The 104602-nt window shown below is 40.5% G+C and overlaps 1 protein-coding gene across 1 annotated transcript; it reads right to left on the reverse strand.

Moving 5' to 3' along the window:
* Positions 1 to 13607: 13607 nt before the first annotated feature.
* Positions 13608 to 87431, reverse strand: ABCB1 (ATP binding cassette subfamily B member 1). Its single transcript, XM_006099063.3, has 28 exons — positions 87333 to 87431; positions 86687 to 86754; positions 79695 to 79746; positions 75199 to 75400; positions 66110 to 66146; positions 63748 to 63939; positions 62986 to 63157; positions 57252 to 57376; positions 49808 to 49979; positions 47564 to 47677; positions 47303 to 47413; positions 47003 to 47128; positions 46696 to 46899; positions 45265 to 45435; positions 42798 to 42959; positions 40945 to 41121; positions 40124 to 40270; positions 37398 to 37505; positions 36376 to 36453; positions 33565 to 33648; positions 30605 to 30808; positions 28626 to 28726; positions 26903 to 27043; positions 24686 to 24842; positions 23767 to 23964; positions 17806 to 18012; positions 14997 to 15143; positions 13608 to 14214 (listed from the first exon to the last, which is right to left on the reverse strand). Exons 2-28 carry the CDS (start codon positions 86746 to 86748, stop codon positions 14008 to 14010), a joined length of 3858 nt encoding a protein of 1285 aa, XP_006099125.1. The 5' UTR covers positions 86749 to 86754; positions 87333 to 87431; the 3' UTR covers positions 13608 to 14007.
* Positions 87432 to 104602: the final 17171 nt, after the last annotated feature.

The raw sequence follows: 104602 nt of genomic DNA on the forward strand, positions 1-104602 counted from the left end.
TGGTGGGAGACAAGGACCGAGAGAGAGCATAGACTCGCTCCCACTTCTGCATCCCTAGGTCTGGACCTGCTGGCACCGAACCAACCACCTCCAGGGTCCCCAAGCACCACGTTATGCTCCTTGGAGAAGAGGCACGTTGCGGCGCCCTCTTGATACTTAGAGACAGAACTTTAGGGTTGGAAGGACTTTAGCGATCACGTGATTCAAAACCCGCATTCTTTGCAAGAAGAAACTGATGCCCAGAGAGGTTACTCCTGACGGAGGCTGCACCAGCAGGACCAGGGGCCAGTCTCCAGTGCCTCCCCCGGCTCCCTGCTCTCTGATCTTGGACTTCCTATACTAAATTGTCTCACACCTGGCACCCACCAGAGTCCCCTGTATGGTTTTCTTATTCCTTCTGATTAATTTCTCTGTACTCATCCAAAAAGGAAGGGTCTACTAAAACATCAAGTGATAAGTTATGGAGGTTCTGAAGCCAGTGGGATTCAAACTCAGACCTTCACATTTTTTTAAAAAAAATATGTTTTTATTGATTTCAGAGAGGAAGGAAAAGGGAGAGAGGCATAGAAACATCAATGATGAGAGAGGATCATTGATCAGCTGCCTCCTGCAAGCCCTCCACTGGTGCCCTTGACCGGGATCGAACCTGGGACCCTTCAGTCCTCAGGCGGAGGCTCTATCCACTGAGCCAAACCAGTTAGGGCCAGACTTTCACATCTTATTAGCTAAGTGACCTTGGACACTTAGCTGACCTCTGAAAGCCTCAGTTTCCTCATATGTAAACAGAAGATAGAAACATCTCCCTTATTAGGTTACTGTGAGGAATAAATGAATTAAGAAGGTAAAAGGACCTAGTATCATGCCTAAAACATAGTAGGTGCTCAATAAATATGGCTTTCCTTCCTCATCAGGCAGCAGGACTGCTGGCTGGTCCTTGCTCCTGCTATGTCTTACTAACGCAAACATCATCCCATGGTTTTCTTGGGTTTCCAGAGAACCTTAGGTGGAGCATGGTACAAGAGCAGGTGTTGTTGGGCAGACCCAGGTATGACTCTCACCTCTGCCATTTGGGCAGTTTATTTAATTCTTGGCTGAGTCTCCTGAAAACGGGGCTATTAGGATTAGATATAATGTGTGTAAAGTGCCTGGCATAGGAGGCACCTCATAAATGATACCTAGAATTATAGTTAAAAGATCAGAAGAGGCTGATGAGGAAAGACTGGAATAGGAGCCAGCAGCTCTGCCACCCACTCTTAAATGTGCCACTTATCTCCACCTGCCCCTTACTTTGAGCTAGAACATGACTTGAAGAATATGCTGCGAGTTGATTGAAATTATGGTACAACCTGGAATTACGTAATAGAAACAAATTTACTTTTAAGTATTTTTCCTCAAAATGTTTTTCTCCTCATCCTGTCTTCCATAACCATGAGGATTCTCTCCTTTGATCAACCAGAATTCCTCCTCTTCATGAGTCTTAACAGGTGGTCAGGTCATGAGTGACTAAAGATACCCTGGGGACTAAAGCAACTGGAATTGTTTAGTTTGAAAGAAGACGCGGTGGTGACTGGAGGACATTAGCCTATAAGGAAATGAGAGCCTCTACAGTTTCTATCAAAGAAAACTTAGGGGAGTAAAAAAAGACAGATACTTGAGAAAGTAGCAAGTTCTAAACTAAAAACAAAAGCAAACAAAAAGCATCCTAGAAATAGAGCACGTTTACCTATCTGTCTGTCTAAGTCAATTTGCAGAGATGTCCCTCTGACAAATGCTCGTGTTTTCTGCGTCTGAGAGCAGAAGTAAGATTGTGGGACAAGCAGGTGCGCCCACGCCTACGTGACTGTGTGTCTCCCCGTGTGGGAGACAAATCATGGGGACATTTTATATCTGTTTGACAACAATGCAACAACTCTATGTGGTGCATCTGACCGGTTATTCCTTCATTCATGAATTATATTTAAGCCACACTGGATTTCTTGATGACATTCAGGCTGTAAGAAATCTTAACTTACTCTTCGTGGCAGGATCCTAAGATACTTCTCTGTTCTCACTGACATAGAGTTAATGCCCTTCCACCATTGTGTTATCTCGATTTTTCTATTTCTCCCATTTCTTCTATCTTTCCATTTTAATCTTAACTCTGCATTTTTTGGCTCAGTTGAATATTTTTAGGTTTCTTCCTCTTAACTTATTAAGTATACATTCTTTTACTACCTATTTAATAGTTAACTCCTTCCCAGAGATTATGACATGTATCTTTGACTAATCACTGGTACTTTTTCCTCTTCCAGGACAATGCAAGGATTTTAGAACCCTCAAACCTCATTTATCCACCTGGCTTATATACTATTGTTGTCATGCACAGTGTTTTAATTTTCTCTATTTATGACCCTTATGATAATATTATTACTTTATAAAGTCGATATTTGTTTAGATTTATCTCTATATTTATCCTTTTCTTGTCCTTTATGTTTTCCTACATATCAGAGCCACCAACTCGGATCATTTTCCCTGTACAGGAGGACCACTCTTTTTCATTTCCCTTAGTTGGTGATGAATCATTTCACCTTTTCCCCCTGAAAATTTATTTCATCTTAATTTTAAAAAATTACATGGGGATTTGCCTTATTGGACATCAAGAATTTTATTATGAAACTATAGTAATTAAGGGAATGTGTTTTGGACAGGGATAAACAAAATTGAAGTGGAACAGCATAGAGATCTTCTAATGGACACCACTGGAATTCTAATGCAAGCAATGTTCTTTGCCACAACCTTAAACAGGGCAGGAAGTAGGGATGGAAAAGAGGGGTCAAATGTATCAGATGGTTAAATACATTCATCCCCAGTCAATTGATCTTACCACCTTTTAACTGTTCTTGATGTGCTCTCTTCCTTCATCACCCATCTTGCAAGCATCTGCAGCCCCCTTCCCCTCTCTCTTTATCAGGCTCACTTGGTAAAACCACAACCCTGGCTAATCTAAATTACCCAACTACTGCAAGCTTCCACCTTGTTACAGAACATGGCTAAAGAAAAACACGAAACCATCTGACTGGTCTCACCATGAAATTAATGGCCCTTGACTTATATACTTAATGTAATAAGTATGCTTATTATTTATTGTCTACAGTGTGGGATACAAGACTCATAAAGCATATTTAAAGCAAACAAGCAAGGAGCTATTCTCAGTTGAAAGGTGTGGAAACTGGGATTCCTGAAGAGTCAGTGAATTTCCACAAACCTGAGACACAATGGAATCAGGGCTCCCACCCTGGCTGTGTGACTCCCGGCTGCTCCTTCAGTATCCCTGGGGAAGACTACAGCCAGGCAGAGGCCATGCCTACCTATATTTCTAGTCCCCACAGCACTAGAAGGCTCATTAAATGTATATTGAATACATCAATATTTGTAATCTATAGTATAAAAAATTTATATTGTAAAAAGTTTCCTATAAGGAAGGGCCAAAGGAAGAACAAACTCCAGCTACCAAAGTATTTAAAAATATAGTATAGTAGTATATCTACACTAATAAAAGACAAATATGCTAATTGACTGTAACTTTGCTATGCCCAAGCAATGCCCACCAGCCAATCAGAGCAACTATATGCAAATTAACAGAACCAAAATGGCGGCTGGCAGCCACGGATCTGGAGCAAGCAAGAGACTAGGTTGCCCCGGCGATGGGGGAAGCCAAGCTTCCCACCTGCTCTGGCCGGCTGTGGCCTCCGCAAAAGGCAACAAAGTTTCAATTATAGAAGACAAATAAATCCCAGATACTTGCTTCCAGCCAGCCTCCACTGGGAGCTTGGGTGGCTGGGGGCTGTGGCCAGCCTGCAAACAGCCATCAGCCCCTCACCCAGACTGGCCAGGGACCCCAGCAGGACCCTCCATCCTGAAGGGGCTGTGGCCAGCCTGCAAACAGCTATCAGCCCCTCACCCAGGCTGGCCAGGCAACCCAGCGGGACCCCCACCCTGATCCGGGACACCCTTCAGGGCAAACCAGCAGGCCCCCACCCATGCACCAGGTCTCTATCCTATATAGTAAAAGGGTAATATGCAAATTGACCCTAACAGCAGAACAACTGGGAATGACTGGTCACTATGACACACACTGACCAGGGGGGAGACGCTCAATGCAGGAGCTGCCCCCTGGTGGTCAGTGCGCTCCCATAGGGGGAGCTCTGCTCAGCCACAAGCCAGGCTGCCAGCTGCCAGTACAGCGGTGGGAGCCTCTCCTGCCTCCTCAGCAGCACTAAGGATGTCCGACTGCAGCTTAGGCCTGCTCCCCACTGGCAAGTGGACATCCCCCGAGGGCTCCCTGGCTGCCAGAGGGATGTCTGACTGCCAGCTTAGGCCCAATCCCCCAGGGAGCGGGCCTAAGCCAGCAGGTGGTCATCCCCCGAGGGGTCCCAGACTGCGAGAGGGCACAGGCTGGGCTGAGGGAACCCCTCGAGTGCACAAATTTTTGTGTACCGGGCCTCTAGTTTAAATATAATATTACATTTAATATATTATATTTTATTTATATTGTAGTACTGATATTATGTTAATATCACATTTAATAGATATAATTATATTTCAATATAAATTAATTTGCAGCAGTTTTCTCTAAAGAGAGTTTAATGGACTCAGCTCTTCCTCCAGCTGACATTTAGCTTGATGAAAATATGCTTTGTGGTCATTATATTGTATTTGTGGCTGTCTAACAATTCTCCAACTTTTTATCTCTGAAGATTGGCAGTTAGAGGCTATCTTCCACAGTTATATTTGTGCATGGCCATACCTACATTCTGTTTCCAAATTTTCTGCTACCAATACTTTTCAACCTCTGCTTAAATCTTCCATCTACTCAGAGTATAAATCTTGATTTCTCCTGTCTTTATTTCCTTCAAGTCATGTTATCTTTTAAACTTTTCTCACAATTTTTTTTTAAAAAGTGCTTCTTACTGCTTGAAAAACAAAACAAAAATCCCTCTCCACCTTGGACCTCTTTCCTTCTGAAAATCATTTCCTTATAGTCTCCCTCCTCTTTTGTTCATTATAAAATTCATGTAACTAATTTAGCCCCGGCATTTAGAAGGCATTCATAAAACATTGATATGAGGGAGGTGCTAATTCAGCACTCTCTTTTCCAATGATCTCATTCTTACATTCTCTTAAACCAGGGTGGACTTGCAAAAGTGCCATGATCAAAATTAAAGAACCAGTTGGGAAGAGTTTGCTATCAATCAATGTCATATCATTTCCACCAGCATAGAGTAACGACACACTGAGAGTTCAAAGGTCACATTGCCTAATGGAATTTTTGTGTTCTGTGAGGGTTAAGGGAACTGTTGGGTGGACAGGGAGGGCTGCAGGGTGCTAAGGTCAGAGATTAAATGAATAAGTATGAGCTAGGGTCACTATGCTTTAGGTCATTTATGTTGGCTTACTCTTAAGGTTATTCTAATGTCTTTTTTTCCAAATTAGAATGTTAGTTTTATTCAATTTTTAACTTTGGTTGATTGCAAAAACCCCTCTTTTTTCCCATTTCACTTTGTGTTGGTTTCAGGTGTACAGCATAGTGGTTTGACAATCATAGACTTTACATAGTGTTCCCTCAATACATCCAGTACCCCACCTGGCACTATACATAATTATTACAATATTATTGACAATATTCCCTAAGCGTTACTTACATCCCTGTGACTATTTTGTACCTACCAATTCACGCTTCTTAGTCCCTTCACCTTAAGGCTATTCTAAAATCATAACTTTTCAAAGTATTGTACTTTACTTTGCTATAAATTTAAATATTTGCTAACACCATATCAAATATCTATAAATAGCCCTAGCTGGTTTGGCTCAGTGGCTATAGCATTGGCCTGTGGACTGAAGGGTCCCAGGTTCGATTTCGATAAAGGGCACATGCCTGGGTTGGGGGCTCAATCTTCAGTGGGGGGCGTGCAGGAGGCAGCTAATCAATGATTGTCTCTCATCATTGATGTTTCTATCTCTCTCTCCCTCTCCTTTCCTCTCTGAAATCAATAAAAATATATTTTAAAATATCTATAAATAATATAACAAAAAAGAACAGTAACTTCAGATTTGCATTTGATGTTAGTTCTCAATTACTCATAGCACTTTTTCTTAGCCCTAAAATTGTGGCATCCTAAGAGTTCTTCAACCACTTCAAAGGGTGTTGTGAAATGATGTTAGGAATCTACTGAAGCAAAAAAACCTGGGTTTGTAATCATCTGTGCATCAGTTTGGGAACCTTACTAATACAAGTAAGATCTATGATTCTCTTTTCCCCCTTCTTTGCTATCTTTTAAAAAAATTAAACATTTTATTTTGAGACACATAATTTACTTAACAGTAGCAAGAGTAATTAATACAGAGAGAGTGCCTGTGTCCTTTATTTAGTTTCCCCAATGGTAATAGATTGTATTTGTGTCTAATTCTAGTTCTTTCGCCTTTCCACATAAACTTTAGAATCAGTTATCTACATCCATGGAATAACTTGTTTACTGCCTGTTACTGTCATGTAGTTACTGCCAGGATTTTAATTGGCATTGCATTGAATCTATTGATCAAGCTGGGAAAAGCTGACATCTTGACAATATTGAATCTTCCTGTCATGAACATGGACTATCTCTCCATTTATTTAGTTCTTTGATTTCATTCACCAAAATGTTATCATTTTCCTCATATAGACGTTGTAAATATTTTGTTAGATTTATGTCTAAATATTTCATTTTGCGGAGTGCTAATGTATATGTTACTATTTTTAATTTCAAATTTCATTTGTTCATTCTGCTATATTAACCTTGTATCCTGCAACCTTGTTAAAATCGCTTATTAGCTCTAGGAGTTTGGTGTGTGTGTGTATGTGTATGTGTGGTTTCTTTAGAATTTTCTACATAGACCATCTTAACATCTGTGAACAAAAGCAGTGTATTTCTTCTTTCCAAATTTGTCTTCCTTTTTAAATCTTATTTAATTAGCTAGGACATCCTGCAGAATGTTAAAAAGGAGTGGTGAAAGGGTACATTTTTGCTTTGTTCCTGAAACTTAAAAGCTTCGAGCTTCTCACCATTAAGTATGATGTTAGCTGTAGGGTTTCTCTCTTTGTAGATATTCCTTATCAAATTGAGGGTATTCCCTTCTATTCCTGGGTTATTGAGAGTTTTTATCATGAATGGGTGTTGGATTTTGTCAAATGCTTTTTCTGCATCCATTGATCTGATCATATATTATTTTTTGTTTTTATCATATGTAATGGATCACATTGATTTTTAAATGTTGAAGCAGCCTTACATACTTGGGAAATTTTCCACTTGGACACAGTGTATAATTCTTTATCCCATTGTTGGATTTGATTTGCTAATATTTTGCTGAGGACTTTTGCATTTATTTCATGAGAGATATTGGCCTGTAGTTTTCTTTTCCGGTAATGTCTCTGTCCAGTTTTGGTATCAGAGTAATACTACCCTCATAGGATGAGTTAGGAAGAATTCCTTCTGCTTCTATTCTCTGAAAGAGATTATAGAGAGTTGATAGAATTTTTTTTCTAAAATGTTTGGTAGAATTCACTAGTGAACCCAACTGGGCCTGGTGCTGTTTTAGGTTATTATTGATTCAATGTCTTTGTATTTAGTGTTCAGAAGTCTGGTTATAATGTGTCTCGGCATGGATTTCTTTAGGTTGATTCTGTTTGGGGTTTGCTTATCTTCTTGAATGCATGACTTTGTGGGTTTTGACAAACCTAGGACATTTTCAGCCAGTATTTCTTTAAACACTTTTTCAGATCTACTCTCTTTCTCCTCTCATTATGGGACTCTGGTGACGCCAGTATTAAATCTTTGTCATAGTTCCACAGATGCCTGAGGCGCTGTGATTTTTTTTTTCCAGTTTGTTATCCTCACTGTTGCACAGATTGGGCATTTTCAATTGCTCTATCGCCCATTCTGCTGGTGAGCCCATTCATTGAGTTCATTTCAGTAACTGTATTTTTTAGTTCAAAAATTTGCGTTTGATCCATCTTTATAAATTCTATTTATTTGCTAATATTTTCTATGATTTTCAGTTGTTTCTAGCATGTTTGTAATTGCTCTTTGAAGCATTTTACGATGGTAGTTTTTAAATTTTTGTCCGATAATTCTGACATCTCTATCATCTTGGTGCTAGCATCTGTTAATTGCCTTTTTTTCCCATTCAATTTGATATCTTCCCAGTTCTTGGTGTATTGAGTGATATTTGGCTGAAAATTGGACATTTGAGGTATTATGTTATGAGATTCTGGATCTTAATTTAAACCTTGGTTTTCTTGATTTTTGGACATTGCTTTAGCAGGGAAGTGGGGTGTCATTATTGACTCATTACTAAGTGGGGATAGAAGTCCAGGTTCCCCGCTTGGTCTCTACTGGCACCTGAGGTAGGAGGGGTCCTTCTTGCTGCCTCCCTCCCCCTCAAGCTTCCACTGACACCTTCCTGGCTGGGAGGAGTAGGAGTGTATCCTTACAGCTCTCCACATGGTCTCCATGGACACCTCAGGGTTGGGAGGTGGCCTGTGCAGTGGTGGAAATCCTGATTCTCCATAAGCCCCCTAGAGGGAAGGGAGAGAGCTGCTCATTCCAATGGGGGGTGAGGTGGGGGATGGAAAGACAGCCCCTCCTTAGCCTCCTTTGATGCCACAGGGGCGGAAGGCAGGCAGTGAGGTTGGGGTGCCTTGTTACAGCCTAGCAAAGGTTTAAGTCGAGGCTTGCCATGCTGCCTTTTGTGCATGGGCATGGGTGGTGCCACAGTTTTTTTCTATGATGTTTGGCTAGAGTAGAGCAGCTATTTTCTAAACATATTCTATCTTGCTAGGCTGTCTCTTCCTGTTTTTTATTTTTTTTTGCTAGAGAGAACAGGCCTGTTTTGTTTGTTTGTTGGGGCTCCTTTTTGTCTGTTACATTGACATTTCTGGGTTCTTGCCATCTACAACTCCCAGTCTGAGATGTATGAGGCAAGAATAAAGCAAAACAAAACAAAAACAAAAATGGAGAACTCACCACCATGTCCTTCTCTGGATTCCAAGGTCCTTCGCTGGTTTGTCTTTCTCCACTTTTCAGTCTTACGTTTGTTTTATATACAGAGGTGGGCAAAAGTAGGTCTACAGTTGTGAGCAAGTGAAACACAGACTTTATTCTTGTATTCTTATTAATTTTGTATTATTTTTCCTTATGAATAACTGTAAACCTACTTTTGCCCACTCCTGTATAATGTTCAGTGTCTCTGGTTGTACTTAGCAGGAGGAATAGGAACAAATGTATCTCAACACTCTCACTATTTCAAATAAACCACTGCAAGGATGAAAATAAACCTATTCTGGTCCACCAGGTCTTTCAGGCTCAGGTCCTACTTGACCTCCCAGACTCATTCCTGGGGTGGCCACACCCAACACCTGAAACCCTGACCACCCTGAGTCACTTCCAAGTCTGGCCTTCCAGGCTTTTCTTTACTGTTCTCCACATCCACACCCTTTCTCTACTGCCCACCTGACAAGTAGATACTCAGTTCTCCAGGAAGATTTTTTAACCCTTGAACTACTCTCAGAAGTGATGGCCGTCTTCTGGGTTCCCCAAGAAGTCTCTCATTGTGGCACCAATACATGTTACTAAACATATTTCCTGTCTCCTAAGCTGTGAGCTTCTTGTCATATCATCATGCTCCCACTATCTAGTCCAGTAGGCACCTAAGAGAATTGTTAAATGAATAAATATAAAATAAAACTTCATTTTATGCAAGAGAATTGCTAGCCTAGAAGAGCAAGAAAAATATGAAGGGAAGGCAATCAACATGCTTTGTTTGTTTGTTTTTTGGCTTATATTCTGTGTATTGAGAAGCATCTTAAAAACTTTATTATAATAGTTAGTACTCAAGTCATCCAAAAAGGTAGATGTTGAAATCCCTGAACTGCCAATGAGGAAATAAAGACTAAAAGAAAAGAAGTAACTTGCCCACAGAATCATACATGTTAACAAATCCGAAGCCAAAAGAGACACCCAGGCTTTCATGACTGGAGAAGCCAGGTGCTTCTCCATACACCAAAGGATGGCCATTAGGTGACATTTAAGTGTAACTGCCCAGTGGAGAAAGTGAAAACGTGTACTTTACAACTCAAAGGTCACTTTTCCTATGACTCAAACAGACTCTTTTGAAAAAATCCGGGTGAAAATATTTCATCATATATCTTTGCCTCTGTAAGCATTTCTGCTTTTCTATTTGATATTCTGATTGCTCCAGAATCCAAGGGCAGAGGCCTTTCACCTTGGAGTTAGAGGTTCCAAGAGAAACAAAGGAAGACTGTTGCAGAAGGTGTTCCCTGAAATCTTTTTTTTTTTTTAAAGAGCAACAAATCTCTATTTTTTTTCATTTAACAAACATTTTTATTGAGGATTTTCAATGTGCCAGGAATTGATAGAGGTGTTGGAGCACAATGGTGAACCAGGTGCCCACTTCCAGGGTAACTCCCTCTCATTTGTCAGATTTCAGCCCAAATTATCATTTCAAGAGAAGCAAATATTTCAGTAAAGCTGAACCATCTGATTCTCTTATTTCTTTTTTTCTTAACTTTTTGTTATGAGATAATATACACTCGCAGGAAGTTGCAAAAATTGTAGTCCTATGTGCCCTTTATTCAGCTTCCCCGAATAATGTCATGTAGTAACTACAGTATAAAATCAAATCTAGGACACTAGCATTGGTATGATACTCTTACCAGACTACTCCAATTTCATAAAAACATTTTTTTCTTTTACAAAGTTATGGATGCAATTCCCATAAGGCCTTTCCTTTTATTCTGTTGAATAGATAAGGCTGGGTCACAAGTCTTATGGTAATGATGGGTACATAAAGTTATATGGCTTCATATAAGAATCATTTTAACATATCACATTAACAAAGGGCTTTTCAGATGTTAATTTGTGATCAAACAAAACTGACCCAGAGGAAGGCACATACTAGATCAAAAACTTGGCAAAAGAGTAAATACTTATGGAACCTTTGCTATATGTTAAGGACTTTGCCAAACACAAGAACAAAGTGATGCAAAGACACAGTCCTTTCCTCAAATGGTTCACAGATGGGAGCTGCATTTGAAACAGAGATGTGAGTAAGAAAAATGAATAAAAAAGACATTATTGAAACCTGGGAACAAATGGTTGCTTTGTGTGTCAAGAAACAGATTGAAACACATTTTGGCCTAAATTCAGACGTTGATTCTGATGAACCAAAGAAAAGGGCCATCACTGTTTAGAATTGGATATAGCTGGACAATCCTAAAATGCAGCTAGGAAAATAAAAGAGTTGAACTCAAGCAAACAGCACACACTGGGACCCATCCTTGTTTAGTTACTACCTGAGGCCACACTTTCAAATGCCTCCTACCATAATGTCCCCTTCAAGCCATATGAACAAATCATCTTCCTCCTAAAACAGTTTATCGCCATCAATGTCACAGCATTTTGCGAGGCAACTTTTATCATCCCTCCACCTTTCACATCTCACCTCTGCTGTTTCCCAGAGCCACTTGTTCTTCTCTGTTCTAACCCGCCCAACTCAGAGCCTCATTACCCTCACACTGAACAAAAAATAAAAGCATCTTGTTTAACCTCCCTGATTTGAGGCTTGTGTCAGTTTCCCAAGGCTACTGTAAGAAATAACCATACACTTATTTGATGGCTTAACATTATGGAAAACAGAATAGAGGTTACTAAAAAAATTAAAAAGAGAAATACCATACCATACAGCAATCCCACTTCTGGTTATATATCCAAAACCTAAATTAGCAACACCATGTTCCTGCAGCATTACACACAATAACCAAGATATGCAAACAACATGTATCCACCTGACATATGAAGGCATAAAGAAAATGTCACACACACATAACACACATGAAACATATTCAGCCATAAAAAGGAAATCCTCCCATTTGTGAAAATAGATGAACTTGGAGGACATTGTACTAAGTGAAATAAGCCAGATAAACACACACACACACACACACACACACACGATCATAGCATCAGCAAAGACAATTTTACTTCTTCCTTTCTGGTTGCAATGCCTTTTCTTTGTCTTGCCTGATTGCTCTGCCTAGGACTTCCAGCACTAGGTTGACTAGGACTGTTGAGAGCAGGAACCCCAGTCTTGTTCCTGATCTTAGAGGAAAACCTTCCACCCTTTCACCATTGAGCATGATGTTAGCTGTGGGCTTGTCTTTATAGCCTTTATTATGTGGAAGTATGTTTTCTCTATACCCGATTTGTTGAGTTTTCATCATGAAAGGATGATGTATTTTTGTCAACTGCTTTTTTTGGGTATTTATTGAGATAATTATGTGATTTCTATCTTTCAATCTGTTAATATGGTGTATTACACTTGTTGATTTGCATATGTTGAATCGCACTTACATCCCAGAGATAAATCCCCCTTGTTGATAATGTATGATACTAACAATGTGCTATTAAACTCAGTTTCTAGCATTTTGTTGAGAATTTTTACACCTATATTCATCAGAGATACTGATCTGTAGTTTTCTACAGTGTCCTTATTTGGCTTGGGTATCAGGACAATGCTGGCCTCTTAAAATGAGTTTGGAAGTGTTCTCTTTTCACTTTTTTGGAAGTGTGAGAAGAATTGCCGTTAATTCTTCTTTGAATGTTTGGTAGAATTCACCAGTGAAACAATCTGTTCCTGGACTTTTCTTTGTTAGGAGGTTTTTGATTACTGACTCAATCTCCTTACTCATTGGTCTATTTAGATTTTATATTTCTTCAAGATTCAGTCTTTGTAGGGTGTATGTATAATTTTACTTATAATTATATAAATTATATAAGGACCTTTTTTTGTCTCCTTAACCATTTTCTTATCCTCACCCGAGGATGTTTATATTGATTTTAGAGAGAGAAACATTGATGTGAGAGAGAAACGTCAATCAGTTGCCTCCTATACACGCCCCCCAAAGGGGATCAAACCTACAACCTAGGTATGTGCTCTGACTGGGAATTGAACTGGCAACCTTTTGTGCACAGGATGTCGCTCCAACTAACTGAGCCACACTGGCTAGGGCTTATGTGATATTTTAAACATCTGCCACCAGAAAGATCAACTTTGGAGAGATCAATAACTGGGAAAAGTGATTCATTATTGAAACAGGAAAAGAGTAATTATATTTTTTTAAAGTACAAAAATATTAAAATCCTGTAAAAGTCCTTTGTAAGAGCAATGCAAAACATGTAATGAACATCAGAGTGGACAGGTCACATGGTGCATCCTCTGTCCCACCCAAGCCCATGAATCTTGTATCGATCTGTGTGGTCAGTTTGAGAACCATCATTATGTGCAAATGCAAGAATCAGCAGGGCCAATTTCAAGAATGAAGGTAGATAGTTCTTTAGGACCCAGTGTGAAAATACATGTAGACCAGGAATTATTTACACTGTTTAAGCATTTTCACAACAATAAAAAATTAATAGGTGTTTTTAAAGGAGTCCTTTTAAAAAATGCAGAGAGGATCTTCAATATTCCAATTAGGAGGTAATATATTTACAGGTGTTTTAGACAAGATGACTCCAGTCATATAAAAGTTTAGTTTTATTATAGGCGCTTTATGCAAACATTCAGTACTTTTTGCTTCTTCTATAGTACTTTTAGCAAGGCAGTCAGTTGCAGTCCAAATAAGAAAATATACACAAAAGTTACACATTTTATTAACAAAATCTACTTTGAATTATTATATAAACTTCTAATGCAATTGAAAACATCGTTTTATTCCATCTGATGATGTTTCTTCCGGTTCCTTCCACTATAAAGTCTTTCAAGACTCTGAACTTGATGGGATGATCTCGTGTCAGGAAATATGAAACAGGTCGCTCTACATAGTGTTTCCAGTAAGTGCTCACTTTTTAACTTTGACTAAATGCCATATTTTAACACAAACATTAGAAAATATTTAACAGCTTATCTGGTCACAGTTCACGAGCGCTTGGCCCCAGCCTGGACGCTGACCATGGAGAAGTAGATGCCCTTCTGTGCAAGCAGCTGCTGATGGGTGCCGTGCTCCCTGATCTTGCCGTTCTGAAACACCACTATCAGGTCTGCGTTCTGGATGGTGGACAGGCGGTGGGCGATCACAATGCAGGTGCGGCCTTCTCTGGCTTTGTCCAGGGCTTCTTGGACAACCTATTTAATATTCATGTAAATTAATTCTGATACAAACAGCCCTCTCTCTTTACGTCCTCTCCCATAATAACCCTCAAAACTAATTTATCCAACAATAGGTTCTTCTTTAACAATGGGACCGGCGAAATGTAACAGGTTTTACAAAGCAAGGGATCTGGCATGTCAGAAGATAATCGAATCCTAGTTTGGATTAGTTCTGAGGCACGAGTGATCTATTCTCCAAGGCATGACAATAAATACAGCCCATCCAATCATTTAAGAACATTTACTGGTGGCCTCTCCATACAACATCCTTCAAAGCAGCCCTCTGGTCCCGCAAATGCGGGAAGACTGAGCACAAAGACAGCTTCCTTGCATTTTGGTCCTTTGAAGATAGGCTACCTCTCAGAATTAGTGTGCTTCCAGGTGCCTGAATACTCCCCTTTTTCTCGAACTGAAAACGATTACTCATGTTTACCTTAAGGTACGGTCAGCTTTTAACATCGTAGTGCCCTCTCCCTTTTTTCTGTAGTCGCTGAGGAAATGCCACCAGTGGAAATGGAAACATATCGTCCCCTGAATGCAGCTTCTTAGGTCAATACAGAGTGATCCAGGCTTTTGTGCCTGGTTTGATCTCAGTTCCCTTTACCAGTAATAACAGCTACAGGAAGTGTTTGAGTTCCACTGAAAGGTGACATAAGTGATCATCAAAATATGTGGCTGAATGCTGTCCTCTACTGTGGGAGTTAGAAGCACACATTATATCTTAGGTCCGTGTGAATGAGTCCAATTTCCATTCTTACCTTTTCACTCTCTGTGTCCAGAGCTGACGTGGCTTCGTCCAGAAGCAAAATGCGCGGCTGTCTCACCAGGGCACGCGCGATGGCAATGCGCTGCTTCTGGCCGCCGGAGAGCTGGGTTCCTTTGTCGCCTACTCTGGTGTTGTATTTCTGCAAATAAGGTGGAGTTATTATGAAAAGTAGAACTAAGATTCTAAAAAAGGGTTTGCTTACAGAAAAGAGGATAGCCACTTCCCTATGTACAAAAAAAGTTTAGGTTCTGAATAGGAATGGTTCATAGAGAATGAAACAAACGCAGACATAGCTCCAGATGGCAGGTTTGATCTCTCTTCTTGAAACTAGAACACTTACGTCTTCAAAGCTATATCTTGGTATAAACAAGTCAGCATGTCTAGGAAGAAGAATACTGTCTCAATCTTAGTCTCTTCCAGTGTTCTGGTTTCATTATATTTGGGACAAAGATTGGTAGAGGAAGGAAATTTGATTTCAACGGGCTATGCATACAAAAATAAATACAAATTTGATGCTCATTGTATTTTTAACCAGTAGGTGACGCTCTCTGCATTATTTTAAAGTGAGGAAGGGAAGACTTCTTAGGATGCCTGCCTTTTGGTGTCTGTTTTAATAAAATTATCTCCCATGTTTCAACAATTTTAATGGATGCTAAGCATTAAATCTGGCTCTCCCCAATTTGTTTTCACACACTTGTTGCCCACATTAGGTAACTGTCACTATTCAATATGATGATAGGAACAGATGTTAGGAGGGTACATAGGGGAGAGCCAAAACAGGATATGAAAGCACGTGTAACCCTAGATAACAATGCTATCTTATTTACAGGCCCTTCCCGGCTAAAATTTTAGTCAGAATGTAGACTCTGATTCTGACACTCAGAGTTTGTAAAGTCCAGGCTCTATTTTTAGTTGCTATACCTGCAACCCTAGTTCTGTGGCACTCAGACCAAGGACTCCACCCGCAGATGGAATAAGGAGACTCCAGGTGAGGTTCCAGCAGATGCATGGGGCTGGCTCTACCCTAGGGCTACATCTGCCGGGGAGGCAGGAGCACTGTGTCCCATGTGAGTGCTGGGGTGACCAGGTTGCACTGATCAAGTATTGAGCCTGTTGAGGCCGGGAAAGGCAGGGCTGTAACCCTGCAGGGCGAGGTAAATCTTAGTACAAATCACTCAGGAGAAGAAGTGGCTCCACAGACAGAAAACGGGACTCAGGGGATTTGCCTTCTCTTTCCTTGTCCGAGAAAAAGACTCACAAGATCTACTTGTGCTCTGTGCGACAGATGGAGCCCAGGAGCCCAGAATGGTGGGGTCCCAGTGGAAGACCAATGCCAGAGGGCAGGCATATCAATAAGCTAGGTAATAGCTACTCTCTGTGTTTGTCTTTGTCAATCCCTAGCCCAGTGGTTCCCAAACTTTAGCTTGCGTCAGCATCACCTGGGCTACTAAAGCATCAACGGCTGGACTCCTCCTCCAGAGTTTCTGATTCAGCAGGTCTGCGGTAGGGTCTGAAAATCTGCATTTCTTACAAGGTCCCAGGAGATGCTGATGGTCCATGCCCCAACCTCGTCATTAGTAAAGGGGACTGAAACTATATTTTAAAATGTGCTAGCTGTGGAAAGGGCCAGCTATTCACAGGGGGGCTAGAGATGAAAGGCTGGGAGGGGGACAATGCCCTCTCCTGGGGACTATGATGTGTTGGCAGCAGTTATCCAAAGAAGAGCCTCCGGAAAAGAAAACACTGGGAAAGAGGGCCACCTGGCATTGCTATCCTTCCCCACGAGCAGATTGCCTTCCCTGCTGGTTTGACGCTACTGAGCTTTATTTCTCAGGGGAGACTTCCTTACAATAAAGAGGGAAGAGGGTCAGATGAGTTACGTCAAGATGCACTTTAAAATATAGGACTTACTAGTAAGCCCTGACCGGTTTGGCTCAGTGGATAGAGTGCCTATCGGACTGAAGGGTCCCAGGTTCAATTCTGGCCAAGGGCACGGACCTCAGTTACATACTCAATCCCTGGCTCTGGTTGGGGCATGTGTGGGAGGCAACCAATCCATGTGTCTCTCTTATATCGATGTTTTTCTCTCTCTGTCTCCCCTCTTCCCCTTCCACTCTCTCTAAAGATCAATGGAAGACTATCCTCGGTGAGGATTAACAAAAAAATGAAATAAATAAAATATAGGACTTAAGGGGCTTAAGAGGGTGAGAAGTTCTGTTTATCTAGCTTCCCAGGAGGAATTCGGAGGACAGCCATGGGACCACAGCCCAGGGAAGGTTTCAATAATCAACCCTATAAGCAGAGCTTGGGGCCCATGAAACGGGCAATGGTGGGTGAGAGATTACACGACATCACTGCCACCCTGGCGGTTCAGCCCTATTCACAGAGAGCCTTCTTCCTGGCATGGGTCCTGTCCCCTGGCCTGACTCCACAGGGAGGTGTGAGGCTTGGGGAAGAGCTGCAAGGAGGAAGGTTGGGAGATACTTGGGGAGGGAGGGCCATGCCTGCTTCTGCGGGCCCTGCACTCAGACTTGAAGGGAAAGGTCCCCCAGACACATGCCCTGTCAGACTGTTCACAGGGAAGGTCAGCCGGTGGGGACAGAAAATGTGGCCAGACTCTTGTATTCAGGGTTGGGTGTGTGTTGGGGGAGGGTTGTGTGTGTGTGTGTGTGTGTGTGTGTGTGTGTGTGTTATAGTTGCTCATTTTCGTCACCTTTGGGCAACCAGCCCTTTAGAAATCAAACTGTAGGTCAGGGTGGCTGCCACAGGCTCCTGGACTCCCATGTGGGAGGGAGACTTACGTCGGGCAATGTCTCAATGAAGTGGTGGATGTTGGCCTCCTTGGCGGCCCGCACAATCTCTTCCTGTGACACCACCCGGCTGTTGTCTCCGTAGGCAATGTTCTCGCTGATGCTGCAGTCAAACAGGACGGGCTCCTGGGACACGATGCCCAGCTGTGCTCGCAGCCACTGGACGTTCAGCTGCTTTATTTCTTTGCTGTCGATGCGCTGAAAGCACAAGTTCACAGATCAACCTCATGACCAGGACCCTGTGCATTTAGCAATATTAATATCATTATCCACACACTAAAACTGCCAACCGACTGTGAGACTACCTTTTTATTGTTGTTGGTTTTTTTTATTATCAAGGTTAATTAAATAAGGTCATAGCTGTATGCTTTGAGGAGCTGTCATGTTTCTTCTGCTTTAACCCTAGTATTTGATATATGCAGGTGGTAGGTACAATAATGCCATACACACAAGCTCAAGATACTGATGTTCTAATCCATGAAACCCATGAATGTTATGTCACACGGCAAAGGGGAATTGTATAAATTTGCTCATCAGCTGATCCCAAATTGAAGAGATTATCTTGGGTTATCCAGGTGGACCCAGTGTGACCATAGGGTCCTAAACTATGGAAGAGGTGGCAGGAGAGTGAGTAGCAGAGTGTGCGATAGGAGAAAGACTCAATCGGTCATTGCTGGCTTTGAGGATGGGGAAGGGGCCAGGAGCCAGAAAAGGGCAGAAATAGATTCTCCCTTAGGGCCTCCAAAAGGAACCCAGCCCTGCTGACCCCTTGATTTTAGCCCAGTGAGAGCCATTCTGGACATCTGACCTCCAGAATTGGTAACATAATACATTTTGTTATTTTTTACACCACTAAATTAGATGAAACTTGCTATGGCAGTCACAGGAAACTAATACAATGCATTATATTTCCGGAATATTTCCTGGCATCTTTATTCTTATGTATTAATTTTTCAGAGGAAAAGTAGCTGAGATTAGATGGGGAATAAATAACTACTCTGACCACATAATAGGCTTGCAGGTCAGGGTTCTGATCTGCCCTGAGTTGGTTAGGATCAGGTTGTTGAGGAATGGGCTGTAGCAATGAAATGGAATAGAAGTGAGAGTGGGAGGAAGGTGGCTGCTGTACTCAGTAGCTGTTGATGCTGGGAAAGTGATTTAATTTCTCGAGAGTTTCCTTGTGGATAAAACGGGAATTGTGATCGTTCCTAAACTCTTGGAATTAAGGATTAAACAAGATCATGTATGGACCCCCACTAGCACAGTTACTGGGCACAGAGGATGCACACAAGGACTACCAGCAATATATCTCTCTCTGCATGTGCTGTAGTTGGAACTAAAGAAGATGGGTAGGTGGTTGATGGATGAAAGATGGATGGACATCTATAATGCTGAGCCAAAGAAGTAGCAAGGAGAGGCTGGCCTTTCTCTGGTCATTGGCTCCCTGGATTCTGCTGTAGATGCCCAGGGTGGTGCCCTCACAGCCTTGCTGATAAAAGTCCTCACTCTCTGATGTGGGTATGTCTGCCGCAAAGATCTACTTTGCAAGAGAATTCTGGCATTTGAGTGAGAGAGCTGTTCATCCCCTCTGATAAAGACATGAGTGACTCAGCTTCAAGCTTTTCTAATAGTGGTGACGAGGATATACCGAGAGCCATAAATACTCTCTGGATCCTGCGTGACTGGCTGGGCACCTCTGGGAGACCGTTGGCCAGGGGTAGGGTACAATCTCTGCTGCAGGAAGACAGCTTCTGTTTGTGAAGCTCGCAGATGCAGAATGGAATACAGCCGTGACCTTATTGGTACCAAGCCCAGTTGCCATGGAGACTGTTCCAAGCATCTATGCCCCAGGCTTCCTTACAGTGTGAAGTGAAGGTAGAAAGAGGCAGGAAAAACCATACAAACGTGTGGCAAAACAGCAGACCTTGTTAAACGGAACACGGTGCGTGAGAAATGGAAATCTGAGGAAAGAGAGTAGTTGTGTGTTTAAATTTTTTTTTCCAGGGGCATGCCCCTGGAAGGAAAATAAATACTGCCGAATATAATCAGACAAATTTGAATGGATCCAGCAAGTTTAAATGAGTTCCTCCTTCACACTGAATACAATAACAGTCTTGGGCCTCCTCCTTCCCACACGATACACCAGAGTTGCAAACTATTTAAAATCTGTGTTAGCTGAAGAATTCTTTTTTGGGGGAAACATGTTTAGAAGCCAAAATGTAAAACAGATGAATGCAGAGCTTCTTTGTCTGAGGTTTAAGGGGTGGTTTGAGGGAAGACCAAGGAACTCTTGGAAATCAGGGAGTACCGTTCAAATAAATAAACACTTAATTTAGGAAATCAAGTTTTTGGGTTTTGGTAACACAAGTGTCTCATAATTGAAAGATATTTCCTGTCCTGCCTCAAAAGAGGAATGCCCCCATGTTAGCCCAGACACCCACCGGGCAATACCCAGACAACGACGACAGGCTGCTAACTGTGTCCTAAGGACAGAGGACTCTGAGGGTGGTGTGTGGGACGGACCAGAGAGAGGAGAGAGGATAGGTCAGGGGAAGACTCAAACCAGAGGCAGTTTAATAGTGAAGCTAATGAAGTTAAGCTTTAAAGGCCTCAACTGCAGGTAAATGCTGGGTCTTGGACAGTGTTCTGCGTAGGAGGAAGGCCAGGCTGTGGTCAAGAAGCGCTTTTAGGTAAGTACTGTATTGATGATAATTTTCCTAAAGAAGGAACCAGAATCTTTAAGTTTCTAGTTAAATTTTGTTGTGACTTTTTTCACTATAAGCAAATATTCACTTCTGTACCTAATTTTGTATTCATAACTTTATTCTTTTAAGTAGGGTCCATAAAATTGTATAACCTCCAGGCTCCACACAACTTGGAACCTCCCTCTATACATACAATTCTGTTGCTTCGTTGTTCAACACTCCCCACAATTTAACCAAAACCATTCAAAGGTAGCAGTCCAGTGGTTCTCCAACTATAATTGGCGTCGGAATCACCTGGGAAAATTGTGAAAACTAAAAGGCCAGGTCCTAACCTACTTGAATAAACCAGGTGGCTGTGCTGGTTACTAGCTCTCTAGGCCATTCTGATAGACACCATTTTGAGAACCACCACACGGGTAATGTTCATGAGATTTCCTGAGTTCAGGATCAAGTCCTTTTTTCAGTTCTTTCGATCACAGATCAAATAATGCTCAAATCCCACATCCCCATTTTTACAAGGTAATGAGGACTAATTACTAATAACCACTGAGTTAAGGGTTACTAATTGGTATTCATAAACAAACTTGGCACATGCACTATTGTTTATTGGTGACACTTCCACTAAGTCTGGCTGCTATGTGCCACTTGGCAGTATTTCAAAGTTCTAGTGCAAATGCACAGGAGCAGATAAAGCAATAGATGAGGTCACTGCTTTCAGTGCATTATCAGTGTCGTCTTGAGATGGTTATTGTCCAACGCACTCAGCATTCACCGCCATTTTATTCTGTGTCTGCCCTTCCATAAATCAAGGGACTGGAAGGCTAAAACTTATTTCCCAGACTCTCTTCTGGTTCTGGAAGTAACTGAGGTTCTACCACTGAGGAACCCTTTGCAAAATCTGGAAGGCAGAGGCCACTTCTCTTTAGCAGCAGAGGTAAGCTTACACACATGTTCCAGCAGACGGGAGTTTTTGCAAAAGGCACACTCTGATCTTATGTTTTCAAGTTTGGAGTAGCTGTGACAGTGGCATAATTTACGCAACTTCCTGGCCACAGGATCCCAGCCTGTGGTGCTGTGATTTGGCTGTCTTAGAGCACTTACTTTCTTCCACTTTTTCTTTCTACTTTTCCAGCTCTCTCAATGATTTTATAAGCAGCTAATTGCTTTTATTAAATACTTATCTACTTGAAATACCTATAGCAGTTTCTGTTTCATATGCTGAATCATCACTGATATGATCCATACTTTTAATTATGCTTCCCTTTTATTTCTGTATGTGTAGAATAATTAATTTCTTTATGTTCTTCTTGTTTAATTATTGTCCTGTTTACCATTACTGTTGTTTTCAACTCAACTCTGTTATCGAGAGCTATTTCCATTAAAGTGACTATGAGTGCAGCAGTGAGGCCATAAGAAATTTTTTTGTCCTTCCTAAATGGGTTATAATAAAAAAAAAAGCATGAGAGGGGTGGGGTGGCCAGGGAGAGATCAATGGGGGGGAAAAGGTGACATATGTAATACTATATGTAATGCTTTCAACAATAAAGAATTAAAAAAAAAAGCATGAGCACCACAACTCTGGTTAAACCCACTATTTCAGCCAAATGGACCTATATGGACATAGGGAACAAATCACTTATCAACCACAGCTCACATGCTCTCTTGTACCAAATGGCATCTGATTGACTGCTTACCCTCATACCCTTATGCAACCAGTTCTACTTATCCCTTAAGAACTGGTTCAAATTAATATCCTTCTTTATTCTACCTCATGGAAGTATGTGCCCATCTCTTCAGTTGAGGACAGACACCAGACCCTATAACTCATTAGAGCTCAGCCTTTAACACACTGCTTACTACATGTCTATTAAGGGCCATCATCGGTGTCTGAGAGCTAGCATTTCCTCCTCTGATTGCCTCATTTGTCAGCGAGGTCTTCATTTAGAGTCCTTTGTTCAAACTTTAGCCACAAAATTGAAGCATGAAATCAAAATTCACAAAAAAATATTAAAAAAGGTAATAAAAATAAGAAACAAAGCTTATGTAGCTGCGAATGAATAGACTGCATAAAGGCATAACTGTCTTTGAATACAATAAAACATACAACTGAGTAACCATGAATGCTATAGGGAAATAAAAATGCCCTGGTCTACAGGCTGAAAATTCTATTTTCATATCAGTCACTAATGCAAGTAGGGCCCATAGGGAAATGATAGGCATCAATCTGACTATATGGAACAGGTGTCCATTCTGGTTGGTCAGTGCCCTTACCATTCCAGTTGTTAAATATTTTTAATATCATCTGAGTGCAACCAATAATTAAATAACATCTTCATGATGAATTTTTCTTGCTGTAAATTCTATTCCTTCCTACTCTGATTCCGCCCCCCTATTCTCCATTATAATTATTTAAAATTTTACTACTCTCTTCATGACTCCTATCTCATCCCCAGTATCGAAGATAGTCCCTGACAGTTACTCAGCAAGGTTTGTTGAATAAATAAATATAACCATTCACTTATTCTATTAGTTCAAGAAACAAAAGGGAATCCCTCTACATTCTTTACCCACTTCCAAAATTGGTTGATCTTACTATCTTCCCCTCAGAAAATGCTGCAATGCCCTTTCTCCATCAACAGCTTTATCTCTCCCTCAGCCATAAAAATGCTCGAGTTCCCCCCTCACCATTTTCCCTAGACTCCACCTCCCCACTCCAGCTGCTGTTCCTATTTGCCCTTCCTTCTTCTTTGACCTTGATAGTCTATACCAGTCTCTGTTCCCCCTCCTAACCACAACTCAGCAATGCTCACCTGCTTCCAAGCACCACCTCTTCACTGAGAATACCTTACACTGCCAGAAGCAGCCCATTCATGGCCAAATCCTATATATTTTTACACTCTTCATCTTACCCTGCCTCTCCATAGCCTTTGTCATTGCTGACACCTTCCTCTTCTTGAAGCACTCCCCATCCTTGGCTCCCACCTTGTCTCTCCTACCACCCCTCTTCTATCTTTATGACTCCTTAAATTTTTGCTGGATCTTCTCATGTAAGCTGAAACCCAACTGAGAGAAGGGAGGGGGCAGTGTTGAGAGAGAGGCTGGAGATGTTGGCTTGGAGACCATATCGAGGATGTCAGAAATTAAAGGACTGTTCTTTAAAGGTTTGAAACACCGTGGCTTACAGTGAAAAATTAAATGCGTCCAGGTTTTTAGACGATGAAAAACTTCAAGTGAGTTGAGTACGCACCACTGTGCCGGCCAAGGGGTCGTAGAAGCGCTCCAGCAGCTGGACCACCGTGCTCTTCCCGCAGCCGCTGCTGCCCACCAGGGCCAGCGTCTGGCCCTTCTTCACCTCCAGGCTCAGCCCCTGCAGCACCGGCACGTCGGGCCGGGTCGGGTAGTTGAACACGACTTCATTAAATGTCACATTTCCTTCCAATGTATTCTAAAATCAGAACAATACCATTAGGTTTCATTGCTGTAATCCTGGAAACACCTTGTATGGCCAACCCCTTGAGCTCCAGGTGTCAAAGGTAGTGAACTTGTATTATATTTGGGTTTCATTTGTAACTGCTAGAATTTAATAAATACAATCTCAAAGAGTCAGTGTTTTTAGAGCCTGCATTGTTAATACAAAACAATGTGATAACTCAATCTATTCCCCAAGAATAATCTACATATAATAAAACTTGGTTAACGAGATTTGCTTTTAAGTGGGCAGTATTCCTATCTCCCAGTAACTTTGTCATACAAAAAGTATTGGATGTAAATATATATTATTAACATTTAAAAAAATGAACCCATGATCTAGAAAGTTTCATTTTATCATCAGCAAATTTTTAAAAGCACAGATTTTATCAGATTTCCTTAGAATACGTTTTATCTCTCTCTTTTTAAAAAATCCTTACCTGAGGACATACTGTTTTAGAGAGAGAGAGAGAGAAGAGAAACATCAGTGTAAGAGAAAAACATCAATCAGTTGCCTCCTGTATGCCCTCCAACTGGGGATTGAACCCTCAACCTAGGTATGTGCCCTGACTGGGAATCAAACCTGCAACCTTTTGCTGTATGAGACAACACTCTAACCAACTGAGCCACACTGGCCAGGGCTCCTTCCAGAATACTTTCATTCATCAGTTAGGAGCAGATCTTATAATCAAACTCACCAGCTGTAGGCCTTCTGTGCTATAGCTGTCGATCAGAGGGGTCTTCTCAATTATCATGAGGATGTGGGCCGCTGACACTTTGGCTTTGGCATAATCAGGAGCAAATGAACTGACCTGTCCCACGGCCATGGCACCAAAGACAATAGCTGAAAATACCCTATAAAAAACAAAGACAAAATGTGTGCAAAGAATTATAACTGCGAAGCTTGAAAGCTGGCACTTTTACAACCAGAGAGCACAGCATCAAACAATTACAAAATAGAAAAACCACTTTTCTTTTTAAGGTCATGTAAGTGCAACAGGTTGACTGTAAAATGGCCCCATTTTTCATCTCTGTATCCTCATCTTCTTGCAATGTGACTTTGCAGCTTCTCCATTTAAGAAGGGGAATTTGTTTTCCTACCCTTTGAATCTGGGTTGGGCTTGTGACTTGCTTTGGTCAACAGGATGTGGTGGAAGTGACTGTTGCCAGTTCCAAGCCTATGACTCAGGGGGCCCTGTATGCTTCTCTCGCTCTCTGTCTCTCTCTGCTTCTGAACTCTGCCATCACCACAAGCCCAGCCAGCCTGCTGGAGGACAAGGCACAGATGGAGGGAAGCGTGTGGGTCCCGGCCAACTAGCTCACAGCTCACTGCAGACACGGATCAGCCTAGCTGAGCTCTGTTATGCCCAACCTAGATCAGCAGAACTGTCCAGCTGACCCATAGACTTGTGGGCAAAAATCAATGTCTATCATTGTACACCACTGTAATGGCTAGCTGTTTTGCAGCATTATTGTGGCAATTAATCATGGACACAGGCAGGGATGCTGGAATTGCATCAGTCTTAGAAAACCTATGAGCTGTACAGTAAGGAAAGAGCTCCTTACAGACCCAGGTAGCATGCTGCTCCCAAGATGCATTAAGCTTCTTCATCTATGACATGGGAACCATAACTGCTTCAAGTGGGGAAGGACACTACAGGATATCTAGTCCAGCTCTCAGTGTTTACGTCCAGGCACTTCCCTACATTCGCTTCTATCTTCTGTTTTAGGAAGTAGCAAGTTTGATTAAGTCTACTGTTAAGTTTTTCAAATTGAAAAAAAAAATCTATATCACTTTGCTTAAGATATCCTTCAAGTATAGGAATATTGTGGGGAAAAAGAGCAGCACAAGGTAAGAGCTGGAGAATTTCAGAAATCGCAAGGGAAAGCTAGATTGGGATTTCGGCTACACCACAGGTACAGTGCAGGAACTTTGCTTCTTTGATAACTTCTCATACTCTCAACATTCCAGCTGCCTTCCCCTGCACACATTTATCAACATGCCTTTTGAAACAGTGCACCTGGAACTGACCTAAAACTTGGGAACCCTCCCAGATTAATACTGTGAGTCCCTCACTGCCTCTCCTCCAGAATCCAGACTCTCCGCCTCTAGCGCACAGTGTCTAATCAAAGCCCCGATGCGAATGATGCCTCGCCTGGTCATGGTCATAAACAGCACCAGCGTATCACTTGTCAAATGGATATATTAAGTGGAAATATAGTTTTCCCAACTGGCAGCCTGAGAAAACTATAATGCATGTATATGTCCATATCTACATAGGATGAACATCTTATACTAACACATCATGTTGCCAAGCTTAGGTGATTCTGGTTTAAATGTAAAACTATATTCCTAGCAATGGTCGTATGTTATCACAGGGCAGAATCTCACCCATCACCAAATCTAGACACTCATATACAAACTGCATATCTAAGTAATTTATAATGAAGTTCAGGCCTGTGTCCCCGCAACTGAGGTACAGTTTTCGGCATTCAAAGAGATGGAGCAAAAGTCCAAGTCTAGCTTTCCTTTGTCATTTCTGAAATTCTCCAGCTCTTACCTTCTAACTCCTCTTCTTTATCAAAGAGGGCCAGATACTTGGTTCGGGGTTAGGCTTCCTCCCAAATGTCAAGGCCTTCTGGAAACCCCTTACTGAATCACCACCCCAACAAACCACAGACCCAGAAGATCAAATGTGTGAGTCAGCACTTTGGGGACGGGAAGTCACTGACTCCCCAGATGAAAGAGGTGCTTCAGTGACAACACACGAAGACTCAGAGGCAAAATGACACCTTCTGAATCATGAAAATCTGTTCCTGAAGCTTCACAGGAAAAGTTTTCCAGGCAGGCATGAAGCTTGTTCACCTCGGCTTTATTTCTAGAGTCTAAGTGTAAATATTAATCCACTACTTACAAGAGAACATCCTCGAACATCATCATCCGACGTGCCACCAAGTAGGCACCAAACCGGAAACAGGCAGCGTAGGAAAAGTACATCATTGCCTGGGTGAAGGAAAACGTGATTCCAAAGATGTGTGCTTTCTTCAAAGAGTTTCTGAAAAGAAGACATTTGGAAACTTACTTGGCTTTCATGTTTCACTCCTTAAAACGTAACATTTGATAGGTCAGTGGTGGGGCATGGAGGCATGGCAGGCAATGATGGGTTTAGTTTCCAAACAGCGAACTTTGGTCCTCACTTTACCAATTGTGAGAATTTAGGAAACTGCCTAATCCCTGAGCTGCAGTCTTTATCCTATATAATCCTATATAATAAAAGCATAATATGCAAATTGACCAAATGGCCGAACAGTGGACCACCATCCGGGACCATTCTATGACACCCACTGGCGCCAGGTCAGCCAAGGCGATTGGTCAGGGGCCTGGCCATCACCCCATGATTGCCACAGAGGGAGGCCCATGAGGGAGGCCCAGGCTACCAACTGGCGGGCTACGGCAGGTGGGTGGGGCCTCCCTCTGTGAGGGAAGCCTGGGTCCCGGCAGCCGGATGAAAGTCCGGTTCTCAGGAGCCAGAGGGAAGCTGGTGCCGGCAGCCAGGGGAAGAAAGGCCTACTCTTGCATGAATTTCATGCATTGGGCCTCTAGTCTTTAATGAAGGATTCACCACACTTCCAAGTGTTGAGGCTAAGTTAAAATAAGCCAAGGAAAACCTGAAGAGCCTGTTAGAGATTCATAAATGGAAATTTCTTCCCCATTTCCCCTCCTCTTGGATATATAACGTATAACGTATGTACACTATAGTAAACAGTCATGCAACATACATTTATCCAACACCTACAAGCTGCAGGGACCATGAGGGGCAGCACAGAGGAATCAGGCATGTTCTTGCCATTGGGGACCCAGGAATCAAGTTGGATTAGAGTGTATGCAATGGAGGTGCCTTATGAATAAGATGCTAAGGGGAGTTAGTGGTTTCACAAAGGAGTTTCCATTCATGCATTTTCTGAGCCACCCGGGACTGGGCAATGTGAAGGTAAGAGCAGGCCGACAAGTGGGCGGTCTTCTGGGCCTCTCCTCCTGCTTCAACCAGATCAACTCTGCTTTCATCTATTTCACATATTGGGATTTCAAATAATTTTCTCCCCAGGAAAACATAGGCTCTACTATCGTAAAAGAAAAGTTTGAAAACCCATCGATAAGGTGGAGCTCTCTCCTTTTCCCATAGAAGAAACCGAGACTCAGAGGTTGGGCTTACTTATGCTTAGGTCACTTCCCAGAGACCCCACTGGATGAGTTCATTAGGGGAAGAGCAGGCTTCCCTGGAACAGGGTAAAGAGAGGAAGAAAAGGCATCCTTTAAGATGCACCACCCCCTCATGTTCCACAAAGAACTAATTTCCAACGAGGAAATACTTGGGTCATTATCCAAACTTGGCATCAGAGAGTCATTCTCAGTATCTTCTCTCCCACCCCCTCCCATCAGGCACCTGTTCTTACAGGTTCTACCTCAGAGATGCCCCCGTCTTAGGTCAGGGTCTTGTGATTTCTTTCCTGCATAGTTACAAGTACTTCCCAAATGGTTCCCTTCTGGTAGCTTCTCCACTTGTTCCCCACCTTCTGGCCAATGCAATCCTCCGGAAAACCACTCTGATGATCGAAACACTCTTCAGTGGTTATTACCTGTATGGTACCTGCAAACTCTGTGCATACATATATTCAAACTTCTGCTCCCGAGTCAAAGAAACAACAGTTCGGAAGTTTTCGATGGCTTCGGTAGCGATCTGTAACAGAGCACCCAGTCACCCAGGGGCACAGAGACAAACGAGGGCAGTTAGCTTGAATTCCATAAAAGAGAGAAAGAATATGTCATAATAAAATTAACATTATTAACTTATTATGACCTATGAGCTTCTTCACTATGGAAAAGGATCCTAAGTAATTCATCAAATTGAGTTTTAGATCTGGAAGAGAGATCAGCTAACGATTCTCCTCTTTACAGAAAGAGAAGCTAAGGCTTAAGCCGATAAAGGCATTTACCTAAAGCCACACAGCTTTACAGTGGCAAAAGTCACCCAAGAACTCAGTATTTTACATCTACTGCAGTGCTGTTTCTTCTATGACAGTCACATTTTAAGTTTATAGTATTTTTATATTTTTAATGTGATGTTCATATTTTCCTCTTTATATTTATCATTCATGACAACTGAATAATATTTGGAAAATATAAAAGAGGTACAGAAAGTGATACAAAGTCACATATTGGTGTATTTTAGATATTAGCTTACATTTTATTTTCCCCTAAGCATGTACATATTTAACAAAATTGGGATACAATCCCATATTTGGCCTTATATCATTATTTTTTTACCTTAACAAATATCAAGAGCATTTCCTAAGGTCATTGAATATAAATTAATAATGGGATGTGTAATCGGCCACTTAATATCCCAGGCACTTAAGAATGCCTTTATTATTGAACAAGGTTTTCCGTTCTTTTTTTAACTAAAAATAATGCTGTGATAATCATCCTTGTACATAAATGTTTGTCCATGTTTAATTTTTTCTTAGAAGTTCTTCAAAGTGAAATTCTCAGGTCAAAGAGAATAAACTAATTTGTAAAAAAACATGGCACATATTATTAATTTGTTTTCCAGAGAGTTTCTATCATTTAATTATTAAAAAATTTCTTTTAAATTTCGATTATAATTGACATACAACATTAATTAGTTTTGGGTGTATATCATAGTGATTAGACATTTATATAACTTATTAAGTGATCACCCTGATAAGTCTAGTACTCACGGGGCACTATTCATAGTTATTATAATATTATTGACTATATTCCCTATGTTGTACTTTACATTCCCGTGACTGTGTTTATAACTGGCAATTTGTACTTCTTAATTCTTTCACCTTTTCCACCCATTCCTTCACCCCCTTCCCATTTGGCAACCATCAGTTTATTCTCTGTATCTATGAGTTTGCTTCTCTTTTGTTTGTTTGTTTATTTTGTTCACTTATTTTGAAATTATATGTATTTGTCTGACTTATTTCACTTAGCATAATACCCTCTAGATCAGTGGTCGGCAAACTGCGGCTCGTGACCCACATGCGGCTCTTTAGCCTCTTGAGTGTGGCTCTTCCTAAGCCTTAGGAGTACCCTAATTAAGTTAATAACAATGTACCTACCTATATAATTTAATTTTAAAAAATTTGGCTCTCAAAAGAAATTTCAATCGCTGTACTGTTGATATTTGGCTCTGTTGACTAATGAGTTTGCCAACCACTGCTCTAGGTCAATCTATGCTGTCACAAATGGCAAGATTTCATTCTTGCTTATGGCTGAGTAATGTTCCATTGTATATATGTACCACCTCTTCTTTATCCAATCGTCTATCAATGAACACTTAGGTGCTTCCATATCTTGACTATTATAAATACTGCAATGAACATAGGGGTGCATATATCATTTTGAATTAGTGTTTTGGATATCTTTGTATAAACACCCAGAAGTGGAATCACTGCGTCATATAGTTCTATTTGTTATTGGCTGAGAACATTCTTCGAGCTTATGAGTAGTAATGAGTTATAGTAACAGAATAACACTGATTAGAATATTTTAATCTACTGAGGTAAGCAATTAATTTAGTTGAACTCACCTTCCCAGAACCTTCTAGCTCTTTCTTATCTTTTAGTGCATGTCCAGACAACATTTTCATTTCAACAACTCCTGCTATTGCAATGATGGGTACAATCGCTAAGAGTAAAAGTGTTAATTGCCAGCCATAAATTAAGGAAATAACAATGCCTGTCCCAAGATTTGCTATATTCTGGGCAATTATAGCGAGTCTGGAACCTGTTGCCTGTAAAACAAACAAAACAAATTAGATGGACACTTTTACATTATCTTTAAAATCCATGCTTACATTTTCTTTAGGATTGTGACAATTCAGCCTCATTAAAACCTATTAGTTATCTTCTCAGTAATAACATAAAAAATAAAGGTTTACTTGGTTTGTAAAATGAAGATTTTCATGACTTCACAATAAATACTGAAAGTACAGGATCAATAATACAGAATTCAATTTCATATTTCTATTTCTTCTGATGTTTCAATACCAAGAAAATTTCCATTAATCACTAAAGTGAGCTCTGCAAATTAACAAGATAAAAGAGTCTGACAATTATATTAAACTGGGAATGTTGGAAATTTCCAATGTCAGCTGCAGAATTACTTATAACATTTGTCATTAAGAATATTCAAATGTATGTTGGCATATGTGAGATGCTTATTGTGTGCAATTTAATCTGCATTTGATTTGGAAAAAATACAGAGAGCTGAAAGTTATGGAATTTAATTCAGGATATTAAGCAGACATCAGATCCTTCTGTTTGAATGCCAGGGGGAGCCTGAAGCATGACTTTCAGTAGCGTGCAGGGATTTGCAACTCTTAGACCAGGAGTCAAACTAGACGGTCAATTCCATCTACCATTCCATACTTCCCTTCCTCTACCCTGGAAACCCCCTGTGCCCGAGAGATATTCCACATTCCTCCTCTGGCCCCCAGATCTGCTTTGTCTGGAAATGGCTATGCTCTTTCCCACCCTCAGAATTTCCTCTGCTTGAGTAGGGTTGGTCGCAGGTAAAGATTATGGTGGAGTACAGTCCAGGGTGGTCACTGCCACTTCTGTGACTTTGGACAAATTTCTCCCAACCCCGAAATGAACAGGTGCATTGATTAATAACTAAAACTTCTCTTAGTTATGAATTTCAGGACATAATCCTTTATAAGACCCCCTTCCCCAATATCGACTCTCTAAACCCATTCAACACTTATGTGATAAAACAATAGACCAGTAATTAGGGGAAAAAGTTGCTACAACTACCAGTAGCCTCTATACTTTAAATTGCGTACCAGGGAACTGCCTTGGGGCTGAAGGGACAGCATAAATCACAGAGCATTCATTTGTAATTGATGCCGTCACTGAGCTTCTATCAAAGGGGTGCTTAGCTAAATTGGGTATAAGTCAAAGAATGGAGTGGCCTTCCAAGCCAGCTCTCTCTGTATTTATACATTTTTAATTCAAAAGTCGGAAGTTACGAGCCGATCAAGGATTCTCTCATACGAGGAGAGAGCTGCGTACAGGAAGGATGTAGAATGCTCCTGTTCTCAGCATTTACAGGTCCTGCTCAGAGCTCATTCCCACAGCAGACGGCTGAGAGAAGCACTGAGAACCTCCCCCCAGTGCGGGGCCCATAAGTTATCCGGGCACGCCTCTCACACATATAAATATTTAGCTTTGGATGTTAGTCAAGGCCACAGAAATAAGTAACAGGGGTCAACGATGACAAATTCTTCTTTTATATAGTTCATGAAAGATGAACTAAAAGATCTAGAACCTGCAAGCTGGGGGGGGGGAGTGTTTGGGAGGAGATTAAGACCCTTGGTTTAATTTAATTTCAAAACGTAGGGCTGAGAGGAGGTAACACTCCAAACACCACCGCCCAAGTGTGAAGCAAGGGAAGAAAAATGCTTCATCACTTGAAACGCACGAAGCCCCCTCGCAATCTCTCCACTGTACCCCCATGTATTTGTATCTCACTTCCTCACCTACTCATTTTTCTCCTCACCTTTTCCTGTTCTTCCCTCTCCTGCTATTTATTTCCTCCTCAAAAACACCATCATTATGCTTGAAATCCAGTTCCAAAATATTTGTGCTTTCTCAATAAAAGCTTTTTTTTTTCTTTTTGCTATAAACAGTTGTAGTTGTAGAAGGAATTGTCACTTCATCCATAAATCAAAATGTCCTGGTTCAAGTTTCTAGTTATATCAATGAAAGAGATTCATACAGCAGCAAAATGTAGCTTTATAGTCAGATAATGTTCCTTCTACCCTGGCTTTAACTTTTTAATGTGCTTCCAATGCATTTCTTTCAAGCCTTTTTAAAGGTTTTTTTCCCTCCCCTCTGAATGTAGTGCCCAAACTTTCTTTTTCTTATTTTTTAAAATATATTTTTATTGATTTCAGAGAGGAAAGGAGAGGGAGAGAGAGATAGAAACACAATGAGGGAGAATCATTGATCAGCTGCCTCCTGCAAGCCCCACACTGGGGATCAAGCCCACAAACACGGGCAATGTGCCCTTGACTGGAATCGAACCTGGGACCCTACAGTCCACAGGCTGACGCTCTATCCACTGAGCCAAACCAGCTACGGCCCCGAAACTTTCTTATAGCAACTACATACATTCTTTTTTTTTTTCTGGAGGCAATTACAATGTTGTCGATTAATTGAACATTAAAACAGACTGATTCCTGTGTGATATGCTGATAAACACCTTTGCTAAATAATCATCTTTCCACGTGTATACTGTTAATAGCATAAACAAGATAGCAAATAACAAAAGAAAGCTTGTAAGTTATCTATACACTAAACAGCATATGATGTTGAAATAGTTAACATTTTTGCTATCAGGCACATGATATACTGTGTGGGTTATATGTTTATTTAACATTTCCTTAAATATAATGGGAACCAACACCAGAAATGAGGAAATTAGTTTCATGCTGAGATTCAACGTGGCCACTGAGACAAACACCCACAGAAAGGAGGCACGTACCCCTTTGACTTGAGCAGCGTCATTGGCCAGCCTGGTTGTCAATGCTCCAGTGGAGTTTTTGGGGTCATCAAACCAGCTCACATCCTGTGGCACAGAAAATGGTTTTATTCTCTTAAAGCCCAAAGACTCTTAGCTCCAAAGACAATGAGAGGGTCTGTTCTGTTTATCATTTACATCTCCTGCATTTAGCACTCAGGATTTGATACTCCATAGAGAAGAAAAGGGACTTAGCAGACCAACACATAAATGTGTCAAATTTTTCTGAATGCCTAATTTGTTCCAAAGATGATTTCTAAGTGTTCAATCAATACAGTAGTGAACAACAACAAAACAAAGTTGCTGCCTTCAGGAAGCCTGAATTCTAGAGGTGAAAGCCACAAACAAATAAATATATACCATGCCAGGTGGTAATAATGCTATGAAAAAACATAGAGCAGAGTAAGAAGGATAAAAGTGAGGAAAGGTGCTATTTTATAGACAGGGAGGTGACAGAGAAGGCCTCTCCAAGGTGCCATTTGAGAAGAGATCTGCATAAAGAGAAGAAAGAGAATTTCCGAGAGAAGGAAGAAATAGCATGTGCAAAGGCCCTGTGGCAAAGGCATACTTGATCTGCTCATGCACAAACAAGAATGTCCGAAGGGCTGCCACTAGTCTTAAAAGCACCTTTGTGTGCATTTGTAAAAGTTGCCTCTTCCTCTAGACAGATTTCCTTTCTCACTTGTCTCTCCCACCCCTCCACTCGCATATTCAGAGTCAGTGCATATATTGACTATGTGCATATATCGAAAAATATGTGAAGCTGTGGGTGATGAGGTCTGAGAGGTAATGGGGGGCCACACCTTATATGACCTTCCAGTCAACTGCCAAGATTCCAGATTTTTACCCTGAGAGATATGGGAAGCTTTCAGTAGGTTTTGGGCAGAGGTCTGTGATCTGATTTTATTTTAGAAGAATGACTCTGGTTCTTGGGAGATGAACCTACTGGATTGAGATAAGGATGGAGGTGGTGAGACCAGTTAGAAGGCTATTGTAATATTAAACAGAAAGAAAGAAGTCAAGGATGACGCTAAGAATTTTAGCCTGAACAACTGGTGGAATGAAGCTGCTGTTTATTAATATGGAGGAAGACAAGACAAGGAATGGGCCCTGTGGGGAGGGGAGAGTCTAAAATTCAATTCTGGAAATAAGTATGAAATACTTATTAAATAAGTTTATTAGATGGCCAAACAGAGAAGCTGAAGAGCAGTTAGGTAACTATTGTTCAGGGCAAAATAAACGAATTAGATTTTTAAAAACTCACCAAAAGAAATCTAGACTAAAAACTCACATTCAATGTAAAATAGGATTTTCTTTGTAAAACCACTTACATTTTTAAATACACAAATATGAAAAAGATTGTATGTTTGAGGTATACATTTATGTCTGTTACAAAAATAACTATGGTCCTAAAAAGTTATCTGAACTGGTGATTTGCATTAAAGCAGCATCTATCATTCCCCTCCCCCCAGCCGACCCCCGCCCAAAGAATTAAGAAAAAACAGCATTATAACTTATTCTAGCACGTGTCAACTTGCTTTGGAAAGCAAGCCCCCAGGTGCCTCCCGCACTGGAACTTAACTTCCTTGAAGATGGGGTCCATTCAGGTTTGAATGACTTACAAAATACTAAGTATTGTAAGCAGAAGGCACTTAAATGTATGATGACTGGATTTCATAATTTATGGAGAGGGCATTACACAAGCCATCTGCTCACCTTTCAAAGTGTACTGGACCTAGGAGTTGGCCTAGGGGCTGAGGACGTAACATGGCATTTGGCCCTGGACCAGGCTCAGCCTCGAGCCAAAGAGGAATCTCAGCTGTCAAAACCTGACTGAGGGTCCGGAGTCAGGGCCCTCCATCGAACAGTGTTCTGTCACCCATTAGATTCAGCCCTGGCCCTGTCAGTCACTAGGTAGCAAGTCTGATAACTCGTTCTTCTTTTAAAGTGGCATTGAGTGGTAGGAGTGGGAAAGCATGGAGGAACCAAAGACAGCTGGGAACCTGCAAATATCACCCAGGAATTCTAAGACAGCACACAGGTGTTTCTCAGCCAGGTTCCAGTGCCCCGGCATCTCGGGGGCATCCTTTTACTCACTGGTAAATGATTAGTGGAAAATTACATTACAAAGTCACACGCAAAATGTTCATGATGGTTATTAAAGAAATTTTCTTGTTTGAACTGGACTTCTTCGGGCTACATTCCTCGAATCTCCTGAGCCTTTCCCCAAGAAAACATCACCTCTATCAGTTAGGGTTTTGAAGGAGTAAAATGCAAGCACCATTAAATTAAGTCATTATCGACTAGTGACACTGCAGCTTAAATTAGTCCATCAGTCTGGCCCCAGCAAAGGAACGGGGCAGTGAAGAAATGGGCGTGGGGTGCATTGTGCCTTGTGGGAAGCAAGAGGGCATCCCTTGCTGGGAAGAAACACCAGCACCCTGGGTTTCCCAGGGGAAAGAAGGAAAGAGAGAGGAGAGGGAGGAGGGGGACTGAAGATCACTTCTGCCTGCTCTGCCAACAGCTGCTGAGGCCAAGCTGGGGGTGAACCTGCTCTGGAGATTGCCTCGCAGCCATCCTGAGCCCACCCCCTGCAGACAGGCAGACGGCAGGGCCTGAGCCTGCAGCTGGCGGCATCCAGCCTCATCTTCCCCATGAGACCCAGGGAAGAGCAATGCAGGAGCTCCTAAGAGTGACGTGAGAACGCCCCCACCACCTGCATCCACGGGCCCAGGAGCTCTGCACATCCCAGGGCCCAGTCCTCAATGCAAATACCTGTCTCAGCATGGACCTGAACACCAGGTATCGAAGCCGCTTGGTGAGGATCTCTCCGGCTTTGCCAAATGTGAAGCCCTGTGGAGAATGAGAAGACACCATAAGGAAGGGGACCTGTCAGAGGCCGAGGTGCAGATGGCATGGTGGCACGGCGAAAGCAGAGAGGAAGTGCCTGGCTGGGGCATCAGCAGAGCAGAGGCCATCCTGACAGCCCGAGTCTCCTGCAGAATCAGAGGAGAGGAGGAAGGCAGCCACAGCTCCACTGTGCTCCCAATAGCATGCTGGGCACGACTGAGAGAGAGGGAAGCAACAGATGCAAAGGGCACAAGTGAAGAAAGAACCACCTCACACAGGCTTAGGCACTTAGTCACGTTATCTCTTTTAATCATCTGTAGTGGTCAGCAAACTCATTAGTCAACAGAGCCGAATATCAACAGTACAATGATTGAAATTTCTTTTGAGAGCCGAATTTTTTAAACTTAAACTATATAGGTAGGTACATTGTTATTAACTTAATTAGGGTATTCCTAAGGCTTAGGAAGAGCCACACTCAAGCGGCCAAAGAGCCGCATGTGGCTCTCGAGCCGCAGTTTGCCGACCACGGATCTAGGGCAGTTGATGATCCTTATTTAACAAATGAGAAAACTTAGTTTAAATTACTTATTTGCCTGAGGATACAAAATTAAAAACTGGTTCAACTTGTACTTGGCGTATGTCTAACATGAAACCCATAATGCCTTACAATAGTAATCTCTTAGGGCACTGAATTCCTTTGCTCTGTTCCCTCTGATTTCATTAATGTTACAGCTGGGGATGGTAAGAGTGAAGAGGAGGAGATAAGCAAGGGAGCCAGAGGAAGCAAAACATTTTTTTTTAATATCCAAAGAAATTTAGCTGTGAATAGCCCAGTTAATATAGGAGCAATTCTAGTAAAAAGCAAATTAAATAGATGTTTTTAAATTCCCAGAGTGGAATAATGATGCATTTCTCAAAATCAATAAAGTGAAAATGTAGACATTTACCTGAAGGAAAAATGTAATAAAGGAAATAATTCCGAGGACTAGAAACAACAGTGAGAACAAGTTACTGTTCTGTCGTTTTGTTTCAGGATCATCATTTCTGGTAAAAATCTGTTAAGAAAATAATTAAAGGGTTCAATCAGTAAATAAGTCATTCAGGGTCAGACCCATTTCCCATCTAGCACAGTAACCAGGGGTCAAGAGGCCTTTGGCATATTGAAGGTTGGGGCTGGCTTCCTTAATCCCAAACTGAAAGGCGTACATGCATCCCCTTCCTTAGAGACTGATAATGGGTCTGTCATTCCCAAATCAACCCAACCCTTTTTCTGCTCAGACTCCCCCTTGGAGCCATGAGTGCCACCCCTACTCTGTGAAGTGGAACTGACACCGAATACTCTGCTCCTCCTTTGGTGGGAAACTACACTGTGTGGCCATTCACTGCTTTACAATTTGGACAGTTCAAACTGTCCCAAGGTGTCTGCAGACAAGCCTGATGTGATTTGGGTGAATCAGAAAGCGGTGGTCGTTCACTCAGTGCAAAAAAAGAGAGGTGTTTCCTTGACCCAGCCTTCTCTGTAGCATGGCCAGTTAGGAAGCCAGTGGGGAGCTACAGCCCGCTGACCCGACACCACACATGGAGACACTCCCAGAGATGGGCAGAAGAGCTACTAGGATGTACTGGGCTCTAGGAACGCAGAGAATAACCACTCCACAGGGGAAAACAGCAAACATCGCTCTAAACAGTGAGCCCAAATCAGCGTTGTAACAGCCACATTCCTAACCCAACCCACACAATTTTATTCTTTGTAAAGAAAAAAAGCTTTTTAGAAAAAATTAATTTTTCTTGATGTCATTCCAACAAAAATAATAGCTACCAATCAGTGAGTTCTTACTCTGTGCCAGGCACTATTCTAAGCAAATTCAGTATACTATTCTTTTATCCTCACAATCACCTCCTGAGGTTTGTTTCATTATCATCACTGTTTTACACAGAGGAAAACTAAGCACAGAGAGGTTAATTAACGCGTTCAAAGTAACACAGCCAAGCAAGTGATGATCCAGGGATATAAACCCAAGCAATCTAACTCAGAGCCCACAACCTTAAACTCTGTGTTACAAACCTTCAATGAGGCCGATGGCTGATTGCCTACCTAATAATATCTAGGAGCTAATGTGTCAGTCTGGACCACTTGCTTTATTTTATTTTATTTTTTAAAAAAATAGATTTTATTGATTTTTTACAGAGAGGAAGGGAGAGGGATAGAGAGCTAGGAACATCGATGAGAGAGAAACATCGATCAGCTGCCTCTTGCACACCCCCTACTGGGGATGTGCCTGCAACCAAGGTACCTGCCCTTGACCAAAATCAAACCTGGGACCCTTCAGTCCACAGGCCGACGCTCTATCCACTAAGCCAAACCGGTCAGGGCAATATATAACGTTTTAACATGACAACTTTTGCACTACAATGGCAAGGTTGAGTATTTGCCACAGAGACCATATGGTCTACAGAGCCTGAAAAATTTACTATCTTATCCTTTATAGAAAAAAAATTTGCTAAACTCCTGACCTAGAACATATGCTCCATGCAATCAGACCCTGTTTTCCTTCTTGCTACCTTTTCAGCCCCTAGAACAGTAGCTGGCACAAAGCAGACACTGAAAAAATATTTCTTGAATGAATACATTAAGCATATGAATGGCAACCTGAAATAAGTTAGCCAGGCATGGGTAGACCTGGATATTTATGGCAGTTTTTGATATAATCAAAAGTTAGTGTTTGGCCTATGTTTTATGTAGTGATCAATTTCTTTTTCCATAGTATTTCCAGAAGTTAGGGCCAGGGTATCCTCAGCTTGAGGTTTGAATATCTGTCACTAAAAAGAAAGCATTCCTGCCTGGATTGTACCTTTTTTGTTGAAAATGCCATCATTAAAAGCAAGTGCAACCAATGTATGACAATTGCAATCTTTTGGAAGTTGCTCCATTTGTTTGCATCTTAATAAACGAGATGGACTTCTTATGGAGGCAGCAAGCTAGGCCTGCTCACGTCTTGATAAGTGCATATGCCAGAGAAGAGTTCCCTCTTAAGCCAGTCTGACAAATACACGAGGGACTCTCTCTGCCAGCTCATGACGTTTACTCAGAGCCTAGTGATGGCAGGTAAGGTTCAGTCACCTAGTCAGTTTCATCGACTACTTCAGGGATCTGCTTCAGGGATCTGGTCTCCTGGGGCCTAGAGAACGCGACTACCAGACTTCTATTCTTACATCTTCAAGCTGCTTAGTTGTTCTTTGTGGCTTTTATATACACCTAGAGGCCCAGTGCATGAAATTCGTGCACGGGGGAAGGGAGGGGGGTCCCTCAGCCTGGCCTGCGCCCTCTCGCAGTCTGGGAGGCCTCGGGGGAATTTCGACTGACAGCAGTCGGACATCCTTAGTGCTGCCGTGGAGGTGGGAGAGGTTCCCGCCACTACTGCTGTGCTTGCCAGCCATGAGCCCGGCTACTGGCTGAGTGGTGCTCTCCTTGTGGGAGCACACTGACCACCAGGGGGCAGCTCCTGCGTTGAGCACCTGCCCTCTGGTGGTCAGCGCACATCATAGCGACTGGTCATTTGGACATCCAGTCGATTTGCATATTAGCCTTTTATTATATAGGATTACAAATATAAACAGTTCATTCTTTAGCCAGGACTCACAAGTAAATCCAGAAGTAAACATAAACACTCACCCCTATGATCTTTGAAAATATCACTGAAAATGCTGGTTGCAGGCCTCCATTTATAATGGCACAAAATATACCCACCACAAAATAAGGCCATTCGGTGATATTCAGCTTTAGAATCCTCCAAAAGCTAACTGGAGGTAAATCTTCATCCTGGAACACACAAAATAGTTCAACAGGCTAGTAAGAAAAAGAATTGATACTTAATTGATTTAATGATGAACAGTTCTTCCATATATAAAAAAATTTTAATGAATGAATCTAATTCTTATTTCCTAATCAATTGATGGTTCTTTAGCTTTAAAAAAAAGCATGCCCAGCCAGTGTTGCTCAGTTGGTTGAGCATGGACCCATGTACCAAGAGGTCACTGGTTCGATTCTAAGTCAGGGCACATGCCAGCTTGTGGGCTCAATCCCTAGTTGGGCATGCAGAAGACAGCAGATTAATGTTTCTGTCAAAGATGTTTCCATCTTTCCCTTTCCCTTCCTCTTTCTCTAAAATAAAAAATATAAATACTTTAAAAAGCACTGACTGTTACTCCTCTATTTTTAAAGAACTAAATGATATTTCCACAAACATGACAAGAATATTTGCAAGTAGGGATAAAAGAATAGAAATGTTTATATTTGAAGACCTATAATAATATTTCTCTTCACATTGTACATTATAATCCTATAATTCTTGACCTATAAATTATCATTCATAAATTCTAGCCCAAGTCTAACATGTGAGATTTTGGTTTGTGGAACACTCTGGGGGACAGGACAGGAGGATTCTGGATAATCCTTTCTGGTTCCCACTCCTACCCCAGCCCAGCCCTCCGTACCAAGGCCTCTTTTTCACTAAGCTTTCTGTCTTGGCTTTGTGGTGCACGGATACTCTTGCGAGATGATCTTCTTCTTACTAGACTGGATCCTGAATCTTTTGGAGACATTTCCAAGGCATCCGTTTCACTTTTGGATTCACTCGTTTCATTTTCTAATTCAATTTCATTTCCTCTTGTCTAAAATAAACAAGATATATGCATAAGCTGGTTAGGCTCAGTTAACCCATGAAAATTAATCACTGACTATCAGGAATCCAGGAAAATCGCAATCTGAGTAAATATACAGGAAAGGGTAAAGTTAAACCGCCATTTCGTTTTTTATAATATATTTGAAAATTAAAACCACTAAATAAGAAGGATTCCCACTAAATATGCTAAAATGGCATGGCATCACTCCACATAGCTGATCTAGTCATCTGTTTTGTGGGTGTTTTTGGCTCAATCATGTTTGCTTTGGATCAGTGCTGTCAACAAAAACATGGTATAAGCCATACTGTGAGCCACAGCTGTCATTTTAAATTTTCTCAGTGGCCACATTAAAAAGTGTGAGACAAGTACTAACAATCTTTTTGTGTGAATTTATTTTTTTATATTTTGATTTTAATAATTCTTTATTGTTGAAAGTATTACATATATCCCCCTTTTCCCCCATTGACCCCCTCAAACCCACCCCCATCCTCCTGCCCCAGGCCTTCAGCACCCTATTGTCTGTGTCCATGGGTTATGCATATATGCATATAAGGTCTTTGATTGATTACCTCCCACTCCCCCACCCACTCTCCCCTACCTTCCCTCTGAGATTCCACACTCTATTCCATGCTTCCATGTCTCTGGATCCACTCTGTTCATCAGTTTATTTTGTTATTTAGATTCCACATATGAGTGCATTCATGTGATACTTGTCTTTCTCTGACTGACCTATTTCACTTAGCATGATACTCTCCAGGTCCCTACTCTTGCTGTCTCAAAGGGTAAGAGATTCTTCTTTTTTATGCTGCATAGTATTCCATGCTATAAATGTACCATAGCTTTTTTATCCACTCATCTACGAATGGGCACTTGGGCTGTTTCCAGATTTAGCTATTGTAAATTGTGCTGCTATGAACATAGGGGTCATACATTCTTTCTGATTGGTGCTTTGGGTTTCTTAGGATATAGTCCTATAAGTGGGACCACTGAGTCAAATGGCAAGTTCCATATTTAATTTTGGGGGGAAACTCCATACTGTTTTCCATAATGGCCGCACCAGCCTGCATTCCTACCAGCAGTGTACTAGGGTTCCCTTCTCTCCACATCCTCACCAGCACTTGTCATTTGTTGATTTGTTGATGGTAGCCATTCTTACAGGTGTGAGGTGATACCTCATTGTTGTTTTAATTTACATCTCTCTGATGATCAGTGACTTTGAGCATTTTTTCATATGTCTCTTGGCCAGTAATATCAATTTTAATTACATATTTTATTTAACCTAATGTATTGAAGACATTAGCATTTTAGCATGTAATCAGTGCAGATTTTATTGAAATATTTTGCACTCTTTTGTATTAAGTCTTCAGAATCTGGAATGCATTTTCTGCTTACAAACACTTCAATTCAGATTAACCAATGCTCAACAGCCACATTTAAACCTTTTTAGACTTTTCTTTAACTTTCTCTAATAAGCCTTCTTTATTTTCCCTCCTTTAAAGAGAAATAAGATATCTAAAACAGTGGTCTAATCCTAAATCCCTCAAGTATTTTTTTTCCTCACTTCTCAAGATAATCAAATCAACTTACCTTTACTTATAGTACTAAGCACAGCAAAATCAGTGTATACCTGAGGTACTTTAGGAAAATCTGGAGGTAGACTGTACCTGCATTGTGACAAGTTTGAAGTAAATGCCTTTCTCTTTCATGAGTTCATCATGATTTCCTTTCTCTACAATGACTCCATCATCAAAACCAGCAATTACATCAGCGTTACGAACTGTAGACAACCGATGTGCTATCACGATGGTGGTCCGGCCTTTTCTGGCCTAAAGAGAGGAAAATTTGTCTTTTGAACACATGAACAATTTTAGGCAAAAATTTATTCATTCAACTTGTGTTTACTGAGTATCAATGTTTACATTGTAAAACCATCCAAGCTATATAATGTAGTCTCTGGCTTTAGTAAATATACAGTCAATTGATACTGGCTTAAATGATGCTTTATACTTATAATAAAGATAAGTATAAATATGATAGTCACATGTTAATATTATGTACACCCCTAAGTTTACAGTTTAAGGGCTTATTCAAAGTAAAAACTCTACAGCCCAGGCATTGGCCAATCAGAGCAGACACAGGCCAGTGTGCCACACTGGTGCACACTAGCTATTTCACAGGATCTCTGGAGGATCAAGACAGGCAGTAACTAGGAGGCAGCACAGTCCAGATAGACTTCAGCGTCACATTGATTTCACCTCATATCTTAGTTCTTCCATTTATGAATTCCAGTGTTTTATCCAAATCTGTTAACCTGCGTGAGGATCAATTTATTCAAACATAAAATGGGGATGATAATAGTACTCATTTTTTTTAGAATAAGTGTGATACTAAATAAAATAATGCACATGAAGCATTGTAACATACACACAGGACGTTCTAAGTAAATGATACTTTGCCTAGGTGAAGCACTATGGAAACACTGAAGAGCTATAGATAATTTTAATGTCAATCTCATTGTTATTTTAATACTAAAAACAGCCAGATAACCAGAACTTGTATGAGATTTCTTTAGGTTTTGTAACTTTTCCAATGCTTATGATATTTGGTACTCTATATTTTCCTTCTGGAACTGGCAATAAAATTCCCAAAACAAATTATCAAAAAAGATATCAAGATCAATATGAGAAAAAGTGGAAAACTCTAAGGAGAAAAATATATGTAGGAAAATTAGGTAGTGGCACCAAAAAGTAGAGAAGACAATGGCTCAATGTTTTGGATGTTTTCAAGAAAAGGATAACAAAAACGTGTTTTTAAATTTTTTAATACTTTTTTGTTGATTTTTAGAGAGAGAGGAAGGGAGCAGGAGAGAGAGAAATATCGGTGTAAAAGGGAAACATCTATCAGCTGCCTCCTGCAAGCCGTCTATGGGGGATTGAGCCCGCACCCTGGGCATGTGTCCTGACTGGGAATCGAACCAGCAGTCTTTCAGTGCATGGGAAGATGCCCAACCAACTGATCTACACCAGTCAGGGCAGCAGAAAGTATTTTTAAATGCAACCTTTTAAAATAGTTTTTATTTGTAAGTTAATACTATTGTAGAATAATAAGAAAACACAGATGTGAAATTACAGATAAGCAGAGCGAAGGCGGAAAACACCACACAATTTTTCTAACCTTTTTCCTCCCTCAACAATCTATTAAGCACAATGACAGGATGTTTAAAGGAACATGCAGTGTTGTTTTATTATTAGAGAGAGGAAGAGTTGGGACAAATACTAGTTCATCTTTGAATTCTACTGTGACACTTCCACTCAGAGCGCTTATGGGTTAAAAGGTCTCCGCATTCCTCGTCCTCACGGAGCTGGCCTGGTTACGTTGTATGCCAGGGACACAGCACCTAGTGCCTGGCACAGAAGAAGCACTCAAATCCTCTTTGGTGAATGAGTCACACCAACTCAAGAACTGGAGGAAGTTAAAACCCTGTTGCTAGTCAAGGACATTTCATGGCCTCTCTCTGGGGGATAAGAAGTTTCTCATTTCCCATGGAGTCTTCATTAAGCCTTTAACATCTTGGAAATTAAACGTGAACCTTCGGATTATATTTCCCTCTTGTCGACAAAAGTAAAAACTCACAAAACCTCAATAACAGGTTTTCTCTAAAACTTCATTTTCAAGATTACAATAAAGACCCATTTTCCTTTGAGTCTGTATTTCTCGTTGTTTAATTTTAAAAATGTGCAAGTACCTTTTAATGGGAGTTTATTCACCTCTATTTAAAAAAAAATAAATAGAAATGAAACAAACAGATCCAGAGGCCTGATTATTTTATTTTGATAGTGGAAGGAATCACTTTAGAAGCGACTGAAAATTTACTTAAAAAAAAAAATAATACTAAGGCCCTGGCCAGGTAGCTTAGTTAATTAGAGCATCGTCTTGATACGCCAAGTTTGTCATAAGAGAATCAACCAATGAATGCATAAATAAGTGAAACAACAAACTGATGCTTCTTTTTCTCTCTCTCTACCTTGCACTCTCTCAAAAGAAATAAATAAATAAAAATACTAAGAATAACTTATGGTGAGATGATCTTATGCTTATGAATCAGGTTTGTTTGAATTGAGGCTCACTGACCTTATCCAGGGCCACCTGAACCACTGCTTCACTTTCAGTGTCCAAGGCTGACGTGGCCTCATCCAGCAGCAGGATCTTGGGGTTGCGAACCAGGGCCCGAGCGATGGCGATTCTCTGTTTCTGTCCGCCACTCAGCTGTGCCCCTCTCTCTCCAACCAGGGTGTCAAATTTCTACAACACAGAAAGCACAGGATGATTTAGCAAAAGCACAAGCTATCTCAGCTCCCGTTTTAAGATGGGAAGGAATCCCCTAGACCAGTGGTTGGCAAACTCATTGGTCAACAGAGCCAAATATCAACAGTACAACGATTGAAATTTCTTTTGAGAGCCAAATTTTTTAAACTGAAACTATATAGGTAGGTACATTGTTATTAACTTAATTACGGTACTCCTAAGCTGGCCTTTGCTAAAAACGTCCTCAGTCTGATTGAGGTATGTTCGCTGAGGTCAACCCCTTCCAACTCTCCCACCCACACTCGTCTTGTATACTTGTTTCGTCTATCTCCTTTCATTCATCCTCTCTATATGTCCAAACCATCTCAACGTACCTTTCTCAATCCTCGACACTACATCTTCTTTCACTCCACAACGTTACCTAAAATTAACTTAATAAACTTTAAAGTTTTAAGTCATCTTCGCACTGTACATGCATGCCCGCACATGATATTTTGTGAAAGAGCCACACTCAAGGGGCCAAAGAGCCGCATGTGGCTCGCAAGCCGTGGTTTGCCGACCACTGCCCTAGACCAGCAGTTCTCAACCTGTGGGTCATGACCCTTTGGGGGCTCAAATGACCCTTTCACAGGGGTCGCCTAAGACCATCAGAAAACACATATATAATTACATATTGTTTTTGTGATTAATCACTATGCTTTAATTATGTTCAATTTGTAACAATGAAATTGGGGGTCACCACAACATGAGGAACTGTATTAAAGGGTCGCGGCGTTAGGAAGGTTGAGAACCACTGCCCTAGACCATGCCAGCCTCGCAGGTAATACAATCCAGTTCCTTAAAACTTAGCAATAACCAACCTTCCTTTTCAAAAATATGACTGGCTGCTAGAGCTTTAAAATCTGAAGTTGTCTGGATTTCCCTTCTTAGAAGATTCCTCCAGATCACAGTTTCCTAACTTAAGCATTAGGTCAGCATTCTATTCTCTGAACCTCTAGCATGACAAAGATCAAGAAGGACTTACGCCTTAACCTGTTTGGCTCAGTGGATAGAGTGTCGGCCTGCGGACTGAAGAGTCCCAGGTTCGATTCCGGTCAAGGGCATGTACCTTGGTTGCGGGCACATCCCCAGTAGGGGGTGTGCAGGAGGCAGCTGATTGATGTTTCTCTCTCATCAATATTTCTAACTTTCTATCCCTCTCCCTTCCTCTCTGTAAAAAATCAATAAAAAATATTTTTTTAAAAAAGAAGGACTTACATTAGGCAGTTTCATGATAAAGTCATAGGCATTGGCTTCCTTGACAGCTTTCTCAATCTCATCCATGGTGACATTTTCACGGCCATAGCGAATGTTTTCGGCTATTGTGGTGGCAAACAGCACAGGCTCCTGACTCACCACACCAATGATTTCCCGCAGATACCTTACATTTATGGTCCTGATGTCCTGTCCATCAATACTGACCTGAAATGAAAAGTGTGAATTTTATTCACTGTGGCATTGTAGCGTGTGGTCTACAATGGTACTGTGATCGCTGCAGCATCTAGCCCAGTCAGCGCCCTCTCACCATGCCCTCCGTGGGGTCGTACAGCCGCTGCATCAGCTGGACCGTGGTGCTTTTCCCACAGCCGCTGTTCCCAACCAGGGCCACCGTCTGCCCACTCCGAACCTGCAGGTTGAGGCCCTTCAAGATCTAGCAGGACGAATGAGAAATAAACTTAAGAGCAATGCACAGGACTATGAATGGACAAATGAATTCAAAATGAGGTTTAAATATTCACATTCTTTTAAAGTCTCTAAAGGAAAGTATGAGAAATTCTTTATTCAATACATCATTGAATCATTGATTAGTCATTTATCATTGTACCTTAACTTCTTTTCGAGATGGGTAACTGAAGTGAACATTTGTGAATTCCAAATTTCCCTGAATATTATCTGGTTTGTGCCCATTCTTCGAATAGCTGTCAATGCTTGGCTTCTAAACAGAATAAAATACCAGAAGATTTAACTAGGTCACAACAACTACTTTGAGTGACATTTGTGGAGAGTTGGAACAAGTGATAAAGAAATCTACTTTGGAACTAGAAAAACTTTTAAATAGCTGGGTAAATAGCCAACGGAGACTTACATTATCAATTATCTTAAAGATTTCATATGCTGCTCCTCTTGCATTTGCAAATGCTTCAATGCTTGGCGATGCCTGTCCAATACTAAAAGCCCCAATTAACACAGAGAAGAAGACCTGAGGAATGTGAAGGAAAATCATCAAGTTACTGAGGTACTGTTTAGACAATTTTTTATACTCTTTTTTCTTAATACAACTTATTAAATTTTAAAATGGCAAGGCAACATATAAATACTGAGTGTTAAAAATAGCTTTAAAAATATTTTTAAATATTTAAAAGTTTAAGTACTTTTCAACTTAGAATGCAGGATTAGTCTTACTTGCTCAGTGTGTAAATTCTATAGGACCAGACTATTACTAATATAATAGAATATTGTAATATTTCTTGAATGGCCAAGAATTTTGGTTTAGATCATCAGCAGAGGATAGAGGAAATAAACCCTAGTAGGAGACACACAAGGTCTAGGTCTGAATCCTGGGCTAAGCACTAATTGGCTATATGTCTCCAGGCAATTCTTCTAGAGTTTCTGGGTTTCAATTTCTTCATTTGCAAAAACAGGCAAGATTCTATTTTCCATACCCAACAACCTTAGAGCTGGCGTATCAAATGAAACAGTATATATAAAAATATCTTGTAAATTATAAAGGACACACACCTAAGGCATTATTCTTTACCAGGTTGTCTTTCCCCCCCTCTACCAAACTGTGTTCTCTTTGAGGTCTGGTAAACAGGTTTTTATTTTGCCCAAATCAGTGTCTTATGGATAAAGACCTGGCTTTGACTTTATTTCTCATCTGGGTTAAAGAGAACTAATGTCACTATTCCTTTCTTTCTAAAACACACAGTAATTTTAGTCCCCAAGAATTTACATGCAAGGAATTTTGCTAAGTGATTCTATATTTTATCAATTAGTCCTATCAATTAGTCCTTACAACAATACTGCCATTTCTATTTGGCAAAAGAGGTATGAAGGCTTGAAAAGTCTGTATGTGGCCGCCCCAAATCTTACAGCTAAAAGTTGTAGGCTGGAATTTGAAACACGCTGGCCTGATATCAAATCCTGTGCTTGCTCCTACTCTTGATGGTTCCAGTTGGAAAGGCAGAGCTTTGTTCAGTGAATACTGGATTTCAAACTGCCTATCTACATCACAAGTAAGCAGAACACTTCTCTTGCCAACCTAGGCTCACCCACAGAATCACTATCCTAATAAAAGCTTTTTGGTTAAAACCATTCTTAACTGAAGAGCCCTATACACTGTGGGTGAGGCAACAGTCTGAAAAAACAAGAGACACAATTATCAGATCCACACTACCAACCTGTTTCCTGAGAAAGGGAACTGTTTTTAAGGGACTCAACCAAATAGTTGGGTCTGTCATTTACTGAATATAGGTACTTATACTTAGCCTGTGAAAAAGGAACCAAGTGACACTTCTAACAATATGTACTTTATTAGATCAAAATGCAGACTGAGCCCAGCCTGTGTGGCTCATTTGATTGAACATCGTCCCGGGCACCAGGAGGCTGTCAGTTCAATTCTTGGTCAGGGCACATGGCCCGGTTGTGAGCTTGATTCCCAGGAGGGGGTATGCAGGAGGCAGTCAATTTATGTTTCTCTCTCTCTCTCTCTCTCTCTCTCTCTCTCCCCCTTCCTCTCTATGAAATCAATAAAAACATTTTTTAAAAAAGATGTAGATTGAGCTTGGTTAGTGAATAGTTCATTGTCTTTAAATACAAAAGGATAGCATAAAATGGCAAGCCTTCTATACTTGTACAAAGATCTATATGGCAGAGAAACTCCAAATAGTACATTCTTTTAGGAAGAATAACACTCTATGCTTCCAAAAATTGGCTAGGTGTATTAGCTGTCACTCAAAAGATTCTGAAAAGAAGTTCAAGTGTATTTTGCCATTTATTATGAATAGTAAATCAGAAAATAAAAGTAAAGTGCTTAGCATAGTGTCTGGCACAAAGAAATAATCTCAACTAATGAAAAGTTTATGCTATAGAGACTGGTGATGTTGGTATTATTTAGGCCACAGGATAGGCTTTTCAAGGGGGGTTACAAAAAAGACAAAACTGGTTGTTGAATACATCTAATTTTCTTACCACTTTTTAACCTAATAGTGCATGTCTGTGTTATTCATTCGTTCTTCAAGATACATTCTCCAACAGTCAAGCCAAGACCACACAGCAATTTCATTGGCATTTTAAACAGTGATTCTTTTCTTAATATAATATCACTTACAGTGAGTACTTTTCCAATAGAATATTGTCCTGAAAGGACCAAGGAGGTCCCATACCAGAATGCCAGAGCATATGAAGCATAGATCAGCAGGAAAGCAGCGCCCATAGAGATGTTGGCCGTAATAGCTTTCCTTATCCCAATTCTTTTAGCTTCTTCTAAATTTTTGTTGTACCTGGGAGGAGTAACAAAAATGATCACATATACTCATAAACATGTGAAATGGGTCAAATAGCATGATGCTTGTTGAGGATTTAGAATGTGCCCAGCCCCATGGTAGGTGTTTTACACATATTTTCTCCTTTTGTCCATACATTGACCCTAGGATGTTAGAACTATTTAATCTCTTTTTGTAGAAGAGGAAACTGAGTCTTACAGAGATTAATTGGTGGGGGAAGTCTTCTAAAAGCCCCTTCTCTGTTGGCCTAAGCAACAGTGAAATAAGTGGAATAATAGTTAGCAAACTTCTAACACTGGCATTGTTTCATACACAAAACAAAACAGACACTATGAATACTGTACTTTCCCTTACAATCTGCATGCTTTTTAAATGTATTAATAATCCGAAGATATAACGCTAGATGGTGTTCAACATAAGTAAGTTCTTTAAGTTTCTGAATATTACAGAAGCTCTGGAGACAGTCTGCACCCCATCCTGCATCCCTGTGCGTCTACTAGAAGAACCAACTGAAAGAAAAAAGTGAGGAAAAGGGTGAAGAAATAAAATGGAGTCACTATGGTCAAGCTGCTAAATCATTCAAAGCCAGTAGGCTGAGGCATGAAGTGTTTCTATTCCTGCTTTAACGAGTCGGGAAACGAAAACTTTTGAACTTTCCAGTCTTGCTCCAATGCCCAGACATTTACTTAACTGCAGATAACCCTCTGACTATCCGCCAAAGAACTCGGGACAAGACCAGACCTCCTGGCGCCTATCCTCCACACCATGTGGCATCCATCATCCAGATCACCTGACATCTGACTGGTAACGGTTCTGGGCCAATCGTGGGGCTAAGAATGCAGGACTGATTATTTTCAAGGATGTGATTTTTATTATAAGAACTCTTAACTTTTCTTTCCTCATCAGAACACTTCTGGGGTTTTGCTTCACTGTTTCTAGTTTGCATACTATAAGAACCGGGAATAAATCTTAGTCATTTATTTCTAGCAAAGCCCCCAGTCTCTTTTGAGTTTGTTCGACATAGGTGTAGGAGCATTTTGAGAGCCGTGAATTGTTATGTAATACATTTTACATTTAAGTAAACTATGTAGTTTATCTTATTTCCATCGACATTTATTTTAAGAAATCACTGACCTGGAAAAATGATCAGGCTTAAAAATATATAATAATCACTCATTATGTATCAGTGTCCCCTTCCTTAGTCTTTCTACACATTGCCTACATCCTATTCCCTCAGTCACTGCTCCCGACACGGTCATGTCATGGCTGCCCGCTGCTGGAAGAAGGGGCTCTGGCCTGGTGGCTCGGGTCACCCACCCCAGGCCTCAAGGACTGAGAAAATAAAAATCTCAGCACACTGAGGACTGTGTAACCTGTTCACAGCACAAAGGTCTCTACTATATTAGCCAAACTTGGAGAATACCCATGAATACTTCTCACAGAAAGTACAGCCAATTTCAACTGATTATTTAAAAAATAATCACTATGGAAATAAGATAAAACATACAGTTTATTTAAATGTAAAGAGTATTACATAGCACTTCAAATTATACAGAAGAGGGCAACAGCAAGGAAGCAAATAAAAAACAAAAACAATGTTGGTGTCCGCTGATAAGATTTTCTCCCTCCAGTTCTAATGATTTAAAGCTCTCTCCCAAACGTTAATTCTCGTACTTTTTAAACCAGTGGGGAGCAGTGAATATCTGATATTAAAGTGAAAGGAGATGCTGTCTGTAACTTCATCTTCATTTGAAAGGAACACAACAGACTATTTTGCTCAAAAAGACAGATGTGGAGATAAGATCATGGGGCCCAAATTTAAAGTAAAGGAAGGATCTTTGAAAATATAGAATCAAGGTAATATTAGTAGGGAAATAGGACAGATTATAATTAAGCTTTAAATCTGTCTTTATCCTCTTAATCATAACACCCTGCAGAACTTAGACCATTGCTTTATGGAAAGGAGTTCATAATTGTGATAAAAGAACTTACTTCCATATAGAATTCACATTTTGAGGTCTTTAATCTACAAAAACATGGACCATTTAAATGTTATACTAATTTTCTTTGGATGTTTGTTCCATTCGCATGTACAGAGTGGTTCAAGCCCTGCTCAGATGGAAACATGCATTCTTTCTTGGCCTCATGACTTTTTTTAACCAGCTACTCTACTAGTTGGGAAAGTCTGTCGAATGAAATTTACATGGCCCCCATGTTCGCTGAAGACCAAATTTAAACAGAACTTTATGGTGATAAAATAGTAACATATTATTAGAGTTTCTTCCTCCAAAAATGTCAATCCCCAACTTGCCAGTTTTAACCTTTGAAGAAAAAAATTATCTTTGAGAAAGATGTTTCAATGGTTGAGATATATATATATATCTCCCACTTCATGAGTTGATCTGAGGTGAAAAGTACTACTAAGCATAAATTATACATGATTACATTTAAAGAACTTTAAAAGTTATAACTCACACCCTGTTATCTCCTTTATTTCAGTTCTTGCTTACCGAGAGACTAATGTAGAAATCTTTCACTGATGTCGCATGCAGCCAGAGGAAACATTTGCGTAGGAAGAAGCAACAAGGAAGAAAATCATTTAGATACCAGAAAAGATAAATGAAAAAAAAAGGAAGGGGTAAGGAGGGAAGGGGGAGACATAAACAATACTCCTTTTACTTTTTGATTAGCATTTCCAAAAAAAATGTCACAATACAAAATCAGCTATTAAATTCACTAAAAGCATTAGTATGAAAATGGTAATTAAAGTAGGAGTTCCTAAAATGGAATAAAGTCACACAACAAAAACATTGATATTTAGAAAAAAATTCTTCTTCTTAAATATTATAAAAATATTTACCAGCCACTTCCAAGAGCAAGGAACAATTTTAATTAAGCAAATAAAAAGCAACACTAATAGATAAACATTTGCAAGACACATGCAGAGAGAAAAAAAATTTAATTAAGGAGAACAAAACAATTCTCTACTAATGATTAAATTCATTTTAAATCCTGGTTAATTTTCATTTTAAGTTTCCTCCTGCACTTGCTAATCTGAAGAGGGAGACTGAGAGACCTTAGTTGCTTGTCTATTTGGAAGCAGAGAAGGGAAGGGGAAGAAACTGAAGGATTATATTTGGTCTCAGAATAGTTTTATCAATTCTACCGCCAAATTATATCCCAAATCTATGTACCTGTCACCCATCTCCGGGCAGCAGTCTCGATCAGGCCACAGTAAGCCCTCTCACCTGGACCACTATTGCAGCCTTCCCACTAGCCCACCTGGCTCTACTCTTTAACTGCTCTCTTCTACTCACCAGACCAATTACAGACAGAGAAATAATCTATAATAATAAAAGGGTGATATGCTAATTAGACCAGACGTCCTTCCGGACATCATTCCAGACAAAGCCAGGGCCGGAGGGAAGCCAGCCCGGGTTCCCGGTGCCAGAGGGAAGCCGGTGCCAGCAGCTGGAGGAAGGAAGGCCTACTCTTACCTTCAGTCCAAATCAAGCCATGAGGGAAGAGGCGGAGCACCACGACAATGTGTGACGCCAAGTGTGCCCCTCACCTGGCCAATAAGCCTGTGAGATAAAGCATCAAGGTCGTCGGGCACCCGCACGGATTAGTACAGAGCACAGGAAGGCCTACTCTTGCACGATTTTCGTGCATCAGGCCTCTACTTTTAAACATAATGTGGACACCTGTTCCCTTCTTTAAGATCCTCGACCCCTTCTCTATGCCCTTGGAATAAAATCCTAATTCCTCATCACAACTTGCAATTCCCCACGTTATGGCCTGACCCACCTTCAACAGCTTCCCTTCACCGCAATCTCCCCTGGCTCAGCTGAGCTCCAGCCACAGGAGCCTTATATTTCCTACAGTCATTGCCACCTCAGGACATCCAAAAGCCTCTACTATCCCGGCCCTCACCCGGGAAGGCCATTTCTCATCCCTCCCGTCTCAGCCTAGATGGAACCTCCTCAGAGACGCATTCCTGACCACCATATTTAAAGCAAATTTGCCCTCCTCACCTCCATCAGCACACTCTTTGATTGGTTCACTGCATGTTTTAAAAATCTATAATCTGCTTCTTTGATGTCTTCCTTATATTCCTTCTTACTTTCCTTCCTTCCCTTTTTTTCTACCTTACTATTTTGACTAAGGATCACATAAGGGCAAATATCCTCTCTTTCCGATTCACTGACAATCCAGAGCCTAGCACAGTGCTTGTCATGTGGTAGATGCTGGTTAAATTTGTTGAATAAATGAACTTTTAAGAAATGGGCAAGCTGGAAAGAACCTTAGGCCTTCAGGTTATAGTCTTAAATCAACTCTTAATCTCAGACAAAACTAATTTCCAATTTTCCAGGGGAGGTTGTTCTTTCAAAGATACATCCCAGTAACTCTTATCGTCTGAAGAAATGCTTCCACATATAAAATGAGTCTTTGAATAGAGCTATGTAGGCCCATTTGCTTATTCTTATAATAAAAAGTTGATCACCATCTTCTCTAGGGGACAAAAATCTTTCTGTACCTACTAATTAAAGCACTCCATTTAAAAAGTATCTTGATTCCTTTACACTTTTAGTGAACTAAAATGATCAGATTCACCTAAGTTCTGCATATTGGACTTGACTCCCATAATGCCCTCTCCCCTCTACCCAGGTTATATCCCATATCTCATTATAATGTTGTTGCTAATAATCTTTCAAAAGTATCATATTTCTCAAGTTTAGGATGTGATTAATTGTAGGAAGTATTGCTATTCTGTTATTTTATGTAGCATCAGTTCATATACAGGTGGGACCCAAAGGGCTAGAGCCTCAGTATAATAAGCACATGCCCCATGGAAAGTGACAGCAGGAGAACTTGTGTTTCAACCGTGGCAATAGGTAAAGGCAGGGAAAAACCTCCCCTGGGGATCTGAACCATAGGCAGTATCCATGCAGGTCTGAAGTGTGAATTCAGACTACCAGTGTAGACAAAGAAGTTAATGTAAGGTGGTCTCGGATCAGTGACCCCAGTGAATGGCGCAAACCCAAGTCCCACCTGGAAGAATCGACCTCCATCCAGATCCATAGCAATTGTAAAAAGACACTGATCGTAGGATTTATCTCAATGCCAGAGAAGATGAGTTGTGACAGAAAAATGTGCACCTTAGAACTTATGCAATACTATTTCCTAATTGGCCACTGCTGGTTCCTGGAATGCCATTTTTTTCTGAATCCTGATCAGGTTCTCAGATCTTACTTTATGCTGTTAGTCTGCAGGCTCTACAGGAATTTCCATGCATACAATCATATCATCTATGAATAATGAAAATGTTGTTTCTTATTTTCCAATCATTACAGCTTTTATTTTTATTTAGTATTCTTACTCTTTGTTTCCTTGGCCTGTAGACTATATAAATTCAGACCCTACTGTGCAGAGGTATAGGCCTGAGGTTTTAATTTCTATGGGGAAATGCTTTCCTCTGGCTCAGAAATGAGGAAGATGCAGATACGCTTTGCTTGTCTCCCTGTGCTGGTGGCCATCGTACTTTTCTGGTCCACCTTTCCATTGAGGAAAACTGGAAAGAATCCCAAGTTAAAACCTCCATTCTCTGTCTACTCAAGCATCAACTACTCAGAAAGAACTTTCTGAATAACATCTCTACACAGAAACCCCTATGACACTAAAAAAGTATTTTATTTCCCAATAATATTTACCCCACCTGGTATATTAGGTATTGCTTTATTTTATTTTTTGGGGTTGTCTGTACCCTTCCTCTGCCCTGTTAGAATTTAAGCTCTAGGAGAAGGGATTTATCTCACTGGATGTTTGCCTGGTCACTAAGGGAGACTTCTCAGTTTAGTAGTCAGACGTATCTTAAGGGAAGAGCAAAAACCTTAGCAAAAAATCAAGATGGGTCTTTCCTTTGGACTATAGTACTGCATCATCACAAATCATTCTCAGAGGACATCTATGTGGGGTAAAATATTGCATATGAACAAAAGGCTACTCCAAACACAGAATAATTATACAGTGAATAGCCACGTAACCACAACTGAGGTCAAGAAATGGAACACCGTCAGCCCCACAGAAACCCCCTGCTCTGTGTCCCACTATGACCCACAGCTCCCTATCCCCTGGACAGGTAATCATTATCCTGGTTACAAAAATTCCCGTTTTCCTTTATGGCTTTAACAAACAATGTATAACCTCCCAAACAATATAGTTTAGCTTTTCCTATTTTCTAAAAGAAATATTCGTAACCTAAAATACTATAATAGCAGATGTTATTTTAAGTAAATTCGATTGCTGCTCAGAAATCAATGAATCTGATATTCTAAATTTCAATAAATTACCGTGTATACTCTCAGAAATCTAATAAGAGGGAATTTAAGTAGTTGTAAGGGAAATATTAACACACAGTTAAAAAGATTTTGAACTTTTGCACAGATGTGCTTTTCAATTATATTTTTATCTTCTAAATCATGGAGCATAGCTACTGATCAGGGGCCAGGCAAGAGGGGAAGTGAACCAGAAATTAACATGTCCCCATAGATATTACACAAAATACTCATTCAATCTTAGAAAATCAAGGATGGTATGTGTCAATTATATCAAATACAGAAAGAAATAAGAACTTATTAGATGGAAACATTATCACCAGGGATAAATGGTTCAGCCCCGAGGAACTATTTTTATGCCACTACCCACCTAGGAGACTCTAGGAAATGCTTTGAATTAGCAGATATAAGAAGAAATTCATAGATACAGAGAACAGATTGATTATTGCCAGAGGGGGAGGGGAGTTGAGGGTCTGGGTGAAAAAGGGGAAGGGATTAAGCAGTACAAATTGTTAGTTATGAATAGTCATGGGGATGTAAATTATAGCATAGAGAATACAGTCAATAATATTGTAAAAACTATGTATGGTGCCAGGTGGGTACTGGAAATATCAGGGGACTACTTTGTAAATTATATAATTATCTAACCACTACACTGTACACCTGAAACCAATACAGAATAATACTGAATGTAAACTGTAATTGAAAAATTGTTTAAATGATTAAAAAAACCCACCCAAGTATATGACATTAACAACAACAAAAAAAGAAGAGTACAACTAGAATCACAACTTCTCCAGAATATTAGACATGCTCTAATATAGATGAAGCTGTTTAAAGAAACATATACATTGTCAACAACACTGTCAACCTGAAGGGCATAAAAGATGACACAGAATTTAACATTCCTATCAACTTAAAAAGAGATTCAAACCTTTCCAGTTCTTTCTTCTGTCCTCCAAAAGCAATCACAGTTCGAATTGCTGCTAAGACCTCCTCAGCTACTGCTCCAGCTTTTGCATATGCAAAGAGTTCTTTATCAGTAAATGAAGATAGTATCTGTTTAAAAATGCAATTTCAGATCATGTAAATTTTTTAACAAGTTCATTTTATCATTTGTAAAATACAAATATATACACAGATGCTGCTGGTACATTAATATATTCATTGAACAAAATCTGTCTTACTTGTTTTTGGTCATGACATTCTAAATTTTAGTATACGGATATTCACTCTGTAAGACACTTCAATTCTTTTAGAACTGAGCTGACTATATGTATATATATATGTATATATATATACATATATATATGCCTAATATGCAAAGTGTTCCTGAGACTGGGAGTTAGATCGATTACTATGACGTTTGCTGACCCCCAGGGTTAGGTGGTGAACAAAGGAAAGCCCCAACCGCTAGGGACCCTATCCATGCAGAAATTTCATGCACTGGGCCTCTAGTATATAATAAATTCCATTAAAATATTATTTTCTCACTGAGTGCTTCAGGGATCCTCATCTGAATAAATAAAACTAGGAGTTTGGAGAGATCTTAAATTAAACGTATGCATGTAGTCATAAGCAAATGTGGAAAAAAGGCAATTACACCAAGGAAACACAGCAATTGCTCATGGTACTCTGGTTCAGAAGTGTGAGCCAGAAGAATGCTGGGGACAAGCAAGTTTCACATGCCAGGAAAGCTGGCACTGCTGAGCAAAACAATACATGCAGCCACCAGGAAGGGCTTTGTTTTATGGGTGCTCATTGATTTCTCTGTCTGATTCCTGGGCATTTATTCTGCGGAAGAAACAGTTCGGGGTACTTTAAATACACAGGATCTCATTTACTCTTCTCAATTGCACAGTGAAGTAGGTACTATTGCCCCTACTATATCTGCGAGGAAATGGAGGGATGAAGAGGTTACATCATTTTACAAATAAAGAAAATACCCAGGCCCTAGCTGGTTTGGCTCAGTGGATAGAGCATTGGCCTGTGGACTGAAGGGTCCTGGGTTCAATTCCGGTCGGGGAGGCACATGCCTGGGTTGTGGGCTCAATCCCCAGTAGGGGTTGTCAGGAGGCAGCCAATCAATGATTCTCATCATTGATGTTTCTCTCTCCTCTCTCTCCCTCTCTCTCCCTTCCTCTCTGAAATAAATAAAAATATATTTAAAAATAAAATAAAAAACAAAGAAAATACCCAGGATTGAAGCCTGATGCCATATGGCTTGAATGAACCATATGGCCTGAATGAACAGCCTAGAGCAGTGGTTCTCAACCTTCTGGCCCTTTAAATACAGTTCCTCATGTTGTGACCCAACCATAAACTTATTTTCGTTGCTACTTCATAACTGTAATGTTGCTAGTTATGAATCGTAATGTAAATATCTGATATGCAGGATGGTCTTAGGTGACCCCTGTGAAAGGGTCGCTCGACCGCCAAAGGGGTCGCGACCCACAGGTTGAGAACTGCTGGCCTACAGGGATTCACTCTCTGAAACCAGCCATTGACATCTGTGAACTCTAGTTCTAATGGACCCTATTATGAAAATCAAATCACCTGGCATGGGCGAAGAGCCAAGGTTACTATTTATACCTGGAATGCCTACGTAGTCAACCATCTAGCTAAAGGTTACACACAAGCAATTCATAATACAATACTGATTAACCATATTACACTGTTTCATCAATAATTTACAGGCATTTTCGGACTCACTTTCGTAGGTACTACAAGTCTATTCCTTCTCGTCATAAAGAGCTCAAAGCTGTTTTAGTTTTAACAGTGCGCTTCTTCCTTTGCTGTGTGTCAAAGTAAAAAGGAGCTGTGGCAGATGTAGGAATGGGTGGGTGAAAGCAAGCGAACACTTATTAACTATGTCCTATGGGCAGATATTGTGCTGCATGCACTTATCTAATATCCCCCGACACACTAGGCCTTGCTGACTTCTCACAGCCATTTTCCCAGGGCGACACCTGCCTGAATCATTCCCAACGCTGGGTCTGAGCCAGGGAGCTCAATGCCATCCCTGAGCAAACATGCTGCATAATATGAGAGGCACATTCAATATGCTTCAGCTATTTTTCTCTGCTTCTCTTAAGACATCACCCCACAACAGTCACCCACAACTGAGGCAGGCAACAACAAGAAGATTACCAGAAATATTCTTGAATTAGGAGTTTCAAAATATGGTATTTTAAGTCACTGTTAAATATATCAAGTACCATACAACATTCAATAAACCTGGTTCATTCCCCTTCTCCCCCATGAGATTCCATAATTATAAGCATATGGGTAAGCAAAACTATGGGAGAATCTTCATTAAGTGTTTTGTTTTGCTTTTGTACTTGAAGAGATCATGCCTGTTAAAAGAAAAAAAGAAGCCTTCCAAACTATTCTTGGGGATATAAAAAGGCAACTTCCACTGTTAGTCTAATGTAATCAAATGGTGATGATTCCATTATTACAACTACCCACATAAACAATATGAAGAATCACTGACCCATCCCTTCTTCCAAAGGCTGACAATTCCTTAACAAAGCTTAATTAGTATCAGTTTGAGACTTATGAAATTGTTATTTAAGTTAAAAACTGTCTACTATAGGCAATTATATATTATTCAAACTAATGTATTTGGAAGCAATATGTTTTTACCACTATAGATATTTTGACCTTCATTTTTCTATTTCCCAATGAAGTTTTGGTTTTGAGATAATTTATACCTTTTGTTTTTGAGATAACTATAGATTCACATGCAGTAAGAAGCAAGACAGTGAGATCCCACGCACCCTTCATCTACTGTCCCCAATAGTAACATCTGGAAAACTACAGAACAATGTCCCAACTAGGAATTTAACATTGATATAATCCATCAATGTTATTCGGATTTACCAGTTTTACATGCATTTGTGTGGGTGTGTGTATTTAGATATAAGCAATGTTATCACCTCTGTATGTTCATGTGGCTACAATCATGACACAGAGCAATTTCATTACAAGGATCCCTTATGTTAGTTTTCATAGCCATAGCCACCTTTACCCGACCCCTTACCTCTCCTCCCCTCCCCAACCACCCCCAACCTCAGGAAAGCACTAATCTGTTCTCTGTCTATAATTTTGTCATTCCAAGAATGTTACATAAATGGAATCATATGGTTTGTCACCTTTATGAATTGGCTCTCCCTCCCCCACACCCCCACCCCCAGCATAATTCTCTGAGGTTGTTAAGTGTATCCAGAGTTTTTTCCATTTTATTGGCAGGTAGTATTCCACGGTATCCAGGTACCATAGTTCGTTTAACCATTCAGTTGTTGAAGGATAGCCTGCTATTGTTGGATCGACATTTTCAGCTATTATTTCTTCCAATATTCCTTCAGTCCCACTCTCTTTCTCCTCATCTTTTGGGACCCCAATGGTAATAAATGCGATTGTCTTTTGGATCTTTTGCTATTGTCCCACAGGTCCCTGAGCCTTTTCATTTTCTCCGTTTCAGAATAGATGAATTCTATTGTTCCATCTCCAGATGCGCTGATCCTATCCTATCATCTCCACGCACTGAAAGAGCTCATCCATCCTGACTATTCTGTTGTTGTATCTTCCATTTCTCTAATTTTACTTTGTTCTTTTTAAATAGCTATTTCATTGCTGATATTTTCTATTTTTTTTCTTGTGTTTCAAGAGAATTTGTAATGGCTGAGTAGAGCATTTTTATACTAGCTATTTTAAAATTCCTGTCAAATCATTCTAGCGTCTGACTTACAATCAGTTTAATTGGTCTTTCTCTCATTCAAGTTGTGGTTTTCTTGGTCCTAGGAGTGACAAGTAAAATTTTATTATATCCTGGACCTTTTATCTATTATGTTAGGAGACTCTGAGTCCTGTTTAAACCTTTATTTTAACAAGGAGTAACCCTCTTTGGGTTTAGCATGCGAGTTTTGGCCTACTATTTTTTTTAAAAAACTTTCAATTGCAGTTCACATTCATCATTTTTTTTTGTATTCATTTTGGCCTACTTTTGTGAGTTGTGGTTCTACTGGCAGTTTAATACTCAGAGCCTTGCTAGTATTATTTTGGTCAGAGGGGTTTGTCTGGGGCTGCTGGGGCTCCTATGGAACCTGCCTCTGCTACCTAAGGGAGTAAAAGGGGCTTCCCAAGGTCGTTCCACCAGGTACAGCCTGCTGGGGGCAGAGCGTGCTGGGTGCTCCTACTTGTGCCCTGGGTGGGACAGAGAATCCCCTTGCCCATCTAAAAGGCTTCCTGGACCAGGAAGGTTGCTGGGACTGGGTCCCTTCCTGTTCTTCCTTCTTGCCCTGGTGTCTCTGGGTTGGGTAGGACAGCCTCAGGCTCACAGGGACAAAGAGGCTTCCCAGACTGGCCCACATTCCTTTCTAAATGGCTGACAACCAGAGAATGCAGAGTGAGGGTTAAAATGTATGTCTCTAAGTAATAAGCAAGTTATCAAATAAATAGTATCTGAAGCAATGCATAATTAGTTAATAAAAGATGAGTTATTTTCCTAACTTAACTAGAACGGACATCAGTACATTTTATATAGTTTATCAACAAATACTCATATGAAGAATTGGTCACCTGATTCGCTTAATATTCTAATCAATAGAAAAACTGATTAACATGAAAAGCTTTTGTCAAATATTTCAGCTGACTGATACTGAGATGCAATTTAAACACCAAGAATACCATTGATACCCTGTGTTATTCTGAGCAGCAAATTAACAGAATCCTCAAAACTTCAGTTTCTTCCTCTGTAAGATGATCTAATAGCTATACTTCAGGAAGATAATACATGTAGTGGCCTCACATAGTAGATGCCCAATAAATAGTAGTTACTGTTTGCAAGAGCAAAACAACATCTATCCTACAGAATAAAAATCTGAAACTTCTGAATGTTTGCAGCCTCATTAATGTTGTTAGCCTCAGCTTTAGTGGGCCCTCCTTTATTGATATCTTTTTTGCCACACGAATTTGTAGCACCTTCTTTAAGTTGTGTTAAAGAAACCCAACAGAAATTACATACTGAGCCAATCTCTCCACCACAGCCCACTCTTACATCTTATTAGGTTTAAAATGAATACCACACTGAGCCTTAAAAGGGAAAATAAGTTTTACTCTGCCTTTGTGATCGGGAGAGAGAGAACTACAGGCTTAGTATTTATAATGCACGTCGGAGTAGGAAGTATTTTTTAAAATTATTTTCATACCAATGGATTTAAGTATATATAAACATAAAACCATTTATAATGCTGATAAAACTGATTTATAAATTAACAAAATCTACCAAACCAAAAACATTAACACTAATCAAGCTAATTGAATGGGACACGTGTGTGGTTCACTAAACTTGGGTTTCTATTTGCTGTGTGAGTATGGAATTGTCAATTAGAGAACACAGCTCTTTAAAGAGGTGAGCATGCCTTCTCTAAGAAGGCAGAGGATGACATAGGAGAGCTACTCCTTCCTCAGCTCTTCCCCAAATAACCCCAGGGCCCAGGACAGCGTGGGGTCCCAGCAGGGGTAGAACTCAGTGAGGTGGCATCTGCTGGTTCCCACTGGTTTTGAACAGAAGATTTAAAACCATGGATCAGGTATAGAATCAGGGTCATCATTTGGTAAAAGCAGCCATAGGTTGAGGGCCTGGATTCACAGGCGTCACCTACCTTTGCCCAGATGGCAGCTGACAGTCCAAGAACAGGACTGACGGCCAAGATCACAAGGGTTAGCTCCCAACCACGTGTGAATCCTACTATAAAGCCAGTGATAAACGTTGCTATCGACTGGAAGAACATTCCAATTTTGTCACCAATTCCTTCATTAATTTTGGAGACATCACTAAAAGAACAAACAGTGTTAGAGACAAATGTCAGAATTGTGAATACAGAACTTTTCTTCTGAATCCAGTTTTTGTTGGTTTGGATGTGGGGTTAACTAGTTTACATCTCAGCTCTAGCCCCAGGAAGTGTCATGCTTTGCTCTACTGCTCACTGGCAGACGACCTTTTGACTGGGAAGTCAGTTTCTCATTCAGCGCTAGCCATGTAGGTCCCCCTTCATGTCCCATCTCATGTACTGGGGACAAAAAAGATGCACAAGACATGGCCGCTGCTCAGAAGGAACTTAGACTCCCAATTACTTCTAAGTCAGCGGTTCTCAACCTGTGGGTCGCAAACAATGAAAATACATCCTGCATATCAGATATTTACATTACGATTCATAACAGTAACATTACATTTATGAAGTAGCAACGAAAATAATTTTATGGTTGGGGGTCACCACAACATGAGGAACTGTATTAAAGCATTAGGCAGGTTGAGAACCACTGTAAGTGATGTACTCACATCTCCTAACAGATGTCATGACATCTCTTTTATCTTAATAAGAATCAGAACCACGTCTGAGTTCAACATAAAACTAGGTACTTACTCTGTGAGCCGAGTGTTAAGCTCCCCAACATCATGCATGTCAAACCAGCCTATCTCCTGACGCATTATAGCGTGAAAAAACTGTTTTCTAATTTTAAATAGTTGTCTTCCAGCTGCCAGGCACCAGAATGAAACCTGAATGTATGCAGCAACAAGCACACCAGCTCCGATTCCACTGTAATAATAGGCGTACCTGAAACACAAGAAAAGAACTGCATATACTGTTTTCTGATTAGGGCACCGTTCCCAAACACACCACTCATTTGATCTCATTGGCTCTCTGGCTACCCTTCGGTCCTTAACAAATAGGAAGGGCTGTAATGAGCAGGTTGACCTCCAACTACGTTCTGTGTTGGTAGAGTAGGATGGTTAAGAGTGCACTTTCTGCGTCGGCTCCAATTCCAGCTCTTCAGTTGCCTGATGTGTAATCTCAGGCAGGCTGCTTAATCTGCCTAACGCTCAGGTTTCTAGCTGGTAAAATGGAACTAAGAGCCGTAATGCAGTAATGCATGTAACACACGTGGCCAGTGCCCAGCACAGAGACTGCAAGTTGTTGTGAAAGGCTGGGAGCATCAGAGCACCAGGTAAGATCTACCACGGTTGTCCTACCTGCCTGTAACACCTGAGCATCAGTTGATGCGCACGTTGAGGTGGTGTTTTTTGCACATTAGCACGTGGAAAGAAGTGACAGCCCTTGCCAGAAAGTGAAACCAAGAGATGGAAATGGTGCCCTGGCTTTTTTGTTATTAATCTGGCAGAGCTGGGATGCAAAGAGACAACTGAAAATAAGAAGTATTTCTATATCATCTGCCTAGCTGGCCATCATGAGCTAGCCTAAAATGCTTAGTGAAGCAAACCGTTTAGTCCTTCTAGTTCAGCCGTGGGCAAACTACGGCCCTCGGGCTGGATCCGGCCCGTTTGAAATGAATAAAACTAAAAAAAAAAAGACTGTACCCTTTTATGTAATGATGTTTACTTTGAATTTATATTAGTTCACACAAACACTCCATCCATGCTTTTGTTCCGGCCCTCCGGTCCAGTTTAAGAACCCATTGTGGCCCTCGAGTCAAAAAGTTTGCCCACCCCTGTTCTAGTTTAAACTCTAACAGTGAAAACCATGAGCATCTTCTAAAACCAGGCCCTCAATCACCTAAAAATGTTGAATTTATGTTTCCTCACTCTGACTCTTCCTGTTTAAGAATGCCAAACAACTGTTGGGTTTTACTAAGCAATTAAGACACACATTCTAAAATTAAATATATCAATACTTCCATTTTTAAAAAAGTTCATTACTTGCCATCCTCAAATAACTATGTTTGAATGAACCATACAAAAGCTATAAAAATGGTTATGTAATAACCAGTCTCTGATTGCACTGTTCACGACTCAGCAGGAACCCTGGTAAACAGACCCTCCCAGAGCTACACTTAGTCATTTACAATGTCTATCAGGGAAGATACAATTTCGGTATTAAATTTTAGTTAATAGGTAACTCAATGATTAATTATTATCTAAGTGCGAATGATCTAGCAAGACAAAGCTAAAAAAAAATCCGATTTAACAAGTAGAAACTCATGCTTTGAAAATCAATGAATGTATTTTAACAGTCAGTCTATGATTACTTAAACAAATATATTTATGTTTAAGACTTTACAAGGTGATTATAGGACAGTTTTATTTTCCCCAATATTAAATTTCCCATATGAATATTGGAAGTACTTGCTTCTCATCTTTCAATAAATGATCAAGCATATCCATTCTCTTCAAATCTATCAGATCACTTATAGGATAATGTGGAATTATCTTCTGATTCATCAACTCATACCTTTGGACATCTTTTATAACCTGTTCTTGGGCACAAACTACAAGATACGTAAGTCATTAACAAAAGCTTCCCTGAGGTGAGTTAAGGTAAGAGTGATTATATTTATTCTGGGATATTTTGTTTAATTATTTAGAATTACATGCTGTGTTTTTAAAAAATCCTGTTGACTGATCTCGTTATTACATCATTATTGAAAACATCCCGGAAGCAAACTAATAATTACAAAGCCATTGAAATCAATGTGATTCTTAATTGATTCTACATTTCAAAAGGCCACTTTGAAATCTTATTGCCCTGTATATGTATTCTATATTTACCAATGCATATGTAAATCTAATCTAGACTTACTAGTAACTTTATATCTTATGCAGCTAATCATTTTCTTAAAAAAATTCTGCATTATATCCTCCTAGAAAACTAACAATAGTATTGTTCTCCTCAAAACTGTAAATCTTTATTAAATGCAAACTTTTAAACATTGCCACAATCACTCTAGATACAGAAAAGCTTAACAAGAGTAAGGAAAATGTCAAATTACGTGGTCATTTCCTCCTCCAGCTTTTTGAAGATCATACCTAGATCACCGCAGACAAAAAAAAAAAATACCATTATGTCTCTTTGTTCTCCATTAAAAATAAGCATACAAAAATGAATCACATTTGTGTCACTTAACAACTTACACAAAAATGGCTCAAACTGATTCAGTTTTAATTGTGTATAAACATTACAGCATCCATTCAAATCCTTCACTGCTGACCATGTGCAACAATCACACACACACACACACACACACACACACACAAATTCAATGGAGCTTATTTGCAAGAAGAAACATACATTTACTAAGAAGAAGCAGTTTATCAGCAGGAATATCGGTATCCTTGAATTAAAATAATTTTGTGAAATATACTCAAAGATGACAGGAAAAAGTCTTTCTAGGGTCTCTGTCGTCATAAATAAATATCAGTGCCGACTTGACACCAAAGCACTTAGTATTTAAAATCTAACACTGCATTTTCCAGTTTTTATTTTTATTTACAATATATAAAATACAAAGGATAATGTAATAAACACCAGTGAGCTTATCACATAGTATTAGCAAATGTTGACACTGTTGGACACTAAAACTTTAATACCTCACCTCCACCAACACACATGATAATCACTGTTTGATATTTGGTGTATATTTTTTCATGGCTTCTTCTCTGAATACATGTATACAGATACACAAATACATATACAAGCTTATTTTTTAAATAGAATTACAGTCCATATTCAGTGGCCCATTTTCCATGTCAGTATGTGTGTTTATATGTGTATCTCTATTTTTTCAAAATTACATCTATTTTAATTGTTTCCAATATTTTACTGTTATAAGCAATGCTGCATTAAACATAGTTATACACACACATATGAATACACGGTACATATTTTTATAGAATAAATGACATAATCAAGATTGCTGGATCATTGGGGAAGCACACCTTTAATCTTGTAATAATTTAAAAAGTTATGTTATAATATAACTAGAGGCCTAGCTGTCGATTGAAGCGTGAGAATCTGATGTGGAAGGGAAGGTCCCAGCTGACTTCTGGACACTGGGCAGCACCTGGGCCCCTGGGCCCCCACGTGCTCCCCTCTGCCTGAATCATCAGGCCCCTGCCAGGCTCCCTCAGTGCCTGGGAGCCGGGCGGCAGCCCTGTGCCCCCACTGCTGCCTCTGGTCACCATCTGAGTGGCGATCAGCGGGGCAACTGGGCCCCACTCGCATCTGCCTTGGCCTGGCGCCACCCACTCACTTGCTCCACCACCCCACCACAGTCCCACTCTCGTTGGGGCTCATCGGGGCTGGCAGCGCCTCCACTGCTGCCCACTGCCAGTGTGGCGTTGCCGACACCTGCCATGTTCCACGCAGCCCCTGGAGGTCAGTGCACATCATAGTGAGTGGTCAAACTCCCAGTCGAACTCCTCCAGGTCAAGGGGACAATTTGCATATTAGGCTTTTATTATAGTACTAGAGGCCCGGTGCACAAAAATTTGTGCACTGGGGGAGGGGGGCGGTCCCTCAGCCCGGCCTGTGCCCTCTCGCAGTCTGGGATCCCTCGGGGATGTCCACCTGCTGGCTTAGGCCCGCTCCCTGGGGGATTGGGCCCAAGCTGGCAGACATCCCTCTGGCAGCCTGGGAGCCCTTGGGGGATGTCCACTTGCCAGCGGGAAGCAGGCCTAAGCTGCAGTTGGACATCCTTAGTGCTGTTGAGGAGGCGGGAGAGGCTCCCACCACCACCGCTATACTGGCAGCCGTCAGCCTGGCTTGTGGCTAAGCAGAGCTCCCCCTGTGGGAGTGCACTGACCATCAGGGGGCAGCGCCTGCATTGAGCGTCTGCCCCCTGGTGGTCAGTGTGTGTCAGAGTAACCAGTCATTCCCAGTCGTTCTGCTGTTAGGGTCAGTTTGCATATTACCCTTTTATTATATAGGATCGAGGCCTGGTGCATGGGCGGGGGCCGGCTGGTTTGCCCTGAAGGGTGTCCCGGATCAGGGTGGGGGTCCCGCGGGGGTGGCTGGCCAGCCTGGGTGAGGGGCTGATGGGTGTTTGCAGGCTGGCCACACCCCCTTCAGGGTGGGGGGTTCCCACTGGAGGGCCTGGCCAGTCTGGGTGAGGGGCTGAGGGCTGTTTTCAGGCTGGCCAAGCCCCACCCCGGCGACTGAAGCTCCCAGCCTCTCCTTTTTTTCTTTTTAATTCTGGGATTTATTTACCTTCTATAATTGAAACTTTGTAGCCTTGAGAGGAGCTCAGAGCCGGCCAGGGCAAGCAGGAGGGAAGCTTGACTTCCTCCATCATTGGGGCAACCAAGCGTCCTGCTCGCTCCAGCTCTGTGGCTGCCGGCCGCCATCTTGGTTGGGTTAATTTGCCTATAGTCACTCTGATTGACTGGTGGGCGTGGCTTAAGGCATAGTGAAGGTACGGTCAATTTGCATGTTTGTCTTTTATTAGTGTAGATAGGATATGAGAGGGCCTGGCTCTGATGGGTCTGATTTTGACAGGTATGGGAAAGGGGAGGAAAACTTTTTCTAGCAAAGGGAACAACATGGACAAAAGTCCACGGCAAGTTTGAAGAATGAGTGAGCCAGTTCAATTGGGGTGTGGGGTGTGTTTTGAGGATGGGAAGAGGAGGATATGTAGCTGGAAAGGTAATCTGGGCCCCACAGGTATGGTGTATAAAAACTAGTAGTCATTTAGCAGTTTGTTCAGAAAAAAAAACCAAAAAACCATAACCAGAGGTATGATCTAGGATGATTTAGCTGCCAGCAAAGTATAAGATTAAAACAGGGAGAGACTGAGAGACTTGAGCTACTGAAATTATGTAAAGAAAGAGGATCTAAGTGGGAACAGAAAAGACAGACAGTGCCCATAAGATTTAGAGAGGGAGAAGTTACAGGTCTCAGCAACTGATAGAAGAGAAGTTGAGAGAATCCAAACAAAGGACCATTGAGACCTCAGGTGTGAGCTTCTGGAGCGGGGTGGGGTCATGGTGGGAAATAAGCAGTCAGCCAAAGCAGCAGGTCTGATCAGATGTTAGTTCAGTTTTGAAGATTTTTATTCTGTGGTACCTGGGACGTTCGATTGAAGATGTCCAATAAGTATTCAGACGGTGGCTCTCTAGTTCTGGAGAGAGTTCAGGTCCAAAGACTTAGCAGTCATGTACTACTGGCCATAGCTAAATTTAGGAGAGAAAAAAGCCATCTCTCCTCACCTGTGAGGACAGGATGGCAGGCAAGGAGAAAACGGCAAGCAAGCATAGAACCCTGGGGAAGACCACACTTAGGGGGAATACAGAAAGTAAGGAAGGAATAAAGAGACACAGAGAACATAGGCAAGGCCAACAGACACATGAAAAGATGCTCAACATCACTAATCATCTGAGAAATGCAAATTAAAACCACAATGAGATATCACCTCACACCTGTCAGAATGGCTACCATCAATAAATCAACAAATAACAAGTGCTGGTTTGTCTTGATTTGGTTGTGATACACACTAGTGACAATTAATACCATTTAGAAACACTTCCTGGCTAGCCGGATAAGATAGAAAATTCCAGGACTGATAAGGAAACGAATCCTTACCCTGCTACTTATTATCCTGTTTTAATTTTGGAGCAGAAGGAAATCTTATAACTAATAAAGAAAAAAAATCAGCCTGGACACATTTATTGTTGCATTGACAGAACGTGAAACAGTCAAGCTTCTTTGCTACGTTCGCTCTGTCTCTGCATCAGGTGTCGCCAGGCGGGAGAGAACGCTGTCAGTGACTATCCTGGCTCTGGGCTCCCATCTACCCCTTTCAGCCACGGAAGCCTCCCTTCCAGCTATCTGATCAGGTAAGCTTCCGTGACAGACGTTATTTACATAGGGTGGTTCTCTGATTATAGAAGATAGTCAACCCCTGACTTTTGATCCACAAGGCCCTTCTAACTCAGGAATACCACGATTCCAAGTTTTCTGGTCTTCTTGTGCAGGAATTTAGACTTTTTGCCTAGATCCGTGGTCGGCAAACTGCGGTTCGCGAGCCACATGCGGCTCTTTGGCCCCTTGAGTGTGGCTCTTCCTAAGCCTTAGGAGTACCCTAATTACGTTAATAACAATGTACCTACCTATATAGTTTAAGTTTAAAAAATTGGGCTCTCAAAAGAAATTTCAATCGTTGTACTGTTGATATTTGGCTCTGTTGACTAATGAGTTTGCTGACCACTGGAGATGATCAATCCCTGTGCATTGCTCAGGCTAGTGCCTGCCACTGGGTGTGGCTGGGCCTATTGCAGACAAAGAGGACTCCAGGAGCCATGCTCTCCTGGTGTGTGCCGCTTCACACCTCAGGCCCCAGGGCTGACCTACCTGACTTACTAATAAGCAACTCTACCTAACCAGGATGGCACCTGGAGGAAAGACCAAGTGAAAATACTGTGCTTGCTACAATTTTAGGCAGAGTCTGAAACCACTAGTAGAGCAGAAAAATCACACAAACACACAAACAAACACTCAAAGGGAGGACTCCTGGCGCAGGAACTCAGCTCTGTCAACTAGCCATCAAATTCCATCATGGCCATGTGGTTTCAAGTTCCTGGGCATTGGTTTCTACACCTATAAAAATATGGGTTTGGGCAAGATAATTTCTAGGCTCTGTTTCACCCACACAATTCTGTAATTCAGGCTTGCTTTATTCATCCCACTTTTAAGCACCTAGAATGGGTCAGGTACTAGATGCCTATCTTTATTTATTTTTTGATGTTTTTATAATATACTGCAGATTGCATGTTGTAACTAATCTCCTTTTGGCTGAAAAGCAATCCTTCGATAGCAACTAAAAAAAAAATCTGACTATGTTTCATTAATTCTAGAAAAATTAGTCATATTTTAAGTTTTAACTCAAACTTAAAAAATAAACTGCCACACTAAATAATATACTTGGAATTATATTGCCATTACTTGGTACCTAATCTTCTAGAAAGCTATCTATAAGAATTTTTCCAATGAAATGGTCAGCAGTAGAGAAGAGCCTTGAATAAGAAAACAGATCCATCGTGGAAAGTTTTAGAGAGTTTGGAGAATACTTGTAATGCTGGCCTTGAGGACACAGATGGCAATGTTTCCTTTGCTTACAACACTAAAGTCTTGAAACACACATTCAAGATCTGCACTCAATACATGCACTCATAGATTAGCAGCTAAATATAGATTCTATTTTGAGAAATGGCATTTTACAAATAGTTTCCAGGTTTCTCATATGAGTTTTAGAGCAGTGAGAGTAGGGATTATAATGATAAATATAAAAATAAATTAGTTCCAATTTACCCCTTTTTTATCTGAATTATTAACTCATATTAAAATTTGAGTGTCTCATTTTCTCCTTTCCTTGGCCCACAACCTGGAAGAAGATTGAACAGAAACTACCGTAATATAGTTATAGAGAAAGAGAAAGGCAGTCAATGTGGATGTGAATCAGAGACAATAAAGAGTCAGGAACTATGTAAAGAGTATCTCTGACTCTTAACCACTATGAGACCTGGCAAATCTCCCGTGTCCTCCAATTTCTGAATTAGCATGTTAACCTCGGTGTCCTCCTTCCTGGTGTCCCTCTATTTCAGTGGTTCTCGGTCTCGACCCCTTTGGGGGTCGAATGACCCTTTCACAGGGGTCGCCTAAGACCATCGGAAAACACATATATAATTACATATTGTTTTTGTGATTAATCACTATGCTTTAATTATGTTCAATCTGTAACAATGAAAATACATCCTGCATATCAGATATTTACATGATGATTCATAACAGTAGCAAAATTACAGTTATGAAGTAGCAACGAAAATAATTCTATGGTTGGGGGTCACCACAACATGAAGAACTGTATTAAAGGGTCGCGGCATTAGGAAGGTTGAGAACCACTGCTCTATTTCCTTCAATGTATAGACTCGGGGCCAGTCTGCATGGGTTCAAATACTGACTAATTGCTAACTCTACGACCTCAGGCACTTTAAGTGTACTCAACCCTCTGGGCCCCATGTCCTCATCTGTAAAGTATAGGTAGTAGTCTCAACCTCATGTTCATGAAAGGAATAAAGGAGTTAATACATGTAAAACACTACGAACAGTGCTCAGTCCATATTTAATGCTCAGTAAATGTTAGCTTTAGTTATTGTTAACTGAGTTTTTCCTCAAGGCTTAAGGCTCGAATTCCTTCTACTTTTCTCCATATCCTATCACAGGAGATTTAATATCCCTTCGACTCAAATATTGCCAAATCTCTAGTCCTACTAGTCATTTCTTCAACGGCCTAAATGTCATTTACACTTGTTTCCAACCTGTCACCTTCAATGCAAAATGCCTAAGGTCACAATCACCTCTATCTTGGCTCACGTCCAGACAGTGGACAGTCCCGAGGAAGATGGGAATCCTACAGAAATCCAGCAGCGGTTCGCCTTTGCACACACAGTGGAGTTCCCTAGGCTCAATTCATCAGAGACTTCAAGGCAAAGGCAAGTGTGGTCACAAGATGGAGAGCGTTGGGAGTCGGGTATCAGGAATTCAGGTCCACAACGAAAAAAGCAGGAAAGAGGCCGGTGTCTGACCATCAGGGTGAGGTATCGAGAGAGAGAGCTAAGGAGGGACCCAGTGCACGAGAGAGAAAGATCTGCTCTCAGAAAGATGTTAGCGCTGTCTAGTTAAACCAGTGATGGCGAACCTATGACATGCGTGTCAGAGGTGACACGCAAACTCATTTTTTTGGTTGATTTTTCTTTGTTAAATGGCATTTAAATATATAAAATAAATATCAAAAATATAAATCTTTGTTTTACTATGGTTGCAAATATCAAAAAAATTCTCTATGTGACACGGCACCAGAGTTAAGTTAGGGTTTTTCAAAATGCTGACACGCCGAGCTCAAAAGGTTCGCCATCACTGAGTTAAACCTCTGTTTAGCTTAAAACGCTCAGCCTTTCACGAGCCTTGGCAAATCCAAATCTCCTTAAGGAAGGAATACTTCCTGTCCAACAAGGAGGCTCTGGTACCTAGTCTACCCCCAGGGCAAAGTTATGAGGTTCTACACCTGGGGAACGTCAAGAAGACAAAAGGTCGGAGAGTATCTGGAGGCCCAGTAGCCTGGCTCTCCCTCCAGAAGCATCAGAGAATTCATTTGCCCTCATCTCTAGGTCCAGCGTCAAAATGTTTGATGCTATCCCCCTCCCCTTTTGGTGAGTGGGAAGGTGTCAATTCAAAGGTGGCACAACCCTTTTGTCACCTTCCTTTGAATTCCACGAAGGGATGTAATAAATGCATAAGGATTTTACAAAGCTCAAACAGACAGTAACATTGACTGGCCTAACTCATTACCTGCATTCACAGAATTGAAGTAGTCCTGCCTTAGGATAAACAATGTGCTCTTCTGGATCACAAAGAAGGGGTTCTCAAGATCACTAGACAGGCATAAAAATTCCTTAAATACTCCAAAATGTTATGAATATTCATGTGCTTGCTTCTGGGGAAAGGATTCCTGGCTCTCATCAGAGACTTAAAGATGGGAAGGTGGCAGGGTCATTGTAAAAGCTACAGGGTATCACTGTATTCTCAAGTGTTTTTTCAAACAGGCATTTTCAACATTTCTACCACCTGAGTGCACACAGGTTTTAAACTAAGTCTTTGAGTAGCTTAGTTTAAATCAGTGATGGCGAACCTTTTGAGCTCGGCGTGTCAGCATTTAGAAAAACCCTAACTTAACTCTGGTGCCGTGTCACATATAGAATTTTTTTGATATTTGCAACCATAGTAAAACAAAGACTTATATGTTTGATATTTATTTTATATATGTAAATGCCATTTAATAAAGAAAAATCAACCAAAAAAATGAGTTCGTGTGTCATAGGTTCGCCATCACTGGTTTAAATCAATCTATGCGTGACCAAAGTTGACGTGGAAGCTCAGAGCGATAACCAGCCCTTCCGCAATCAAGTGTGAGGGAGTGTATCTGTTGACACCCAAAGTACTCTAACAGTCCATTCACTTTCTTATATAAGGATTTCTGGTATCAAGAATTAATCAATCAGATGCAATCTTATAGAACATGATCAATAAGGGGCAACTCTATTATATGACCTATATATTTATGGTTCAAGAAAGGGTATTTATACCAGATGGCTATTGTTGTCACTTTTTTTTTATTTGACAGTCTAAGGAAAAAGAGGTCAGTGTCCCTGACTAAATAGTCAGGTATTACATGTTTTAAAACTTCCTGTGGCACACAAGCTGAAAAATCAGTCCTAGAGGATTGTCTTAGATCTCCTTAATCAGCCAAATGTCTTGCTTCCTACTTCAGTGAGCAAAGTGAAGTAATCAAAAGAAAATGTTCACAAATTCTCACCTCCTCATCTACCCACCTATGGGCATTGGTACTCAAACACTCTCTCTTCCCACCTGTTATTATAGATGAACTCCTGTGCTCCTACCTTAAGCAAATAGTTCTTCTTGAACATTATATCCCATCCTTTCTCGTGGATATCACTAAAGCAAGCAAATCTCTTCCCTCTCTTAAAGCATCACCTTCTCCTCCTTTGGATCATTTCCATTTGTATTCAAACAAGCTATTATTTCCCCAATTCTAACGCGCGCGTGTGCGCGTACACACATATACACACACACACACACCTTCTCTCAGATCCATTTTTCCATTTTAGCATCTATTTCCGAAGAGCCCAATCCAGTTTATCAGGCTATAAACTTTAGAACCATCTTGGACTCCTGTCTGTTACACCCATATCCAATATGTCAGAGAGTTTTACTGGCTCCTAATTATCATTCAAGGTCAAGATTAGGTTCCTATACCTCTTCCTGAAACTTCTTGACACATTTCTGATTTCATAGAGCTCTTTTTTTTTACATACCTCTGCCAGCACTTCCACTGTGCATCCTAATGCCCATGAATATTCTCTTATCAAACTCATTACAAATATGAACTATAGCTCAGATCCCTCCACCTCCCACCGCACTAAACACACTAGTGCATATGTAGTAATATCACTCTAAGTAATTGTTTTTTCCTAAGCTTCCAATAAAACCAGAACCACAAATAATACTTACTTTGATTAGTCATATTTGTAAAAGTTGTGTTTGGTAAAGTTATGTTTGGTGAAGTTATGTCCTGAAACTTTCCTGCATCTGCAAAGCTATCTGTCATGTCTCCAAAAATCAGCATCATGAGGGGGAGTGCAGCACCGTGGATGATGGCGGCCATAGTCCCCAGCAGCATATACAATCTATCAAGCCAATTTGAATAGCGAAACTAAAAAAAGAGAATAGGAACAATTAGCACAGTTTCACGGATGGTTTGCTTTACTTTTAATACATACCCCAAACCCAAACATTTTTTATACTACTACCCTGGTCCAAGCCAAACTACTGCAATAGCCTAATTAGAAATGGGTGTTTGCGCCCTGACTGGTATGCTCAGTGGTTAAAATGTCTCCCACACACCAAAGGGTCAAGGGTTCAGTTCCCAGTCAAGAGCACACACCTGGGCACATGCGGAAGGCAACCAATCAATGTTTCTCACACCTCTCACACTGATGTTTCCTTCTCTCTCTCTCTCTCTCTCTCTCTCTCTCTCTTTTTTCTCCCTCCCCTCCTCTCTCTCCCTTCCATTCTCTCTAAAAATCAATAGAAAAAATATCCTCAGGTGAGGATTAACAACAATGACAAAAAAAGGCATTTGATTCCTCTATTGAGCTCTGACCTACTTCTTCATATTGAATTCATTAAGTCTCCTTTTCTTATGCATGAGGTTGGATGAGAGGGATATGACATTCATTCCTCTTGGGAGTTGTAAAATCTTTAATGGTACAGTAATAGTATATGTTGCTCTGATTTACAAGAACAGAAGCCATTTTTTAACTTAAAATTTTTTAGTCAAAAAAATCTGGATTGCCAGAGCTCCTCCGAGGACCCCATTGAGCAAACCCCATTGAGCGCTCGTTTTATTGCTCTAAGAAAGTGGCTTGGGTCACAGATCTGCTGCATAATAGCATTGGCATAAATGTAAAATGATTTTAATGTAGTTAGCCCTCTGTAGTGAGAAGGAAGAGGAAAATAATGAATTAAGATGGATGCTTGTTAAAGAACAGATTTCCTGAGAAGACAGAAGGTGGTCATAATGACTGCCAAGTGTAGACCTGCAAAACCTCTTTTACTGCAGGCCAGTCACAAGAAGAAAAGAAAGACTTCTCTGGGTCTAAAAAGTGACAAGAAGAGGGTACGGCAAGGGAAATGGTATTGAGGCTCTGTGAAAGGCCCACCTGGGAAACAATATTTCACCTGTATAATTCAAAGAACTAGTTAAGGACCGAAAGAAAATCAAATAGAAGAAAACAAAGAAACAGGAGGACGCCAGCTGTGGCTGTTTGTGGCAGGTGCTCCTTCTGTGGATGCAAGATATAGATATAGTCAGCAGGTGTTTTTTTAAATTGATTTCAGAGAGGAAGGGAGATGGAGAGAGAGATAGAAACATCAATGATGAAAGAGAATCATTGATTGGCTGCCTCCTGCACTCCCCCAACTGGGGATCAAGCCCGAAACCCAGGCACATGTCCTTGGCCAGAATCGAACCTGGGACCCTTCAGTCTGCAGGCCAATGCTCTATCCACTGAGCCAAACTGCCTAGGGCTAGTCAGCAGGTTTGTAGGGAGGAAACAGAAAAAACTGGGTCTGGGCAGGTCATGTAAACCAAAACAAAGATCAAGATCAAGATAAAAAACACAGCAGCAAAAAGCGAAATTTTAGAACTACTATATACTCTTTGTAGAAACAGAAACCAATCCTGTAGTTAGCTAACAAGGAACTTACAGTAGCAAGAAATAGGAATAAGTATTGAATTGACAAGTGGAGAAATAAAGAGCAGAACAGCTCTTGGAGGTAGTGAATGGCAGCCCATAAAGCAGATAGAAAAAGTGAAGCTTATTCCCATTGCTTGCTACTGTAGGTTCCTTGTTAGCTAACTACAGGATTGGTTATCAACGAAGAACACATACGAAACCCCTGCCTTCATGGAGCCTGGACCACAGTGACAGGCAGGATCTGCTGGCTTAGACTGGCTGACCAGGGACATCTCTCTGAGGAGGCAATATATGAGCTGAGACCTCAGTGACAGGAAGGATGTAATCAGTCATGTGACAATCTGGAGGCAGAACCTTCCAGGTAGGAAGAACAAATGCAAAGCTTTGTCCTGGGATGGTGTGTCTCAAGGACCAAACGGAATTACTACTGCGGCAAGAGCAGAGTGAAGAAGAAACCATAGTGAAGTCAGAGATGAGACAGAGGTCATATGGAGAGCCTTTTATAGCCACAGGAGGGAATTTGGGTTCTACTCTAAATTTCCCATCTAGAGCATCTTAAGGATGGAACTGAGGTGATGTGATGTGGCTACTATGGAGGAAAGTTTTCAGACGAGCAGAAATGGAGGAGGGGGACTAGCAGTAAAGAGAGTGGTTAGGAGAGCAAACGAAGTCTAGACCAGGAGTGGAAGGTGGAATAATGCCCTGTTCACCCTAAACATGTCCACATCCTCATCCCAGGAACCTGTGAATAGGTTTCTTTACATGGGAAAAGGGACTTTGTAGATGTTAAGGATCTTGAAATAGGGAGGTTATTCTGGATTATCCGAATGGGCCTAATGCAATCACAAGGGTCCTTGTAAGAGGGAGCCAAATATATCAAAATCAGGAGCAATGAATGATTACTGAAATTAGAGGTTGGAGTGATGCAAGGAAGGGGCCACGAGTTTAGGAATGCAGGCAGCCTCTAGAACAGTGGTTCTCAACCTTGGCTGCACATTAGAATCACCTGGGAATCTTTTTAAAATCCTGATTTCTGGGCCTCATCCTGCGGAAATTCTGTTTCTTTGTTATGGGGCCACAACATTAGTAACAGCCTAGCTGATAAAGAGGCCGGAACTATTTGTACAATGTGGTGGATCCTGAAAACCTGCCTTCCTTCTGGGAGTTTGGAATTTCGGTACGTGCTGTGCCTCCAGGGTCAGCCCCCCCACCCCCCCCCCACTAGTAAAAACGTTGCATGCTGAGTCCTGAGTTCCTCTGATAGCCTTTCACATGTGTTGTCCCAGCTCATTGCTGGGGGAATGAAATGGGACTCGCCGGGAAAGGCCTCTGAGAGCTTATGTCTGGTTCCTCCTGGATGTCCCTCTATGTGCCTTGTCCCAAGGCGGGTTCTGCTTTGCATTCGGCTGCAATAAATCTTATCCGTGAGTGTAATTACATGCCAAGTCCTGTGAGTTCTTCTAGTGAATCATCAAACCTGGGGTTCTTGGAAACCCCCTGACACACATAAGTTTTTGTCTTAACCGGATAATGTTATTAATATGCAATGCCAATAACATCAGCATTTTACTGTTAAACTTTCTTAATGAGTCCTGGTGTTTATAGGTTTTACATATAAGTTAAGTTCACAGTTCTCTGTGTCAGCTCTTCAGGAAAAAGACACAAGGGAAAGCCACATTTGTACTACAGCACTTTGGCACAGGCTTAGAATACATTCTTTCTATGCCATCCTGAGCACTGTGATTTAGAACATGAACTTCCCAGGTCTGAATCCTGGCCCCATACTTTATCGTTGGGCAAGTTAATGTGTGTGGCCTTCTTCATCTGCAAAATTAGAATAATAATAATATCTATCTGAATGAATAGTACCTATGAGGTCATATATATAGTATTTATATAGTGTTTAGAACAATACATGGCATATAGAGCAGTATGTGTGTTATTACCTCACATTGAAATTCTAGATTTTTATTCTTTAGTATTGGTAGTATTACCTCTGTGTATTAAGTCTGTTAAATTTTCTAAAATCTAAGATTTGTTCTAAAATTTAAGCTACAAATAAAATAAAAACTAAACTATGAAAGACAGAAATGTTTTGGTCTCAAAATGAATTTAATTTCAATTCAGGTAGAGAAAGAGACCATCAACCAGTCACATCTATAAAACCCTTCTCTTATTTCCAATTGATGAAAATAAAGTTTCTGAGCAACCTTTGCGCAACCAGAAAATGAGATAAAGAATTAAGGTTTTCACATTCTAGAACTGCCAATTATTCAGCACAGAAGAATGATTACACGTACCAAGTCACAGCAATACACAATCCATTGTAAACTTTTATTCTATGAATACCTGGGACTTTGACCTCAAACCTGCCAGGATTCTGATCAGAGCCACTGCAGACAGGGAACCTTGTGTCCTATGTGGCTGGTCTCATCCAGGTGGCTGAGAGATCTGTTATCTATGCAAGCATCTCTCCCAGTGCTTGGCATAGATTAACAGGCCACTGGTGACATAACTAACTCGGAGGATAATGAAACCGAGGACAAAAAGGGTAGCTACCGAGGCTCAATTCACATGGCAAGTTATGATTGGCATTACCCTGAAAATAAGCTAAATTAAACCAATTTGGTTTACCTCTCCATCCAAATGCTCTCCCAGAAATAATCATAAGAGGTAAAATATCTCTTCTCTAGGTAAGGAGAAGTCAATTCCTATGTATTCTGAATAGTGAATAAATTCAAAACTCACCATTGTAAGTACACTGACAGTTGGTTTCTTTTCTTTCTTCTCTTTTTTTTTACTGAAAAACATAGCAATAGAATTACACAAAACTTTTAAAATTATATAAAATTTTAAATTACCAAATTAACATACAGTTTATAACTTGCTTACATTATACAGTGGGGCCTTGACTTACGTGTTTAATTCGTTCCGTGATGGAGCTCATAACTCAAATTACTCATATGTCAAATCTTAAAGTGAACAAGTGAGACACGTGATGCTGGGCTGATGTTGTGGCGTTCACTGTGACGTTCGCTGCGCCAACTAGCAGTGGGGTATCTGAAGCTGGCTCGTAACCCGAATTTTAGCTCGCAACTCAAAGCAAAAAATCAGCCAAGAAATGGCTCGTATCTCGAAAAACTCGTTAGTCGGGACACTCGTAAGTCAAGGCCCCACTGTATTATTCAGTAAAAAAGCAGGTTAATAGTCTGATCCTATTTATGAAGTTTAAACATGTTAACATGTGTCCTAGAAATCTATATGTGTGGTTATCACTGGGTGTTGAGATATTTATCAATATATTTTATTCCTTGTGCCTTTGGCATTTCCTAATTTTCTATGATAAAAACATACAGAGACACACGACTTTTGCAATTAGAAAAATTACTGAAAAGAAGAGAGATTTCTGTTTTTACTATTAGAAAATTATTCATGCTCTCCCAGGGTAATCTCCTGAATTATCATCTAAGAATTCTAGAAGTAGATATTCCATCTACTACCCAGATATTAACCTTAATCACTCTCTCTGCTAATGGAGGGTATTGGCAGTCAGATACTGAGCATAAAATAACCTCATAAGAAAAGTAATTGAATTACTATGAACAAATCTAATTCTGAAAGGATGTCTGGACCCCTAAATGGACCATTATGGCAATAAATGTAACCTAGAAAAGCTACAGTCAATTATTATTTTGAGCCTAGATTTCAAATGAATCTAACTGCAACCCTTTTCCACTCTACGTAATTGCCACCAAGGACATGAAGACAAACCCACCATCCCCAGCCGCCGCATCTATATTTTCAAATGTACAAAAGAAAGACTATTTCAGAGAAGGACCATATTATTTTTTACACAGATTTTCAAGTTCAAAAAGTTAATTCATCTTTGTCTTTGTTCTTTATACTAAGCAAGGTCAAAGAGCTGAAGAGACTTCTAACGAAAAAAAAATCCAGAGTTTATCCCATATTTGGCTTTGGAGTGATGTGAGACGAACATAAACACACAAAATACACAAACATAACTCTTCAAATGTGGTCCCGCCCTACGCCCAGTAAAGGCATGGTTTCAGTAACCCTGGGACCAGAGCGAGAGGAGAAAAATAGCCATACATAATTGAAGTTGAGCTCTAAGCTTTCTACTTATTTTTTTCTTCTTTAATATTGCTGCTACTTTGAAGAAGTTATAATGGTGCTGAAGCACTAGCTAAGTGAACACTTCCCATACATAATCTCATTTAATAATTTTTAATTGTATTACATTTATTGGGTGGCATTGGTTAATAAAATTATATAGGTTTCAAGCATACAATTCTATAACACATTATCCGTTATATGTCACTGTGTGTTCAACATCCAAAATCATTTAATTTTGATCTCTGTGAGGCAGGCACATTTCTGTTCTTTTAGAGATAAGAACACTGCAGGCGAACGGAATTAACTAGCTTATCCAAGGGCACAGGGCTAGAGCAACGCCAAGATTTCAACTGAAAAGTCTAGCCTCTCAACGCCACAGACTCAGGGCAACCTCAGCCTTCTGAGTCGCTGCATTGCAAGGATATGCTCTTCCACAATGACTTTCCGCCCCACTAGATTACCCATTTACCCATCAGCTTGAAACACAGGGCTGACCAAAGGCAAGTCGTTCATCAAACCTCGTTGCAATTAAGAATATTTATAAATACAGATATTCCCAGGGGTACGATTGAGCATCCAAGCCTTAAACCTATTAACAAAGACATATGCTTCTTTATAATTACAAATGAGAATATACTGTATAGTTTTTTAAAAAACCCCAAACTCATAGAAAAACAGATCAGATTTGTGGTTACAGGGAGGAGGGAGGAAGGACTGAGGAGGAAGGTACAAACTTCCAGTTATAAGATAAAGTACCAAAGCCATGACTGGTGTGGATCAGTGGTTAGAGCATCAGCCCTGCACCAAAGGGTCATGGGTTCGATTCCCAGTCAAGGGCACACACCTGGGTTGCAGCTTCTATCCCCAGCCCAGGTCAGGGCATGTGCAGGAGGCAACCAATCAGTGTATCTTTCTCACATGAGTGTTTCTCTCCTCTCTCTCTCTCTCTCTCTCTCTCCCTGGCACCCTCCCTCCCTCTCTCCACTCTCTCTACAAAAAAAAAAGAAAGAAAAAAGAAATAAAATGGAAAAAATATCCTTATGTAAGGATTAACAACAACAAAATAAAGAAGTACCAGGGATGTAGCAACAAAATAGATGAAGAAGTACAACATGATGACTATACTAGTAGTTGACAATGACATATAGAAAAGTTGTTAAGAAAGTAGAACCTAAGAGTTCTCTTCAAAAGAAAAAAAAAGTTTTACTTTTTATTGTATCTGTATGAGATGATGGATGTTAACTAAATTTATCATGGTAATCATTTCAAAATATATGTAAGTCAAACCATTATGCTGTATATCTTAAATTTATACAGTGCTGTATGTCAACTATATCTCAATAAAACTAGGGGAAAAGGATATAGTTTTATTAAGAACAGATTAATATCAATGAGGATGAGCACAATTTAACTAAAAAGAAAATCTAGTTTGAAAAATAAAAGTCTGTAGGCCATAATAAGAACCAATCCTATATAATAAAAGGGTAATATGCAAATAGACCACAGCGGAAGGACCGGTCTCTATGATGCGCACTGACCTCCAGGGGGCAGATGCTCAACACTGGAGCTGCCCCCTGATGGTCAGTGCGCTCCCACAGGGGGAGTGCCTCTCAGCCAGAAGCCAGGCTCACGGCTGGCGAGTGCAGTGGTGGTGGTGGGAGCCTCTCCCACCTCCACAGCAGCGCTAAGGATGTCCGACTGCTGGCTTAGGCTCGCTCCCCAAGGGCTCCTGGACTGTGAGAGGGCGCAGGCCGGGCTGAGGGACAAGCCCCTCCCCCCGTGCACAAATTTAGTGCACCGGGCCTCTAGTAATAAAATAAAGGTATGTGCTGGCCTGAACCAATTTCTTTGCCATTTCCCTCCACATACCCTCAATATTTCTTACTCCAATATCCCTGTTTGTGTCATAAGTTCTTTAAAGCACCAAGTTTGTTTGTTTTTTTAATTAAAAACAAAAGAAAAATGTATACTTTCCACTCTATGGATATTTTTCCTTTTTATTTTTATGAAAATTTTTTATTTAAAAAATTTTTAAGTAAGCAGAAAAACTGAAATAGTAATGACTACCCATATAATGTTCACCTAAATTCAACAATTGTTAACTTTTTGAACATATTTTCTTTATATAAGAAAGTATATACTATCACTGTTAATTTTTTTTAATCCTCACCCAAGGATATGTTTTCATTGATTTTAGAGAGAGAGGGAGGGAGAGGCAGAGGGAGAGGGAGAAGGGGACAGAGAGAGAGAGATACATCGATTGGTTGCCTCCCACATGTGCACCACTGGGAATGGAACCCACAACCTACGTATGTGCCTTGATGGGGAATGGTGCACAGGATGATGCTCCAAGCAACTGAGTCACTGTTAATATTTTATTGAACTATTTTAAAGTAAGTTGCAAACACCATGACATTTCACATGCTTTCCTACCATTATCACATCTAAAAAATAATAGCAAGTTTTCTATAGCTTTTCCCTTTTTTGGAACCAATGTAATCAAGGTCCATACATTACATATCATAGTTTTGTCTCTTTAGTCTCTTTTTAAAATCTGGAAATCCTTCTGCTCCTCCCCCTCACCCCACTGACCTTTTGTAGGAAAATGAACGGATATCTTATAGAATGTCCCACATCTTGGATATGCCCGTTTCAAATTAAATTCAAGTTGATGTGCAATAAGTATAAAATCATAGCAGACTTGAAGACTTAGTAGTGCTCCCATATCTGTAGTTTCACTTTCCACAGTTTTAGTTACCTGTGGTCAACTGTACTCCAAAAATATTAAATGGAAAATTCTAGAAATAGAGAATTTATAAGTTCTAAATTGTGCACTGTGAATAGAGGGGTGAAATTTAGCACCCATCCACTGAAGATATGACTCATCCCTTTGTCTAGAGTCCCCATGCTGTATTGCCATGTGCCGGTTAGTTTCTTAGTAGCTGTCTACTGTCATGATAGTGCAGTGCTTATGCTCAAATTACCCTTATTTTATTTAATAATGGCTCCAAAGCCATTCATATAACTCTGATTAGAGTGTATTATTATAATTGTTCTATTTTATTAGTTATTGTTAATCTCCTACTGTGCCTAATTTATAAATTAAACTTTATCATAGGATGTATGTATAGGAAAAAATATAATACCATTGACCCGTAAACACTTCAGGAGGGTTAAGGGTGCCTACATATAACTTTAGTCAACCCTCTGCATACTTGGGTTACAATCACCAGTTGACTCTTGAACAACACAAGTTTGAACTGCATTGGTCAACTATGGGTCAACAGAAAAAATAGTGAGTATAAGTAGACCTGTGAAGCTCAACCCTATGCTCTTCAAGGATCAAATGTATATATAGGGTTAGGTACTATCCTTGGTTTCAGGCATCTACCAGGGGGCTTTGAATATATCCCCCACAATTAAAAGGTGTATGAAAAAGAGAATGTAAACTATCTGATTAATAATTCTGATTACAGGTGGAAATGATAATACTTTGTATATACTGGGCTCCTTAAAATATATTTTCAAAGTAATTTCACCTGTTTCTTTTTACTTTTCTGAATGTTGCTACTAGAAATTAATAGTCACAAGTGTGGCTCACATTATATTCCTATTGGACAACATCAGTCCTTCCTAGGTGGTGTCTTGTCACTAATACAGTGATTTCCACCATGAGTGATGCCAAGTCTGATCACTGGGTTAAAATACTAACTGCAAAATCTCCCCATTGGAAAAACACATAATTCTTAGGTACAACTAGTGGTTTAGGATCCATTACAATCCTTGCCTGAATCAATTATAACAATGCAGGTTCAAAAATGACCACTGGCGTTTTTCTGTAAAGAATGTTCCTTTGTCCTAGCCAGTTTGGCTCAGTGGATAAAGCGTCAGCCTGCAGACTGAAGGGTCCCAGGTTCGATTCCAGTCAAGGGCACATGCCCGGGTTGCAGGCTTGATCCCCAGTGGGGGTCATTCGAGGCAGCCAATCAATAATTTTCTCTCATTATTGATGTTTCTCTCTCTCTCTCCCTCTCCTTTCCTTTCTGAAATCAATAAAAAAAATAATTTGTTTAAAAAAGAATGTTCCTTATTCTCTCTACTTCTCTCACCCTTTTCTAACTTTCCTCCTCCTTTCAGAATTTTATTAAGAACTCCTGTATCATATTCAGTATATCACCATCAAGTTCAATTACTTTTCTCCTGTCCTTTGAAAACGTAGATTCCACTCCCTTGTTTTGGCATTGCACAAGAAACTCCAGGCCCTCTTTTTCCCTGTCCAGACCTGGTTGGAATTAGCCATTTCTCCCTGGGGTCCACAGTTCTCTGAGTGAGGTATGGTATTTAGAAACCAACATCTGGCACTCGGTGTGCTCAATGCTATTGTCCCTTTCATTGGAAAGAAATTGAACTATTAAAAACCATGAGTTCATATTGAAGTTTCCAATTAAAGTTTAACATTTACTAGTAAAAAAAAAACTTACTTGATGCCCACATTTATATTTCTTTTCTCTTACACTAAAAAGCTCAGTTTCTAATAACATATTTATTAATTTGTTTTATTTTACGATTTTCTACTAACAATGATGTGGGGAGCTGATGTAGGGTTAAGCCTCAGACTGACCTGTGGGCAAAGTCACAAACAAGTCCCAGCTTAGAGGGACAGTCCTCTTAGCATAATTAGGCTTGGCCTTATAACACTCCCTAGATCTTACCTGGGAAGCTAATGGGCTGAGGGAAGTGCAACAAGAACAAAAACAAGTGAAACTCACAAGAACAGTGTAACTTTGGTAACCACTACCTTGTTTATCCCTGACTATAACACTACCTTGTTTATCCCTGACTATAAAAATAAAGACTCAGCTTGACTCAGGATCTTTCTCCTCCACGGAGACTAAGGAAAGCTAGAGAGTTCGCTGTCTCTGTGTAAAACATTCTTTGCGGACTCCGTCCACACCTTTGGGAACCCCTGGACCTCTGGGGCTGGACCCCAGCACAATGAACCCACTGTGTGAAGTTTAACATTTCCTGTGTAGACACCGCACTTCCACCAGAATTTACTTAAATTATTTTCTCCGAGTGGCCAATTCTTTATACATCCGGATATTTTCACACCACGCTAGTCGGTTCTTTGGTACTGCAAGTCTTCTCTTTTCACAATTTCTAACTAGGGTCAGATATTCATTGCCCTTTTAAAAACACTCACACCTAAATGTAGTTTTGGTCTTCTGTCCCACCTGCCATGCCGCCAACAATGCAAAGCTTCTGACTGTTTTACCAGAAGTAAGAGAAGGGCCCAGGGAGGAGAGCATAAGCAGGGAGCAGATGAGACCTGAGGCTTGTAAAGCAGAAGGTCATCAAACGCAGCAGAGGATGCGAGCCTTGTCCTAAAGCTCAAAGGGCCAGGAAGAAGCTCACCAAAGCGGAGGGGAAACTGCAAACGCGGTGCCCAACTCGGCCAGTGAATTCCCACAGAGCGATCGCTAGCTCCGTTAGATTAAGATTAAAATCACCACCACCTGTTCACTGATTTCAGTGCCGGGGGCTAGAAACACACAGCCCAAATCTCTCAGGCCATGGAAGATACGAAAGTGAAACAAACTGGCTACCTTTTTTTGTCCATTTTCAAGATTTCCCCCGCTCTTCCATTGCGGCCCTCTTCGTGATCCATCGCGACCTGAGGAGATGAAACCACAGCGGGTGAACCAAAGTGTGATGCGCAGGAGGCGGAGGTGAGACGGAGCCCCGCGCGGAGCCCGGCGAGCCGTAGAGCGGTGCGCTCGCCCCGAAGTGCCCCGGCCGCTCCCGGGGTGATGTTCGCCGCAGGGGGCTTGCGTGCGCGCCCGGCTTCCGGCCTTCGCACGCGAGCAGAGCTGGAGGACGGCGGCGCGACCTGAACTTTGCCCGCCGGATAGGAGGCTCTCCCTCCCGGTTCCTCCCGTCTCTGACAATGCGCTCCGGTCCACCCGCCGCGGACTCAGAGCCGCGCCATCGGCACCGCGCCGGCTCTCCTCGCTCTGGACTACAGAGTCCAGCGTGGCTGGCGCCGAAAGCTTCGGGCAGAGGTGCTCCAGGAGCTCCCAGGGCGACTCTAGGTCTCACCCCCACTTGGTCCCCACGGACTTCCCAATTGGAATCACCGCCTCCATCCCCTCCGAAGCGCTTCTCCGACAGGTACCAAACTCAAGAAATTGGAGAGCCCCACCTTTTCTGCATCCTGTCCCACCCCCAGCCCCCAACCTCGCACACCCCTACCTCGGGCTTTCCTCGGATTGTCCACCAAGATGTGGATTCTGTTAGAAAGAGGCCGATTTGAGTGGAAAGCCCGGGCGGATGCGCGTGAGGAGGAGCCCAAGCTCAACTGCGCCCGGGCTTCCTGCGGCCCAGGGAGTGAACCGCTGGGCGGGCGCAGCCAGCACCCTGGGGCTCTCCTGCCCAATCAGCCAGACCAGTTAGGACTGCTCCCCGCCCCGCTCGATTGACTGCTGATTGCACAGGTTATGAAACAGGTTGTATTTCCAGGAGAAATGTCCTTGCTACCGTTGCCCCTTCGCAAATGGGCCGGTAGAGAACCGCCTACCAGCTGAATCATTGGGGGCGCTTACGTTTATAGAGTTATGTCTCTACATGTCCAGATAACTCTCTCTTCTCTTCTTTCCTCTCGAGAGAGACATAATTTGGCTCCCCAGGTCTCAAGTAGATAAGGGAAACTTTCTTTGGCATCACATCTAATATAGTTAATAAAGCAATCTCCGACCTGGTCCATTTTGAAGTTAAAACAAGTTAAACTTTCCTTCCTAGCAGCACCTTTAAATAAGCCAGGGGACGTTTTCTGCAAGACTTCGGTGTGTTTGACAGTTTCTGTGGTTATCTGTTCATCCGTCTTTTGTTTGAAGATCAAGGGAAGGACATAAATAGGAAAAAATGTTAATATGTCCATTGAAATGGACATTTTAGAATAGAAATAGTGCGTTCTCTGCCTGTTGCCTCTCAGCTCACTGCAAAGGTTTAAAATAAAACTCTTTTTTTAACTGCATAGTATGAGCATTTTCCCTGCTTTTTAAGGTCATACTTCAAAGCCATCATTTTCTTTCCATTCTTGACTCGAAATTTTCCTTGCCTTGACTTTTGTTTTAGCCATATAGTCAGGTTTCTTTCTTTACAAACTGTTAGACTTTCTAACAGGCCACTGATTTTCGCTCTGTTCTAACTGGATATGCATGTGTGCAGCAACTGTTCAACTGCTTACAGGCTTACCACCAACCCTGTGGTCCCACCTGGAGCAAATGGGTACAGCTTTCCTCTTCATCACATGGATTTTTAATCTGATTTATGCCTCTGCTCTGTTTCCATCTTTATTTTACTTGTCCCACTTTTAGTTTGAGATCTTGTTATATTAGGTGTATACTTGTAAACTGCGCTAATTCCTCCCTAAAACAATGCAGATATTTTTTAAGTATAATATTATGCTGCTTATACTATGTCTACATGCTTGAGCTTCAAGTGAAAAATCTCTATCAGGGACATACATAGTTTAAGGATCAGAACAGACCAGAGTTTTCAAAAGAGCTCTGTTTTTCTAACATGTATTTTTCAGTTTCTTTACTCCACGGTCATGAAACTATGGATATAACATATGATGGACCTAAACTAATGGACAGTTCTAGCTACTTCCAAGCCACAATCCTTGACCTTTAAGACGGACTCCGGTCTCACATTACTGCCCACCACTTCTGGGAATACGTCACAGCTGCACTTGGCAGTTCCTCAGGGAAGCCCAAGCAGTTCCTTTCCAAGTCTTCACACACACTTTCATGCAAGCAGCTATTTTCCCTTTTTGCAGTGTGCTTCCCCGCAATTCTGCATCTTCCTGTCCTCCACCAGCATGTAGCCCTTTCACAAACTTGTATGTACTCTCCCAATACTCAAGATTCGCATTCCTGCTGCAGTCTGTCCTATACATATCTGTGGGAATAATAATAATAAACATTTACTAAGTAATGGCCATATACCAGAAACTGTCCAAAGATATTAATTTATTTAATCCTCACAAGAACCCTGTGAAGTAAGTACTATTATTCTCACCCCCATTTTACAGTGGAGGAAAATGAACAAATACAATGCCATTTTATGTCTTCATTGCCACTTCCCCTAGACAGCCGTGGACAAACTACGGCCCGTGGGCCGGATCCAGCCAGTTTGAAATGAATAAAACTAAAAAAAAAAAAAAAAGACCGTACCCTTTTATGTAATGATGTTTACTTTGAATTTATATTAGTTCACACAAACACTCCATCCATGCTTTTGTTCCGGCCCTCCGGTCCAGTTTAAGAACCCATTGTGGCCCTCGAGTCAAAAAGTTTGCCCACCCCTAGGGCCTAGCATCTGTCATCATGAATATTGAAATAACATCAACAATTGATTATGTATAAAGGAAATGTGATTAACTTGATGGTCTTTCTTTCCTACCTTTACCCTTCTTTACAGTCTCTCTCCACCCTCCCCTCTCTACGGTATATTGTTAGAGTCAGTCAAGTCTAATTGTCACTATCCAACCATTTTCCCCTCTTACTCAGAATAAATCCAAGGTTTTCCCCAAGTTCCTACATGATCTGGCCCCCTCTTAACTCTGACCTCATCTCCTATTACTCTTTTCTTATTAATTCTGTTCCAGTGTCATCGGCCTTCTGTTCCTTGAACATCGGAGCATGCTCCCAGCTTAGGGCATTTGCACTTCACATTTTCTCTGGCTGAAACTCCTTCTCCTTAAGTTAGCTGTGCAGTATAGCTCATTTCCTCATTTTTTTTCAGGTTTTTATTAAAATGTCATGCTATTTGCTCAAACGAGCTAGAAACAGTGTCTGGCACATAGTAAATGCTCAATAAATATGTGTGACGTGAATAAATGGAAAAATGAATGAGCAGATTGACTTATAAAATTATATAAAAGCTTTTTATTCTGAGAATATTGTACATATATTGTATGCTGCTTAAAATATTTTAAATTCTTTAAACTTATACTTATTGGGATATTTCTCCATAAATTTGGGCTTCAGTTCAGTCAGTATTTGTTCCACAAACATTTACTAAGTGCTTGCCATATGCTAAATATTGTGCTAAATTTTAGTGATAGATGATTTAAACATTACATTCTGCCTTCAGGGAGATTGTAGGTTATTTTATTTGTAACAGTTTTATTGTCCCAGATAGACAGAAATTGTGTTTTGTTTATTTTTTTGTATAATAGTTAGTACAGTGCTTTTCCAGTGATAGGAATTCTATGAATGCTATTGACAGGCTAGTTGCCTTATTTTGTTTGAACCTATTTGCCACCCATTAATCTTTTCTGAAACACACCTTTCTACTCTACCTTAAGCAAATCTAATATGCAAAGATCTATCAAACAACTCAATCTTAAATGTGAAAGAGTATTTGCCATATAAGTTCCATAAACAGTGAGTTTCTCCCAGTGCATTGAAATATTAGATATTAGATGTGGAAGGTTCACCAGTGTTTTAGTATATTCATTAGTTGTCTTTCTCTTATAGCCCATTAAACATGCACAAATGAATATTAACTCAAATTTCTTCCTTTTTAATGTCTGTAAATGTGTTGTCAATAAATGTACAACATATCTATTATGTTTTCCATCTACTTTTCCTACTTCTAAGAAGGAAAACAAATTCTTCAGGAGGGTCTTCCCATGCTTCTTTTGTTATAAATCCTATGTGTTTCTTTCCCTGATTACTCCAGTAATTCATTTCCCCTGTTTCTCCTAGCTCCTCTATTTAGCCAATCTGAGTATGAATTAAAAGTTCAATACTCTAAAAGAAGTCTACCTTGATGAACTTAATTGACCTGAGTCAGAGAAAGAATATACCTGAGATTTCCGGTCCAAAGAGCAAGACAAATGACTCATTTGTGGCAACAACAGATAAAGGACCCACACACTCTCCACCTATTTAGGTGTGATTGATTTTTATGTATAAAGGACATGTGATTATACTTGATGACAAGGGAACATTGAATGATGACTGTACCTAAACTCACGGTGGGATTACATCAGATTGATTCTATGCACACGTGGCACTTAAAAGAAAAAAAAAACCCACCTTACTCTCTGTAACTCTAATCCAGGGGTCCTCAAACTTTTTAAACAGGGGACCAGTTCACTGTCCCTCAGATCGTTGGAGGGCCGGACTATAGTTTAAAAAAAAACTATGAACAAATTCCTATGCACACTGCACATATCTTATTTTGAAGTAAAAAAACCAAAACGGGAACAAATACAATATTTGTATTTGCATGTGGCCCGCGGGCCATAGTTTGAGGACCCCTGCTCTAATCTATAACAATAAAAGCATAATATGCTAATTAGACCAGTCAGCCAAACAACCTTCCGGATGTCCTTCCGGATGTCCTTCTGGACAAAGCCGCTGCGGCGGGGGCCAAGGCAAAGGTGGTTAGGGGCGATCAGGCAGGCAGGCAGAGTGGTTAGAGGCAATCAGGCAGGCAGGCAGGCAGGCAGAGTGGTTAAGGGCAAGTAGGCAGGGGAGTGGTTAGGGGCAATCAGGCAGGCAGGCAGAGGGGTTAGGGGCAATCAGGCAGGCAGAGTGGTTAGGGGTGATCAGGCAGGCAGATGAGCAGTTAGGAGCCAGTGGTCCCGGATTGCGAGAGAGATGTCCAACTGCCAGTTTAGGCCCGATCCTGCAGCCTAAATCAGCAGTCAGACATCCCCAGCGGGGTCCCAGATTGCAAGAGAGTGCAGGCCAGGCTGAGGGACCTTCTGCCCCGTGCACGAATTTCGTGCACCGGGCCCCTAGTATTCTAATAATCTCTAAAGAGGTTATTTCTCTTAACATTATTTAGCCAATGCTGCAACATCGAAGTGGTAATCAGGTGATAATAAATTGACTTAATTTAAAATTAAGTGACTTAGCTATGTGTCAAGTCAATGGCAAATAAAAGCCTGAATTTTACTCTTCTGTGAACCCTTCTGTCTACACTAGTCAGAAATGATTTCTAGCCCTCCCCAGCTCATTATATGTACTTCTCATTTGGTATTTATTATTAATGTTTTTATGACGAGGATTTTCTCTTTCTATCTTAACAGTACAGCAACCTACAAAAATAAAGCTTTAATAAATGCCTGTTGAAAATATTGTCAAGAGTGTGATATCAGAGACAACTTTATAGAAGTCAGACTAGTAGGGTAGCTGCCTAAGTTATCATTAGGGTTCTTTGGAAGTTCTATAACCTCTGTCAGCCTTAAAACTTCACTACAGAATCACCCCTCTGAGTGAGGCACTGTCCTCTATTAAAATAAATCTACCTTAAAAGCACAAGAAGCCCGGCTGGTGTGGCTCAGTGATTGAGCATCAACTTATGAACCAGGAGGTCACGTTTCCATTCTTGGTCAGGTCACATGCTCAGATGGCAGGCTCAACCCTCAGTGGGGGATGTACAGGAGGCAGTCGATCAATGATTCTCTCTCAGCATTTATGTTTCTATCTCCCTCTCCCTCTTCCTTCCTCTCTGAAATAAATACAAAAATATATATTTTTTTAAAAGCACAAGATTTTTTAAATGAATTATGGAATTAATGGGAGAGGGACAAAGGAGTAAGATCAAGAAAAAGGTGAGAATAAAGTGGGGTCTCAGGAGGGTTTGAATTCCAACTTCGTCCCTTAGCTGAGTGGCTTTGGACAGGTTGCTCAGTCTTTCATAACTTCATTCCTGCATCGTTGAAATGGACACAATAAAATGTGCTTGAAAAGAGTTTGTAATAACATTGGAAAATATCTATGTTAATATACAAGGAAAAAGGCAGGGGGAAATTGTGACAGCATAATATTAGCTATGTAAAGCAAATTAATTGCTGTAATAATAGGAAGAAATACCTCAAAATGTGAAAACGGGTTGTTTTTGTTTTTTATATACTTAATCTTGTAGTGTTATTATAAAGGATATACATAGGATGAGGTATAGGAAGGATGCAGGGCTTCTGTGCCCTCTCCATGAAGTTAGGGCATATCACTCCTCCAAGCATCTTGATGTGTTCACCAACCACAAAGCTCCACTGAGCTTTGGTGGCCAGGATTTTTATTGAGGTTTCATTATATAGGCATGCTTGATTACATTGGCCATGTGATGGAACTCAAGCTCCAGCCCCCAACCCCTACCCAGAGGAAGCACTGGCCCAAAGTTTCAATCCTCTAATCATGTAGTAGGACTTTCTAGTGATTAGCCCCATCCTAGAGGCTCACCCCGAGTCACCTCATTCCCATAACAAAGACATCACTCCGGAAATTCCAAAGCCTTTAGGAGCTCCATGCCAGGAATCCTGGACAAAGATGAGACAAATTCTTTATTATAGCACAGTTGGGTTTGGAAGATTGACTATACTAGTAAGTTCAGTAGATAGACAAGAATGGTTTTTTAGTGATGAAATTTAGGTCATATCTTTTTTTAAAGTTCTTTATTTTACAATTTTTTTATGTTAAAAGTGTATTATTTTAACAACGGGAAAAAATTTTTTTATAAGGCATGGAGATGTGGATAAAGAAGAGAGTCCAGGATCCTAATTGCAATTATTCATTTCTCAGTGGGACTTTATTAAAGAACAGTCAAATATAGTGAAGGCCAAAATTAACTGGTTAAAGCAAGTAACATTAAGAATTCCCAATAGTCTACATTTCTTCAAAAATCCTCATATTCCTGAAAATTTCTGTAGCATGTTTCTAAGAAAAGACAGAGGTAAAAATAGAGATGATACGTAAGCAAATAAAAAAGTATACCATAGACTGAAGTAATGAGTCCAGCTTTGGTTCTGCCATCAACTGTCTGGGTAACTTGGATGCATTTTATCTAATTGCTGCTTCCATATCAACCTCAAAGAATCATCCAGAAGATGAAAAGATCTGGAGGTACTTTTCCTTTAAATCACTTCATAACTCCACCGAGGAAGAGAATAAGGAGGAAAGACTAATTAAGGACTTAATTGTCATTCCCCTAAAGCAGTGATGGCGAACCTTTTGAGCTCGGCGTGTCAGCATTTTGAAGAACCCTAACTTAACTCTAGTGCCGTGTCACATATAGAAACTTTTTGATATTTGCAACCATAGTAAAACAAAGACTTATATTTTTGATATTTATTTTATATATTTAAATGCCATTTAACAAAGAAAAGTCAACCAAAAAATGAGTTCACGTGTCACCTCTGATACGCGTGTCATAGGTTCGCCATCATTGCCCTAAAAAGTAGATTTCTATGAGGGGAGGAATCTTGTGGTGTGTGTGTGTGTGTGTGTGTGTGTGTGTGTGTGTGTGCTGTGTTGCTAGTGCCTAATACAAGGTGGAGTAGAGATAGATAGCAGGTACTGTACTCAATTTTAGTCTGTTGAATAGACATGAGAAATTCCCATTAACAGCATTATTTGACATTTTAAAGCATATTCACACACAAAAGATGGACTTAGCTGAAGCAAATATTTTTCTTGATTCTTCTTAATATTTTTATTGAGCACTAATTATATGGTAGGTACTCTGCTAGATGCTGACAATATGAAGATGAATGGGCACACAGTCCTTCAAGTCGTATGTTTGCATTCAGGGATAAAGATTGGTGTAATTTTAGTATACAGGGTGGTTGTATTGTTTTGTTTTTAACAAACAAAACTGAACTTTTACATTTAAAATGAGCACTATCTCCCTGGCTTGGAGTGGTTCAGCTGGTTGGAGCATCATCCCAGAAGGTGGTGGGTCGTATTCCTGGTCAGGGCACACACCCAGGTTGTGGTTTTGATCCCAGGTTAGGGAGTGTGTAGGAGGCAACCAATTGATGTTACCCTCTCACATTGATGTTTCCCTCTCTTTGTCTCCATAAAGTCAGTAATAAAAAGAAATGAGCACTATCCTTTCCCAAGTAAATACTGAAGGTAGCTATGAATTGATTTCAAGATGGCCTGCCAAGAAATAAAGTAGTTTGAACTACTTTTGTATTTGTCTTCAGAATATACAGAAGTATGTTTTGAATGTTCTCATTAGTATCAAATTTGGCCTTTTACTGATAAATTTAAGTTTTAGAAACAAGAGACAAGCTAGCATTTCAGTAAAGAACATGGGCTTTAACACTAAGATTGAATTTAAGTTCAGATCATTTGACATTGAAGAATTTATTTATTCTCACTACTACTGAAATTCCTCATTTGTAAAATGAGACAGTAAATGTAGAGCAGTGAGCTTACTACCTGCATGTAGAAGTTCTGAACCTTTACTTCTGTTGTTATTGTTATTGTTATTATTATTGTTGTTAATAGACTAGTGGCCTGGTACACGGATTCATGCACATTGAAAGGAAATTAATTAGAAGAAATATTTTAATATCACTATTTGCCTTTCTCTATAATGGAAGTGTCAACCAAATTCACGATTGACAATGACAGATCAAAACACACGTACGAATGGCGCCAGTGGGAGCTTTATATGTACCGCACATGCACAAGTTAATTTAGCCTTTTATCCACATAGAATAAACTTGCCTAATTAGACCTGCTTTCTGATTTAGCTAAACTTTTTCCAGCCCAATGAAGCACCCCATCTTCTCTTTCAGGTAATTGTCAGCAACACAGCGGTACATATCAACACGGAGCAGATTCTTATTGTAGATCACGCAGGAAGAACAAAGGGTAAAATATTTAACTGCAGCAGTGTTTGACTATATTCTGTGCAGTGAGAAAACCTGAAGTCATTTACAAGGTCCACCATTTCTTACTTCTTTTCAGTCGGGTCAAGTTTCTAAACTTTCTAAATCTCCATTTTCCGGCTAATGAAAAGAAAATAGGATTCTACCGAGTCTTCTATCTACCTACTCCAGGACTTCTCTGAGGATCAAATAAAATGAGGCACGTGAAAATGCTTCACAGACATTTGGTTAAAGTGTACAATATTTGCACCTGGCTATAAAGCAAGTCATGTTCCTGGGCTGAAGAAACTCCAAGGAGGCTAGTAGCTAGGGAGAGGAAGCTGGGCGTTGCTATGTGTGTGTGTGTGTGCTATTACCCTGCGCCCACAGCAACCATTTCTGGGCTGGGCTGGGCTGTGGGCCACATTTTGCACCATGGGGTCTTGGCAGCGTTGGCTGCGATTTGGTGGGCTGTCACTTTGGGGTGGTGGCGGGGCCTGTGTCCCACTTGGGGGAAGTCGAGTGTTGCTTTGTCAGCACCAGGTCCATGGTACCATTTCTTTGTAAATGGTCAGTGCATGTCATGGCAGCTCCTGCATTGAGCGTCTGCTCCCTGATGGTCAGTGTATGTCATAGTGACTGGTCGGGTGGTTGGAGGGACACTTAGCATATTAGCTTTATATATATATACACTAGAAGCCCAGTGTATGGATTCGTGCACCCGTTGGGGTACCTCAGCCTGGACTTCGCCCTATTGCAATCCGGGACCCTTCGGGGGATGTAGCAGTATGCAAAGCAGCAGGCAGCTTGGGAGGAGCCCGAGCTGGGCTGGGCGCTGCTTGCCACCTGCCACTCGCTGCTCGCTGCTCTGCTACTCGCTAGCTGCTCCACAGTGCTGCCATGGAGACGGGGAAGGCTCCCACCACCGCAGCTGTGCGCTCGCCAGCCATGAGCCCAGCTTCTGGCTGAGTGGCACTCCCGCTGTGGGAGCACACTAACCACCAGGGGGCAGCTCCTGCGGTGAGCATCTGCCCCCTGGTGGTCAGTGCACGTCATAGCGACTGGTCAACGGGTTGTTCCAGTTGTTCTGATCGTTCAGTCTTACGGTTGCTTAAGCTTTTATACATATAGATTAGTGAGTGTTAGGGTCGCCAAAGGAGGAATGCAAGAGGCCAAAAGTGGTAAGGGATTATAAATTTATTAGGTTGTCTGGATACCAGATGGGCTGAGCCTCCAAATGGCACCAGCACCCATGGGTGGGAAATTAGAGGTTTTAAAGGACTCTAGGCAGGGAACTCTCTGGGGGAGTCCAGATCTTGGGAAAGTCCGGAGGGAGAGATAATGGTCTGAGCAAGTGGAATGTTGTCTAAGCAAAAGGCTAAAGGTCAGTTCCCGGGGGAGGCGGTATTGATTTGATTACTTGATCAGACCTAACAGTGAGCGGCTTACTTGAGAGAAATTTCAGTTAAAAATGAAAAATATGATTGTAAAGTAATGAGCCCAATTTTCTTGTGCTTAGTAAATTTGTTCTGAAGATTATTTTTCAAGGGAAATTCCTTTGAGGTTCAATACATATTTGGTTGGATCAATCTAGTATATATCTATTTATCATTCTCTTTATAGCCAAACCTTTCACCCTAAGACATCAGCTCTGAGGAATTCCTAATAAGATAATATTACCCTAAATGGTTCTGAACTTGCAGAGTTCATAAAAAGTGTCATTTCCTTTTTTTTATTATTGCTTTATGATTCATTGACTTTGAACTTTCCTGATCTTAAATGAACTCTCTCCTGGGAACAAGGTCAACTCAGTTCAATGAGCCAATGTTCATACATGTTTTGTTTTGTTTTTAAAGGTTTGTGTAATTTCAAAAGACAAATCTATGTAAAATATACTTCCATATGAAAGGTACACCATACTAATTGGATCAGTGCATATTTGGTTAAATCTGATTTCATAATTGTTACTTAACTTGAAAATGTTTCATCTTAAAATTATATTAGGAAATCACTCATTCATCCATTCAACAATATTGAGTACCTACTGTATGTTATGTACTATTCTAAGTGCTTGAAATACATCCATGAATAAAATAAACAAAACTCCCCGCCCAGGTAGATATTATATTTAGGTAGATTGATAAAAGCACAAAACATAAGTGATTTAGCATGTTAAAAGTTGGAAAGTGCTATGGGGGAAAACAGCAGAGGAAGGAGACTGGGTATGCCAGTCAGGAAAAGATTACAATCTTAAGTAGAATGTCCTCATTTGTGCCAAGACAGAATAGAGCAAAGTTTTGAATAATGCAGTTAAGATATTCGAAATTTTCGAATATTAATGCTTGTAAAATTATTTCTGTTAAATGGTTTTCAGGTAATTCCCATGCTCCAGTGTTTCTCTCTAAATTCATGGATGCCTAGGCAATGTATGTAGAGGATATTTTATGCTATTTATTCATTGCACCAAGTCTCTGATGCTAATTAGGATCAAGTTTACAATGTAGGTTTTCTCAGAGTGAGGTTGCTGTTCTTCCATTCATATGGAGAGGAGAGTCTAAATGTTGGGGATTTCAGATTGGCCAGTATGGGTTACTCACCAGGGGCTCAGGTGCATCATTTTCTCTAGCCGTTTTACTGCACCTTTGTGTGAAGTTTCTCTCATCTTGATTTGTATTTTTGTCCCTCATGAGTCTCAGCCTGTTTTAACTGCCATTCTTCAGGACCCAGGAGAAGGGCTTTAGGTTCCTTCTACAGTGCATCCTATTTGCCCTAGTAGTATCTGCATTCCAATTATCTGAGATTCCGAAGCTGGCCAGCTGAGGCCCGAGTTTATTTTATTGCACAATCCTTGAAAAGGGGGTGAAATAAACATTGCTTATTACAAGTTGCATTTTTGTGCTTAATAATAAAAGTATCTATTAAAAGGCTTTAAATGATATGAACACATAGAAAACGGGGGGGATGATGATAACCACAGTAGTGTAAAAAAATTGCAAAACTTTTATTGTGTGACCTTTTTGTGAGGCACTGATGAATTCCTTTTCTTATCTTTAGTTGGTTTCCCTTGCATTAGTCCTTCCCAGTGAGGTAATCTGTAACTCTGACAAATATTTGCCTGCATTGTCTCTATTGCTTGATATAGCATGCCATGGCCTTGTAGTTGTGCTCCTTCTAACTGACAAGTCATACTGCAGTGCTCTTTTCTAGAAACTGGCATTTAATTTGCAGTTAATATTCTAGTGACAAAAACTTTGTCCAAACCACTATATCCTATCTTGAATTTAAACTAAGAGGGTTATCTTGTATGTATAGGATCATGAAGGAACATCAGTATCCTCCTGTAGTGGCTTCATAATGAAGTTCTACAGTTTAGAAAGAAACAGATAAGAAACAAAATCCTGGAGAGTTAAACCTGAGTTGATCTAGGTGTCAGTTTTCTCAGTGTCCTTCCTAGGGTCCTTCATCCATAATTGGAGATTCATGGCAGGGTTCATAAGAAAGATAAAAAGGACTTCTGGCCCTGACCGGTTTGGCTCAGTGGATAGAGCGTCGGCATGCGGACTGAAGGGTCCCAGGTTCAATTCCGGTCAAGGGCATATACCTTGGTTGCAGGCGCATCCCCAGTGGGGGGTGTGCGGGAGGCAGCTGATCGATGTTTCTCTCTCATTGATGTTTCTGACTCTCTGTCCCTCTCCCTTCCTCTCTGTAAAGGATCAATAAAATATATATTTTTAAAAAGGACTTCTGAAACTTTATTAAAATTTGCCTTACCTGTTCTGATGAGGCAGTCCAAGCCAGGATATAAACTTAGATATTTTAAAATGAACACACACACCCCCCTATTCTTCCTAAATAAGTCTTTTACATCAATAAGATTACAGGATTTATGTGATTATTTCCTTTAAAGTAAGCAAAGGAAGTGCCTGGGGAAATGGGAATAATCGGAGGAATGGGAAAAGACATAAAATGGGAAGGCACGAATGTGCATATATTAAGGCCTTTTCTTCATTTCCCTAACATTCTGCCATTACTTAAGCCCATAACTTTCACTTGATGGAAGACAATGTTTATACAACTACAATATCCAGTGAATATTCTCACTGTCCTGAACATGGTGTATAGTAAGAAAACAATTCAGCCAAGAGTAAGCCTTTTCTCAAGGAAGATGACAGTAACTACGATTTTTTAAAAGAAAATCTCATCCATTTAATAGATAGTCGCATTCATTTATTTTTGCCTTTACTTCCCTTGCCTTTGGGGCCAAATTCATAAAATCACAAACTAATCTAGTTTCACTCTTTTGCATGTGGCTTTCTAATTTTCCCAGTACCACTCATTGAAGAGGCTTTCTTTTCTCCATTGTGTGTTTTTAGCTCCTTTGTCAAAAATTATTTGCCCATGTACATGTGGTTTTATTTCTGGGCCCTCAATTCTGTTCCACTGATCTGTGTATCTGTTTTCCTGCCGATACTGTGTTGTTTTGATTATTATAGCTCTACAGTGTCATTTGAAGTCAGGTAATGTGATACCTCTGGCTTCATTCTATATCAAACTGAAAAAGCTTCTATACAGCAAACGAAACAACCGACAAACCAAAACAGCAACCAATCAAATTAGAAAATATATTTGCAAACAACAGCTCTGATAAGGGCTACTATCCAAAATATATAAAGAGCTCATACAACTCAACACCAAACAAACAAACAATCCAATTTTAAAAAAAATGGGCAGAGGACCTGAACAGACACTTCTCCCAAAAAGACATACACACAGTCAACAGATAAATGAAAAGATGCTCAACTTCACTAGCTATTAGGGAACTGCAAATCAAAACTATAAGGAGATACCACCTCACACCTGTTAGAATGGCTATTCCCAACAAGATAGGTAATAATAAGTGTTGGAGAGGTTATGGAAAAAAAGGAACCCTCATTCACTGCTGGTGGGAATGTAGACTGGTAAAACCACTATGGAAAACAGTCCGGTGGGCCCTCAAAAAATTAAGAATAGAGTTACCATATGACCCAGAAATCTCTCTCCTAGGTATCTACCCAAAATCTTGAAAACATGTATTCGCAAAGATATATGCACCCCTATGTTCATTGCAGTATTATTAATGGTGGCCAAGACATGGAGATAATCAGTGTTTTCCATAGAGGATTAGATAAAGATGATGTGGTACATACATACAATGGAATACTACTCAGCCATAAAAAAGAAGAAAAACTGCCATTTGCGACAACATGGACGGACCTTGAGAATATTATGCCAAGAGAAATAGGTCAGTCAGAAAAATCTAAGGACCATATGATTGCACTCATATATGGAATATGAAACTGAAACTCATATACATTTACACAGTGGAATTCTACTCAGCTGTAAAAAAAAAAAGAAGGAAATCTTACCATCTGCAACTGCATGGATGGACCTGGAAGGCATTACGCTAACTGAAATAAGCCAGTCAGAGAAAGACAAGTACCATATGATTTCCCTCATATATGGGAATCTCATGAACAAAATGAACTAACAAGCAAAACAGTGACAGACTCATAAATAGAGAGCAGGCTGACAGCTGTCACAGCGAGATGGAGGAGGGTATAAGGAGGATAAATGGTGATGGACCGAGACTTGACTTGGGGTGGTGAACACAGTAAAGTACACAGATGATGTGTTGTAAAATTGTGCATCCGAAACCTGTATAATTTTCTTAACCAGTGTCACCCCAATAAATGTAATAAAAAGGAAAAAACTGAAACTCATAGACACAGACAACAATATGGTGGTTACCAGAAGGAAGGGGGTCGGGTGGTAGTAAAGGATAAAGGGGCCAAGTATATGGTGAGGGAAAATGATTTGACTTGGGTGGTGGGCACACAATGCAATATATAGATCATGTATCACAGAAATGTACACTTGAAATCTATATGATCCTATTAACCAATGTCACGCCAATAAATTAAACAAGAAAAGATTTTTTTAACAAAAGACAAGTTAATGATAAACTATCATACACTTCATAAAATGATAACACTATCTTTCTAATTGAATTTATGCAATCAGATTGTCAATGAATATCTTGTCTCCTAGATACCTTACAGTTTATGGACATGTTACAGCAATCTGTTTTAAACATTGGCCCTAGGAGATAATGGTCACCGTACAACAGGTCTTTGAAATGTGTTTATTTATAGGACATAATTTAGTTTAAAAGTTACAGCTTCTATCCACAAAACTTACATACTAATATCTAAAAGTGGAAGATGTCCAAATCTAATGAAAAAATATTAAGGAAGTATTAGCATTTTCTAGTGAAATTAAAGCAATGTGGTAGTGTCACAAACTGGATTATCAGATCAAGGGAACAGAACAGCTAACTCAGAAACAAATTCTGTTATATTTTAGAAAATATCACAAGTAATGGTGTAAAGGGGATTTTTAAATAAATTGTATTTAAGCAATTGACTATTTACCTGAAAATAGATCCATTTAGATTTTTTTAACGTTATATCACCTACCAAGGTAATTCTAGACATGTGCATTAAAATAAGCAGGAAAAAAACAAACCACAGACAAATTGGACGAGAATGTTAGTTATATATGTATCAAGCTGCCAAAGAGAGGACTCTTTAAATTTAGAAAAGAAAAAAAAATCACTAAAGAAAGTTTTGACAGATTTGACAACATAAAACTTTTGTTTGTAAACATAATTAAACAGCAAACCCAGACTAGGGAAAATGTTTAAAGCAGACACAAAAGACAAAAAGTTAATATATTTACTGACCAGTGAGCATACTAATATAAAAAATTTATATTTCCCTCTACTAGGTCTCCATATCTCTAAAATGGAGATAAAGCAGTCTCTTACAGGATGTCTATAAGAATTAGATGAAATAATGTATGAAAATAGCCTACCACATAGTGAGCAACTAATGAGTCTTTTTATTATACAAAAACAAAAATATGAAGAAAAATGATGCCTTTAAAATGCTAAGATAGCAATATCTAGATACATGGCACCTGGTTAGGTAAGACTGGTGACAAGAGAGAAGGCGGAAAAGGGTGACAGAAGCCAGAATTCGGAGGACCTTGTTTGCAAAAGAGTTTGGACTGCACCATGTAGGTAGTTGAGAGACACTGAAAGATTTTAGTCAGGAATGTATCAAGGTTGGATTTGTTTTTCTAGCAACTTTAGAAAGGTCACTCTAGTGGTAACATTACATTTGAATGGGAGCGATTAAGATCAGAGGCAAGGAGCAGGTGGATTATTTTAGAGTAACTCTCCGCTGTTGCCTTCCTCGCTGCTAAGCCTCTTGTTAACCCTCAGTGGAGTCAACAGCTCACCCTTACTCACTAATTAATTTAACCAACATATGCTAAATTCCTCTCTGGCAGAGGCTTTGGGGGATTAGAGAAGTGGACAAGAGAGAGCTCCTTCCTTTGTGAATTTACAGTGTAGCAGGAGAGAAAAGAACAAACAAGTAATAAAAATAAGCCGAAACCAAAAGAAATTATTATAAATACTTATCCTGGCTGACTTTGAATACACGTTGGGTTACTTTATTTTCGATTGCAACCCTCTTCTTACTCAATACACGTTTCACCTTGAAGCATATCTTTATTTGATCTGATGCTTTGTAATGCAAGGTCATGCATGAACTTTGAAATACTGTAATCTGGAAATTTTTGTAAGAGTCTGTACATAAATATCAATCAGGTTTTTTTCCTTTCATCATATTATAATTTTATTTTTTTTGGGGGGGGGATAGAAAACTAGCTTCAAATAGTAAAAAATTACTAAAGCATTTAGGACAGTTTAAATGAGGATTGAGCAAGTAGAGGATATTAAATATTTTTATAAATCCAAATGACAGTAACAGTCCTTTGAATAAGTTTCTTCATAATAACATTATGAGGTAGGTTGTACATATATCAGCTGCACAGTATTAGAGAATGAATTTAGGAGCAACGAATTAAAGCAATTTGCCACGGGGTCGCATAACTTTTGACAAGTGGTCACAGTAGAATCAGAATCTTTCAATTTCTAGCTTAATAACCTATCCTCAAAATTCAATACTTCAGATCTATGCAGTTCAAAAGTGGACACCAACAGAAATATGTATACACTTTAACTCTCAAGGATTTTTGTCTTACCATTTTCTTCTTTGCTTGTATCAATATATATGATTAAATTGACCCAAAAATTTCAGGGAGCTATCATTACTATCATTGTCACTTTGATATATTTTTAGCTTGCATAACCAAAATTCTCTGTGGACATAAATTGCTACTAAAATTGCTGCAGAGCCGAAACCGGTTTGGCTCAGTGGATAGAGCGTCGGCCTGCGGACTGAAAGGTCCCAGGTTCGATTCCGGTCAGGGGCATGTGCCTGGGTTGCGGGCACATCCCCAGTAGGAGATGTGCAGGAGGCAGCTGATCAATGTTTCTCTCTCATCGATGTTTCTAACTCTCTATCTCTCTCCCTTCCTCTCTGTAAAAAAAATCAATAAAATATATTAAAATAAAATAAAATAAAATTGCTGCAGAATTTACCAGGTGATGGGAAAATACACAAGGAGTACTGGAGATTCAGGAAAAACCCTTTATTTAAAGCAGCGCTGCTGGCTCAGGGGATTTGAAGATCCAAAGCCTGAACCCCTTATACAATGAGATTACTCCTTATATATATTCCTAAATTTCTTTGTTTCCTGTTTCCTAACTACCAGGCTTTTGTGGCGGGCTTTCACAGCCCTTCCTGAGTCAATTAGAATGGGGAAGTTAGGTTGTAGCTAAATGCCTGGCCTGGGTGGTGCCAGCAACCCCCCCCCCCCCCCCCAGCCCAAG

This window comes from Myotis lucifugus, unplaced genomic scaffold (assembly GCF_000147115.1).
Source record: "Myotis lucifugus unplaced genomic scaffold, Myoluc2.0 scaffold_257, whole genome shotgun sequence".
Taxonomy (NCBI): domain Eukaryota; kingdom Metazoa; phylum Chordata; class Mammalia; order Chiroptera; family Vespertilionidae; genus Myotis; species Myotis lucifugus.

Bases quoted from the DNA above. Each gene is read 5' to 3' on its own strand.
- ABCB1 (XM_006099063.3), bottom strand. From the start codon at position 86,748: ATGGATCACGAAGAGGGCCGCAATGGAAGAGCGGGGGAAATCTTGAAA. The intron at 75,401-79,694 runs GTGAGTTTTGAA...CTCTTTTTTTAG, and splicing joins CTGTCAGTGTACTTACAATG to TTTCGCTATTCAAATTGGCT. The intron at 24,843-26,902 runs GTAAGTAGTGGA...TGTTTTTTATAG, and splicing joins ATGTTCGAGGATGTTCTCTT to GGTATTTTCAGCTATTGTCT.